This window comes from Taudactylus pleione, unplaced genomic scaffold (assembly GCF_031769625.1).
Source record: "Taudactylus pleione unplaced genomic scaffold, aTauple2 ptg000400l, whole genome shotgun sequence".
Classification (NCBI taxonomy): domain Eukaryota; kingdom Metazoa; phylum Chordata; class Amphibia; order Anura; family Myobatrachidae; genus Taudactylus; species Taudactylus pleione.
In genome coordinates this window covers 5,119,738-5,240,474 of record NW_028284802.1, presented here as the reverse complement: position 1 = coordinate 5,240,474, position 120,737 = coordinate 5,119,738, and the positions used below count along the sequence as shown (strand labels likewise).

The 120,737-nt window shown below is 47.9% G+C and overlaps 2 protein-coding genes across 7 annotated transcripts; one reads left to right on the top strand and one right to left on the bottom strand.

Annotated features, from left to right (window-relative positions):
* Positions 1–15,371: 15,371 nt before the first annotated feature.
* AGPAT1 (1-acylglycerol-3-phosphate O-acyltransferase 1) lies at positions 15,372–80,957 on the bottom strand. Of its 5 annotated transcripts, none has more exons than XM_088446671.1 (9): positions 80,861–80,957; positions 64,780–64,835; positions 45,236–45,309; positions 29,411–29,600; positions 26,895–27,028; positions 22,815–22,990; positions 21,287–21,382; positions 19,899–19,971; positions 15,372–17,231 (listed from the first exon to the last, which is right to left on the bottom strand). In XM_088446671.1, the coding sequence occupies exons 3-9, from the start codon at positions 45,285–45,287 to the stop codon at positions 17,074–17,076; spliced, it is 879 nt and encodes a 292-aa protein (XP_088302797.1). In that variant the 5' UTR covers positions 45,288–45,309; positions 64,780–64,835; positions 80,861–80,957; the 3' UTR covers positions 15,372–17,073. The 5 variants fall into 5 exon arrangements, with proteins under 5 accessions (XP_088302797.1, XP_088302796.1, XP_088302795.1 ...); XM_088446670.1 differs by lacking the exon at positions 80,861–80,957 and adding an exon at positions 67,984–68,188; XM_088446669.1 differs by lacking the exon at positions 80,861–80,957 and adding an exon at positions 67,641–67,737.
* RNF5 (ring finger protein 5) lies at positions 80,549–105,680 on the top strand. Of its 2 annotated transcripts, none has more exons than XM_088446674.1 (6): positions 80,549–81,284; positions 82,344–82,362; positions 89,951–90,063; positions 91,416–91,543; positions 94,027–94,144; positions 103,401–103,489. In XM_088446674.1, exons 1-5 carry the CDS (start codon positions 81,184–81,186, stop codon positions 94,110–94,112), a joined length of 447 nt encoding a protein of 148 aa, XP_088302800.1. In that variant the 5' UTR covers positions 80,549–81,183; the 3' UTR covers positions 94,113–94,144; positions 103,401–103,489. The 2 variants fall into 2 exon arrangements, with proteins under 2 accessions (XP_088302800.1, XP_088302799.1); XM_088446673.1 differs by having other exon boundaries at positions 80,566–81,284; positions 91,416–91,476; positions 103,401–105,680.
* Positions 105,681–120,737: the final 15,057 nt, after the last annotated feature.

The following is a 120,737-nucleotide window of genomic DNA, read 5'->3' as shown; positions in this document are numbered from 1 at the left end:
GACTTCCTGGTCCAGCGGCGAATTCAGGATGACTTCGGGCAGATCTTACGCAACTTCTGGTGAATATTGCTAATCCTAACCTCTGCTCCTGCAGCATAACCCTACCCCTACTGTCTAACCCTAACATAGCCTCACCCAGTGTTTCCCAACCTCGGTCATCAAGGCACACTAACAGTCCTGGTTTTAGTGATATCCATGATTGAGCACAGATGGTTAACTCAAAATAACTGAGGTACTAATTAAGACACCTGTGCTCAAGTATGGCTATCTTTAAAACCTGGTCTGTTAGTGTGCCTTGAGGACTGTGGTTGGGAACCCCTGGCCTCACCCCTAACCTCCGCTGCTGTAGCCTAACCCTTCCCATAGTGCAGTGATTCCCAACCTCGGTTCTCAAGGCACACTATCAGCCTTGTTTTGGGGATATCCAGGCTTGAGCACAGATGGTTAAATCAAAATAACTGAGGTACTAATTAAGTCACCTGTGATCCAGTATGGCTATCCTCAAAACCTGGTCTGTTAGTGTGCCTTGAGGACTGTGGTTGGGAACCCCTGGCCTCACCCCTAACCTCCGCTGCTGTAGCCTAACCCTCCCCATAGTGCAGTGATTCCCAACCTCGGTTCTCAAGGCACACTATCAGCCTTGTTTTGGGGATATCCAGGCTTGAGCACAGGTGGTTAAATCAAAATAACTGAGGTACTAATTAAGTCACCTGTGATCCAGTATGGCTATCCTCAAAACCTGGACTGTTAGTGTGCCTTGAGGACCGTGGTTGGGAACCCCTGCCATATTAACCCTAGCTCTCCCCTACCATAGCTTAACCCCACCCTCCGCTCCTGTAGCCTAACCCTCCCCTACCATAGCCTAGCCCCTACCTCCGCTCCTGTAGCCTAACCCTACCCCTAGTGCCTAACCCTCCCCTACCATAGCCTAACCCCTACCTTCACTCCTGTAGCCTAACCCTACTCCTCATACCTAACCCTCCCCTACCATAACCCCAACCTCCGCTCCTGTAGCCTAACCCTACCCCTAGTGCCTAACCCTCTCCTACCATAGCCTAACCCCAACCTCTGCTCCTGTAACCTAACCCTACCCCTAGTGCATAACCATAAACCCCCCATCATAGCCTAACCCCAATCTCCGTTCCTGTAGCCTAACCCTCCCCGTAGTGCCTAACTCTAGCTCTCCCTGCAAAAAGTCGGCATTTCAAATATCGACATTGTGAACATGTCAATATTCTGCACATGGTGACATGTTCAATGTTGACATTTCAACAATACCTGCCCCCGCAAGCAAAGCAATTTGAAAGGCTTCTTTGTCCCCAGGCCAAGCTATTTCAGCCGGAGTGCAAACAGTCCAATGCTCTCTCGCAGTTGGCCAAGCAGTTTGGAACACAGTTCCCCAGGCCAAGCTGTTACAAAGATCACCGATTCTCACTCTACAGGGCTAAGATGTTTGAGAGGCTCCTTTGTCTCTCACCAACTTGCCATGTGTTCCCTCTCCCAGGACCAAGCTGTTTAACATGTTAATTTCCTTGGCCTAGCTCTTTGTAAGACCATTCTTCTGGCCAAGCTGTTTGTAAAGTCAGTCAATGGGCCAAGCTAATGGAAAACCATTCCCTGGGCCGGGATACGTATGAAATCCCGTCGGACGTCAGCCCGGCGGCTGTAATACCGACGCTGGAAGCTCGACAGGACTAGATCCCGACACGGTAAGTATCTAATCTATCCTTAACCTTTTCCCCCCTAACCCAAGCCCTCCTTTAGGGGTACCTAACCCTAACCTCCCTTCAAGTGCCTAACCCTAACCTCCCCCCAGGGGTGCCTAAACCTAGCCCCCCCACCCTGCACCCTAATCCTCCCGGAGGGGTGCCTAAACCTAACCTCCCCCCGGGGGTGCCTAACCCTCCTGGGTATATATACAGTGTGTGTGTGTGTATATGTGTGTGTGTGTGTATAATATATATATATATATATAAATGAGCAGCACAGATGGTGTAATGGTTAGCCTCACAGCACTGAGGTTGTGGGTTCGATTCCCACTACGACCCTAACTGTGTGGAGTTTGTATATTCTCCCTGTGCTTGCGTGGGTTTCCTCCGGGTGCTTCGGTTTCCTCCCACACACCAAAAATATACTGGTAGGTTATTTGACTCCCAACAAAAATTAACCCTAGTGTGTATGTGTGAGTGGATGTGATAGGGAATATAGAGTATATGTGAATGGACAAATACTCTCTGTAAAGCACTGCAGAATATGTGTGCGCTATATAAATAACTGGTAATAAATATATGTAGTATTTAGAAAAGAAGGCACTCAAAAGGGCCTTCAAAATAAATTGATCTTATGGAAAATACATTTTGGCCCAGGACAGTTAATGAGTGGTTCAGGATCTGAGTTCCTGCTGAAATATAGCCCTGGTATGGTAGAATAAGACCTGTAATAATGCAGGTATTTACTAATGTGACGTGTATAAGTAATGATTCATGTATGTACTGGTAGAATGTGTGCATGTATCATGTACTGGTATAAAGGACCTGATTCAGAGATGTACGTTAACCCGATGGTTAGTGGATATCCCCGATGGTTTAGGGTCAGTGCATGCGGCAGCGTTTGGGGGGGGGGGGTGCGTGACTGGCCCAAGAGGAACAAGGCCAGGGTCTGTGCTTGGGGACGCAGATTTTCGGGGCCTTGCAGCTGCCGGGACCTGGCCATGTCATGGTAATCTTTAGCTGCCGCAGCCTGGCCACAGGAGCAACCATCGCGGCTATCAGTGATCCCAGGTTGCAACCTCGGTCACAGCGCTGGGAGTGCAGATGCAGCAAGCCGGTCGCGGTTTCCTACAGACACCTCCTGCTGCATTTGCAGGGCATGCATACGTCATTCCAAAGCTGGAGAAACTGAGTTGTTTGACCCACAAGTTCTTCCAGCCAGGAGCTGAGTGTACCACACTGCCCGGATCCAAGCTGGCAGGGGTTGGCTTTATATATTGTGATTGTTACTTTCCGCTCCTGGCTGGCTTTGTGTTGTTTAACGTCTTTGTCTGTACACAACGCGCCCCAGCTTCTAAGCAGCACCCTACACAGTAATCTCCACACACGATCTCTCACACAGAACAGGGACCTTTCTATACTCTATACTGTAGTTACAAGCTGTAAAGCGTCATCTTTTCTTTCTCAGTGTTCCCATCTCTCAGGGCTCTTTCCTGTTACTCTCCCTCCCCCCATGTGCGGCTTCATGATAAGGCTTAAATCAAGCATTGCTCAGACCCTCTCCTCCCTTCCTGAGATGTGGGGGGGGTGGGTGTGACCCATGTAAGGTGCTTGCCTGAACAACACCCTTCCCTGTACTATAAACACACTGAAGTGTAATATGCATAACTTCTGGCTGCAGGGGAATTTCATGTCCATGGCAGATCTCTGTTGTGATGGATTCACAACCAATATATAATACACTGCAGTACGTTCTGCACCGGCTGTATTGTTATAGCCAGCATGTCTCAAGATGAAAGGGCAGATGTACTAAGCTCTGGAAAGTGATACACTGGAGAATGATAAGCTAACAGCCAATCAGCTCATTTTTCAAACACAGCCTGTAACATGACAGGAGCTGAGTGGATAGTACTTTGGGCCTGATTCAGAGCCGGACGCAATTAGCGCTCGCTCGTCCTGAAAATAGGGGTGGCTATTCAAATGAACCGTTCGCTGTTTGCGGTCCGTTCACGCCTCTAGGTCTGAACGAGCGAACAAAACTTGCGGTCGTTTTTTGGGAAACTACGCCCCCTGGCCGCTCGCATCCTACGTCATGTCCGCTATTTAATAGATTAATCGAGTACATCGAACAGGGTATGAACTGCTCGCTATTCTTGTGGTTGGTTTTTGCTACCACAACTTTGCGAGCAGTTCTGGCTATAAAATAACCCAGTGACGTGGTCAGTGACGCTGCTGTTTTAATTATGCACACCCATAAAACGCCCGTTTTGACCTTTAAGCACGCCTGCGATCGGATCTCCACTCCCCGTTTTCAAGCCCCTTCCCCTGTTACCACCCACATACGCCTCATTCTGTCACTCAAATTAGCAGGCATTCGCTATTTTGCGAGCACATGAATTTCGACCGCACTGACTGGTTCGCGCATGCGTATAACGATCCGTACGCATGCGCAGTTGGCCAAACATCGCTCGGAGCAAACGAGCTGCCGCTTACGAGTGGCTCTGAATCAGGCCCTTTATCCATACTTGCCTACTTTTGAAAACTAGTTTCAGAGATATTGTAGATGGCAGTAGAATGCGCCGCGATACGCCGTCGAGGAGACGTGGTCAGCTCCGCCCAAAGGGCGTGTTTAGCTCCACCTATGGACATATTTATTGCCACTCAGGTGTGTCCTGGACCAAATTAAATTATTTATGGACAATGATATAGGCAAAACCAGTGCTGGTAGCTGCCAGTCATAAGATATGCTGACAAGCAAAAGTGCAGCCCTGTCCACCACCACATAACTGAACCTAAGAATGATATATAGACACAACTTACTTAATTTAATCATTTTTGCTACATTTCTCAATAAGAACCTTTTGGCCAAGGGCTACCGTGAAAAAAGTACTGATACTCTAGGCGCCGTGATTCAAGCAAGTCTGGGAACCACTGACTCAATGTAAACACTTGGCACATAACACTGTAAGTTACCTAAACATCCCCCTAGTGCCTAACCCCAGTCAGGGTTGGACTGGCCCACAGGGGTACAGGGGATATCCCCGGTGGGCCCCACCCTCCTCTTCTAGGTGTCAGGTTCCAGACCTTAAATTTTGGATTGTTACACTATTAGATGGTCAATTACCTGTAGGAACAGAACCACTGATCAACATGGGGGCTTGGTTCCCTTCTGTAGAAACTACTAGATTTGCTTAATAGTGGCTGGCCACAACCTCTTTGGTTGATTACCACATCCCACAAGCATGGGTCCCCTACCACTGCATTTTCCGGTGGGCCATTTATGCCCCAGTCCGACACTGACCCCAGTACTTACTGTCAGGATTCCGGTGTCAGCATTTTAAGCGCTATCCCCCACCCTACATTCACTTTAATAGAGCCCTCCCCCACATTCACATTAGTAGAGCTCTCCCCCACATTCACATTAATAGAGCCCTCCCCCACATTAATAGATTCCCAAACACATTCACATGAATAGAGCCCTCCCCCACATTCACATTAATAGAGCCCACTGCATTCACATTAATAAAGCCCTCCCCCACATTCACATTAATATATTCCCCCCACATTCACATTAATAAAGCCCTCCCCCACATTCACATTAATAGAGCCTCCCACATTCACATTAATAAAGCCCTCCCCCACATTCACATCAATAAAGCACTCCCCCACATTCACATTAATAGATTCCCACCACATTCACATCAATAGAGCCCTCCCCCACATTCACATTAATAAAGCCCCCTACAATCACATTAATACAGCCCTCCCCCACATTCACATTAAGAGCTCCCCCACATTCACAATAAGATTCCCCCCCACATTCACATTAAGAGCTCCCCCACATTCACATTAAGAGCTCCCCCACATTCACAATAAGATTCCCCCCCACATTCACATTAAGAGCTCCCCCACATTCACATTAATAGAGCCCTCCCCCACATTCACAATAAGAGTCCCCCCCACATTTACATTAATAAAGCCCTCCCCCACATTCACATTAATAGATTCCCCCCACATTCACATTAATAGAGCCACCCCACGTTCACTTTCTTCAGTCCCCCAGCATCAGCTCCTCTTCTGCCTGTCCTCTGTCAGCCTGCATTAACATTCTGCATTTGGGCAATGTGTGCGCTGGTGGCAGGAGGAGGGGGTCCCGTCCCTTTAGCAACCGCACTCCTTTACTTCCTGCACTCGCGGGCCAGTACAGGAAAGTCGGAGACTGAGGTGTGTGTATATATATATATATATACATACACATACAGTAATATAATTATATATATAATACACTAATAGTAATGGCCATATTATACTTATGAAGAAATTAAAACTCACTTCCTCAGTGTCACTCACAACAGAGTCTTCCCTCAACGACTTGAGAGTCTTGCCCCTGATGATTGTGACTACTGTCCCACATTGATTCCTCCCAGTCCCCACCGCCTGGTGTAGAGAGAGACTCGTGAGACCAGTAGCTCTGCAGTGGCGGGTGGAAGTACACAGTGAGTGCACACCGCACAGTCCCGGTGCCCCTCCTCCTAAGTAACCCCCCCCCCACGCTCCAAAGCCCGCCTGCCGGCCTCTTCCACGATCCCGCAGAGGAAATTTGTCCTCAGAGCATACTTGCAGCGAGCGCGGTGGTAAAGTGGGCGTGTACTGCTACATCTGAGAGGCGTGTCATAAACCTGACTGACATCCAAATGTAAATGAGCCCAAAAGCAGTTAGTAAGATCTACTTGTTGATTCAAATACACTAATACAGAAAATGCATGTATCCATAGGGATCATTGTGCCTTATAACCAATGCAGGGAAATAATACAAATGATCCCATTTTAATGTACATCTGTTTTTTTTTTTAAATATAACAGCTTCAGGGAGATTGCTGCTATTTCAGGGAGTCTCCCTGTCAATCAGGGAAAGTTGGCAAGTATGCCTCAGAGTCTGGTGCCATCTGCAAGCCAAATTTATCTCGAGGTGGATGAGAGCCAGATCCTGGGGTGACTGTAGTTCTGCTGCCACTGTTGAGGACTTCCAGTGTAGCAATTTGCCCCCAGGCGGCCCGGCGTCCGCTGGATTCCACCAGGTTAATCGGAGAGCAGCATACAAACATAACCAGCCGTATCCCTGAGCCTTGTTTCTGGTACAGGAGACATTCACGTATAATGGCAGCGTCGTACCACCGGAATCTTCGGAGAAACCTTGGTGAGGGCAAAAATCTATAATACTGATTTCCCCCACAAAATGGCAGTCCCCAGTCTGTGTAAGTGATGGGCGCTCTTTGAATTTTACAAAAAAATAACTAAAAAACATATTTTGATAATTGTTTACAGGATATCTGCATTCTTTTACATTTCATCTATAATCATGTCCAGATTTGTGTGCTGCCCGCCCTCAGCATCGTTATGCCCAGTTACCCCCGACATTAGGCATCTGAATGCAAACGCTTCCGTTGCCTGACTGTGCTGCAGGAACGCATTGGGAACGTGTGCCTAATGCTCTTTTAAAAGCGACGACATGAGGACGTAATCTACCCGTTTGAAAGGTGCTTTTCAACTCGCGGGTGCACGAGGCCTAAAACCAGGAACTTTTATACCGTGTGGGAGCTGGCTCAGAATTATCCCCAGTGCTGGGCGCTTCATGTGCATTATCTTAAATCGCTTACCTGTCAACCTATATGATAAGGGTGCAACGTTGCCCCATGGATGAGAAAACATATTTCTATTCATCACTTTTGGTGAAATGCCATCATGCATCTTACAGACACAGGGCCTGGGGCAGAGATGGAGGTAATCAGAAGCCCTGGGCTCCTAAGCAATGTGCACAGAAATAATGCGTTAATTTGCAAAGTGGTACGCCTCTCGGAACGCGTTGCATCTGCATGTGCGCCGGCTTTTGGGCTGGTCACCGTCATCAGTGCAGTCTATGACACTGGGCAATAATGTTTTTCCCCCTCTTCTGAATAGTTCAGAAACGTTAAAAAAATATAATACTGTAAAAAAATAAATAAATCTAAACAAAAAAACATTGCAAATGCCAACGTGTGAATGAAGGTCACTGCCGAATTTCCCAGAGGGCGCCTGTCTCTCAGTATTTGTCCTCCTACCCCAACCAGAATATGTGCACACAGAGATACACTGTAGCCATCTCGTCATGAACACGAAACAATATATATCACCGTCCATTGTCCTTGGACCTATAACAGTTACATATCCTGTATGAGAACATTTATTTGCTATCCTTATACTCTATAAAGAATTTAATGTAATTTAAATAATTAATATAAATATATTTCTAGCAACTGGTGTATACTGAAAAAAATAAATATATTTGACATGGGTAGAAGAAAACAATCCAGTTATGAAGAAGTTAAAACTGTCAATGCTGTTCACTTGCAGTATCAGGATACAAAAATAGGTCACTACTGCCCCCTGCTGGTGGAAAGAGGAGTACAGTATGTGATGAAAGACTTTCTCAGTGCTGACCTCTGGTGGATCAATGTAACACTCTATGGAGCAGCAGCTACAGTGGGGTTGGTTTAGTTTACTGAAGGTGCAGCAGCAAAAGTACAGTAATCATTGCCAGCCAAAGAGATAGTAAGTTGCCTTTCTTAGTATAACTTGCACTAGACCAATGTGTAAAAAGTAGACTACAATTTAAATCCCCCATGGAGGCAAATCCAACATTTCCTAGATTAGTAGAGCAGGTGTCATTTCTCAGGGGATGTTTTCCTCTTCTTCAGTAGATCAATTGTAAGAAAATAGGAAATATCCACACACTACTTACAAAACAGCATCTCTCATACTTGCCAACTCTCCCTGTCAGGGAGACTCCCTGACATAGTAGTTACTCCGAGTCTAGCAATCTCCCTGATTGCACCTTACTCCTATTATAGCTGTAATATATAAAAAAACATATATATACATTCAAATGCAGGGGCGTATCTATAATGGGTGCAGGGGGGGCGTCGAACATGGGCCCCGCACCACACACCCTGCACCCATAATATTACTTACCTCTCCAGAGTCCCACATGGGCGCGGGGGTACATGGCTGTAAAAAGACTGGAAAATGGCCGCCGCGGCCATTTTCCCGGTGACCTGTGCATACTTATCTATAGACTCTGGGCACACTCTAGTGCCCAGAGTCTACAACTTTGGCGCTGGCCGTGCACAGCTCAGTGCACTGCCGGCCCCTGGTCGGAGAGGAGGGGGCCCGTGTCGGAGACTGCACACGGGCCCCCTCCTCTCTAGAAACGCCCCTGTTCAAATGGGATCATTAGTATAATTTCCCTTCATTGGGTATAAGGCACAATGATCTCTACGGCTACATGCATGATCTGAAAAGTATTAAGGTGCCTACACACTTACCGACTTGCTGACGATCCGTCATCGTGCACGATTTCCCTTGGAAGATTGGCAGATCTGCCATACAGCACGGCAGATCTGACGATGCGATGTGCGACCAGCGGGGACGCGCATCGTGAGTGGGGGACTCACAATTTGGGCATTTTTTACACGATCTGTCGTTCCAATGCGTCAGAATCGGACAGATCTGGTAAAAAATCGGCAAGTGTGTGGGCACCTTTAGCGTGTTTTCATCAACAAGTAGATCTTACTAACTGCTCATGTAAATCATTGTTATGACACGCCCCTCACATGTAGCAGTACACGCCCACTTTAACATGCTCTCATGAGTGTGGCTTTCACAATCTCCTTGAGATGATTTTCCTAGAGTAGGCGAGTATACATCTCCTCAATGATGACAGGGATGCGCCCTCTCCCCAAATGAATACACAGTGACAGCACCATTGCATGGTTATCTCTAAATCAGGGACAACCAGTTTAGGATGCTCCTTCTACAGTGGTTACTGGTACCAGGCTAAACTGGTCCCATTGTAGTGGGGTGACCTGCAGCATGGGGTCACCCTGTCACAGTCAGCCTGTTCGCGTAATGGAGTGAGTGGGGTGCTCTATACTACACTGGAGCATCTCCTGGCATCCCTGGGGCAGCTGCTCCAGAGTAATAGTGAAAAACAGGAATGGAGTGGTAAATATACCACCTTGGTGGTCCCAGCTACTGTGGAACTACAAGTCCAATCAAGTCCTGACAGCCTATGCCTAAAGCTGCCAGCAATGTCTAATTCACCACTTCATTACACTGCAAAATCTTTCCTGTCATTCAAAGGGAATGGTCATTGTCCCAGTATACAAACTTCATGGGGGGGGGTGATCGTTCATTAAAGCTTGTGAGGTGCGAGTCCCGTAGGATTATTAGATCTAGACAGCTACAGCTGGGCACACACGTAAAGATTTTCTGTCCAACCACCCAACTAGTTGATGGGTTGGAATGAAAATCTGGTAATGTATGGGAGTAACTGACAATCAGCAATTTGCTCCCAAACGCCGGGAAATAGACAAAAACTGTTGTTTGAACAAATTGTTTAGATCAAACATTTAACAAACTTGTTTGAAACGACCATTTTCATCTGTTTTCTGGCATTTAGGAGCAAATTGCTGATCATCAGTTACTCCCATACATTACCAGATTTTCATTCCAACCAATCAACAAGTTGAACAGAAAATCTTTATGTGTGTATGCAGCTTATTAGCCAATCACTTGGAACTCATGACCAACTGCCTCATAGATGTCCCCAGCGGCTAGTGAATGGACAGGCTGCATTCAGGGGTATTGGTGCAGCCCACAAAAATTGGACACTCTAGTTCTGCCCCATGTATGGCAAATCGGAGTCATCGTCCCCCCTCCCCCATTACCTGTATCTGAAAGACAGCAAGCACGCTTCAACCAGTGATATCCTAAGTGCTATGGCAGAACGCACCCCCTCCAGTGCCGAGCCAGGTAACAGGAGAGGGACTCACTTTATGTGCAGGGTAGAATTGCTAAATAAAGGGGTTACTTACTACCCATCAGGGCTGTAACTAGCTACAGGCAAACGGTGCCACCGCACACAGCGCCACGTACGGTCCCTGCATCTGGCTATCAGGGGGCCTGGAACGGCACCCTGCAGCCAGAAAGGCATATTCAGTGCCGCCTGGAAGCATCCTTTGGACACTCCAAACGGCAGCCATAACAGCCCGTTGCTCCGCCCGCTTGTGGCACCGCCCCCGTGGCATGATGTCATGCGCTGACAGGTCCGTGCAGCAACTCCAAATTACGGCGCTGCTACCCTCTTATGACTTTAATGCCCTGTGTTTAGAGTCCAAATTAAAAGTTCTAGTGAACATAATACTAAAAATGTTGTAAACCAAAACCCCTACAATGTCCATTCACCTTACTGCAGTGCATGTGCAGGGCTTCAGGCAGAAGCCCTGCTGGAGATACCTAGAGGTAAATTTACTAAAGTGAGAGTTTTTAGAAGTGAGTTTTAGAAGAGATGTTGCCCATAGCAACCAATCAGATTTTACGTAACATTTAACTAGCACCTTCTAGAATAGCTAGAATCTGATTGGTTGCTATGGGCAACATCTCTTCTAAAACTCACTTTTAAAAACTCTCACTTTAGTAAATTTACCCCCTAGACCAGTGGTTCCCAAACTGTGCGCCGTGGCACCCTGGGGTGCCTCAGGACACTTGCAGGTGAGCCTCAAGTTGGTGGTCCAGCACCAAATCATATTATTTATGGTCAATGTGATGTAAATATGTGGACAAACAGAAGCTCAAACCTGTCCCTCAGCACATAACTGAACCTAAGGATGACAGGTCAGCACACTTTACAAAATTTTTTTCTGAATGACTCAATAACAAACGTTTGCCTTAGGGGAGCCATGAAAACAATGCAGATACTCTAGGGCGCTGTGATTCAAAAAAGTTTGGGAACCTCTTGCCCTAGACTCTTCCTTCACACAAATGTTCAGTCAGACATGCCAACCTTAACTAACTGCCCCCCTTCAATTCTACAGACCAGCAGGTGTGGCAGTGGGGAGCGAGTCGCGAGGCATTCCTGCTGGCTCCTCAAAGCGGCTGAGAGGAGACACTCATTTTTTTTTAATAGGGCGTGAAGCTCTGCACAGAATGGGACTTATTCAAAGGGGTGTGGCATAAGAGATAGACAGTAATTAGATAATGTCTACATAGACCCCAGATGTTAGACAGTGAATAGGTCGACAGGTACAAAATGTCGACACACTAAAGGTTGACATGTAAGAAGGTTGACAGGGTCAAAAGGTCGACGTGAAAATGGTCAACATTTTTATTTTTTACCCTAATCTTCACCCTAACTCTAACCCTAACCCTCCCCTTGGTGCCTAACCCTAATCCTCCCTCCTGGTGCCTAAACCTAACCATCAGGGTAGGTGCCTGACCCTAACCGTCCCTTCTAGTGCCTAACCCTCCGGTATGTGCCTAACCCTAACCGTGGGGGTAGGTGCCTAACCCTAAATAAATAATGTGTTGATCATTTTTGTGTTGACCATTTTTGTGTCGACCTTTTGACCATGTCGTCCATTTGTACCTGTCGACCTTCTTACATGTCGACCTTTTGTACCTGTCGACCTATTGACTGTCTAACATCTGGGGTCTATCTAGACATTGTCAATCTACAGTCCGGAACCCATTCAAAGTCAGTGATAAGTGTAAGTGGAGACTTTGTTTTTCCTGCCTCACTGCCCAATTCACAATTTGTGTTGTTTTTTCTGTCAAGTCTGATTGAGATTCTCTGAGTCCTGGGCTGGAAATGGCGCGTCATTGCGGGAAGTGGCAACGAAAGTACAGTAAGGGTGGGATCTGGTTAAGACCAACATGTCTGCTGAAAGGTCTCAAATGCAGCCAGCCTGGCTTGCGTCAGCTCTGACCACTGGTGTGAGGGTAAAGTTAATAGTGATGACTGCGGAACTGCTAATGACGACCGTCTCCCTTGAATTTTAAGTACAATCTGTACAATATATTCAGAAATAAGTGTAAATCATCGGACTATTGTAACGGGATGTCCAAAGTTATGAAAAAAACAAAACAAATCCTATGCAACATGTAGTAATGTCTAAGTGGATATAAAGATATGACCTGTGCAGTAATAGGCACCCTTCCTTAATGTTTAAACACCCCGTGTGACAATGACTGCCCCCAAACTTTCTTGTAGCCATCTGTAAACGCCCCGTCTGCTGGTACTTTCTCCCACTCTTCTAAGACACTTTGTTGAAGCAATGTTTATAAACCTTGTCCATGTTCTATAGTGTAAGTCACTTTTATCTTGTTTTGTTCATACTGTTTCTGTACTTTGCAAGGCGCTATGGACCCCTTGTGGCGCCATATAAACTTAGGACGATAATAATGTTTGCAGGATTCCTTTTCCCAATGGCAGATTTCAGCGCTCTCCAAAAAATGTTCAATTGGTTTCATCTGCCCACAGAACATTTGCCCAGAAGGATTGTGGTTTGTCTAGGTAGGTCCTCCGTGGCCCTCGCCCATATAGCCCTTCTTGGTTTAGTGGCGGTGTACAGTACAGGTTGAAACCATCACTCCAGATTGTTCCAGGTCAGCCTTCAGCTCTTTGGATGTTTTACTTGGTGGTTTTTCCACAGTACATACCAACCTTCGAAGACTTCTCTCATCGATTTTCCTCCTTCCCTCATGTCCAGGGAGGTTCTTCACAGTTCCATGAGTGTAGCAAACTTCTTAATAATACTGCGCACTGTTATACCAGGGGTGCAAAGGTCTCTGGAGATGGTCTTTCTCCCTGTGGATTGTACGCTAGCGAGCAGGGCCCTTTTACCTATCTGTCTGTCATTACCCGCTTTAAATGTCTAATATTTTTTATAATAGCACTTCCGATGCTGCACAGACAGCTCTCATCTTCACCATGGTGACAAAGTAACAGGGAATAAAAAGAGGCCTTTTTAAACTTTCAAGCTATCATTCATTGGTTAACTCAAGTCATGTGAGCACTGACAATTTATCACAGGTGACGCTACTTTCTAATTTATCATACTTGAGTGTAAACTGGCAATTTTATTTATTTTTTTCAGATTGAATTGAATTGCTCAAAAGGTGCCAATAATTATTTCAGGGCAATCTTTAAATTTTTACAGCATTTCCTGCCATTGTTTTTTTATTGTTACTGTTTTATCCAAAGCTGTTCTGTGCCAAACTTGAGTGTCTATAGCACAAAGTTGTGTCACTACATTCCTTTATTTTCAGGAGATATAGTACACGATGAACTTAAGATTCAAGGGTGACAATGATGTTGACCAGAACTATATAATCTTTGAAGTGAAAGATGACATTTCCGTTAAGTTTTGGGAGACAATTTAGAAGCTCCAAGACATTCGGGTACTTATTATAGTAACTTCACTATATTTCCATTGCATGCTGCGATTTTTAGCGTTTTCTGTACTGTTAGTATAGCCGCGCCTTCAGTCACAGTCCAGTCTCATCTCAGCCAGGTATGACAAGGGGAGGGAGTCGCAGCCCAAGGGGAGGGAGCCGCAGCCCAAGGGGAGGGAGCCGCAGCCTAAGGGGTGGGAGCCGCAGCCCAAGGGGAGGGAGCCGCAACCATGGGGAGGGAGCCGCAGCCCAAGGGGAGGGAGTCGCAACCATGGGGAGGGAGCCGCAGCCCAAGGGGAGGGAGTCGCAACCATGGGGAGGGAGTCGCAGCCCAAGGGGAGGGAGCCGCAGCCCAAGGGGAGGGAGCCGCAACCATGGGGAGGGAGCCGCAGCCCAAGGGGAGGGAGTCGCAACCATGGGGAGGGAGCCGCAGCCCAAGGGGAGGGAGCCGCAGCCCAAGGGGAGGGAGCCGCAGCCCAAGGGGAGGGAGCCGCAGCCCAAGGGGAGGGAGCCGCAGCCTAAGGGGTGGGAGCCGCAGCCCAAGGGGAGGGAGTCGCAACCATGGGGAGGGAGCCGCAGCCCAAGGGGAGGGAGTCGCAACCATGGGGAGGGAGCCGCAGCCCAAGGGGAGGGAGTCGCAACCATGGGGAGGGAGTCGCAGCCCAAGGGGAGGGAGCCGCAGCCCAAGGGGAGGGAGTCGCAGCCCAGGGGAGGGAGTCGCAGCCCAAGGGGAGGGAGTCGCAGCCCAAGGGGAGGGAGCCCCAGCCCAAGGGGAGGGAACCGCAGCCAAAGGGGAGGGAGCCGCAGCCCAGGGTAGGGAGCCCCAGCCCAAGGGGAGGGAGCCCCAGCCCAAGGGGAGGGAGCCCCAGCCCAGGGGAGGGAGCCGCAGCCCAGGGGAGGAAGTCGCAGCCAAGGTGAGGGAGCCGCAGCACAGGGGAGGGAGCCGCAGCACAGGGGAGGGAGCCGCAGCCCAGGGGAGGGAGCCGCAGCCCAGGGGAGGGAGCCGCAGCCCAGGGGAGGAAGTCGCAGCCAAGGTGAGGTAGCCGCAGCACAGGGGAGGACTCGCAGCCAAGGTGAGGGAGCCGCAGCGCAGGGGAGGACTCGCAGCCAAGGTGAGGGAGCCGCAGCGCAGGGGAGGACTCAAAGCCAAGGTGAGGGAGCCGCAGCGCAGGGGAGGACTCGCAGCCAAGGTGAGGGAGCCGCAGCGCAGGGGAGGAAGTCGCAGCGCAGGGGAGGGAGCCGCAGCGCAGGGGAGGAAGCCGCAGCCAAGGTGAGGGGGTCGAAGATGTAACTGACTCAAGTCACAATTTGTTTAAAAAAAAATTCACAAATTGCGATTGCACTTGCGGCTGACTCTAAAAAAAAAAAAGCTTATGGGAGTACGATAAGTGATTTGCAAGTTTAGCGAACCTTTAATTTATTGCCTCTGTGTGTGCCACATACACATTTTGGCACCATGTTGTAGATCACTACAACCAGCATGTAACTTTATATATCCATTCTTAGGTGTGATAAAAGGCTACACAACATTATACAGTATATACAGTGTTTAAATATCACAGGCAACATGGAGATTGGAGATCCCAGGCAAAATTCCAATCACACTTCCATCCTCATCATTCTGAAGCCACCTCCGCAGTCCTAGCTAGGATGTGAAAGAACAAAGCATACACACAGATGACCCAGAAAAAGATTTGTGCAATGCTAATTCACATTTACAGGACAGGAGATTATTATGCCCCCTCCCGCCCGCGCATCATCCCGCCCCACGTCATACCCACATGACATCCTCTTCCCCCTAATCGATAGCTACGAATACATTGGCACATGTATTTCTCCCACACCTCCCGCTAGTAAATGAGGAGCGCATGGAAAAGGGGAGGTAAATATGACAAAAAAGGGGTTGGGCAGTGGAGTGTAACAAAATGTGGACATTCTTAGGCCACGAGACAGGGATCTGGGTAGAGGTGGAAAGTCGCGGGATCGGTGGTTGTGGAGTGATGGGAGCTTGAGGACATGGGAAGGCTTCTTGGGAAGAGGCTATATTTGGGCAGATCAGTTCCTGCCCCCATTTCAAGTCCATATCGTTTTACAGAGATCGAAGGCTGAAGAGAGCAGTTAGTTAGGGCGATTCTTGACACCCTATCCCCTAAATAACTGGCCTACTCCATTCCTGGCCAATTGTTGTTCAATTCGAAAGAGAGACTGGAGTTGAGAGAAGAGAGAGAAGACGGTGAAGGTGACCGTGGAAGCTTGGCAAGGAGAGAGGTGGAGAGACTAGTACTAGCCTCACATTAATAAATATAGCATTAAGGCACCCCCAAATAAATATCCTAAGGGCTTTTTCATACTGAAGTATCCCAGCCCCCTCCCAGTAATGGAATGTTGTCCAAGTAACTTTCCCATGTTCCCCTAACGTTATTCCCACATTGGCAACTTTAAAATTCCCTTTGCGTTAACATTATTAATTTTGTTTTCAATTTTTACGTTTGGATTGCTGACATTATTCCCTTTAATATTTGTGAGCACTATTTTTTCCTGGAGCGAGGCATTTACCTGTATCTTCTACATCTTCTGTTTCAGGAGACTCTTCTGTGTCTGTACAACTTTATTCATCTGCCCTAACCTAAACTCTTTATTGAAAATTCCTTGGCAGTCCTTGTCCTCCCCTCTCTCCTAGCGAGGTTGCCCCTTCATCCACCTTCTCCGTATCCTACGAGGTCATACACTCTTTGCGCCTTAGGACGATTATCTATTCTTTATGTGACTGGAATTCTGCAGCCTTTTTGGTGGGTGGGGACTGTCGATTTCCCATTCCCTCCAATGTCCATTGATGCTTTTGGCCACAGGTAAACGCCACTTCCTTAATGTCCGTAAAGCCCCTCTCCTTGGTCTCTTGGTGGTAACAATTCTCTCACTTATTTTATGCAATTACTCTCGTTTCACAGCATCAGTCCTTATGTTTAAGGGATACTATTATACCCATCTTTTTCTCTCCTCTCTCTCTCTCTGTGGTATCCTTCCTCCCGAGTTCTCCTGCATGGGTGGGGGTTCCCTGGCCAAGGATGATAGTAAAGGATGGTGGAACGGGGAATCAATGTCCACCCCCGGGCTCTTTCCCAGGACGTTCAGTTGAGATGTGAGTGAAAGCCTCAAGCATCAACGCCCGAACTTCGTCAGCAAGGTCAGGAACGTCATCAGAGCACAAACCCTTGGTAGGAACCCCAGGGAGAATCTGCACGGTACACTTTCCTGAAAGGACAAAGAGATGGTGTGAACAGGTCATCAGCAAGACAGTTATGATGGGTAGAGAAAGGAAGTAAAGATACAATTACTGAGATGTCCATTGGAATATTGTACAGCACTGTCGCAAAACTGCATCTGTAATAAAATGTTCCAACTTGAGCAAACAAGGTGGAAATTCACAAAGCTGAAAGTAAGTTTACAACTGACTTACATTATACTTCCCCTCTAAAACTACGGAGCTGATGACTGACTAAAGTAGAGGTTCTCAAAGTCCGTCATTACAGTCCATGTTTTAAGGCTATCCATGCTTGAGCGCAGGTAACATAATTGATACCTCAGTCAATAAGATTTAGCCATTTAGACTCAAGCATGGCTATCCTTAAAACCTGGACTGTAATGGCAGAGTTTGGGAACCTATGGACTAAAGTGAAAAGCAAAAGGCGTGTTTTAAGGCACGACAGGTAAAAAGGTGACAGACACTTTATCAGTCAGACACAGCTAACCAAAAGCATGGCGCTGCCCACAACTTGCCCACGAAACAGGTTGAGCTAATCTCATCGGGACATGGACTCAATGCGTGGAATCAGCGGCACAGAGATGCTGCCGCGCGTGGACTCCGATATGTCCCAAAGTTTCTGCAAATTAGCTGATGGTGGATCTGTACTCTGAAAACCTTGTATAACCTCATCCCATAGGCTGGATTTATAGCTAGAGATACTGTAGGCGATTGTCAGTGTACAAACCCCACTGGCGCCTAGGGATGCCCCGAAAAATCTCTGGGGCACTAAGGGGTGCCATGAACCGAGAAAGTTTGGGAACCACTGGCCTAGGCACACCATTAAATGTCACCTGCCCAACACAGGAGGAGGAGGTGCAGTGACAGCTAAACATCATTAGGCTACACAAAGAACCCGATTCACCCATGTGTACTATAGGGGCCCTGTTCAGTTACTGATGGATCGCTATTACTTCTAGCTATGGAATTCCTCATCCCTAGGACCGTGCCAGAAGATACAGCACCAATCTTTTAAGAGGTATTTGATAAATTAGACTTATGAGCCCTTCAAACTATATGAAGAGATTTGGAGGAAGGACAAGGAGCACTGTCTTCCGGCAAATGTCCAATTGCAGAGGGCTATGTGGTTACCGGGAGGAGTCCGCATATGTTCACAGTGTTCAGATTTGCTTGTTTCAATGTGAGCCATGACAACAGACCCAACACTAATACCCCTCCACCATCTACTACCCTCTGTCAGGTCTTTGGTTGCCTTATCCTACCTAAGATAAGGTGGTAAGAGAAAAGCAGATAGGCTTATCTATGTTCCCCTGGAATCGGTATGTAATGCCGGCTGTCGGGATGGCTCCTGTCAGAATACAGACAGTGGCATCCCCGCCCCGCACCCTCCCCGTTAGTGCCTAAACCTAACCCCCCCCCCTGCTTCGTACCTAAACCTAACCCTCTCCCCTTAGTGCATAACCCTAACTCCCCCCCAGTGGTGCCCAACCCTAACCACCCCCCAAAACCTAACCCCTTTATACTCCCTAAACCTAACCCTCACACCTTTGCAGCTAAAGTAATTGGCGCCCCCAGACTTACCTCGTTCTGCTTGGCGTCCTTCGGTGTTCCGGCATCGGGATTAAGATAGGCATCTGTAGTTTCACGCCTATCTTAAATCCTTTGTCGGGATTCCCCTGTCGGTATGGAGACCGGCGGCATCGCGGCCGCCGGTCTCATAACTACATCCCGTTCCCCATGTTGCTCTCAGAAGCTCAATGCAGCTGGTCTGTTACTCTGCACAAAACACTGTTCGCTGGTTGTTACATGGATGGTGATTCGTTATTAATACACCAGTTATTAATACACCAGTGACTCAGGCCCAACAGCACAAGTACCGACCTCCATGCTCTAAGAAGCACTTGGGTGAACGTGAGAGCTGGTTGACTGTGTGGTTATTTATATGGGATGTTCTCGCCCACCCAATAGAGAGGCCACAGGGAGGAGCAGATCATCATGTCAGCAAGCTGCTTCCAGGCGTCAATGTTCCACGTCCCAGTCACAATACTTATCAAGCTGAGAGACACCGAATTCAGGGCCTAATTTAGACCCGCTCGCGAGCGCTGAGCGCTCGCAAGCGGGTCGATGTTGCCCAAGTGCGTATGCGCACGAGGGAGCCGGCTCCGTCGTGCGCAAGACCCGAATAACGACGGCCAAGCCGTCGTTATGGGTCTCGCACTGAAGGGGGCGTGCTGTCGATGGTGATTGACAGCACGCCCCCTTTGGTGGGCGTGGCTGCAAAGACGGAGGCGTTCCCATGGGTACGCCTGCCGCCTGGGGCCGGCCCCACTGACATCACTAGTGATGTCAGTGGGAGTGCTTTTGGCTCTACCGCAAGGGTCTCGTCGCAAACCCAATGGTCGCAATGGTCTTGACCATCGCGACCATCATTTTGGCTGCTCACTATAGCTGTGGGTGGTCACCCACAGCTATGTGAGCGGCCAGGAGCCCGCTCCAAAAAGCAGAAGGGACGGCCCTGATTCAGAGCGAGCGCTCTGTCAGAGCGTCCGGCTCTGAATCAGGGCCTCTGTCAGTGGCCGGAAGTAGCATGAGGATGCAACATGTTTTGGAGGGTAGGGTATGGCGGACGAATACACAGAACCGTCACAGGATCTCACCTGTAGTGAACTTTTTGTCTTTCTTGCAGTAGAAGTCCTTATAGGAAGACATGATGACAGGAATAACCGGGACCTGAGGAATACAACGTGCAGAAAAAGGAAAGCTAAATCGTGCACTTCAAAAACCCAGAGGCTGCAAATAGTATTAAAAGCAAAATATAAAACTACCTGAGGAAGGCAAATCATTATTATGGGGAACGTAACAGATCGGCATACAAGCAGATGCTAGGTGACATAGGGTGAGAAAGGAACAGTAAAATGGGGGAAGGTGTGATGCTATTATAGAGGTGAGGCAGCACCGAGTATACTGTATTAGAACAAGAGGACACAAACGCACGCCGGAGAATGGTGGGGTTATTAGAAAATATATCAATACAGTTGTTCTTCCCAACAGAAGTGCTAGAGGTTGCCAGGGTTGGGCAACTTAAACATATGTGACGTAACTGTGCGGCTTTCCCAAATCTGGGCAGGTTAGGTGCTCCTTATCCACTGCCAAATTCTATAGTTCTATGTTACTTTGACAAGATGGGGGCATAAATACAATTAAAAACAATACAGCGCACCGCAGGCAGCCAATAGAGACAATATGGAGAAGTGTTTACGTGTCCATGTTATAGGGAGTATAGAATGTAAGCTCCCCTGGGGCAGTGACTGATGTGAAGGACTAAAATATTCTCTGTACAGCGCTGCGTAATATGCGTGCGCTATATAAGAAACTGAAGAGAGCGCATGCAAGATGGCAGACAGAGGAGGAAATAATAATGAAAGTACAGGACTTATGTAATCATGCACTATGACTCATAGCATCCAGTCAGACATGAAGGATTATGTAATTGGGTGCCAGCTTATGACGCTGCAGGAATTCATGCGACTGTTACCGCAGGTTTTTTTTTTTTTAAAGCAGCAATCATTTTAAAACCAAGCTGGTTTTGCCTTTAAAATGATTGCCGCTTTAAAAACAAAAACACACACCGGGAACACTCGCATGAATTCCTGCAGCGTCACGAGCTCGCACCCAATTACATAAACCCCACTAGCCTAGTATCATCAGTCAAATCAAAGCCTATATCGAAGTTGTGGGCAAATATAAATTTGCGCCAAGCTAGCAAAATAAGCCCCCCATACTTATTTAACAACATGGGGCAAATGACACAGGCGCGCTGTAACCCACAAAACAGATATTTCACTTTACTTTGCTCTTATTAGACTGATCAGACCAGTACTGGTTATTATGTGTGTGGATTACATTATCCTCTGTAATAATCAGGGAAGGGACTTCATATAGGGCGATGATGCCGCATCCACTGACTCTGCCAGCGAGGATGACATCACTGAGTGACTGCACACTGATAGGTAGAGAACTTCTACGTGAGGTCTAAGGCTGGTACCTGAGCTTGCACGGCCAGGTGAAAGGCTCCTCGTTTGAACGGCAGAAGAGAACCGTTGTGGTTTCGCGTGCCCTCTGGGAACACCCACACCCGCACCTAGCAATGGGGGGAAACAAAGAGATCTGTGAGAGACAATATAGACGCTACAAACTAACAGTCTACAGTTCTAGTCCCCATCCAGGCCAGCCACCTTCTCCCACTCTCTGACTATTATCCCCGGGAGCTGGGATGACCATCTGCTTGCACCCGGCTTTGCTGACAGCTGTTAATTATTTCCTATTTCCCTGGACATTAGCTCTGGTCTGAAACAACATTAAAGGCACCAGGAGATCACAGCAGGAGAAGTATCCAAAGGAGGGTGCGTTATAGCTCTGAAAGCTCATCAGATTGGAATGGTTATGCGTCATAAAACGTCCTCCATCATACTGGAACCTTACCGATGAGACGTCTATAGTATAATAGACACTTAATTAGTGGTACTTTGTAAGCTGCAATTCTGGCTATAGGCAAGTGACATCTTCATGTTACCGCTTAAAAGTCAGTGCTAATACATTTTCTACATCAGTGCCCCAGCTCTTACTCTTACCGCCCCCCCCCCACCAGCGTCTCACTGCATTTAACCCTATTTTGCAACAAGTACCCCAGCCGCACTACTATTACACCCCGTCTCACAATTACACCCCGGCTCACAATTACACCCCATCTCTCACTACAATTACCCCCAGTTTCTCATGACGACTACCCCTAGTCTCACTACATTTACCCCCAGTCTCTCACTACGATCACCCCCAGTCTCTCACTATGCTTACTCCCAGTCTCACCAAGATTACCCTCAGTCTCAGTAAGATTACCCCCAGTAATACAAATCCCTTAGTCTCACTACGATTACCTCTATTTCATGAAAATTACCCCCAGTCTGACGACGATTGCCCCCATTCTGACGATTGCCTTACCCCCAGTCTGACGACGATTGCCCCAGGCTGACGACGATTGCCCCCATTCTGACGACGATTGCCTTACCCCCAGTCTGACGACGATTGCCCCAGGCTGACGACGATTGCCCCTGGTCTGATGACGATCACCCCCAGTCACTGTCTATTATCACACTAATGTCTACAGGCACGACTGAACCAGAGACCACGTTTAGCAGCGATTAATCACACTGAGAGGTAAACCCTTCTCTAAGCCACAAGAGAATTAGGGGTCTATTTACTAAGCAGTGCTAGGAGACAGAGTGAAAAGTGATAAGAAAGTGATAAGGTACCAGCCAATCAGCTCCCAACTGCCATGTCACAGGCTGTGTTTGAAAAATGACAGTTGGGAGCTGATTGGCTGGCACCTTATCACTTTCTTATCACTTTCCACTCTGCCTCCTAACACTGCTTAGTAACTAGACCCCTTAACTTGAAATGACAAATCTTCTCCCAGAAGACGGTACCAGTGAGACACAAAGTTCTCCTCTAGGTAGCAATGCTGACTGAGTTCCCCTTATCCGCCCATCCCGCATCACACTGATCTGGCGCCTCACATCCTCCTTCAGCATGGTCTCCGCAGCCTCCGTCATCACACTGATGGCATCGTCTGTTTTTTTACGATTGATGAAGATGACGCCAGCCAGCCAGCATGCCAGACCAGCGGTGCCGGCGTACATGAGCTCGCGCTTGGCAATGGGCACACAGCGACCGGGTAAAATCTCCATCATCCCTGGGGGCAGAGCAAACACAAATAGGTTATTTAGTTTTTCATTTACACCCATTTTTTTTCTCTCCGCTCTTTACAACGTATGTTGTGAGACTAAAAGCCAAAGCATGCTCTGCCACATATATGAAAGCTAGCAAGGCATGCTGGGACTTGTAGTTTCACAAAACCTGGAGAGGTTGTCCAGGCTTGACATCAATATTTCCTCTTGTCTGCTGCTCAAGGTGTATCACACCACAGTCCGCACATGCGTGTACTCGCCAAGACGCCTTACGTGACCAAACCTCTGTAAGAACCCAGCCAGGGGCATCACGTGTCTGTGGGGTCTGTGCCAGCCAATCAGCTCCTAACTGCCATTTTTCAAACACAGCCTGTAAAGTGACAGTTAGGAGCTGATTGGTTGGCAAGGCTTAGTACATAGACCCCTATGTCTGTGAGACACACAGTGTACTGACTCAGCATTGAGTATTGTGAGCAAGTAGCACAGGACAATTAAGCTGCACAGTGGTGAGCTACACGTAAGGGGGTCTACATACCACGGCTAGAACATGTGATCATCTGCAATATTACACGCCACTGTACTAGGCCTCAGTGAATTCCAAACATACCATGAGATTATAGAAAACTCCGGTGTGTAAATCGCTGACAATACTGTCCCCATCTCTACACATTATCTAAACAGACATAAAATAATGACAAACACATGAAAATAAAATAATTATTTTTTTGGGTGATTATAACAAACTGGAGAAACACAATGTATATTTTTAGGATTGGTGCAGCATGTTAGTAGAAATGACTCATTAGTGTCAATAGGCCTAAATATAACGGCAGCACTAATCTCTATTGGTACAATGAAGTGTATAATGTTTAGATTATTGAGATTTTATATGATCTGTACATACGGATATGGAGATAGTTCTCTTACCCACTTTATTTACAGGAATATTACCAGCGTCGGTAAAACTTATGTAAAAGAGTCTGATACTACAATCCATAGACTCTAACCTCCAAACGCGTGGCAACACCGGTTCATATAAAAATAATAATAATAATAATGTTATTTATATAGTACTTTTCTCCCAATAGGACGCGAGATACAAAATAAAGTTATCAGAAAAGAGAACTAAGCATCTGAGTTGTATTTTTTGTTAAACTAAAGGGATATGAGTGAAACGCGTGAGCCAGCAGGTAAGACTGTTTTTTAAGGTTTCTAGGATGGAGGCCTCTGGAACTGTTCGTGGAAGCGAGTTCCATAGAGTCGGAGCCACAAAACTAAAAGCTTGACCCCCAGAAGAATTAAGGGAGATTCTAAGTACTGCTAATAGTCCATCTGCAGATCACAGTAAGCGAGTGGGACTGTAAGGAATCAGTAGCAGCTTCAGGTACCTTGGACCCTGGTTATGTAGGGTCATGTAGGGCTTCGAAAGTCAGTAAGCCGATCTTGAAATAGATTTACCACCATGACCTTACATACAGCCAAAGAAGGGAGTAAGTGATGATGGCTCCCATCCACATAGTCTACTAGTGATGTGAGGTCTTTATTATCACTTTCATTTTATTTACTTTCAATTCTAAGGCTGGTACCTGAGCTTGCACGGACAGGTGAAAGGCTTCTAGTCTGAATGACAGAAGAGAACCGTTATGGTTTTGAGTTCCCTCTGTGAATACCCACACCCGGCAATGGGGAGAACCCATCTTATAGGCAGCCAATGAAGGGAGTATAGAATGAATGTTATGTGGCAGTAACAGGGCTGTTTCTTTTTGTGCTTGCAGCACTACAAGTCTCAGCAGGTAGCACCTCACATTGTGCTTAGGGTGAGCAATCTAGGGCCCCTCTCCCTATGTATTTTGTACTGTGTGTATATATGTACACTGGAAGGACGAGACTCCTTCCACCTTGATTAGCACCCGTCCCACCTGCTCCTGGGTGTTTTTAATTTCCTTGCACTCCAAGACTGCACATTTATTAAGGCACAGTGAGGGTAAGACCTACTATATATATGCTGTGTGTTAGTTTTGGGACTGGTATTGGGGTGCGGGGCTCTCTGGGCTGGTGTGGCTGGACTGCTTCATGACATCATAATGTACACTTTTTCACTTCTTTAGTTTGTTTTTTATATATGTAGCACTTTATACACTTTTTATTATAACCTCCTACTTAAGTAGGACTTAACACATAGGCTTTCTTCTTTATTATTCTTTAACCTTCACTTTAAATCTCACACTAGTGTGATGCCATGGGGCGGTTCTGCTAAGTTGGCCTGGGGGGTCCCGTGCCCTGTAATTGTTCAATAGGAGTGTGAAGGCCCCCATACATCAGCAATCTGAAAACCACAATTGAACAATTTGAAGATTTATTGCCCGATCTAAGGATTTCCCAATTGAGCAATCTGCTCCCATACACTACAGATCTTTTTCAGTGATTTGCAGATCGATTGCAGCAAACACAGATCTGGCAATCTTGAAAGGCCCATCATTTTGCTAGAAACGGTCTGCAAATCTGCTAATCATGTCCATACACTAGCAATCTACAGTCCCAATCGATCTGTGAAATCCAACATGTTGGACAATCTGATTAAACAATCACAATCACTTTTTGGTTGCAATCTGCAATCTGTGAAGCCCATACATTGCAGATTTTTATACACAATCGATTGCAAATTGCACGATTGCTGCAATCCATCTCTGATGTATGGGGGCCTTGAGGGACCTGCCTGATGGAGGTCACCTGGATATGGTGGGCAGGCCCATAATTATGGCCATCATTATGCTAAGAACCTCTTATGCAATTTAGCAGTATTATTATTAGGTTCAGCATGGTTAGAGTGTGCACTTGCATTTGTTTCGTTTTCTGTTTGCAGCACTACAAGTATCAGCAGGTAGCACCTCACATTGTGCTTAGGGTGTGCAATCTAGGGCCCCTCTCCCTATGTAACTGCAATTTGCACCAGCTGCAAGCGGGGCAATTCCTTTACTTGTGAACCCAGGTAGAGGGCACTGCAGTAGTCTAAGCATGAGGATATAAATGCATGTATGACTTTAGGCAGATCCTGTGAGGGAATGAAGTGCTTGATTCTGGCTATGTTCCTCAGGTGAAATAATTAGGATGTGACAACACCAAGATTCCGCTCAGGTTCAGTGTTCTGTAATCCTGAACCGCCAAACATAAGTCCAGCTGGTTAGTTAAGCTGCAGTCTTGTCCATTTATGGTAAGCTCCTTTAATAAGGACCTCTGTTTTATCAGGATTCAGTCACAATAAGGCAAAGGCTGCGTTCCTGTGAGTACTAGTACAGCCTACAAAATGGCTGCCCCCAACCAAAACGGTTTGAGGATGGTGAGATGGAAACTGGTCGTGAACTCTGCATAAATGGTTATGCACAGAATGTGGAAATGGTTACTTCATTTTATTGACAGCACAAAGTACTGGCAAATGGGTGTCATGCAATGGGTCTGTGTTCTGCCAAAGCTGGCAATTTCAATGTCACCGCTCGGTGCTGTTTCCCATCAGTACTATATAATTTATAGTAAACTCCTCTGATGCCCTGACGCAGTGCCGAATTACGGGCCCCGAGGGTCTGGGGCTGAAAAATCTAGGGTCTATGGTGAGAAGTGGAGGAGGCGTGACCGGTGCGGTGAGGGTGTGGCCAAAGCCATGTGAGTGTATATAATACCCCCTTACACTATCAGCCCCACTGTTGCCCTTGAAACGTAAAACTGCATTATTTTGTGAGGAAAACAGAAAGTCTTAATACTTATGGTTTATGGCCATCTGTGTGGTCATTTGGGCGGCTGGTTCGTCATGAAGCTTCCATGATACTGGGCCTATTTTTATGTGGAGGCCTGGAGCTGTAGTCCCATCCACCCCATTCTTAAATCTGGCCCTGCCCCTATGTCATTATCACTTACCCAGCAGGTCCAGAGAACTCTGGTGGTTTGACACAATGACATATGGCTCCTTAATGTTGAAGTTCTCCCAGCCTCGGACTTCGATCTTGATTCCGTAGAGATATTTAATATGTAGGAGCATGAATCGCAGTACTCTGGAACCGAGACAGGGAGCAAAATGCACCAGTGAGGGAAAGCACCAGACAGCAGGAGAAAGGACCAGGGGAAAACGTAATGAAAGCACAGGGTAAAATATCCCAATACTGCGGGTAATCTCTGGAAGGTGACATCGGCCCATTTACAGTGTGGCCTAATAAAATCTGTGTCCATCTTTACAGCGAGAACGTTTTATAGCGTTCTTTAACAGTCACAAAATACCAACAAGGCGGCACAGAATAGACCCTAGGGGCTGAATTCACTTTTTACGGTCAGATTTGTCATTGCAGAGACAGTTATTAAAGGCCGTTCCGCAAAAAAGGAAAATGCGCAGGGATCAAAAGTCATGAGGAACGAGAGAAGAACATGCAGTAGACAATCCTGGTGGCAATAGCAGAAGTTACATTCGCAAAAACTTTTAGGTGGAGATAAAAAAAATAATAATAAAAAAAAATGACATTACTCTTTATGCTGAGAGTACCAATGTGCTGCAAATGTCATCAGTTTCATTAAAGGATGAACCTGTTCTACAGGTGTGAAATATGATCAGGATTGTCCGGCTGTTCCTGCCAGCCACATGAGGTCAGTATATTGTTACTGTGTGGCCCATACCATTATTCTCTGCTATAACACAGATCGTGGTGTAGGGGACATAGCGCAGAAAAAAAAACCCAAAAACATATAATCAGTTTATAACCACACAATTTGCATTTGGTGGGCCAGGTCCCGTCTGACTGATTGTACCGAGTGTCTTTTCACCTGAAAATGCATCTTAGTTGTAAACCGATGCGATAGACAAGTCACATCACGAAACTGCACCGATTAACTTGAGATGTGACACCTGTATATCTGTGAGTCTGAATCCGTATACGCAGCGCTACCATGCAGCGGGCGCGGCTCTTTTTCCACGCCAAGGTCCGTATCCAGATCCGGTCACACACAGATATACAAGTGTCGCCTATCAGATTAATCCGAGCAGTCTTGTGAAGCGGATTGTCCCATCGGTTTGCAACCAAGATTGATTTTTGAGACGAAAAAGACGCTTGGCGCAAGCCGAGTCGCACAGGACCTGCTGGGTCACTCGCACCAGGTGTCTTGCGCCGCATGGTGTATTTAGGGTAGGTGCAGGAGGACACATGTGTAACCCTCATTATCCTCTATGACAGTACAACAGCTTAATCTTGCTTACTACTTGCTTAGGCAGCCTCAACGAACCAATCACGGTGGCTCGTTTACAGCCCTTCCATATTAATAATATGACAAAGACTAGCATTGAGACAGTGGGCCTGATTCAGAGCCGCTCGTTCGCTCCGAGCGATGTTCGCAAATCTGCGCATGCGTATGGGTCGTAATGCGCATGCGCCAACCAGTCAGTACGATCGGAAATCGAGCGCTCACAAAATAGCGAGTGCCTGCTAATTTGAGTGACAGGATGAGGCGTTTGTGGGTGGTAACAGGGGAAAGTGTTTGAAAACGGGCAGTGGAGATCCGAACGCAGGCATGCCAAACGGTCAAAACGGACGTTTTAAGGGTGTGCATAATTAACAAAGCAGTGTCATCAGCCACGTCACGTGGTTGTTTCTTAGCCTGAACTGTTCGCATGATTGCGGTAGGATAAACCTATCACAAGCACTGCGAGCAGTTCAGATGCCTTTCGATGTACTCGATTAATCAAATAAATAGCGGAGATGACGTAGGATGCGAGCGGCCAGGGGGCGTCTTTACAAAATAGCGAGCGCATGTATCGTTCGCTCGCTCAGACATAGAGGCGTCAACAGACCGCAAAGAGCGAGCGCTCAATTTAAATAGCCGGCCCCTTTTTCTGACCGAGCGAGCGCAAATAGCGTCCGGCTCTGAATCAGGCCCAGAATTCATAATACAGGATGACAGACTGTTTCCACCCTTGTTGGGGCTCATCAGTGCGGGATAAAGCTACCTCTGGGGAGAATTTTATTTCTATATTATTAAGATGTAGCTGAAAAATCTTCCTAGTGGTTCCTAAAGTTTCCTTAGGCCACAATACATTGGAAAGGTGACCAAAATAACCCAACAGATCAGTAAAACATCTCAATAACCAAGTACAGGGTAACGTTAGAGAAAGGAGTAATAGACATTGCAGCAGAAGCCGGCTGAATATGAAGGAACAGGATGACACTAGGATCTATACGCTACAAGGAGGGACATATTGAGCCTATCAGGTGATAGTGTCGGGGGCGGGTTGCACTGAACAGCTGATTATCAATGCAGCCTATCAGGGTGAAGTGTGTCAAAAATTAACGTTTTAACTCTTTCATTTCCAGTCAGCTTAGAGGGAACACTGGGGTCAGGCACGCAGGAAAATGTAACGGGGCACAAGGGGCGCGAGACACCGGCTCACTTACTTCATGTTCTCCACATTGCGCCCCCTGACGGCACATATAGGGATGGCCAGAATGGCCAGGGTCAGGATCCAGCCATTATAAAACGCCAACTTGCAGAAGTACTTGAAAGAGATGCTCCATTCGTAGAGGAGAGGGAAAGCCACCAGACAGACCACGAGAAGCCACTGCGCCACAGACAGCTCCATCGCACCTTCACAAGGAGAGAGAGAGAGAGGGGACTGAGAGACAGATGCCGAGAGGGGGACGTGAGAGGCGGCAGAGAGGGGCAGAGACATAAAGCTCTGGTAGCCCCTATATTTAGACAGTCCTAAGTGTGATAGAGCTAATCAGATGAGCCAAGCTCAGAAGGATACAGGGCCAGATGTACTAAGCTCTGAAAAGTGATAAAGTGCAGAGTGATAAACCACCAGCCAATCAGCTCCCAGCTGTCATTTTTCAAACACATCCTGTGACATGAAACTTGGGAGCTGATTGGCTGCCAGTTTATCACTTCCCAGAGCTTAGTACATCTCCACCTCTGTCCTTTGCACACACTGCCCTAGGAGACTGCCTCTCATCGCTGTGCACATTTCTATTCTCGCTCCATCCCTCCCCCCTTTATACAGACACCCTTTCACCTCTCTGGCACAGATGTATATGCAGATTCAATATGTGTATGCAAGTATTCACACTCAAGTGCATAAATGCCATGCACGTATTATAAAATAATAAAACAGGACATGTAAACCCTTATATGGTATGTACTAAGGTTAGGCAATAACTATACATGTACATAAACACAAATGATCTACTTACTGGGTAGAAGAGAGTAAAATCTCCACTCATTCTCGGCGGGGTGACCACGCCTGGGCAGCACGCAGATAAGTTCAATTTATCTCACCAATAAGTAAGAAAAGAATATCTAGTCATCTAAGCCAGACTCCAGCCCAGCGTGACTGAGTCACCCCCCCCCCCCCTCCCTCCCAGTATGAGAGACATTAAACGACCGCACGGTGCTTTAATAACTCTAAAGACTTGCTATATTACTGCAGTCAATCCCCCAGTGCCATTCACCCCTCCCGTGACCTCGCTCAATCTTTCTTTTGTATTCTCGTGCTGGCTCTTTGTCTGGCACCGTTTCACGACCACTCCTGGTGCCGACTGCCAGAAGGCACTGGGGGTCACATGTCAGCTGGGTTTCCTTGGTGCAACTTTACACTCGCCTCTGCCCAAATCTCTATACAGCTCCCTTAAGGGGTCAGGTGATCGCTGGACGGATGAAATTATTTCTAAAGTGGCATTTAGGTCTTTGCACTTGGAACAGGAGGACCTGTGCAGTGTTATCAAATAAAGAAAATCTCAGTCTCACTACTGTTAACCCTTTGATAAACGATTCTTTGTTAACACATAATTTGCGCAAAGTCAGGTTCACACAATGCATATCTAGAAATCTTAGATTATCCCCAGAAACATGTTATGGCGGTATATTAGGGACTTGATGCAGGCAGTGACGACCACCCTGCTTTACAAACATATTATTGTTCCCTGCAACCTACAATCTAAAAAGGTAGAAACTGTAAGTGAAGACTTTTTAAATTCGCCATCGCCCTGGGGCTCAGTACCCGCTCCTCGTCTGCCAGCTGTAAGAGGGGACCCTATCATATCACGCCTACTCCTATAGGTTACTGCGCTCCCATGAGTCAATGGTAGGAGGTGCGATTGGCAGATATCTCATCGCCTTCCTAGTAAAATAAATAAAAAATATATATATATTTCAAAAACATAAAGGTAGTAGTGGGTCCATTTTTCTTTAGGTGTGGCATGACTTGACGACATATAGAAGTCGACATTGAGGATGTCAACATGGTAATAAGGTAGACAATCAATATATAGACATGTATTTAGGTCGACATGGTTAAAATGCTGACACATTCAGAATGCCAACGACAAAAAAAAAAAAGTGTCGACTTATTGGGTTTCTGTTTTTATTTTAGCCGAACCCTAAAAATCAACAACAACAAAACCACATGTCGATATTTGGTATTCACATGTGACATGTCGACATTCTGAATGTGCTGACATTTTAACCATGTTAACCTAAATGCATGTCTACATACTGATTGTCGACCTAATGACCATGTCGACATTTTGAATGTAGACAAGTCGACCGGACACCCTTTTCTTCATCCAGCACGTGGGAATTTAAAAAAAAACAATTATTAATGGCTGGGGCAAAACTATAGCTAAATAATCTGGCACTTCTCTCCTGGGCACAGCCACACTGGGGTAAAGGTGGGTGAGGGTCTCCCTGGCAGCATCGAGGGCAATTAGAGGTTGATTACATTTGTGTTCTGTGTAGTCGTGAAGGGATTAAATAAGCCAAATATACTATATAAAAGGTGGTTTATTAGTAAAAGGCGATACCCAGGGGCAAACGCAGGATTTCTAGAGGGGGCTTCCAAATGCATGCTTTTAGTGTGAGTGTAGCCAGTCCATGAAGAGGGTATAATTAGCACTTAATATGTGTCATACAAAGTGCAGTGTAGGTCACTACAGGGCATTGGAGCAAGTCCAGGAGTTTGGGGAGCAGCAGAAGAACCTAGCACTGCCCTGGACATGTATGTACACATTGGTTTCCTTGTGCACTGGAGAGTGCATTATTATATGGTATTAATAATTATCCCTATAGATGGTCTATAGTGGTGCACTCCTAACAGTGCATGTTTTCCAGATCTCCTAATTGGTGCACCGGTGTAATCATTACTGGTCTTGGAAATTATGTCATTTGTGATACTGAGATCCTTAAAACATGCAGCGGTAGTAAAATTCAATTACATACTGTTATTGTGGTATATGATGTGGACTGGAGAGGGGGTTTCCAGGCAAAAGGACCCCCCCCTTGCGTTTGCCTATGATACGAGTAGCGAGAAGACGGTCTCTGGTCCTCTTCTAATGTAAGTGTACAAGCCAGCCTTCATTGCCTCTAAAGATGAAGATCGCGGCTGGCAGTCATGTTGATTTAACGCTGTTCAATTTTCCACTGAAATGTTCTATTCCTTCTAATAACATAATGGAGGCCTACAAATGCAATTGGAATTTAATAGAGAAGTTAATTGGCTCCATACTGTAAAGGCTACGGTTATTAAATATCACCAAGGACTGCGATCATATGGAGGAACGAGGCTGTAGGGGCGAACAACTCTATACCGGTAACTAATAGGAGCTGCAGTATCAGGGCTGCGTTATTCTTTGTAATAAACGCAGTTTCCTAATGAACACCTAAGCATGAAAAAAGAGAACTCACGGTTTACACCGACATTATCTACAGGAGTCTGTACATATAACTAACATGACTGGTTGTATTACAACAGCAGTGATAAAGAAATCATTAGGAAATTAAGCTCTTGCAAAAATAAAAAACGACAGGCACTTCTGTTATTTGGATAGAACCGTAATGGAGCAAGGCCCCGACTACACGGGTGTAACCAAAGACTACAGGATCACACGCACACTTTTAAATGGTAGAAAACATCAATCAACCAATCAATCGAAACTCAGGGGTGTTTATGGGTAATGGCTGGTAATACACACTTATAATAAGTCACATTATTGTACAAAGTAACAGAAGTCTATAAGGAACTATCCCCCTCCTAAGGACACAGGCGCTCTCTATTACAAATCCGCCTACGGTCATATGTTTTGTGTTTCTGTTGCTTCTCAGGCTAATAACCCCTGATCTAAAAGCTATTGTACTTGTGAAATCCTGCATAAGAAATGCGAGTTTCACACACTAGTCTGGGGAAACTGGTGACCATTCTTCAGAAAAACAGTATGGAGCGTCCCCCTGAGCCAACCAAGATACAACCAATAAGAGCCGTTAGCCTGTTGTTGCGGTGTCATTATATTGTGATATGCAGCCACAGAATTATACAGTACCTAACAACAAACAATAAAAAATTATGATTAAGAACTAAAGATAAAACAGGACTGTTCAATCTCCCAGCTACTGAACTGGTCTCACTGGATACTCCAAGTAATTCACTCCTTCTAAGCTTGGTACACACTTGGTGAGGTGTTGTTCTTAATTGGAAATGGGTGTAATGATGTGGGACAGGTATGGTGAGGTGTTATATTGATGGGGAATGGGTGTAATGGTGTGGGACCTGTATGGTGAGGTGTATTAGTGGGAAATGTGTGTAATGATGTGGGACAGGTATGGTGAGGTGTAGTGATGGGAAATGGGTGTAATGATGTAGGACATGTATGGTGAGGTGTAGTGATGGGAAATGGGTGTAATGATGTGGGACATGTATGGTGAGGTGTATTGGTGGGAAACGGGTGTAATGATGTGGGACAGGTATGGTGAGGTGTAGTGATGGGAAATGGGTGTAATGATGTGGGACATGTATGGTGAGGTGATGTATTGGTGGGAAATGGGTGCAATGATGTGGGACATGTATGTCGAGGTGATGTATTGGTGGGAAATGGGTGTAATGATGTTGGACATGTATGGTGAGGTGTAGTGATGGGAAATGGGTGTAATGATGTGGGACATGTATGGTGAGGTGATGTATTAGTGGGAAATGGGTGTAATGATGTGGGACATGTATGGTGAGGTGTAGTGATGGGGAATGGGTGTAATGATGTGAGACATTGTATTGATGAGAAAGAAATGGATGTAATGATGTAGGACATGTATGGCGAGGTGTATTGGTGGGAAACGGGTGTAATGATGTGGGACATGTATGGTGAGGTGTATTGGTGGGAAACGGGTGTAATGATGTGGGACAGGTATGGTGAGGTGTAGTGATGGGAAATGGGTGTAATGATGTAGGACATGTATGGTGAGGTGTAGTGATGGGAAATGGGTGTAATGATGTGGGACATGTATGGTGAGGTGATGTATTAGTGGGAAATGGGTGTAATGATGTGGGACATGTATGGTGAGGTGTAGTGATGGGGAATGGGTGTAATGATGTGAGACATTGTATTGATGAGAAAGAAATGGATGTAATGATGTAGGACATGTATGGCGAGGTGTATTGGTGGGAAACGGGTGTAATGATGTGGGACATGTATGGTGAGGTGTATTGGTGGGAAACGGGTGTAATGATGTGGGACAGGTATGGTGAGGTGTAGTGATGGGAAATGGGTGTAATGATGTGGGACATGTATGGTGAGGTGATGTATTGGTGGGAAAACAAGAGATATGGTAAGAACTTACCTTTGTTATCTCTGTTTCTACGAAGTCCATAGGGACCACAGGGTTGACCTTGGGGTATAGCTGGATCTGGATCCATGGGCACCACGCAGTTAAAGCTTTAGCTGCTCCCAGGATGCACTTGGGTCCGTCCTCCTCTATACCCCGCCCCCGGCCACAGCACCTCAGTTGGTAAGCAGCCAAGGCCGGAGGAGGAGACTAAACAAAGAGAAGGAAGACTGGAACACACAAGAAACCATACTCACAGAAATGGGAGACGGAAAACCGGTGACCAGCCACACAGCCCATTTGAAGCCAGGTGCGTCAGGGCGGGCGCCCTGTGGACCCTATGGACTTCGTAGAAACAGAGATAACAAAGGTAAGTTCTTACCATATCTCTTGTTTTCTACTTCAGGGTCCATAGGGGGTCCACAGGGTTGACCTTGGGGATGTCCCAAAGCAGTACAACTAAGGGCGGGGACGCTCCTGTGCTGAAAGGAGTACCCGGCGCCCAAAGGATGCATCCTGAGAGGCAAAGGTGTCAAACGCATAGAACCTCAAAAACGTTTGAATTGAAGACCAAGTGGCCGCCTTACACAGCTGAACAGCAGAAGCGCCACGTCTAGCAGCCCAAGAGGGACCCACAGAACGAGTGGAATGAGCCTTAACAGAGGCTGGCACAGGTAAGCCCTCCTGTGCATAAGCCTCACAAATAACGGAACGAAGCCAACGGGCTAACGTTTGTTTGTTGGCAGGCCAACCGCTCTTGTGAAAACCAAAGAGGATAAACAAGGAATCAGACTTCCTAACCGAAGCCGTCCGGTCTACATAAATTCTAAGCGCCCGGACCACATCTAAGGAAGTCTCACCAGCTGAAAGATCAGGGGACTGAAAAGCTGGCACAACAAGTTCCTGATTAATATGGAACTTCGAGACCACTTTGGGCAAAAACTCAGGACGAGTGCGGAGCACCGCTCTGTCCTGGTGAAAAATCAGGAAAGGAGGGCGACAGGAAAGCGCCCCCAATTCAGACACCCTCATGGCCGAAGCAATTGCCAGGAGAAAAACCGTCTTAAATGTCAGCCACTTGAGCTCCACCGCCTCAAGAGGCTCAAACGGAGGACCCTGCAGGACCCGTAGCACCACCGCCAAGTCCCAAGGAGCCACAGGAGGCACAAAGGGAGGCTGGATCCTGAGAACACCTTGGAAAAAGGTGTGAACGTCTGGTAGTATTGCAATCCGCCGTTGAAACCACACGGACAAGGCGGACACATGAACCTTCAGAGATGCAAGGCGTAAGCCGAGATCCAATCCTGACTGAAGAAATTCCAAGATCCTAGAAACTCGGAACACCTGAGGATCATAATGTCTGGACTCACACCACTGAAAGTAAGTGTGCCACACTCTGTGATAAATCCGTGCTGAAGCAGGCTTGCGTGCCCTGAGCATGGTACCAATAACCGAACTGGAGAAGCCCCGAGACCTCAAGACGGCTGTCTCAAGAGCCACGCCGTCAAAGACAGCCGACCCAGATCCGGGTAAAGGCAGGGCCCCTGAGACAACAGGTCCCGACGCTGAGGAAGAAGGTACAGAGCGTCGATGGAGAGGCTCCTGAGATCGGAGTACCAAGGACGTCTGGGCCACTCCGGAGCTACCAGCACGAGCATGCCGCCGTCCTGCTTGAATTTCCGCAGAACCCGAGGAAGCAGGGATATCGGAGGAAACAGATACGCCAGGTGAAACGTCCATTTCACCGACAGCGCGTCCACCAGACTTGCACCTGCGTCTCTTGTCCTTGACCCGTAAACGGGCAACTTGTGATTGTGACGGGAGGCCATCAAGTCCAGCTCCGGCAGTCCCCACCTGTCCACGAGTAGCTGAAACACCTCTGGGTGAAGCGACCATTCCCCGGGATGCACGTCGTGACGGCTGAGGAAGTCCGCCTCCCAATTGAGGACTCCGGGGATGAAGACCGCCGAGATCGCTGGAATGTGACCCTCCGCCCAAGTCAGGATACGAGACACCTCCGACATCGCTGCCTGACTGCGAGTTCCGCCTTGGTGATTGATATACGCCACCGTGGTGGCGTTGTCGGACTGCACCTGTACCGCCCTTCCGTGAAGAGGGCCGGACGACTGCAGGGCCCTGAATACTGCCCGCAGTTTCAGGATGTTGATGGGGAGAAGTGCTTCTTCCGCTGACCAATGACCCTGAAGCGACAAAGAGCCGGTCACTGCCCCCCAACCCCGGAGACTGGCATCCGTCGTGAGCAGGACCCAGTCCGGGATCCAAAATGGGCGCCCCTCGACCAGATGAGCTGTCTGAAGCCACCAAGCCAAAGATAGCCGAACGTCCGGAGACAACACCAGCACCTGAGAGCGGATCCGGTGAGGTAACCCGTTCCATTCTGATAGAATCAGCCCCTGCAGGGGCCGGGAATGGAACTGGGCAAATTCCACCATGTCGAATGTCGACACCATGGACCCCAGAACTCTCATAGCCGAATGGACCGACAGGCGGCAACGGCTCAGGCAACTGCGTATCCGCAGCTGTAGGGAGGCGACCTTCTCCGGAGTCAGGAAGATCCTTTGCTGACGCGAATCCAGCAGGGCTCCCAAATGAACCATCCGCTGTGATGGAATCAGGGAGGACTTTTTCCAATTTATCAACCACCCGTGTGCTTGCAGGCAAGCGATCGTCAGGTGGAGATGTTGAAGCAGTACCTTCGGGGAGCTCGCCAGCAACAGGAGGTCGTCCAGGTACGGCAGCAGCCGTACATTCTGGTTCCGAAGATGTGCGGCCATGACCGCCATAATCTTCGTGAACACCCTCGGTGCCGTGGAGAGACCAAAGGGTAGCGCCCGGAACTGATAGTGGTGTTGAAGGATAGCGAACCTCAGATACCGCTGGTGTGAAGATGCTATCGGAACATGGAGGTAGGCGTCCTGGATGTCCAGGGACACCATGTAATCCCCCGGTTCCATCGCCAGAATGATGGAACGTAACGTTTCCATCCTGAACTTGGGAACTCTGAGGAATTTGTTCAGAGACTTCAAGTTGAGGATAGGGCGATGAGAACCATTGGGTTTCTGCACCAGAAACAGAGACGAATAATACCCCGTCCCTCGTTGTGATAGAGGAACGGGAACAATGACCCCTGCTTTCAGCAAGGACTCTATAGCCTCCTGAACCTGTAACGCCTTGGTCTTGTCCTGAGAAGGACTTGTGCAGAAAAACTGGTGGGGTGGTCTGTGCCGAAAAGACAGGGCGTACCCCTGGGAGACCACTTCTCGAACCCAGGCATCCGTGGTGGTATTGTGCCAGCACTGGGCAAATAGAAGAAGTCGGCCACCCACTCTGAGGTCCCCCAGAGGGAGGCCCGTCCCATCAGGCCGCAGGTTTATCTTCCTGCTTGGAAGAAGGGCGCCGAGCACTCCAGGCTTGCTTCTTGGGTTTAGAGGCCGTCTTACTCGCAGACTGTCTTGGGAAGGACTGACCTTTCGCCTTACCCTGAACCCGAAAGGAACGAAAAGCCGAACTCCGAACCTTAGCAGGCAGTGCCGCCGAAGGGAGGAAGGCCGACTTGGATTTAGCCAGGGTGTCCACTATTTTGTCCAAGTCCGGACCAAATAGTAATTCCCCATTGAAAGGTAAGGCCTCCAGACCTTTCTTTGAATCAGAGTCCGCTCTCCAGGACCGCAACCATAAGGATCGGCGGGCAGACACCGCTGCAGCCGATACCCGCGAGGTCAGCAGACTAGCATCTAAAGAAGCTTCTCCAATGTAAGAAGCAGCGTCCCTCATTTGTCCCAACAACGCCCGCTGGACATCCGGAGCGTCGTCCAGGAAGGTATCTTCCAATGCATTGGCCCACCCCTCAATGGCCTTGGCCACCCAGGAGATGGCCATGGACGGTCGGGCCACCGCCCCGGAGAGGGAGTAAATAGACTTTAAGCAAGTCTCAATTTTCCTGTCCGTGGGATCCTTCAGCGAGGATATCGACGGTAATGGTAAGGTGGCGCCCCGAGTTAAACGGGTGACATGGGAATCCACCGCCGGTGGAGTTTCCCATTTTTTACAATGTGCCTCAGGGAAGGGGTAATTAGAAGCCAACCGCTTCTGAGGAAGGAATCTCTTACTGGGCGCCTGCCAAGCTACCGCCATATGATCCGTCAACTGATCCGACAGGGGAAACACAGCAGAAGCCACCTTAGTTTTTTTGAAACTAGGAAACTTCGACTTAGGAACCGGTGCCTCATCCTCTATAAGAAGAATAGCTGGCACCGCCCTAACTAGTGCTCGCACATTAATGGACGACTTGGTATCCATTTCCTGGACCGAGGCGTCCGAGTCAGTGTCATCAGGGACCTCCCCATCATCTGAGGAACCCTCTGAGTCCGATACCTGAGCAGCCTGTGTCATGAGTGGGCGTTTTGAAATCCTAGAAGGCATGTCAGTCTGCAACATTGACTGAAAAGCCGAGGAAGCGGCCGCCAAATTTTGCACGGAGTTGGAGAGCACATCCACCCAGGGTGGAGGAGTCACCATAGGGGCCTGAAAAGGTACCACAGGCTGCTGCGGCACAGGGGAAGCCTGCATATACATAGGCAACCCCGCATAGGTACCCACCGACTGAGACCCAGGAGGACTCCGCAATAACTGCGGGACACCCGGGGAATGGGGGATGGTCGGCTGGGACAACTACCTAGTAGGGAGAGCAGTCGGGACCGACAGACGGTCCGCAATAGACACCAGCACTTGAGAAAACATCGCCCACGGTGGTTCCTGCGCCAGAGAAGGTCTGGATGGGCCAGGAGCCACCTGGCATCGACTACACAGGCCATCCTGTGACAAATCCTCCCTATCTACTCCTGCAGAACAGCGTCCGCAGGAGGCCAACACCGGAGCCACTGAGCGCTCAACCTCCTCGTCTGACATGACAGAATATATTATATATCTGGCACCAGGGTAGAAGTAAAACGCACTCACCGGTGTGCTGAACAACAGCCCACAATATGGCACTGAGTAGCACACAACTGTATGTGACGGACCTCACAAATACGTGATCTATATAAGTGAGGTCAGTAGAAACGCCCCTCCCCCACACACCTGTAGGGCTTGTAGGAGAAGTAAAGGGATAGGTATAAGCTGACAGTAAGTAGAAAATAAGCACAGACAGGCAGCACTAGCAAAAGTCACATACCATGCAGGAAGATATACTCACTGCACCTTTCCACTACAATCAACCTGCCCAGATTCAGTGTCTGGGAGGGCTATAGTGCTGTGTACGCTGTCCTTAATCAGGGGAGAGGTACACAGGGGGACCGGTCCGCGTGCTCCCTGAAGATCTGCGCTGCCACTGTGAGAAAATGGCCGCTGGAGACCTCAGAGGAGGAGTGGCCGAGTAGCTGCAGCTCAGCGACGCCAGACTCCGTGCTGAAAGGCGCGCTGAGCTGAGGGGAGGAGCCGCTGACAGGGAAGGCTTCCTCCCCTGGCTAGCATATTAACCCCAGGGCTTGCCGGCATCCCGCTTGCCATATATCCCTGGTGGTCTAGTGGTCCCACGGGTTATTCCTCCTCAGAGGGGGAGCCCGCCGCCACCGCTAGCGGCCCCCGGTCTGTCCCCTAGGACCGGGGGCAAAGGACTGCAACTGCAGGCAAAACCCGCGAGCCGCCGCTAATCGGCGACTCGCGGCTTACCTTGTCCCCGGCGACTCCGGCAGCAGTCCAGGGAGGGACCCAGAGTCCGGCTAGTACGGACTCTGGCCTCCCGCCGCGATCCCCAGTGCAGTACTGGCGTCGCGGCGCCAGCGGGGAAGGAGAGCGGCAGCGTGGGCGTCTGCATAGACAGCCCGTCGCTGCCACACTAGAGCCTCTGTTTTAAAATAAAAATCTAACAGGCTCTTTTTTTTTTTTTTTTTTTAAATAGAAAGCTTTTGGGGGCTGCTCCTGCAGCCCCCCTGCGCAGGTGACCCGACTCCGGCCGGGCACCAACTCAAACTGAGGTGCTGTGGCCGGGGGCGGGGTATAGAGGAGGACGGACCCAAGTGCATCCTGGGAGCAGCTAAAGCTTTAACTGCGTGGTGCCCATGGATCCAGATCCAGCTATACCCCAAGGTCAACCCTGTGGACCCCCTATGGACCCTGAAGTAGAAATGGGTGCAATGATGTGGGACATGTATGTCGAGGTGATGTATTGGTGGGAAATGGGTGTAATGATGTTGGACATGTATAGTGAGGTTATGTATTGGTGCGAAATGGGTGTAATGATGTGGGACAGGTATGGTGAGGTGTATTGGTGGGAAATGGGTGTAATGATGTGGGACATGTATGGTGAGGTGTATTGGTGGGAAATGGGTGTAATGATGTAGGACATGTATGGTGAGGTGATGTATTAGTGGGAAATGGGTGTAATGATGTGGGACATGTATGGTGAGGTGATGTATTAGTGGGGAATGGGTGTAATGATGTGGGACATGTATGGTGAGACATTGTATTGATGGGAAAGAAATGGGTGTAATGATGTAGGACATGTATGGTGAGGTGATGTATTAGTGGGAAATTGGTGTAATGATGTGGGACATGTATGGTGAGGTGATGTATTAGTGGGGAATGGGTGTAATGATGTGGGACATGTATGGTGAGGTGTAGTGATGGGGAAGGGGTGTAATGATGTGGGACATGTATGGTGAGGTGTATTGGTGGGAAATGGGTGTAATGATGTGTGACATGTATGTCGAGGTGATGTATTGGTGGGAAATAGGTGTAATGATGTAGGACATGTATGGTGAGGTGATGTATTGGTGGGAACAGTAGCGGCTCCAGGCACGGGCAAGCCGGTCCGTCGTCCGGAGCGCTACTGTATCCGGAGGGGGCAGAGGTAATATGAAAGCTCAGGGAGAGGGAGCGGAGGAGGGAAGGGGCGGCAACTGAATACGGCACAGGGCGCAGCACAGCCTAGCGCCTGCCCTGGGTGGGAAATGGGTGTAATGATGTGTGACATGTATGGTGAGGTGTAGTGATGGGAAATGAGTGTAATGATGTGGTACATATATGGTGAAGTGTATTGGTGGTAAATAGGTGTAATGATGTGTGACATGTATGGTGAGGTGATGTATTGGTGGGAAATCTGTATAATTATGTGGGACATGTATGGTGAAGTGATGTGTCAGTGGGAAATGGGTGTAATGATGTGGGACATGTATGGTGAGGTGATATATTAGTGGGAAATGGGTGTAATGATGTGGGACATGTATGGTCAGGTGTATTGGTGGGAAATATGTATAATGATGTGGGACATGTATGGTGAGGTGATATATTAGTGCAAAATGGGTGTAATGATGTGGGACATATATGGTGAGGTGTATTGGTGGGAAATATGTATAATGATGTGGGACATGTATGGTGAGGTGATATATTAGTGCAAAATGGGTGTAATGATGTGGGACATGTATGGTGAGGTGTATTGGTGGGAAATCTGTATAATGATGTGGGACGTGTATGGTGAGGTGATATATTAGTGGGAAATGGGTATAATGATGTGGGACATGTATGGTGAGGTGATATATTAGTGGGAAATGGGTATAATGATGTGGGAAATGTATGGTGAGGACATGTATGGTGAGGTGGTGTATTGATGGGAAAGAAATGGGTGTAATGATGTGGGAGATATTTATTTACTTCAATGAACCCCAAATACAGCTGGATATCATTTTCATTCATTAGTAAAACTTAAAAAAAAAAATCTTTCAGTGACACCTTATAGCAGCCTCCGATACTTTGCTTATGGCCACAGCCTCCTACACTGTCGTTCTGTTTTATTTGCCCCTGTACTCTTTTATGCACCCCACATAGGGAGTGATTCAGCAGAGGCCAGGACCTCCGTTGGCTGAGATTTCCTGGCCTCTTCCTCTCAACTGCAGCGGCCGGCTGCATGACCCCCTGGGTCACCTTAGCTGGCCGATGTTACGCAGATTATTCGATGCTGCGTTGGATAGCACAGCTCAGATAAGTAATGCAGCAGGAGACGCGATTCCTGAATCAGGCACATAGTGTGCAAACTGCAGAATTAACACGCAACATCGGCGCGATGGATGCCCAGCGACTTCCCGTTTCTAATTTAATTGCGCTAGCTGTTCCATTTCTGCAAGCAAGAATTACTCAGGTCTTCACAGTACAAAACTCATGGCTAACTAAATCAGTCCCTTAACCGTATAGGAATTTAGGGTTGAACTAACGACCATCCCAAATCTTTGACACCTGGCATTTAGGTCACCTGATAAATCACTGTGTACCCCTCACATCACTGATAAAGGCTGCCCGCTTGCCACGGTATTCACTAATAATTAGTTGCAGTGAAGTAGGAAGCCCCAACTAATTCTGTACAAATTCCCTTGATAAAAGCCATCTGAATGCAGATTTAGAACAGCAGTAATTCTAAGTGCTGTACCTCAGCCAGAATGAAGTAGGATAATAGATAAGAGCAATTTACAAGGCGTCGTATGATCAATTGGGGAATATTTAGACAAAAATTGGAAAGCACTCATTACATAGAGGAGGAGCACTTTGGGTTTTATTCCAAGATATAAGAATAGTCCAGTCAAGTGTAACCTGCATCTCCCATCATATCTATACTCTGCTTTCTCTTATGAAAAAAGTAAGGCCTTAGTAGAAAAATAATCATATATTATTGATTTTCCTAGAGAGTTTGCATGTGACCCGGAGAATTTTATGAAGTTAGTTTGACAAGTCAATAGCACAGAGGGCCTGATTCAGACCCGGTCGCAAGCACTGAGCGCTCGCAACCGGGTCGATGGTGGCCCAGAGCGCATGCGCGAGACCCGGATAGCGACGGGCACTACGTCGCTCCGGGTCTCGCAACAAAGGGGGCGAGCTGTCGATGGTGAGTGACAGCATGCCCCCTTTGTTGGGCGGGCCGGGGGGGTGGCTGCCCAAACGGAGGCCTTCCCATGAGAACGCCTGTCATTTGGGGGCGGCCCCACTGACATCACCAGTGATGTCAGTGGAGAGATTCCGGCTCTGTTAGAGCCGAAATCTCTCTGGGGCTTGCGGCCACGAGACCCTACCACAAGGGTCTCGTCGCAAGCCCGATGGTCACGATGGTCTTGACCATCATCATGGCCGCTCGCTAAAGCTGTGGGTGGTTACCCATAGCTATGCGAGCGGCCAGGAGGCCGTTCTAAAAAGAAAAAAACCCGGCCCTGATTCAGAGCGAGCGCTCTGTCAGAGCGACCGGGTCTGAATCAGGCCCAGAGTTCTGACATCTTCCTCCGGTCCCTAATCTTTATACCATAACTAGGCGGCACTACTACTAACTAATGATACCTTTTTACATTGTTGTAACAACGCTGAAGTCCTCTGCAAAACTGTTACCCCTCCCAGCTATAAAACGGAGAAGAAAATGAGGAGAAATGTTTGCAAATCATCTTATTATGAACTGAAAAATAGGGATTTATATATAAATATCTGAGATTCCTTTGGATTGGGGGGGGGGGGGATTTATTAAACACTCAAAAAAGGAAAAATGGAAGGTTTTAGCCATAGCGACCAATCACATTCTAGATATTATTTTCTATAATGTACAAAACAGATGAGAGCTAGTATAGGATTGCTTGCTATGGGCAACACCTCCCTATCTGCGCTCTAGTTGATACATCTCCCCCTAAGTCTGGATAGCCAGTGAGTTCAGCACAGGGTCAGTCCTCTCCAGCAATAGGCTGATTTGTAAAGCGCCACAGTGCTCCGCTGCCCTGGAACTGTGGGTGAAACAGGGCAAATAGAGGTGTCCTCACTCTTCTTTGTTGCACTCACACCAAACAGACCCTCTTATAGCACCTGTTCCCAGGAGACACTGCTAGCACCGGGCATCTTTTTTTTTTTTTTTACAGCATTTTTCCACGCCAAGGTCTGTTTAGAGACTCAGTCGCACACAGATATACAAGTGCCACATATCAAATTAATCAGCGCAGTCTTCTGGTGCTTCCAGACCCCCCCCCAGTAAACTCCTCCACTTCGGTGATCCAGTGCAGTCCGTGACTGCACTGGCTACACTGTGACTGGAGGTGGCTTTCAATTGGAGGCACCACCTGCCAGTCACGCACAGGACAGGCTGCCCCAGGGACAGGTGTCCCCTCCCCTGGGACTGCCAGTCCGGGCTGCGATCAGCAGAAAGCTGCTCTGCCTTTCGGGCAGCCCTGCAGGGCTACTCGAGGCTGCAATCAATGCCGTCACCACAAGCCGGTGTTATGCACATGCGCTGTGCCACCGCCGCTCATGCGCTGGTCCCAACGTCTGCCATATTCATTGCGCAGGGGTCGGGACCCCGCCGTTCCACGGCCAGACTAGCAGCAGCGGCAGCCCCCCCCTCAGGAGCCGCTGCTGGACAGAAGTACTTGTTCTAGTTTAGTTGCATGTATATGACCTGCGCAAAGTGACCGAGAGAGATAAGTGGTTGGGAGAATGAACGGAGGGGGACGGGCATGTGTGGTAGAAGAGGAGGGGGGTGTGAGAGGTCAGGCATGAGGGTCCTGTCAGCTGGTGCAGATTTCAGTTTTGAAGTCGTTTGCTGAATGATGGGATGTAAGAGGACAGGGGAGGTGGTGGGGAAGAGAGTGGAAGCGACTTACCTGTCACAGCGCTAGCCAATGGAGAAGCAGCTTTGACGACATTTGATGACATCACACGGTGCCCTGCTGAATACCTGCGGAGAAAAGACAGACAGAATTGTGGGAGCGCCTGGATACAATAAAGACATGGGTCATATAGGCTGTCTGCCACAAAAACAGTGAGGAAATATGCCCGCGTTCGGAGTTACCCATATTATACATGGTACCCGCTGCGTGGCAGCACTAATGCCATAGATGAGACAAGACAATTGTGTATGTAGTCTGGGAGGCCTTCCATTGTAAATCAGTATACTATAAATGAACACCCATCCTTCCCATGTGCCTGGTCTTCATTCCAGCACCCTGCACCTGTCACAACCCGTGCAGTTCCTATTTCCTGCCTGAGGTGCCGCTCTCTGCTCTGGTGCTTCTAGCACACTCATCTGATGCAACAAACTGCTGAGATACAGACCAGAGTGTGCTAGAAGTACCAGAGCAGAGAGCGACACCCCCTGGCAGAAGAGAGGAACTGCAGGGGTGTGAGAGGTGCAGGGTGCCAGAATGAACACTGAGCTCAGCAACTCTTCAGTTACAATTTCTGGCCTAAAGAAACTGGTGTCAGAAAAACACAAAAGAAATTAATTGAACTTAAAAAAAAGATAATTCTCTGCCGCCCAGGATTTGTCCCTCACACAGCGCTACCAGGGAAATGCCAAACGGGTACCACAATCCTGTACAAACTGTGCACAGATGTGTCCTCATACAACGTTGCTGCAGTCGCGCGAAACAGAGCTTCCCGAAGCATCAGGTCCCGCGCAAATCTGCTAGCGCCAGGCGCCTTTTCTGCAGAAAATGTGTCTTAGCTGCAATGCGATGTGACTAGGATCCACGGCGCTGATTCATTTGATATGCGACACTTGTATATCAGTATATAGATATAGATTCAGGGACTCGGTCGTACACAAAGTGCTACAATGTAACGGCCGTTCCTTTTTTTTTTTCACGTCAACTACCATTGTGCATTGTATACAGACACAGTCACACACAGATGGACAAGTGTTGCATATAAAATATATCAGCGCAGTCTCCTGGTGCGTCCTACTCGCATCACACTGCGACTACAGCCTGCCATACACGGTGCGATTTAGTAACGTAACGATGTTTTGTACAATTTTCCTTGAAATTCTCAACATGATGTGGTCAAATGGTGTACAGGATTGTACATACGATCACACAATACGATGCATCTGCTGGAATCTGAATAGGAGGGGAGTGGCTAAGCGGTTTTAAATACCTCATACATCGGATCGCAGAACCAGCAAAACAGCATACGATGTGTGTCACATCGTACACGATAGGTCGCAATCTTACGGTTTTTCCGTAAGATCTACGATCCAGCCATACGACGGCGGGGACGCGCAATCGGCATCATCAACGTACGAAAACAACACACGATGTGCACGATTGATCGATCGAAATCGGTCGCATAAGACGCATTTTTGACAAAAGGGATGCGGGCGCTAGTATATTTGCACAGAACCTGGTGGCACACTAGCACCGGGCATCTTGTATCACGTAGAATATTGAGGCTAGGTGTATGAGGACCAGTGGCGGCTCCAGAGGCGGGGCTGGAACGCCGTCCAAAATTCAAATAGGGGAGCCACACCAACTGCCAGTAAGTCCCGGCTGGCGATGTTTGGGAGTGTTTGGGGTGACAGTTGGTGTGGCTCCCCTATTTGAAATTTGGACTGTGCTGCAGCCCGACCTATGGAGCCTCCACTGATGAGGACACATCTGTATAATACATTTAAAGAAATAGAGAAGCACCACCAAATAGTCCTGATTATTATTACATTATAACATTCGGCCGTGCTGTCCAAATACGGACAAGGACACATACATGCTGTAATGGGAGCGTCAAGGCTGAACTCTGCTAAAAATAATAATTTAGTGCATCTAGGGGAAGGTGGGGGGGCCACCAAAAAGCCTTGGGCGATTATATATGGGCAGCACTGACCGTACAGGTCACATTATTAGTAGTACTATTTATCCATGAAGCCCGTCATAACAACCAATCAGATTCAAGCTATAATTTATGAAGTACATTCTATAATATGACAGCTAGAAGCCGATTGGTTGCTAATGGGCAAATTTTCCGCTTATCCGCTGTAGAAGGTTTAATACATCTCCCCCAGTGACAAGCTAAGTGGGCCTAAACGGAATGCGGGGGCATTTTGGAGGAAGTGGGGGTACGTGCCATGCAGTGGCATTTTATTGTAAGTGGTGGCATGTGTCAGACCTGGCCGCACTGACCGAGTCTATGTAAGATTGTACTGTGTGTTCTTCTGTACCATGTAGTTACTATTACAATGCCGCTCTACTTGCACGTGGAGATCTGAATATCATAATCTTCCATTGTGTAGAATTAGCAATACCATGCTGCCGACTTCTTTAGATAGAAAAAAACCCTTACAAATATTAAGACACATAAATTTTGCCCTACAGAATAATAAAAGAATGTGCGACTAATGGTTCCGTATAAATAAATTGGGTTATTACACTATAATCATAAATATAAATCAAAACTGTAACTGAAAAACAAAGTGCAGCTGCACCGAATTGAAGACACTTCCTTACATCACATACACCCCCACGCCAGCTTACGCAATCGCACTTTCACACACTCACACTAGGGTACATCAACGAGTATATTTCATTATTCTGTTTCTATCATGTGCAAAACTTTAGGCTAATATTTGGTCTGCAAATCATTTTCATCATATACAAAGTATTCAATTGTGTTGCAGAACAAGCTCATTTTACTACGGTGTAGACAAATGATTAATGGATAAGCAGCCAAGTCTCACAGGTCTGTAATGTATACATGTCCATCTCACGACAACCAATTACACGCTCCCAGGGGTACATAAAAGTATGTTTTGCTTTTTGTGCCTGTCTTCCGCCTATAGTCACAGCCTACCCTGGTACCTGATCTCCCAGTTACAGTCACAGCCTACCCTGGTACTCCCTGTTATAGTCACAGCCTACCCTGGTACCATTAACACTTATTGATTTATCTTTACACAACTATACTTTACACTTCACTTTCACCCTTTTTTCCATTATTCGTGTGATGCCCTGGGGATGGTCCTTGCCTGGATTCTTTTGGGGTTCCCTGCGTCTCAGACGTGAACCCCATAATGTTAGGGACGCTGGTATAGAGGAGCCTTGACATTTGGCCCAGCGCTTATTCATATATTTGCAAATGTATGTAAACCAATACCTCTGAATTTCTATTATCATGTAGGATTCAAGTATTTTTGTTTTTGCTGCAGTGTGCTGGAGGGAAAATCCCTTTTTTTCTACAGTCACAGCCTACCCTGGTGCCTGATCTCCCTGTTACAGTCACAGCCTACCCTGGTGCCTGATCTCCCTGTTACAGTCACAGCCTACCCTGGTGCCTGATCTCCTTGTTACAGTCAAAGCCTACCCTGGTGCCTGATCTCCCTGTTACAGTCACAGCCTACCCTGGTGCCTGATCTCCCTGTTACAGTCACAGCCTACCCTGGTACCTGATCTCCCTGTTACAGTCACAGCCTACCCTGGTACCTGATCTCCCTGTTACAGTCACAGCCTACCCTGGTACCTGATCTCCCTGATACAGTCACAGCCTACCCTGGTACCTGATCTCCCTGTTACAGTCACAGCCTACCCTGGTACCTGATCTCCCTGTTACAGTCACAGCCTACCCTGGTACCTGATCTCCCTGTTACAGTCACAGCCTACCCTGGTACCTGATCTCCCTGTTACAGTCACAGCCTACCCTGGTGCCTGATCTCCCTGTTACAGTCACAGCCTACCCTGGTGCCTGATCTCCCTGTTACAGTCACAGCCTACCCTGGTGCCTGATCTCCCTGTTGCAGTCACAGCCTACCCTGGTGCCTGATCTCCCTGTTACAGTCACAGCCTACCCTGGTACTCCCTGTTACAGTCACAGCCTACCCTGGTACTCCCTGTTACAGTCACAGCCTACCCTGGTGCCTGATCTCCCTGTTACAGTCACAGCCTACCCTGGTGCCTGATCTCCCTGTTACAGTCACAGCCTACCCTGGTACTCCCTGTTACAGTCACAGCCTACCCTGGTACTCCCTGTTATAGTCACAGCCTACCCTGGTACCTGATCTCCCTGTTACAGACACAGCCTACCCTGGTACCTGATCTCCCTGTTACAGTCACAGCCTACGCTGGTACTCCCTGTTACAGTCACAGCCTACCCTGGTACCTGATCTCCCTGTTACAGTCACAGCCTACCCTGGTACCTGATCTCCCTGTTACAGTCACAGCCTACCCTGGTACTCCCTGTTACAGTCACAGCCTACCCTGGTACCTGATCTCCCTGTTACAGACACAGCCTACCCTGGTACCTGATCTCCCTGTTACAGTCACAGCCTACGCTGGTGCCTAATCTCCCTGTTACAGACACAGCCTACCCTGGTGCCTGATCTCCCTGTTACAGTCACAGCCTATCCTGGTGCCTGATCTCCCTGTTACAGTCACAGCCTACCCTGGTACCTGATCTCCCTGTTACAGTCACAGCCTACCCTGGTACCTGATCTCCCTGTTACAGTCACAGCCTACCCTGGTACTCCCTGTTACAGTCACAGCCTACCCTGGTACCTGATCTCCCTGTTACAGACACAGCCTACCCTGGTACCTGATCTCCCTGTTACAGTCACAGCCTACGCTGGTGCCTAATCTCCCTGTTACAGACACAGCCTACCCTGGTACCTGATCTCCCTGTTACAGTCACAGCCTACCCTGGTACCTGATCTCCCTGTTATAGTCAAAGCCTACCCTGGTACCTGATCTCCCTGTTATAGTCACAGCCTACCCTGGTACCTGATCTCCCTGTTACAGCGGAAACATGTGAAGGTGTTTTGCAGAGTGGCTACACAATCACAGTGATCTTTGCTTATCTCTATACCTGAGTGCTCAGGTGTCTCTCTATGTGGTGCTGCCTGGTAACACCAGGTATAGAGTCGGGCAGTCACAGCCTACCCTGGTACCTGATCTCCCTGTTACAGTCACAGCCTACCCTGGTACTCCCTGTTACAGTCACAGCCTACCCTGGTACTCCCTGTTACAGTCACAGCCTACCCTGGTACTCCCTGTTACAGTCACAGCCTACCCTGGTACCTGATCTCCCTGTTACAGACACAGCCTACCCTGGTGCCTGATCTCCCTGTTACAGACACAGCCTACCCCGGTACCTGATCTCCCTGTTACAGACACAGCCTACCCTGGTACCTGATCTCCCTGTTATAGTCACAGCCTACCCTGGTACCTGATCTCCCTGTTACAGTCACAGCCTACCCTGGTACCTGATCTCCCTGTTACAGACACAGCCTACCCTGGTACCTAATCTCCCTGTTACAGACACAGCCTACCCTGGTACCTGATCTCCCTGTTAAAGTCACAGCCTACCCTGGTACCTGATCTCCCTGTTACAGTCACAGCCTACGCTGGTGCCTGATCTCCCTGTTACAGACACAGCCTACCCTGGTGCCTGATCTCCCTGTTACAGTCACAGCCTATCCTGGTGCCTGATCTCCCTGTTACAGTCACAGCCTATCCTGGTGCCTGATCTCCCTGTTACAGTCACAGCCTACCCTGGTACCTGATCTCCCTGTTACAGTCACAGCCTACCCTGGTACCTGATCTCCCTGTTACAGTCACAGCCTACCCTGGTACTCCCTGTTACAGTCACAGCCTACCCTGGTACCTGATCTCCCTGTTACAGACACAGCCTACCCTGGTACCTGATCTCCCTGTTACAGTCACAGCCTACGCTGGTGCCTAATCTCCCTGTTACAGACACAGCCTACCCTGGTGCCTGATCTCCCTGTTACAGTCACAGCCTACCCTGGTGCCTGATCTCCCTGTTACAGTCACAGCCTACCCTGGTGCCTGATCTCCCTGTTACAGTCACAGCCTACCCTGGTACCTGATCTCCCTGTTACAGTCACAGCCTACCCTGGTACCTGATCTCCCTGTTATAGTCAAAGCCTACCCTGGTACCTGATCTCCCTGTTATAGTCACAGCCTACCCTGGTACCTGATCTCCCTGTTACAGCGGAAACATGTGAAGGTGTTTTGCAGAGTGGCTACACAATCACAGTGATCTTTGCTTATCTCTATACCTGAGTGCTCAGGTGTCTCTCTATGTGGTGCTGCCTGGTAACACCAGGTATAGAGTCGGGCAGTCACAGCCTACCCTGGTACTCCCTGTTACAGTCACAGCCTACGCTGGTGCCTAATCTCCCTGTTACAGACACAGCCTACCCTGGTGCCTGATCTCCCTGTTACAGTCACAGCCTACCCTGGTACCTGATCTCCCTGTTACAGTCACAGCCTACCCTGGTACCTGATCTCCCTGTTACAGTCACAGCCTACCCTGGTACCTGATCTCCCTGTTACAGTCACAGCCTACCCTGGTACCTGATCTCCCTGTTATAGTCACAGCCTACCCTGGTACCTGATCTCCCTGTTACAGTCACAGCCTACCCTGGTACCTGATCTCCCTGTTACAGACACAGCCTACCCTGGTACCTAATCTCCCTGTTACAGACACAGCCTACCCTGGTACCTGATCTCCCTGTTATAGTCACAGCCTACCCTGGTACCTGATCTCCCTGTTACAGTCACAGCCTACGCTGGTGCCTGATCTCCCTGTTACAGTCACAGCCTACCCTGGTACCTGATCTCCCTGTTACAGTCACAGCCTACCCTGGTACCTGATCTCCCTGTTATAGTCACAGCCTACGCTGGTGCCTGATCTCCCTGTTACAGTCACAGCCTACCCTGGTACCTGATCTCCCTGTTACAGTCACAGCCTACCCTGGTGCCTGATCTCCCTGTTACAGTCACAGCCTACCCTGGTGCCTGATCTCCCTGTTACAGTCACAGCCTACCCTGGTGCCTGATCTCCCTGTTACAGTCACAGCCTACCCTGGTGCCTGATCTCCCTGTTACAGTCACAGCCTACCCTGGTGCCTGATCTCCCTGTTACAGTCACAGCCTACCCTGGTACCTGATCTCCCTGTTACAGCGGAAACATGTGAAGGTGTTTTGCAGAGTGGCTACACAATCACAGTTATCTTTGCTTATCTCTATACCTGAGTGCTCAGGTGTCTCTCTATGTGGTGCTGCCTGGTAACACCAGGTATAGAGTCGGGCAGCGCGTGCTCTTCCTGCATTATTACTGGATAACAATCACGCTGTGGGTTACTCTCCTGGAGAAGGAGCTCACTGATAAAACAAGCAGTGTGACTATTATTACCTGCCACAGAGCTCCCCCAATCTCTGGCGGAAATGAATGTCAGGGCTGTGGTAGTATGGTAGTCACCCCTTATTGTGGGGGTCAGTCCAGGGGGCAACCTATGTTACTGGCATTGGTAATGACCCCATGGATGAACTCTGTAACCTCCACCCACCCCCATAATTTCTTCCAGGATTACATCCCAATACTCCTGTCTTGCTCCAATCCCCAGCCGCCTCATACCTGGCCCCTGGTCTCCCCTGTGCCAATGTATCATGCATTTTCCCTTCTTATCCCCCAAGTCCCCTCTGTGCACTGCACTTTGCTTCATCTAGGCCACCCAACTGCATCATGCCTGCCCACTTCACAATATACAGGCCTGTGCCCATCATATACCAGCCAATGCCCAATTTTGCACCATCCAGTGACCATCGACAGTGTCTGATGTTATCGCACCATGCTACTTTCAGATACAGAATCTGAGATCCTCCTCATATAGGGAATGCAGGTGAGCAAAGCAGGGAATAACGCCCAAAAATCTGACCAACCCCAGGACTCCTGTAGGTGCACGGCTCAGCGCCTCTACTAGAAGCAGCGTATGGGACGCTGGTCATTTATTTCCTCCTGATGGAGCTTAGAAGAGCGCGCTCTGCATTTCCTGGCCGTCAGGACATGCTGGGAGTATTAGTTTCACAGTTAGGGGTCTATTTACTAAGCTGTGTTGGGAGATAAAGTGAACGGTGATAAGGTACCAGCCAATCAGCTCCTAACTGCCATTCTTCAAACACAGACTGTGACATGGCAGTTAGGAGCTGATTGGCTGGACCTTATTACCGTTCACTTTATCTCCTAACACAGCTTAGTAAATAGACCCCTTAGAGAGCAACAGATTGCCAACCACTGGTATAGACCAACCGCTTACAAACACATAATAATGAGTGCTAGTCATTTCGGTGGCTGCACCCAGACCTAGAACTCGTGGTTTCTTTAGCTGATAGAACATTTCTGAAGAAGAAACAAACAAGGGTTTCCCAAGTTTGTTCCAGACCATGTACAAGTACAGGATGCCCTGTGTCACTCAGCCCGTGCTGGCAGCGTTCCTCAATTACTGACGGCACAGGACAGGTGTCACCCATCGCATAGGGACAGTATTCTCCAGGCAGGATAATATAGCTCTGAACATTACATTATGTTCTTACCTCTCTGTCTGATAATACCCAGCCTGGTTTCATTACTCGCTTGCAAAGCGCTACGGAATATGCTGGCACTATATATAAATAATAAAATACATTCCTACAACTTGTCCTATTTCAGTCATTTTTTTTATTATTTTACTAACAGCACAAAGTTCTCCTTTTTTTGCCTCATATTTTTCCTCATCACTGATCTCTTTGTCTCCTCTCAGCTTTCACCCGCTATCCCCCCCCCTCACCCACACACTGCCATCGACAGCAGAGCCCTTTCTCCTCACACCCCCTCTCCCTCCTGACTGTCGCAGCTGCTGACGTCTTTCCCAGACCAGATCATCAACCTATTTACTTATCCAGAACCACAAAGGATGCCAGGCATCCCGACGAGTGTCCATCACACGTCGTCTGATAGGCGGGCCGGGGCCTTTGTATTGGTCCACTAAGGGTACAGCTGACGGCGTGACAGCTAGTATTTAAACCCAATAAAACAGGGACATGGAAAGAGGATTCATCCATGATTACAGCACGTAGCCACCACGGTATGCAGTCGGGATGCCGACGGTCTGAATGCCGACCGTCGGCATCACGACTGTCTAATCTCGGCAAGGGTCTAATGACAGGTGTCGCCTGCTATTTTACCTACACCAGGAGCCCGGCATCCCGATTGAAGGCAAGCCGGGAATGGACAGCCGTGGGGGGGTGGGATTAGGTTAGGGGCTCCCGGGAAGGACCCCCCAGGGTTAGGTTTAGGCTAGGGGTAGGGGGAGGTTAGGCACCCTCAGGGGGAGGTTAGGGTTAGGCACCCCCCGGGAGACTTATGGTTAGGCTGCGGGGAAGGGGGTGTTAGGTTTAGGCACTTGGGGGGGGGGGTTAGGCACCCCTAGGGAAAGGTTAGGGTTAGAGGGGTTAGCAATACTTACCTTAATTTACGATCGGGATTTTCACCCTTGCCGGGCTGCCGCTGTCGGGATTTTAATCATACTGATTCCGTCACCGCACTATGGTGAACTAAGGTCGTTATCAGCACGGGATGTAGTCGGTATTACATACTACACCCATCAGCACAGGACAGCACTAAAAGGTTTTCCCCCGGTCTTATATCCAGAGCTACGTTGCCCAGACCACACAGCGACCGATACAATCTAGCGCGTCAGAATGGCTGTCTACACTGCGGAGTAGTCCAGGGGCAACAGTCCCGCATAAATGCACAAATACACTACGAGGGGCAAATAAAGCATCTCAGGTCTATCTAGTTCACTGGCCCCCTACTGTAATGCCTTCCGATTTTATCCTCCTTATTATCCGAGATTCTCACCTGCCAAGTGACAGGCCGTGTGACAAACGCGCATCTCTATCCACCCGTTCCGTTTCTGCAGAGGTAACGTGAAGGTTGGACCCAGGTACACAAATGGAAACAGACAACAGACTCGATGGAGCCTTGTAATGTTCTAAAAATACTAAGAAGATGAAACATGCAGGAACGAAGAGCAAAACCTGACATAGAATAGAGACGATTTTAATGCGCTTTGGGGCTGTGATACGGCTGGATAGGAAACCTTTGATTATCCAAATATGTTAGGGATTAATGACCTGTTTCGGCAGCCCAGCTCTTAGGAGTATATTTACTAAAGGTCGATTTTATTCAATTTTGATCTATTTAAAAATCGCTGAAAATAAATGACCATCAATCAACATCGATGTTGTGTTTCTGAGGCTAAATCACACAGTTACTGACAATTTTTGATTTGCTTTTTTCAGTATTAGTAAATGTGTGATTTCACCCCAGAAACACAACATCGATCGATTTTCATCGATTTAAGCCGTTCAAAATCGTTCTTTAGTAAATATGGGCGTTATTCAGACCCGGTCGCAAGCGCTGAGTGCTCGCAACCGGGTCGATGTTTGCCCACTGGGCATGCGCACGTCGGAGCCGGCTCCGACATGCGCATGCACGAGACCCGGCTAGCGACGGGAGCTCCGTCGCTACGGATCTGCCACCAAAGGGGGCGAGCTGTCGATGGTGATTGATAGCTCGCCCCGTTTGGGAGGCGGGCAGGGGGGTTGACCGGCCAAACAGAGGCGTTCCCGACGGAACGCTTGCCGTTTGGGGCGGCCCCACTGACATCAGCAATGATGTCAGTGGGGAGAAGCTCCCTGGGGCTTGCGCTTGCCGAGGCCCAAAATTAGGGTCTCGTTGCAAGCCCCGATGGTCCTGACCATCAACCTGGTCGCTTGCTAGAGCTGTGGGTGGTAACCCACAGCTTAGCCAGCGACAAGGAGGACGCACTTCACTCCACAAGCGGCAGCCCTCATTCAGAGCGACAGCTTGCATCTAGCGATCGACTCTGAATGAGGGCCTATATCCCTAACTATCCTGTGCGCACATACCCTTACACATTGTACTGTAAGGCACTGCAGACCCCTTGTGGCACCAAAAATATATAGGATAATAATTTTATGGAGCCAAAATTATTTTATGTACTGAGCTATACTACCATTCCCGTTATATTACACATGAGTATTGTTATTTATATTTTTCACGTTATGCACAAAAAAAAAAAAAGCCAGATTCTGCGCTGTTTATCCTTTGGGATAGGCTTAGACGAGTTGATGCTCTCCAGCGGTGGTGAAATCCCAGGACACGACAGGGATCAACACACAAACCACTCGTTCGGACAAGAGTCTGCTACAGGCTAAAGCGAAATTGACACAAAGCGCAGTGTTGACGCTCGGCATAATATAAGGGACTGCAACAGGAGCGCTCAAGTACATAGTAACCTGAATCTAGCACTGTGGACCTGATTATTTATGGATCGCGACTGCGGTTATGCATGCAACCGGCCGATTGTTGCCTTCTGTGCATGCATATGCATCGCAGTGTGCGAACCAGCCACTGCGATCGGGACTTTGATCGCAGTCACTACGCAAGCCCATCGCAAAGTGATTGAGAGGAAGTGCTGTTTGTTGGAGGTGACGGGGGGGGGGGGTCGGCAAAACGCAGACGTGCCAGTGCGTTTGAATGCTTTTGCATTGGCGTGCATAAATTATCCACTGCGATGCCGTACATAGCCGGAGTACTCATAGCACGCAACGAGGTTAGCAATTCCTGAGTAAGGTCAGAGCTTGTGCAAGTGTGCGTGCGGCTGCGATGGTAATCGATGTATACCGATGGTTTTGCAGCCTTGCTAAGTATTACGGATGTGTGTAAGGTAAAGTGGGCGTCCCTATGTAGTGCTGCGACGACATAGCAATCACAGTGGATTAGTATACTATCTCAGTGAGACTGCGTGCGTAATCGCAGTGGCGATCCGTAATGAATCAGGCCCGGTGTTAGAAGTGAGGTAAAAAAAGTACAAGGCGGCGTTTCTGAGTGAACGAGCCCTAAAAATCAGATCTTAACTGAAGAGCTTTGTAACTGAGCTGCTTTCTGACAGGTCCCGGTATCACTTCTGGTTAAGGTGACAGAAGCAGCCGCGTAGCAGCTTCGGACTCACAGAAGCGAAAATAAAGCGTATGAGTGTTTCCTGTGAGGCAGATAATTGCTGCTACAGTCATTTAGGTGTTGTTTTTTTTCCACTGCACTCTATGTACACGGAAAAAGGAGAGAAGCAGGAGGAATTAATAGATCTCTGATCTCTATGGTAATTCTGGCTCCGTGCAAAACACGCTACCATGCAATGGAATTCACACAAGGTACACAACGTCCGTCTACTTAAACTTTCAAAATATAAAAACACACAACTGGCATCAGACATGGGGCGGGATGCATTAATCATCGCAATTTATAGGATCGTCCGTGAAGATTCCGCCGTGCAGAGGAGGTCGCCCAGGAATAAACTTTTTAGTCAGATAGACAGGTCTTGGCATCTTAGCCAAACTGTGTTATGCTCTCGTCCAAGATGGCTCCCACAGGCCTGCACAAGAGAGAGCACAGCTAAGTCAATAAAATGCTGCGTGCTGGGTAAAGGGGGTTTCCAGAGTAATCCCATTTAAGGCCTTATGTAGTAAAGCGGACATGGTGACTGGATAAAACAGAGGATATCGGCTTGAAACGAACAGTCCATCTTTCTGAACATTTTCTTAATAATAAAATGTGTTATTTGCCCACTGGTTCTATTTTTCAAAATGGAGCCTTACTTACCTACCCTGCACTGCTGGTCGATAAACTCTATAGTAAAGTGCATTTACATACTAAACAGACACACAAATATGCCTGGCACAGACGCCATGTTATCCGTTGGCACCAGATGGCTCGGATTCCCAGGGTCAAAAGATATACGGAATACAAATCCACTGATGTCTGGACCATGGGAGGAGTGAGGGGGCTGGCATGTGCGCACGACTGCGCTATGCGTCCATTAGGAAGGGTGCCGTAGCAGCGATATGGTGAGCTGCTGCTTCTTAATAAAAGGTCTCATGAATGGTGAATGTCTACCTCCAGATGATTGCTTTGACTTGTTTTGTGGTAATATCTGGTTGCTATTGGTGACAGCTCATTCGTGCTATCTGAACTGTATTTTTGAATATGGCTTAATATTCGATACACAGGTTTACAGCTGAAAGTAATTCCCCTATTACACCGACATAAAAATCCCAGGTTGATGCACGTGAACGCGCATCAACCTGGGATTTTTGTCAGTGTAAATGGATCCAACTCAGGTAGTTTGAAGGGTTGACCACGGGTTGTTCCCATGTCACCCTGCATTGTAAACGGCGCAATCCGGGTCACGATTACCCGGATCGTTCCACATGCTGCCCGATTAGCCGGCTTCAGTGGCGCTTGGAGATCTCCAAGCGTCCACTGCAACCAGGGCCGGGGCGACCAGCACGGAGCAGTGCACCCCACCCACCCTTCCTGCCTCTGGATTGCTGCAGAGTGTGGTAAAAGGGTCAGTACTGACCCGGCGCGTGATGTAATACCCCTTTCAGATCGCAAATAGCGGTTTGCACCTGGAATTTGTGCACAAGTCCATCCTGGGTGCGACCCGCCTGAGACCTCTTTCAGACTGGTGGCCCGACCCTGCAATAATGCTGGGTCGATTAAGTCTCCGCCATCACTGCTGACCCGGGTTACCCGTTCACACTGCACCACGAGCCAGGTTGAACTCATGTTCAACCCTGTTCGTTACCCTGGAATGCCGGTTCGCTCAACCTGGGATATTTCAACTGGGCCCTTTCACACTGCACTGCAATTCGGGTTGCTGCACATTCATCTGCAATAACCCGGGTTACTTGATGGCAGTGTGAAAGGGTTATTAAAGGGGTCTGTCCCGGGTCTGATAACGGATGGAAACGTGTTCCAAATCCCGGGTCAGACCCAGGACTTTGGTGTAAAAGAGGTATTAGCTGAAACCAAAGCCATATACTAAACCAAAGGCCCCCTAGATTATTACTCTGGATGTAAGGTTAGTTACCTTCCAGAGGGCCATTTCCGTAAAGTAATAAACATAAGTAATGAGGTAATTTCAACACAGGCAATAGTTTATAGACATTATTTATCCCCTTGAAAGATACTTTAAGCTTGGAACATTATATATATATATATATATATATATATATATGTCAATCAACAGTTATGTATATAGTGAACACATGTTATACAGCAATTTACAAACACTATTTCAATCATTTATATCAGACCCGGTCCCAGTGGAGCTTACAATCTATATTCCCTATCATACGTACACACAGGGTTTTTTTTTTTCGTTACCAACCAATTACCCTACTAGCATATCTTTGATGTGCGAGAGGAAACCTTACAACCAAGAAAATATACAAACTCCACACAGATTGGCTATGAACTCATAACCTTAGTGCTGAGTCAGTAGTACTAACCACTACACCAACTGTGCTGGACATATACACAGACACAAACACATACATAAAAATGCAGTAAATCGCAAGGAGCGTTGTGGCTAAATATATGCAAATTGCGTCATATTAGCCACATCCCTCCTTTCAGACCCGCGATCCCGATATTATCGGGCAGGATGCTGGAGATCCGGTCTTCCAGGTGGTTTGGGGGACTACCCTAAAAATCGTAAGTCTGCCGATTTGTTAATGTGAATATCTAGCCAGCCACTCATGTCTGACAGAAACTGAATGCACAAAAGTATGCAGAGATAGCAAAGGGGTTCAGTTGTTGTTCAGATTAAACACCAGACTGGTTAAAGATTGTGATCAAAGTGATGTGACCGTGGAAAGATGTCATCATGAAAAAACTGCTGATCTCCTGGGATTTTCATGCACGACATTCTCTAGAGATTGGTGAGCAAAAAACAAAAAAAATGGCTTGTTAACGAGAGAGGTCAGAGGAGAATGGTCGGACCGGTTCAAGCTGTCAGGAAGGTAACAGTAACGCATATAGCATGCATTGCAATAGTGCAATGCAGAAGAAAATACACAGAATGTCAGACCTTGAAGTGGATGGGCTTCAGTCGGTATGCAATCGGGAAGCCGACTGCCTAAATACCGGCAGCCGGCTTCCCGACTGTCATTTCCCGGCAAGGGTGAAATGCTGGGCATCTAGATGTAGACGCCCGCATTTCCCCGACGCCGGGAGACCGGCGCCCAGCATCCCGATCGTAGCGATGCCGGGCGCCGCGAGCGGACAGCCGCTGGGGGGGGGGGGAGGGTTAGGTTTAGGGCTCCCGGGGGGGACTTAGGGTTAGGCACCCCCCCGGGAGAGTTAGGGTCAGGCTAGGGGGAGGGAGGGTTAGAGTTAGGCACCCCCGGGGAACACTTAGGGTTAGGCACCCCCCCAGGGGACAGGTTTAGGCAGCGGACAAGGGGGTGGTTAGGGTTAGGCACTTGGGGTGGAAGTTAGGGTTAGGCACCCCTAAGGAGGGTTAGGGTTAGGGGGGTTAGGTTAGTAGATACTCACCTATCCACGATCGGGATTTCCAGCGCTGTCGGGCTTCCGTTGCTTCGAACTCTGTTCATGTTGGGCTGCCGCTGACGGGAATCGAACCGCCGGCCATGCGGCCGGCGGTATTTCATACCCATTCCCTTCAGTCCACACCGGGTTCCACTCCTGTCATCTAAGAACACGAAGCTGAGGGTACAGTGGGCGCAGACTCAACAATAACGCACAGTTGAAAACTGGACAATGATACCTGGTCAAAATTTGGAACCAACAACATGAATCCATGGAACCATCCTTAACAAGGGGAATGGCTTTATGGGGCACAATAAGCCTCTTAATACTAACTGAGCATTGCTTAAATGGCACAGTGCCCACCTGGATATTATTGCTGACCATGGGGCGCCCACTGCCGGCATCTCAGATCCAAGTGCTGCGTCTCATCAGATCACCATGACGACCAACGATTGCAGCATCAGCCACCTGAGTTCTGCCAACCGCCCGTACATTTGCTGCTGAGGCCGCCGGTGACTGACGGCTCAACTGGACGGCACACACTGGCATCGCCACTCCCAGACAACCGGGCCAACACGCCCCCGTTTTCAGGAAAGCTGGACGGCGCCGCTCATACCCCGCCTCCAAATGGCTTAGGGGCACTGCAACCCGTATCCAATTGCCGCCGAAAAGTCACGGACTTTTCGCATGCTGGAGTTTTCGCCGTCATCGCTAGTTTTTGCTCCAGAAAAGTATCGTGCTCGTCACCGCGATTCGCCCTGTTCAATTGCAAAGGGCGCGAGAACACGTCCCGTCGAAACTGAAATCAGCGAAAAGTCCTGTCAGATTTGGGGAAATCACCCTGACACCTCCCAAAAGATGCTCTGACATGGGGGATCATTATGGATACCCCAGAATAGTCCTGCCGGAGATATTTGGGGTGCTTAAATTCTCTCAATTGGTGCTATTTAGTGTCTTTGCACAAGTGGTGAAGAATAGCATTTAGCAGGGTTATTTTTTTGCAAAAATAACTATTCCCAGCAAATTTGGGGTACATGAAAATGGGTGCAAGCATAGTTAAAATTCACTAAAGTGAGTTTTTAAAAAACGCACCTTCTGTAAGCACCTGCAATCCAAAAAAAAGCATTGGGTGCTTGGGGGACCCCCTGGAGTCGATTTCGCTAGTTTTTTAGTTTGTCCCCCAACTTTGATATTTATTTTTTTTCGCCCCCAAAACAAAAGTACCTTTTTGGGTGTTCTAAAGTATTATTTAAACTTTTTTGATGCAGTTTACCTTTGGGGGACTGTCCCAAGGCTGCAGGGGTGTTCCCGCAAGTTTGCCCCAAATCTTCACTTTTTTCCGCCTCCATTCACAGGCGAATCTTTTCCGCTGGTTACAAGGCCCAGACTTTTGGCACCGGCGAAAAGTCTTTGCAATTGAATACGGGGAAAATGACGTCACCGGCGAGAACTTTATGCCGATCTCGGCTTTTTTCGCCGGCAATTGAATACGGCCCTTAGACGCAGAAAGAAACCTGAACATGTGCAGTACAGATTTCCAACCATCAGAGATGTATATAAACCATCTGGCTTACGTACCTCTTTGAATCAGGCACCTTGTGTATTCCTTTACAGCCACAGTCTATCCATCTTCTAATGGCTACTTCCAGCAGGATAACGCGCTGTCACACAGCACACGTCATCTCAGGCTGGAACGTGACAATGAGCTCAGCCGTACGCCAAAGGCCTGCACAGTCACTAGATCTTAGTACATAGAGCAGCTTTGGGATGTGGTGGAACAGGAGATTTCCATCTGTTAAATCTGCAGGAACTACGCAATACTGTCATGTCACCAAGGACCAGAGGCCCTGATTCAGAGCCGGACGCTATGCCAGAGCGCTCGCACTGAATCAGGGCGTCTTTTTTTTTTTAATGGAGCGGCCTCCTGGCCACCCACAGCTAATGCGAGCGGCCAGGATGATGGTCGCGATGGTCAAGACCATCGCGACCATCGGACTTGCGACGAGACCCTTGTGGTAGGGTCTCGTGGCCGCAAGCCCCAGAGAGCTTTCGGCTCAAACAGAGCCGAAAGCTTTCCCACTGACATCACTCGTGATGTCAGTGGGGCCGCCCCCAAGCGGTAGGCGTTCTCATGGGAACGCCTCCGTCTGGGTAGCCACCCCCCCGGCCCGCCCACCAAAGGGGGCGTGCTGTCACTCAACGTCGACAACACGCCCCCTTTGGTGCGAGACCCGGAGCGACAGATTGCCCGTCGCTATCCGGGTCTCGCGCATGCGCACGACGGAGTCGGCTCCGTCATGGGCATGCGCTCTGGGCCACCATCAACCCGGTTGCGAGCGCTCAGCGCTTGCGACCAGGTCTGAATCAGGCCCAGAGTCTCTAAGGCATACATCCAGCACCATGGTGCATCCATGAACACAAATATTTCAAGCTGCCCTGGACGGGGGCAAAGGGGTGTCCTACCCAGAATAAGAATGATATAAAGCACAGGTTCTCAAGCTCGGTCCTCAGGACCCCAAACAGTGCATGTTTTCCAGGTCTCCTCACAGAATCACAAGTGAAATAAATCTCCATCTGTGGATTTTTTAAAATGTGTCAGTGAGTAATGAATACACCTGTGCACCTGCTGGGTGACCTGGAAAACGTGAACTGTGTGGGGTCCTGAGGACTCGGGTTTGAGAACCACTGCTATAAAGAATTTCCTTTTGGAACAAAAAGCAAACAAGTTTAACCTGGGGTATTGTCTTTCATCACATTAGTGACATAAGGGGCCGGTATCTTCACAGCCACCCTAAAGGGGCACATCCACTTGCTGACTGCGAAACGAGCGCACGATTACGACATTGTAATCGTGCAGTCGTTTCACAGTCTGTGATGTGCCTACACTGAACGTTCAGTCATTCAGTTTAGTCACATCAACCATCCCCGAACATGGACAACCTGACGACCAGCGATGATAGATGTCAAAAACGCGCGCATCGCTGGTCGTTTTCGACTTTTAAATGGCCGATTTGCGAACGATGGAAAAGCGATTGAACAATAATGATGTTGTTATCGTTCAATTGGCCTGTTTAATCGCGTAGTGGATACGCACCATAAGAGAAGGCCTACTGTAGGCTCGCTATGCAAGTGATGTCACTAGATCCAAGTGATTTGATAGGCCACATTCTCATGAACACGGAGGTCAACCATATAAAAATATCTGCCCACGCTGTGTATAGGATATGGGGGCACTACAAATAAACATTTTGATATTTTAGTCCTTAATTGCTGCATTTAATATGGTAATTAAACCCAGATCAGTGTCTCCGCTTCTACATTTGCCGCAAACCATTAGTAAAATAAATGCAGGTAAATGTAACAGTTTCCACAATCCGCCCATTGACAGCTATAAATTACAGCGCACGTCTCTTGTGTAAACAAAGATGCTATATAACAGCCGTGCAATTATATTAATGCATAGCTCCTCCTAGAGGATATATACAATACACAAACAGTTTTGCAATGAAGGCATATCATTAGGAGGATATTTATCAAACTGTAGTATATATTTCTATCATTTATATTATTAATATTTTTTTTTTACACCTCTCAGTATATTAAGTTTTCCCTCTATATAAATTGCAGAATCTCATTATCGCCCCAGGCGTGGAGGATTATATAAATGCAGAACAAACCAAGTAGTGACCAGTTAGAAAATACATCACATTTTTTAGATTTCTATTTTTTTCACCCCCCTGGGCACCTGTAAGCAGACTGCAAGCCAGCATTTCTCATATACTATACATGAACTCTGCTCAACAAGTCAGAAAACAAATCACTTTACAGACAGCCATTTAAGCACATAATACATTGCACAACACCCACGTATATATAATATCACACACAACCATGGAGCAATCCTGCACATCATGTTTGCACTATAAGGACAGTGCTAAACATATGTTCAGAATTAAAAAACAAACAGGAAACCCGTTGGGTGTGTAAGATGAATAGAAAGTTAATGTAGCGTGTAAGGTATTTCTGCAAAGAAAAAGACATTTATACAGGTCTTTTATGTGAGAGATGAAATCAGGTCTTTGTTGCACCAATACTGGCATGTGCTGAAAATATGTCATAATCGATACAACATACACAGTCATATGATTGTATGTGTGTGTGTCAATTCACAATGACTAACCTGTGTACAGAGGGTTTCAGTCAGGCTCCAGTCTTCCTGTTGTGCTTCAGCAAAGTCTGTGATGGAAGAAGAGAGAGGATTGGAGAGGGAGAACCAGCCCCCGACACATATTGTCTATTCTCCTCCTACAGATACAGATGCAGCGATGTGTGATTCTACTGACTAGGGATGTGCTGAACGTTACCCAGTCACACACACTCTCTGTAGCTAGATTATTCCCCTTCCTCTGAATGTCCCTTTACTTCCTCCACTGCCCCCTCCTCCAATTCACTCTATGCCTTCCTCATTGTGACAGCTTCCTCTTCTGTATCCAGGGTCTTCATTTCCTAATGATACCGCGTGCCCAGGGTCTAAATTTCTCTACTAGTGCTGTGTGTCCAGGGTCTTCTCTCTCTAATGGTGCTGTATGTCCAGGGTCTTCTCTCTCTAATGGTGCTGTGTGTCCAGGGTCTTCTCTCTCTAATGGTGCTGTGTGTCCAGGGTCTTCTCTCTAATGGTGCTGTGTGTCCAGGGTCTTCTCTCTAATGGTGCAGTATGTCCAGGGTCTTCACTCTCTAATGGTGCTATGTGTCCAGGGTCATCTCTCTCTAATGGTGCTATGTGTCCAGGGTCTTCTCTCTAATGGTGCTGTATGTCCAGGGTCTTCTCTCTCTAATGGTGCTGTGTGTCCAGGGTCTTCTCTCTAATGGTGCAGTATGTCCAGGGTCTTCTCTCTCTAATGGTGCTGTGTGTCCAGGGTCTTCTCTCTCTAATGGTGCTGTGTGTCCAGGGTCTTCTCTCTCTAATGGTGCTGTGTGTCCAGGGTCATCTCTCTCTAATGGTGCTGTGTGTCCAGGGTCTTCTCTCTCTAATGGTGCTGTGTGTCCAGGGTCATCTCTCTCTAATGGTGCTGTGTGTCCAGGGTCATCTCTCTCTAATGGTGCTGTATGTCCATGGTCTTCACTCTCTAATGGTGCTGTGTGTCCATGGTCTTCTCTCTCTAATGGTGCTGTGTGTCCAGGGTCTTCTATCTCTAATGGTGCTGTGTGTCCAGGGTCTTCTCTCTCTAATGGTGCTGTGTGTCCAGGGTCTTCTCTCCCTAATGGTGCTGTGTGTCCAGGGTCTTCTCTCCCTAATGTTGCTGTGTGTCCAAGGTCTTCACTCTCTAATAGTACTGTGTATCCAGGGTCTTCTCTCTCTAATGGTGGTGTGTGTCCAGGGTCTTCACTCTCTAATGGTACCATGTGCCTTGGGTCTTCAATGGAAATGTGTCCAGGGTCTTCACTATCTAATGGTACTGTATGTCCTGGGTCTTCAATCTCTAATAGTACCATGTGTCCAAGGTCTTCTCTCTAATGGTGCTGTGTCCAGGGTCTTCACTCTCTAAAGGTACTGTGTGCCCAGGGTCTTCACTCTCAATCAGTACTTTGTATGCAGTGTCTTCACTCTCTAAAGGTACTGTGTGCCCAGGGTCTTCACTCTCAATCAGTACTTTGTATGCAGTGTCTTCACTCTCTAAAGGTACTGTGTGCCCAGTGTCTTCACTCTCTAAAGGTACTGTATGCCCAGGGTCTTCACTCTCTAAAGGTACTGTGTGCCCAGGGTCTTCACTCTCCACTGATAATGTGTATTCGTGGGCCTCCAATTTTTAATGGTACTTTGTGTCCATGATTTCACTCTCTAATGATTCTGTGTCCATGATCTTCGGGCTCTAATGGCACTTTGTATCCAAGGTCTTCACTCTCTGATGTATTTTGTGTCCAGGTCTTTGCTCTCTAGTAGTACTTTTGTATCCTTGGTCATTAGCTTCAACCCGCACTAATGGTTCTGTTTCCATGCTCTTCGGGCTCTAATGGCACTTTGTATCCAATGTCTTCACTCTTTAATGTACTTTGTGTCCGGGTCCTGGCTCTCTAGTAGTAATTTGGATCCTTGGTCAACAGCTTTGACCCGCACTGCAGGCTCCTCACTAATGTATACCCCGGTTTCTGCACCCCCACACCAGCCAAATCACTGTCCATCTTCTCTGCAAGTCTGTGACTTTGCATCTCCTACCTCAATCTTAGTTTTCAATAGATGTTTTCTAAATGAATCTCATGTAGTGTCTTCATGTAGTGTCTCCCAATATCGCTATCTATGCACTCCCAAACCCAGTACATGAACCTCCTCTCACACAGTCCCTGTGATGTCACGCTCAATCCTGTTGTAACTGAAGAGTCAAAAATAACCCAGTACTAACTGGTAAAGGGGGGATGACAACCGAAAGGAGCCAGGGCTGGGGGGGATTCCAAGTCCAACAGTGGCAGGCAGCCCGGGGGCCTGGCGAAATAGACAGATTTATGAGAAAGCAAATGGGGGGCCAGAAGAGGGGAGTAGATATATGAAAGAGGAAATAGGGGGATTAAAGAGGAGGGGTAGATTTATGACAGAAAATTGGGAGATGGGGCAATAAATGCACAGTGTATGGGGGTGACAGAGGATGGGGACTTATACACAGATGAGGAAATAGGGGGGTGGGGGAGATTTATATGAGAGGATATGAAGGGGGGGGGGCGATAGATGTACAGAGGGGCAATACACAGCAGCAAGCACTAGGTGCAATGCCAGGAGATGGAGGTGGCAGAATGACAGCAGGGAGAGGAGGGAAGGGGGGCAGGGGAGGGAGGGACACTGATAGCGCTGCGGGGGAGAGATGCAGGAGCTGGCTGGATGTAAATGGGGGGTGAGGGTGGGCACAGAGGGGGGAGACCCCTGCACAGAGGAGGAGATGGAGGTAGTGAGGGAGCCTGAGATGCCCCCTTTAGCCTGCAGCAGATGTAGCGGTACAGCAGTCAGGGAGGAGCCGGACACAACAGCAGCATTGTGGGCAATGTAGTTCTCACCCTCCTCTCCCTGATCCTGGCGCTGCTGCTGCTGCCTGGTGCTGCAAAGCATTGTGGGCGCTCTCTGCTGCCTGATGATCTCGCTGCAGCTCTCCTGCTAATCTGGGATCTGATCAGCCTCAACCCATCATCCTTCCTACCAGGGTGGTGTAATCCCTGCACTGTGATCCCGGCAGTCCCGATCTTTGCCGGGCAGCTGTAATGGCAGCTCTTTGATCTGATCCGACCATCATCCCTCCTACCGGGGCTGTAATCCCTGGCTGCACTGTAATCCAGGCAGTCCCGATCTTTGCTGGGTCACATGTAATGCTCTGTGATCTGCTCCGACCATCATGCCTCCTACCTGGCCTCTCATTCCCGCTGTAATTTGGCAGTCCCGATCTTTGCAGCGGCCTCTGCGTTGCTCTTGTCATCTGCTCACCCCATCATTGCCTGTTACCGGGGCTAAACTGTAATCCAGACTGTCCCGATCTTTGCAGGGGCACCTATAATGCCCCTGATCTGCTCAGCTCATCACTCCTACCGGGGCTGTCGTCCAGGCAGTGCCGATCTTTGCCTGGGCACCTGTTGTGCCGTGTGATCTGCGCAGCAGATCATCATCCCTGGTTTCGGTTCTGTAATCTATGCACTGTGATCCGTGCAGCCCCGATTTTGTTTCACAGCTTGTAATATGCTCAACCCATTCATTCACCCTCCAACCAGATCTGTAATCCATGCATAGAAATCCGCGTAGTCCCGATCTTTATCGGTTCATTTTGGTTCTGTCTGTGATCTGGTCAAACCATTAACCCTCCAACCAGGTCTGTAATCCCTGCAGTCTGCTCTGTGATCTAAACAGCCTCAGTTCATTAAAACAAATCTCGGGTCTATGCGCTTGATTCACTACCGTACGCAACTGCAATTACGCACGCAAACGGAATATTGTTGCATTCTGCGCACTGCTCAAACCGGGCGCTGCGATCGGGACTGCGGTCGCAGTGACTACGCAGACCCATCGCAGAGTGATTGACAGGACGTGCCGTTTGTGGAGGTGACGGGGGGCTGGTCTGGGAAACGTAGGCGTGCCAGGACGTTTGAACCCCGTTGCATGGGCGTGCATAAATTAGCCACTGCGATGCTGTACGCAGCCTGTACTCATAGCGTGCAATGAAGTTATCAATTCCTAAATAAGATCAGAGCTTGTGCAAGTGTGCGTGAGGCTGCGATGGTACTCGATTGTACCGATGGTTTTGCAGTCTTGCTAAACATTACGGATGTGTGCTAAGTAAAGTGGGCGTCCTTGTGTAGTGCTGCGACGGGATAGTGATCGCAATATATTAGCATACTATCGCATTTGAACTGCGTACGTAATCGCAATTGCAATCAGTAGTGAATCAGGCCCTTAGCCTTAAGGCGCATATCCACTACACGACTAATGAATGACTGTACGATAACAACATTGTTATCGTTCATTATACTGTGCAGTGGATATTGGGCCTGATTCAGAGCCGCTCGTAAGCGGCCTCTCGTTCGCTCCGAGCAATGTTTGCCCAACTGCGCATGCGTACGGATCGTTATACGCATGCGCGAACCAGTCAGTGCGGTTGAAATTCATGTGCTCGCTAAATAGCGAATGCCTGATAATTTGAGTGACATGAGGAGGCGTATGTGGGTGGTAACAGGGGAAGGGGCTTGAAAACGGGGAGTGGAGATCCGAACGCAGGCGTGCTTAAAGGTCAAAACGGGTGTTTTATGGGTGTGCATAATTAATACAGCAGCGTCATTGACCACGTCACTGGGTTATTTTATAGCCAGAACTGCTCGCAAGATTGTGGTAGCAAAAACCAACCCCAAGAATAGCGAGCAGTTCATACGCTGGTCGATGTACTCGATTAATCTAATAAATAGCGGACATGACGTAGGATGCGAGCGGCCAGGGGGCGTATTTTTCCAAAAAACGACCGCAAGTTTTGTTCGCTTGTTCAGACCTAGAGGCGTGAACAGACCGCAAAGAGCCAACGGTTCATTTGAATAGCCACCCCTATTTTCTGGACGAGCGAGCGCTAATTGCGTCCGGCTCTGAATCAGGCCCATTGTGCCCACACTGAACGATATGTCGTTCAGTGCAGGCACCCTTCCTCATCCACGAACATGCACAACCTGACAATATCGTCAGATTGGGCATTATGTTCAGGCGATGACATGCCGGCAACGACCAGCGGGAGCGCGCATCGCTGGATGTTACAGGCATATTCACTGCACCATTAATGAACGATAACAATGTTGTTATCGTTCAGTCGTCCATTTATATTGTGTAATGGATATGCGCCTTTATAGAGAGAGAAAAGTACCAACCAATAAGCTCCTGTCACTTTACAGGCTGTGGGCCCCAGTTAACAGCGAGTGTTATGTCATTTACCGCTCGTTTAGAGTGCTAATTGTCAGTAAGCTATTTATCAATGGGGTTATAGTGTATTTTTAAAGTAGCAGTGAGAGCGCTATGAAAATAATATTTCCTCACAACTTTGAATGCAGTGTTCTATTTTACAACGAGCGCTGTTTTAAAGATTTCGCTCACTATGATATTTTTTTACCTCCACGTTCCAGCAGCCGTTATTTAGCGCAGATGAGGCTCCACGGGTCTCCAGTGACCTCGGCAAGCAGTTAAGTATCCCATAATCCCCAGCGGCTGTCCCGTCTCCTAAGCAAGCGGCTATGGCGTCCTCCGCATCACGTGGCGCATGCTCCGATTTGGTAATGTATCTGCTTCTCCTTTGCTCGTTGGAGCTGTGAGTCAGCGCTGTCGGCTTCTTTTTCATTAACACTCACAGTAGGGAGCTTGATGAATCCAGGTAAAAAAAAATAAAAAATACCACTGTGAACGTTAGCAGTATTTATCTGCCAAATTAAAAGGGGCCCTGTGATTGAAAAATGACATTTGGGAACTGATTGGTGGGTACATTATCTCCGTACACTTTATCTCTCTTCAAGGCTAAGTACATAGACCCGTAAATCCTTAATCCATGCACTGTAGTAGTCTGTACAGTCTCTATCTTTGGCCATTCATCATGGATGTTCAACCTGCAATGCACTATGATCACCATAGTCCTGATTTTTATTTTTTGTAGTTGCATCAATTTAAATCCAGCTTCCAGTTTCATATTTGAACTTTTCCCAGTTCTGGTTGGGGTTGCTGTGTTCCCTCTGGTCCTGTCCTGCTCTGGTTGGGGGTTACTGTGCTCCCTCTGCTCCTGGCTCTGGTTGTGTGAAGCTGTGCTCTCTCTGCTCCTGTCCTGGCTCTGGTGGCTGTGCTCCCTCTGCTTCTGGATCTGGTTGGGGTTTACTGTGCTCCTGTTCTGGTTGTGGTTGGGGATTGTGTTGCTCCTGGCTCTGGTTGGGGATGGCTAGGCTACCTCTGCCCCTGCCCTAGCGGCTGTGTTTGGGGGTTTCTGTGCTCCCTCTGCTTCTGGCTGTGGTTGAGGATGGCTAAGCTCCCTCTGTTCCTGGCTCTGGTTGTGGGTGGCTGTGGTCTCTCTGCTTCCAGCTCTGTTTGGGGATGGATGAGCTCCCTCTGCTCTTGGCTCTGGTTGGAGATGGCTGTGCTCCTGGCTCTGGTTGGGGGTTCCTGTGCTCCATATGCTCCTTGCTGTGGTTGGGGTTGCTGTGCTCCCTCTGGTTGGAGTTGCTGTGCTCCTTCTGGTTCTGGTTGGGTTTGCTGTGCTCCCTCTGGTTCTGGTTGGTGGTTTCTGTGCTTCCTCTGCTCCTGGCTCTGGTTGGGGGTTTCTATGCTCCATCTGCTACTGGCTCTGGTTGGGGGTTCCTGTGCTCCATCTGCTCCTGGCTGTGGTTGGGGGTTCCTGTGCTCCATCTGCTCCTGGCTGTGGTTGGGGTTGCTGTGCTTCCTCTGGTTCTGGTTGGGGATGGCTGTGCTCCCTCTGGTTCTAGTTGGGGTTGCGCTCCCTCTGGTTCTGGTTGGTGGTTTCTGTGCTTCCTCTGCTCCTGGCTCTGGTTGGGGGTTTCTATTCTCCATCTGCTACTGGCTCTGGTTGGGGGTTTCTGTGGTCCCTCTGCTCCTGGCTCAGGCTGTGTGATATATTCTGGTGCAGGTCCCAGTAAGTGACTTGATATTACCAGCATTACAATGTCATGTATGATCACATCAATCAAAGGTCACCATGTCTAATCAGCACATGTCACCCTTCTGGCCAATACAAAGTCACTGTACACAGGTGCCTGTTAATGTGTAATGGAGCCAGGTAAATTCCGGTTTGTGTGTTGTTATGCTGTCAAATTACACAGTCCTATAACCATGCATATAATCCAATGACTATTACATATGTATCATATAGACTCTTAATAACTTACAGTATGTATTATACAGACTCCAATAACTGTTACATATGTATCATGCTGTCTCCAGTAAAGACCCTCATACATGGTGGAATATAGCAGCCAATCTGACGTATTAGAACGATATCGCTGCTATATCGTTCCGTGTGTGGGCATGATATCGGCCAGTGTGCGCTTCCGTGGGATCGTACATCTCTCCAGATCTTTCTGCATGTTCAGTTGGTCAGGGGATGCGATGTACGATCCCATGCAGCGCTATGCTGGTGAGGGAGGGGTTGCCGGCATATCGGAAGGTCATCCACCCGATCGCTCCGTGTGTGGGGACCGCCCCAAAATGTCGGCCGTCGGATCGCAAGGTGTATATCACACCGTGTATGGGGGCCTCATCTGTTAAGGCTGGTGCACAATAGACTATGTCTGTGTGTCCGATCTCATCAGCAACGGGACCTGACAGAAGTCCCGGCATCGGCAAGTGTGTGTGCCGGGAGCGACGGCGGGGGCCATCCTGCATTCGGCAGCATTGCCCTGCTAACTATATCGCCCACCGGACTTACATGCAGGGCCGACGGAGGATATCGCTGACGCGCGGGATCGTTCATCGTCAGTGACATAGCGGATACACACTAGGCGATGTGCCCGATATGGCGCTCCGACAAGGTAAGCCGCGAGTCGCCGATTAGCGGCGGCTCGCGGGTTTTGCCTGCAGATGCAGTCCTTTGCCCCCGGTCCTAGGGGACAGACCGGGGGCCGCTAGCGGTGGCGGCGGGCTCCCCCTCTGAGGAGGAATAACCCGTGGGACCACTAGACCACCAGGGATATATGGCAAGCGGGATGCCGGCAAGCCCTGGGGTTAATATGCTAGCCAGGGGAGGAAGCCTTCCCTGTCAGCGGCTCCTCCCCTCAGCTCAGTGCGCCTTTCAGCACGGAGTCTGGCGTCGCTGAGCTGCAGATTCCTCGGCCACTCCTCCTCTGAGGTCTCCAGTAGCCATTTTCTCACAGTGGCAGCGCAGATCTTCAGGGAGCACGCGGACCGGTCCCCCTGTGTACCTCTCCCCTGATTAAGGACAGCGTACACAGCACTATAGCCCTCCCAGACACTGAATCTGGGCAGGTTGATTGTAGTGGAAAGGTGCAGTGAGTATATCTTCCTGCATGGTATGTGACTTTTGCTAGTGCTGCCTGTCTGTGCTTATTTTCTACTTACTGTCAGCTTATACCTATCCCTTTACTTCTCCTACAAGCCCTACAGGTGTGTGGGGGAGGGGCGTTTCTACTGACCTCACTTATATAGATCACGTATTTGTGAGGTCCGTCACATACAGTTGTGTGCTACTCAGTGCCATATTGTGGGCTGTTGTTCAGCACACCGGTGAGTGCGTTTTACTTCTACCCTGGTGCCAGATATATAATATATTCTGTCATGTCAGACGAGGAGGTTGAGCGCTCAGTGGCTCCGGTGTTGGCCTCCTGCGGACGCTGTTCTGCAGGAGTAGATAGGGAGGATTTGTCACAGGATGGCCTGTGTAGTCGATGCCAGGTGGCTCCTGGCCCATCCAGACCTTCTCTGGCGCAGGAACCACCGTGGGCGATGTTTTCTCAAGTGCTGGTGTCTATTGCGGACCGTCTGTCGGTCCCGACTGCTCTCCCTACTAGGTCGTTGCCCCAGCCGACCATCCCCCATTCCCCGGGTGTCCCGCAGTTATTGCGGAGTCCTCCTGGGTCTCAGTCGGTGTGTCCCTATGCGGGGTTGCCTATGTATATACAGGCTTCCCCTGTGCCGCAGCAGCCTGTGGTACCTTTTCAGGCCCCTATGGTGACTCCTCCACCCTGGGTGGATGTGCTCTCCAACTCCGTGCAAAATTTGGCGGTCGCTTCCTCGGCTTTTCAGTCAATGTTGCAGACTGACATGCCTTCTAGGATTTCAAAACGCCCACTCATGACACGGGCTGCTCAGGTATCGGACTCAGAGGGTTCCTCAGATGATGGGGAGGTCCCTGATGACACTGACTCGGACGCCTCGGTCCAGGAAATGGATACCAAGTCGTCCATTAATGTGCGAGCACTAGTTAGGGCGGTGCGAGCTATTCTTCTTATAGAGGATGAGGCACCGGTTCCTAAGTCGAAGTTTCCTAGTTTCAAAAAAACTAAGGTGGCTTCTGCGGTGTTTCCCCTGTCGGATCAGTTGACGGATCATATGGCGGTAGCTTGGCAGGCGCCCAGTAAGAGATTCCTTCCTCAGAAGCTGTTGGCTTCTAATTACCCCTTCCCTGAGGCACATTGTAAAAAATGGGAAACTCCACCGGCGGTGGATTCCCATGTCACCCGTTTAACTCGGGGCGCCACCTTACCATTACCGTCGATATCCTCGCTGAAGGATCCCACGGACAGGAAAGTTGAGACTTGCTTAAAGTCTATTTACTCCCTCTCCGGGGCGGTGGCCCGACCGTCCATGGCCATCTCCTGGGTGGCCAAGGCCATTGAGGGGTGGGCCAATGCATTGGAAGATACCTTCCCGGACGACGCTCCGGATGTCCAGCGGGCGTTGTTGGGACAAATGAGGGACGCTGCTTCTTACATTGGAGAAGCTTCTTTAGATGCTAGTCTGCTGACCTCGAGGGTATCGGCTGCAGCGGTGTCTGCCCGCCGATCCTTATGGTTGCGGTCCTGGAGAGCGGACTCTGATTCAAAGAAAGGTCTGGAGGCCTTACCTTTCAATGGGGAATTACTATTTGGTCCGGACTTGGACAAAATAGTGGACACCCTGGCTAAATCCAAGTCGGCCTTCCTCCCTTCGGCGGCACTGCCGGCTAAGGTTCGGAGTTCGGCTTTTCGTTCCTTTCGGGTTCAGGGTAAGGCGAAAGGTCAGTCCTTCCCGAGACAGTCTGCGAGTAAGACGGCCTCTAAACCCAAGAAGCAAGCCTGGAGTGCTCGGCGCCCTTCTTCCAAGCAGGAAGATAAACCTGCGGCCTGATGGGACGGGCCTCCCTCTGGGGGACCTCAGAGTGGGAGGCCGACTTCTTCTATTTGCCCAGTGCTGGCACAATACCACCACGGATGCCTGGGTTCGAGAAGTGGTCTCCCAGGGGTACGCCCTGTCTTTTCGGCACAGACCACCCCACCAGTTTTTCTGCACAAGTCCTTCTCAGGACAAGACCAAGGCGTTACAGGTTCAGGAGGCTATAGAGTCCTTGCTGAAAGCAGGGGTCATTGTTCCCGTTCCTCTATCACAACGAGGGACGGGGTATTATTCGTCTCTGTTTCTGGTGCAGAAACCCAATGGTTCTCATCGCCCTATCCTCAACTTGAAGTCTCTGAACAAATTCCTCAGGGTTCCCAAGTTCAGGATGGAAACGTTACGTTCCATCATTCTGGCGATGGAACCGGGGGATTACATGGTGTCCCTGGACATCCAGGACGCCTACCTCCATGTTCCGATAGCATCTTCACACCAGCGGTATCTGAGGTTCGCTATCCTTCAACACCACTATCAGTTCCGGGCGCTACCCTTTGGTCTCTCCACGGCACCGAGGGTGTTCACGAAGATTATGGCGGTCATGGCCGCACATCTTCGGAACCAGAATGTACGGCTGCTGCCGTACCTGGACGACCTCCTGTTGCTGGCGAGCTCTCCGGAGGTACTGCTTCAACATCTCCACCTGACGATCGCTTGCCTGCAAGCACACGGGTGGTTGATAAATTGGAAAAAGTCCTCCCTGATTCCATCACAGCGGATGGTTCATTTGGGAGCCCTGCTGGATTCGCGTCAGCAAAGGATCTTCCTGACTCCGGAGAAGGTCGCCTCCCTACAGCTGCGGATACGCAGTTGCCTGAGCCGTTGCTGCCTGTCGGTCCATTCGGCTATGAGAGTTCTGGGGTCCATGGTGTCGACATGGTGGAATTTGCCCAGTTCCATTCCCGGCCCCTGCAGGGGCTGATTCTATCAGAATGGAACGGGTTACCTCACCGGATCCGCTCTCAGGTGCTGGTGTTGTCTCCGGATGTTCGGCTATCTTTGGCTTGGTGGCTTCAGACAGCTCATCTGGTCGAGGGGCGCCCATTTTGGATCCCGGACTGGGTCCTGCTCACGACGGATGCCAGTCTCCGGGGTTGGGGGGCAGTGACCGGCTCTTTGTCGCTTCAGGGTCGTTGGTCAGCGGAAGAAGCACTTCTCCCCATCAACATCCTGGAACTGCGGGCAGTATACAGGGCCCTGCAGTCGTCCGGCCCCGCTCTTCACGGAAGGGCGGTACAGGTGCAGTCCGACAACGCCACCACGGTGGCGTATATCAATCACCAAGGCGGAACTCGCAGTCAGGCAGCGATGTCGGAGGTGTCTCGTATCCTGACTTGGGCGGAGGGTCACATTCCAGCGATCTCGGCGGTCTTCATCCCCGGAGTCCTCAATTGGGAGGCGGACTTCCTCAGCCGTCACGACGTGCATCCCGGGGAATGGTCGCTTCACCCAGAGGTGTTTCAGCTACTCGTGGACAGGTGGGGACTGCCGGAGCTGGACTTGATGGCCTCCCGTCACAATCACAAGTTGCCCGTTTACGGGTCAAGGACAAGAGACGCAGGTGCAAGTCTGGTGGACGCGCTGTCGGTGAAATGGACGTTTCACCTGGCGTATCTGTTTCCTCCGATATCCCTGCTTCCTCGGGTTCTGCGGAAATTCAAGCAGGACGGTGGCATGCTCGTGCTGGTAGCTCCGGCGTGGCCCAGACGTCCTTGGTACTCCGATCTCAGGAGCCTCTCCATCGACGCTCCGTACCTTCTTCCTCAGTGTCGGGACCTGTTGTCTCAGGGGCCCTGCCTTTACCCGGATCTGGGTCGGCTGTCTTTGACGGCGTGGCTCTTGAGACAGCCATCTTGAGGTCTCGGGGCTTCTCCAGTTCGGTTATTGGTACCATGCTCAGGGCACGCAAGCCTGCTTCAGCACGGATTTATCACAGAGTGTGGCACACTTACTTTCAGTGGTGTGAGTCCAGACATTATGATCCTCAGGTGTTCCGAGTTTCTAGGATCTTGGAATTTCTTCAGTCAGGATTGGATCTCGGCTTACGCCTTGCATCTCTGAAGGTTCATGTGTCCGCCTTGTCCGTGTGGTTTCAACGGCGGATTGCAATACTACCAGACGTTCACACCTTTTTCCAGGGTGTTCTCAGGATCCAGCCTCCCTTTGTGCCTCCTGTGGCTCCTTGGGACTTGGCGGTGGTGCTACGGGTCCTGCAGGGTCCTCCGTTTGAGCCTCTTGAGGCGGTGGAGCTCAAGTGGCTGACATTTAAGACGGTTTTTCTCCTGGCAATTGCTTCGGCCAGGAGGGTGTCTGAATTGGGGGCGCTTTCCTGTCGCCCTCCTTTCCTGATTTTTCACCAGGACAGAGCGGTGCTCCGCACTCGTCCTGAGTTTTTGCCCAAAGTGGTCTCGAAGTTCCATATTAATCAGGAACTTGTTGTGCCAGCTTTTCAGTCCCCTGATCTTTCAGCTGGTGAGACTTCCTTAGATGTGGTCCGGGCGCTTAGAATTTATGTAGACCGGACGGCTTCGGTTAGGAAGTCTGATTCCTTGTTTATCCTCTTTGGTTTTCACAAGAGGGGTTGGCCTGCCAACAAACAAACGTTAGCCCGTTGGCTTCGTTCCGTTATTTGTGAGGCTTATGCACAGGAGGGATTACCTGTGCCAGCCTCTGTTAAGGCTCATTCCACTCGTTCTGTGGGTCCCTCTTGGGCTGCTAGACGTGGCGCTTCTGCTGTTCAGCTGTGTAAGGCGGCCACTTGGTCTTCAATTCAAACGTTTTTGAGGTTCTATGCGTTTGACACCTTTGCCTCTCAGGATGCATCCTTTGGGCGCCGGGTACTCCTTTCAGCACAGGAGCGTCCCCGCCCTTAGTTGTACTGCTTTGGGACATCCCCAAGGTCAACCCTGTGGACCCTGAAGTAGAAAACAAGAGATATGGTAAGAACTTACCTTTGTTATCTCTGTTTCTACGAAGTCCATAGGGTCCACAGGGCGCCCGCCCTGACGCACCTGGCTTCAAATGGGCTGTGTGGCTGGTCACCAGTTTTCCGTCTCCCATTTCTGTGAGTATGGTTTCTTGTGTGTTCCAGTCTTCCTTCTCTCTGTTTAGTCTCCTCCTCCGGCCTTGGCTGCTTACCAACTGAGGTGCTGTGGCCGGGGGCGGGGTATAGAGGAGGACGGACCCAAGTGCATCCTGGGAGCAGCTAAAGCTTTAACTGCGTGGTGCCCATGGATCCAGATCCAGCTATACCCCAAGGTCAACCCTGTGGACCCTATGGACTTCGTAGAAACAGAGATAACAAAGGTAAGTTCTTACCATATCTCTTGTTATTATGCAGACTCCAATTACTGTTACGTATGCATAATACAGACTCCAGTAACTGTTACATACAGCCATGGCCAAAAGTTTTGAGAATGGCACAAGTTTTGGTTTTCACAAAGTCTGCTGCTTCAGTGTTTTCAGACCTTTTTGTCAGATGTTACTATGGTATACTGACGTACAATTACAAGCATTTCATAAGCGTCAAAAGCTTTTATTGAAAATTACATTAAGTTTATGCAAAGAGTCAATATTTGCAGTGTTGACTCTTCTTTTTCAAGACCTCTGCAGTTCGCCCTGGCATGCTGTCAATCAACTTCTGGGCCACATACTGACTGATGGCCGCCCATTCTTCCCTAATCAATGGAGTTGTCAGAATTTGTGGGTTTTTGTTTGTCCACCCGCCCCTTGAGGATTGACCACAAGTTCTCAATGGTGGCCATGGACCTAAAATTTTGATGTATTGTTCCCCGAGCCACTTAGTTATCACTTTTGCCTTATGGCAAGGTGCTTCATCATGCTGGAAAAGTCATTGTTCGTCACCAAACTGTTCTTGGATGGTTGGGAGAAGTTGCTCTTGGAGGATGTTCTGGTATCATTCTTTATTCATGGTACCAGGCAAAATTGTGAGTGATCCCACTCCCTTGGATTAGAGACAACCCCACACATGAATGGTCTCAGGATGCTTTACTGTTGGCTACTTTCCGCACAATAAACCGGGAGTGGGATCCGCACACGCTTGGTCTAATGTCCACACATGCGCAGTAGCAGTGGTATTAAAAGGTCGACATTCAGAAGGTTGACACCGTGAGGTCGGCTGGATAATGTCGACAGTCAACATGGTCATTAGGTCGAACCATCATTCTGTAGACATGTATTTAGGTAGACAGGGTAAAATGGGCAACATATTGTAAATTTCAACATTTAACACGCTTTTTTGTTATTTTAGTCTAACCCCTAAACCTAAAAATCATGAATAAAAAGCATTGACCTGTTAAATGTTGACCTTTTAATGTGTCGACCATTTAACCCTGTCGATCTAAATGCATGTCTACAGAATGATGGTCGACCTAATGACCAGACCGACCTATTGAATGTTAACCTTTTTATTGTCAACCAATCGACCAGTACCCGATACCCATAAATAGTATCTGTAAAGCTCTGTAGAATATGTGCATGCTATATAAAAATAAATATCTTACAGACTCCAATAACTGATACATTTGTATCTGGTGTGTGGCTTGGTATATACAGTAATGTGTCACTGACATCCCAGTTAGGTGTTATGTTATCTGCACTACTATTATATTTTATGTCATTTTCATATCAGCATGGGCGGAGAAGCATAGATATATCATACGTTATGTATCCTGCCTTATGTGCTGTGCAATCAAATAAATGACATAACAGTAAAACGCTATGTATGCCTGAGTTCTCTATTTACAATAAAATGGAGGGGGGGGGGTTGTCGGCAATTAAGAATAAGGTGTATATTTGCTAAAGTGAGAGTTTTCAGAAATTGAGATGTTGCCCATAGCAACCAATCAGATTCTACTTATCATTTCACTCATACTTACCGACATTTGGGAAGCACCCTCTAGGTCAGTGCAGAAGCATATCTCCCAACTGTCCCGCATTCAGCGGGACAGTCCCGTTTTTTTTGGGTCTGTCCCGCTGTCCCACCCGCATGCGCACAGCATCTTTTCGCAGCACGGAGGGGAAGCTCGGGGGCAGCCCAGCATCCCGAAGTTTTTGGGCACGCCCCTTAGTGATGTAAACTGGGCATGCCGATAGGCCACGCCCCTTTTACGGGTAGGTCACGCCCCTTTTTGGGTGCGGTTGTCCCTATTTGCAGCCTGTAAATGTTGGGAGGTATGCGGGAGGGTGGGGGCGGTTTAGGCAGGCGGAGCATGCCGTCATGTTCACGGTCCCGCCCCCCACTTTATAATTCCAATATTACAGGCATTATAAAGCAGGGGGCGGGACTACAATGACGGGATTCAGTGCGAATCACGTCAGCGGACCGCCCACTTTTGCGGCGATCTTGGGGGGGGTCGGCTGCCATTCTAGGGGACTTGCCTACTATTGCAGGGTGCCGGGAGAGGAACGCGATTTTTGGGAGACTCCTGGCATTCCCAGGTGAGAAGGCAAGTATGTTTTAACTAGCACCTTCTCTAGAAGATAATAGCTAGAATCTGATTGGTTGCTATGGGCAACAGCTCCACTTCTAAAAACTCGCACTTTAGTAAATGATTTACTAATATACCCCTAATAATTAAAAAAAGTCCAGGCCACATTAGTATTAATTAAACACTAATTACATATGGTGCATTGAACTCCTCACTGTAAATATGTAAATGAGATGGATATGAAAACGCTAAAGTAGGGCTGGCCAGTTATAGAGCAATTCTTGAAATGTGTTATATTATACTTCAGTATATCATTATAATGCTTTGTTTACTAACAGTAGGGTATTCATTGTCATTATCACCATGGGTTCATAAAGTTGCGTGAAACGTAAAAAAAAAAAACCTGCAGCGTCACGTCTTATACTAGCCTGTGATTATGTAAGCCGGGGCATTGCGACCGGGCGTCATTCTCATCTGACAGATAACCGCCCTGTCCGCCCGCTTGAGGCCCGTGCTTTGCTTCAGTCCGGCCAATCAGCAGTAACCTGTAACGCTCCACACCTGATTGCATCAGGCGGTGAAGGCGGGACAAAGCTGGTCCAATGAATATCGTGAGCTGGTGACGGAAAGGTCTTGTGGCCAATAGCCTGCCAGGGTCGGACTTGTTGCTCACCCAGTCAGTCCACCTCCCTTTGACCTCTCCCGTGACGCTCCGCCCATTGCCCGGCTAGGATCCGGTCTCTCGGTTGCCATGGCGGCGGCTGCTGGCAGCCCCGGTGTGGCCTATGAATGCAATATCTGCCTGGAGACGGCCCAGGAGCCGGTGGTCAGTGTGTGTGGCCACTTATACTGGTAGGTGCACTTTCCTATCTAATATAGCATTATATATATATATGTGTGTGTGTATATATATATAATTTTGTGTCTATACTGGTGAGGCAGGGGTATATCCTGATTATTGATGTATTATTGTTTATCTTATTTGCAGCACCTAAAATGTATCTTCATTATTGTTTGAATAATCTAGGATTGTTATTCCTACGTCCATGTGAGACCTGGAACGGCAGTGTATATATATATATATATATATATATGTATGTGTGTGTGTATAATATATATACACACACACACATACAGGAAAAAATTATATATATTTTTTTTTTCTTTTCCTTGGTTCTGGAGCATTCTGGATATAGGATTCCGAAAGACCGATCCTTCAACTGTTCGTTCAAGGCTCAGTCCATTGTGGGCGCATCTTCCTGCCTCTCCATCAGCCACAGGCAGACACATACGTTTCTATTCATCAAGTCACTTATATAGCGCACGCATATTCCGCAGCGCTTGACATAGAATATACAAACTCCACAAAGTTATGTACTTGGGAATTGAACTTTGGACCTCAGTACCATGAGGCAGTCATGCTAACTACTATACTTGTCATACTGCCCCACATAGGCTATACGGCTGGTCGGTAGGGTGCTATATTCTGCCTGTATAATGCCCTTCCTTGAGGCGTGGCTGGTGACTATCAGCCACGCGTTTCGCCTGTTTTTTTTCTTTTTTTTATGGAAATTCACAGATACAGGGACCTTATGAGGTTTGAAGAGCTACACTGAAAGAGATGGTTTACAATAAAATGTACAGGCTGTCTGTCAGTCTGGGGTAGATGGAATCCTACTTGGGGTGCAGGGAGATAATTTCATGCTTATTTTCCCAGTTACCCTCCTAAAGTTATTTATTAGTTCACCGGTTACCTGGCTTCTAGGCTCTATCGTCGTCATTTTCCTCAGGGGAAGGTTGTACAACAGACTTATCACCTCTTACACAGTGTAAACTATATTGTAGTGTATATTACCAATGGCACAGAATTGTATTGTGTATTACTTATAGTGTTTTCTTTTTGTTTTACAGCTGGCCTTGTCTTCTTCAGGTATGTCTGTATTTTTTATGTACATCATTACTTAGAGTATTTTATTATACACCAATATTGGCTAGCAGCTAAGCAGAATTCTAGCATCTGGGCGCTTTCATAGTGCACGTAACTCCTAAATAACCGGAGCTTATGGTACTTTTCTCAGTTCCTGCCAGATATTACTGGGTACTGGACACCTCTGTTACCTTTCAGGTGTATGTCCTGGGCGCCTTCTGTGTGATCATCTGATAGGAATCTAAGGAGCTGATTCAGAGCCGCTCGCACGATGTGTATGCAAATTGCGTAGGCAGTGCTATTGCACAGCAATGCATTAGCACGCCCAGTATTTCTAAGAGAGTGATCACATAGTGTATGCAGACACCCCCCAGCCTGTCTTAAGACGCCCACTTGTGCACGTCATGTCCAGGAAGTGTATGCAATCATCGGTACATCGGATGCGATCGCAGCGATTGAGGTTGACCATATACTGCTGCGAGCACTTCAGTGTAAAATCAAGCCAGGTGACGTGTACTATGATCCTAGCGTTCCCGCTAGGCTGTTTTAGCGGGGCGCGGCGCCCTGCCCTCCTTTTGGAGGGCAAAAAGCGCCCTGCCCTCACAGCCTGCGGGAGCCGTTCTCACCCGCGGGACGCAGTGTCCCGCAGGTGGAGAAACATGCGGTGACCCGGTCACCGCCGGAGAATAGACGCCGGGCGCATGCGCCCGGCATCTATTCTCCCTGTCTGCAGGGCTTGGGGGCTGCCCGGCGTGTCCGTAAGGGCCGGGCACACCCCCAAGAGTGACGAAAAGGGGATGCGTCTTATAGACACGCCCCCTTTTCCGATGACCACGCCCCCTTCTCGGCCGCGCGCGCGGCTTTGGCGCGCGCACGGGCATGCCCTCTCTAGCTCCGGCGCCCTGCCTCCCGCCGGAGCTAGAGGGAACACTAGATCCTGTCTTATAATTATGCACACCTCTAAAACGCCGCTGAGATGATCAGGCACGCCTGCGTTTGCACCTCCACTCCCCCATTTTTTTTAATGGCCAGCCCCTGTTACCACCTACAAACGGCTTCCCCTGTCATTCACACTGCTGGGCTGTGTATGCGCAGCGAGCAAATGCATTGGGAACTTTCGCTAAGGTATGCGCACAATGTATACACACTGCATACCATCGGCAGCAGTGAGAGTATGTATCTAGTGAGCGGGTCTGAATGAGCTCCTAAGATCCATATTTTTTTTTACCTGGATACTGTGTAGTTTATTATAGCCTGTTCTACTAATATGCCGTATATAGGCTTTTAGTTATTCTTGCCATCTGTTTTCTTATGTTGGTTTTAACCATTAGTATTTGTATATATGTCACATGTAATGGGAATTTTCATTCAAAGTTCATCTTGTAACAGACATATACATTTTAATTTAATTGGTTTATTAGACTTGTTTGCACTTGTCCACGGACCCTTATCTTGGTATATTGTCCATCTGTGTTTCTGAACACTGGTCCCTAGGGAATGCAAAAATAGCAGTGTTAAGGCCGATACACACTAGACAATGCCTAGGGAGTACGTCCTCGTTAGTAATGGGACCCGGCAGGGGTGCCGGCATCGGCAATTGCATACACACTTGCCGATGCCGGGAGCGACGGCCTTGCTGCATTCGCCAGCATGGCCTCCGCTAACTATATCGCCCATCGGACCTGGATGTCGCTGACTGTGTGTGGGAGTGCGCGTCGTTATGTGACATATCGGGTACACACACACCCAAATGGACGATACGTTGGCCGGATCGGGCAACATATATCGTCTAGTTTATACCCATCATTATTCTTGTGCAACTCAGAACGGAAATGCTGAACCATGTGTGAGAGGCTGCTTATATGCTGTAATGTGTAAGAAATAAATGCAAGTTGATATATGTGCACATAGCAGCCTAAGGGGGAACTGTAGCAAAGTTTGGAGAGAGATAAAGTGGAGTGAGATAAAGTACCAACCAATTGGCTTCTTACTGTTGTTTTTAAAACACAGCCTGTAAAATTACAGGAGCTGATTGGTCGGTTCTTTATCTCCAAGCTTTGATAAATCTCCCCCTGAGTCTGTTATACCCCTTTTACACCAGATCAAAAACCTGGGTTTTTGCTGGGTCTACCCGGGTCGCAGCTCAGTGTAAAAGGGTCCCTGAAAAATAACCTGGGTCAAGTGACCCTGCAATCCAACCCAGGTAGCTACCAGGGATGGACCCAGGTAATGGTGCAGTGTAAATGGTGCAACCCGGGTTATCTGACCTGGATCATGCATAAAATGAGCAGATTGGTGGTTGTTGAGCATTCACCTCCCACTTTTTATGACCTCACAGGTTTAGCAGGGCAGACCTGAGTTCAGTGTGAACAGGGCTGACCTGGGAGTAACCCAGATCAAAGGTGCAGTGTAAATGGGTCGGACCTGGGTTTTTGGTGGAAAAGAGGTATTAGTATCACCTGGGTCTGACAGACCACATGTATTGGGCTAGACCACACCTACTGCCCTTGGGGGATAGTAATTAAGCACTCCTACTGGATCGGGGGGAGGTGCTGAATAGCCAAAACTTGGCCATGACTGTGTTCCTTGGGCTAAGGGACAGGATCACACCTATGACTGATTTAAGGTTAGCTTTGTGTCTGTAGATTGCAGTGACTGCAGTATTATGCAATTTGTCCTTGGCTAACACTTTCCAATCAATTTGGTGATGTAACACACTGCCATTATATTCAGGACAGATCAACATTATAGTGACACTTTTTTTTTTTTTTTTTACACTATTTATTCCACTAGGACTGAAAACTAGGGGTGAGCGGGTTCGGATTTCTGAAATCCGAACCCCCCCGAGCCCCCCCGATCCGAGTCCGATCCGAGTCAGGCTCGACTTTTCCCGCCTGACTCGGATCTGAAATCGAGGCAAAACGTCATCATCCCGCCTTCCGAGTCTCGCGGGTTTTGGATCCTATATAAGGTACCCGCGTCGGCGCCATTTTCTCACTCGGCTGTGGACAGTGAAGAGGGAGGGTGGGAGTTAGGGCTGTGTAGTGTAGTGTAGTGTAGTGCTGCTGTTGTCCACTACTTCAAAGTCCATAGGGGCTGGTTGTGTTGTGCTGTGCTGCTGTTGTTAATAGGGGCTGTGTCCACTACTTCAAAGTCCATAGGGGCTGGCTGGACTGTGTTGTGCAGTCAGTTCTCCATAGGGGCTGTGTCCACTCCAAAGTCCTGTGCAGTGTCCCAGTCCTAAAGGAGTGCTGTAGTGTTGTCCAGGGGGTGCTCTGTCCATCAGGGGTGCTCCCCCCAAGTGCTAAAAAAATAATATATTTTCTGTGTTTGTGAATTGTGTGCGCAGTAGCCGCACGTGCATCAACAAAGTAGTGCCAAGCGTGCGCCTGTGTCATAAGTAAAGGGCCGACTGGCTTGACCGTTAAGGGTGCTGTAACCCCCGAAAGTACACTCCAGTCCAAACCAAAAAAAAAATTATTTTCTGTGTTTGTGAATTGTGTGCGCAGTAGCCGCACGTGCATCAACAAAGTAGTGCCAAGCGTGCGCCTGTGTCATAAGTAAAGGGCCGGCTGGCTTGACCGTTAAGGGTGCTGTAACCCACAAAGTACACTCCAGTCCAAACCCAAAAAAAAATTATTTTCTGTGTTTAGCCGCACGTATATATCAAATCGATATAACATAAATGGAGGACCAAACTTTCTCCGATAAAAATAAAATAGAGAAAGATCAAGAACCACTTCCTCCTAGTGCTGAAGCTGCTGCCACTAGTCATGACATAGACGATAACATGCCATCAACGTCGTCTGCCAAGGCCGATGCCCAATGTCATAGTAGAGGGCACATACAATCCCAAATGGCAAAGTTCAGGAAAATGACCTTGAAAAAGACATTTAAATCAGCTGAAGAGAAACGTAAACTTGCCAATATGCCATTTACGACACGGAGTGGCAAGGAACGGCTAAGGTCGATCCCTAGTATGTTCATGACTAGTGGTTCAGCTTCACATGACGATGGAAGCCCTCCTCCCACTAAAAAAATCAAAAGAGTTAAGCTGGCAAAAGCACAGCGAAGAACTGTGCTTTCTAAGAAGATATCACAAATCCCCAAGGAGAGTCCAAGTGTGGTGGTGGTTGCGATGCCTGACCTTCCCAGCACTGGACGGGAAGAGGTGGCTCTTTCCACCATTTGCACGCCCCCTGCAAGTGCTGAAAGGAGCACCCACAGTCCACTTGCTGATATGCAAATTGAAGATGTCACTGTTGAAGTACAACAGGATGAGGATACTGGTGTAGCTGGCGCTGAGGAGGAAGTTGGCGAGGAGGATTCTGATGGTGATGTGGTTTGTTTAAATCAGGCTCCGGGGGAGACAGTTGTTGTCCGTGGGATGAAAAAGCCCATCACGGTCATGCCTGGGCAGAAGACCAAACATTCCACCTCTTTGGTCTGGCAATATTTCTATCCAAATCCGGACAACAACTGTCTTGCCATATGTACCATATGTAAAGGTGAAATAAGTAGGGGTAGGGACGTCAACCACCTAGGAACATCCTCCCTTATACGGCACCTGCAGCGCGTTCATAAAAAGTTACTGTCAAGTTCAGAAACTTTGGCTAAGACCGTAAGCAGTCCAGGGACACCTAAATCCCGTTGTCCTGTTGTATCCAAGCGCCTGCAAACCACACCGTCAACTCCCTCCTCGTCAATTTCCTCCTTAGTTAGGATCGGAAGTAGTCCTGCAGGCCATGTCACTGGCATGACTGACTCTCCTATCCGGGATTCCTCCGGAGGATCCTGCATTGCTACGCCTACTGCTGCCGCTGCTGCTGTTGCTGCTGCTGGGAGTCGTTCATCATCCCAGAGAGGAAGTAGGAACACCACTACTTTTACTAAACAATTGACCCTCCAACAGTCCTTAGCGAGGAGGATGAAGTACGACAGCAGTCATCCTGAAGCAAAACGTATAACTGAGGCCTTGACTGCTATGTTGGTGTTAGACGTGCGTCCGGTATCCGCCATTAGTGCAGTGGGATTTAGACAATTGATGGAGGTAGTGTGTCCCCGGTTCCAAATCCCGTCTAGATTCCACTTCACTAGGCAGGCGATACCGAGACTGTACAGAAACGTCAGAAAAAGTGTCCTCAGTGTCCTGAAAAATGCCGTTGTACACAATGTCCACTTAACCACGGACATGTGGACAAGTGGAACAGGGCAGACTAAGGACTATATGACTGTGACAGCCCACTGGGTAGATGTATCACCTTACGCAGCAACAGCAGCAGCGTCACCAGTAGCAGCATCTCAGAAATGCCAGCTCGTTACAAGGCAGGCTACGCTGTGTATCACCGGTTTCAGTAAGAGGCACACCGCCGACAACCTCTTAGAGAAACTGAGGGAAATCATCGCCCAGTGGCTTACCCCACTTAGACTCTCCTGGGGATTTGTGATATCTGACAACGCCACCAATATTGTGCGGGCATTACATCTGGGCAAATTCCAGCACGTCCCATGTTTTGCTCACACAATAAACTTGGTGGTGCAGAATTTTCTGAAAAGCGACAGGGGCGTGCATCAGACGCTTTGGGTGGCCCGAAAAATTTCTGGCCACTTTCGCCATTCAGCGACTGCGTGCCGAAGACTGGAGCGCCAGCAAACACTCTTGAACCTGCCCCGCCATCACCTGAAGCAAGAGGTTGTGACGCGGTGGAACTCAACCCTCTATATGCTTCAGAGGATGGAGGAGCAGCAAAAGGCCATACAAGCCTATACATCCACCTATGACATAGGCAAAGGAGGGGGTATGCACCTGACTCAAGCGCAGTGGAGAATGATTTCCGTGTTGTGCAAAGTTCTCCAGCCCTTCGAACTTGCCACACGTGAAGTCAGTTCAGACACTGCCAGCTTGAGTCAGGTCATTCCCCTCATCAGGCTTTTGCAGAAGCAGCTGGAGAAAGTGAAGGAGGAGCTAAGACGGAGCGATTCCGCTCGGCATGTGGGACTTGTGGATGAAGCCCTTCATTCGCTTTGCCAGGATTCCAGGGTGGTCAATCTGTTGAAATCAGACCACTACGTTTTGGCCACCGTGCTCGATCCTAGGTTTAAAGCCTATGTGGTGTCTCTCTTTCCGGCCGACACAAGCCTGCAGAGGTGCAAAGACCTGCTGGTGAACACACTGTCAGCTGAAGCGGAACGTGACACGTCAACGGCTCCTTCTTCATTTTCTCCTGCAACTGGGGCTGCCAGGAAAAAACTTAGGTATCCTAAGCAACCCGCTGGCGGTGATGCAGGGCAGGCAGGACCAAGTTTGGACATCTGGTCCGGACTGAAGGACCTGGCAACAATTTCTGACATGTCTACTGTCACTGCATATGATACTGTCACCATTGACAGAATGGTGGAGGATTACATCGGTGACAGCATCCAAGTAGGCATGGCAGACAGTCCATACCTGTACTGGCAGGAAAAAGAGGCAATTTGGAGGCCCCTGTACAAACTGGCTCTATTTTACCTGAGTTGCCCCCCCTCCAGTGTGTACTCCGAAAGAGTGTTTAGTGCAGCCGGGAACCTTGTCAGCGAAAGGCGTAGGAGGTTGCTTCCACAGAATGTGGAGAAGATGATGTTCATCAAAATGAATTATCAGCTCTTCCAGGGAGACCAGCCTCCAGAAGGTACAGAGGGACCTGTGGTGGTGGATTCAAGTGGGGACGAGTTAATACTTTGTGAGGATGAGGATGTACACACTGAAGAGGGTGAGGAATCGGTGGATGAGGAGGATGAGGATGACATCTTGCCTCCATAGAGCCAGTTTGTGCAGGGACACATTAATTGCCAGCTTGTTTTGTGGGGGCCCAAACGAACCAATCATTTCAGCCACAGTTGTGTGGCAGACCCTGGCGCTGAAATGATTGGTTTGTTAAAGTGTGCATGTCCTGTTTATACAACATAAGGGTGGGTGGGAGGGCCCAAGGACAATTCCATCTTGCACCTCTTTTTTTTCTTTGCATTATGTACAGTTTGGGGCCTAGTTTTTCAAACTGCCATCCTGTCTGCCACTGCAGTTTCACGCCTAGATGGGTCACGTGTTTGTGCCGCCCACTCGTGTCGCTTAGCATAGTCATCCAGCTACCTCGGTGCAACGTTTTGGACATAAAAACACTATTGTGAGGTGTGAGGTGTTCAGAATAGACTGGAAATGAGTGGAAATTAAGGTTATTGAGGTTAATAATAGCATAGGAGCAGAAAAACCTACAAATTCTGTGATTTTAGCTGTTTTTATGCTTTTTTTAAAAAAAATACAGATCCAAAACACAAAACCCAGAACCCAAAACACGGAAGGGTGGTTTTGGCAAAACCAATCCAGATCCAAAACACGAAGAAAGATCCAGATCCAAAACCAAAACACAAAACACGAAAAGTGGCCGGTGCACACCCCTACTGAAAACCTACAGCAGACATCATGTTTAATAATATCCAGCAGGTTAAGGTGTTGCCCTGCTCCTGTTATTATATATGGGTGTTGTACAAGCTCACTGTTAGCTTGCAGTGTAACCTGTATAATACATGCTGTGTTTTTTGTTTTGTTTTTCTTCAGTGGTTGGAGACCCGGCCGGAGCGTCAGGAGTGTCCAGTGTGTAAGGCTTGCATCAGCCGAGATAATGTGATCCCAATATATGGCAGAGGGGGCACTAACCAGGAAGACCCCAGGTGACACAGACAGGAGGATCTATGGGTCTGTCCATCCCCCTGCAGGGTGACAGTGATACAGACAGAAGGAAGCTGCGGGTCTGTCCCTCCCCCTGCAGGGTGACAGTGATACAGACAGAAGGGAGCTGCGGGTCTGTCCCTCCCCCTGCAGGGTGACCTAGTGATACAGACAGAAGGAAGCTATAGATCTGTTCCTCCCCCTGCAGGGTGACATAGTGATACAGACAGAAGGAAGCTGCGGGTCTGTTCCTCCCCCTGCAGGGTGACAGTGATACAGACAGAAGGGAGCTGCGGGTCTGTCCCTCCCCCTGCAGGGTGACCTAGTGATACAGACAGAAGGAAGCTATAGATCTGTTCCTCCCCCTGCAGGGTGACATAGTGATACAGACAGAAGGGAGCTATAGATCTGTCCCTCCCCCTGCAGGGTGACAGTGATACAGACAGAAGGAAGCTGCGGGTCTGTCCCTCCCCCTGCAGGGTGACAGTGATACAGACAGAAGGGAGCTATAGATCTGTTCCTCCCTGCAGGGTGACATAGTGGTACAGACAGAAGGGAGCTATAGATCTGTTCCTCCCCCTGCAGGGTGACATACTGATACAGACAGAAGGGAGCTATAGATCTGTGCCAGGGTGACATAGTGATACAGACAGAAGGGAGCTATAGATCTTTTCCTCCCCCTGCAGGGTGACATAGTGATGCAGACAGAAGGGAACTATAGATCTGTTCCTCCCCCTGCAGGGCGACATAGTGATACAGACAGAAGGGAGATATAGATCTGTCCCTTCTGTGCCAGGGTGACATAGTGATACAGACAGAAGGGAGCTATAGATCTGTTCCTCCCCCTGCAGGGTGACATAGTGATACAGACACAAGGGAGCTATAGATCTGTGCCAGGGTGACATAGTGATACAGACAGAAGGGAGCTATAGATCTGTTCCTCCCCCTGCAGGGTGACATAGTGATGCAGACAGAAGGGAACTATAGATCTGTTCCTCCCCCTGCAGGGCGACATAGTGATACAGACAGAAGGGAGATATAGATCTGTCCCTTCTGTGCCAGGGTGACATAGTGATACAGACAGAAGGGAGCTATAGATCTGTTCCTCCCCCTGCAGGGTGACATAGTGATACAGACACAAGGGAGCTGTGGGTCTGTACCTCCCCCTGCAGGGTGACACAGTGATATAGACAGAGGGGAGTTGTGGGTCTTTGCCTATTCAATTGGGCAGACAGAATTAAATTAAATTGTGACCCTCGCTAACCTATACACCCTTCTTAATGTCATATTTTAGTGTGATACAGACAAAGTATCACTTTCCTGTCATCTCTAATGCATAACTCTTCTTTTTCAGATTGAAAACCCCGCCGAGACCCCAGGGACAGAGGCCGGAACCCGAGAACAGAGCAGGAGGGGTAGGCTTGTGTCACATTACAGGGAATCCTCCTTTACTAGAAGACCTTTGCTCCCCTTTAATGAACAGTAAGGCTATGTTATATTATGTGCAGAGAGCATGTACTCTCTGCCTGGCCAGTTATACATTGCCGCACTAGAAATAGTCCCCTGAATCCACAACATAAATATCATTCCCTATATTGTATTACATTGCAGGTATATATTATAGATGTGCATTCCCCATTTGAACCTGATATATAGTTTCTGCCTTTAACCTACACATACTATTTAATCTACAATTCACTAGAAAGTGCCCCAGCAACATCCCTAGTACCTGGCTGCATTCCCATGAATATTGGGCCTGATTCAGAGCCGGACGCAATTAGCGCTCGCTCGTCCTGAAAATAGGGGTGGCTATTCAAATGAACCGTTCGCTGTTTGCGGTCTGTTCACGCCTTTAGGTCTGAACGAGCGAACAAAACTTGAGGTCGTTTTTTGTGAAACTACGCCCCCTGGCCGCTCGCATCCTACGTCATGTCCGCTATTTATTAGATTAATCGAGTACATCGACCAGGGTATGAGCTGCTCGCTATTCTTGTGGTTGGTTTTTGCTACCACAATTTTGCGAGCAGTTCTGGCTATAAAATAACCCAGTGACGTGGTCAATGACGCTGCTGTTTTAATTATGCACACCCATAAAACGCCCCTTTTGACCTTTAAGCACGCCTGCGATCGGATCTCCACTCCCCGTTTTCAAGCACCTTCCCCTGTTACCACCCACATACGCCTCATCCTGTCACTCAAATTATCAGGCATTCGCTATTTTGCGAGCACATGAATTTCGGCCGCACTGACTGGTTTGCGCATGCGTATAACGATCCGTACGCATGCGCAGTTGGGCAAACATCGCTCGGAGCGAACGAGCGGCCGCTTACGAGTGGCTCTGAATCAGGCCCATTGTGTGTTGTTGAGATGAGTACAAATCCACATAGACTGTGTAGGCAGGGTGTTCTTTAAAAACGTTGTTAAATAGCTGGCTGGATGGTGTACGATGCTTGTCCCTGACCGGGATTGGGTATGTCAGAAAATACTGCTGTCTCTCATAGAGTAATGTCCTTAGATAGTCCCAGCGATTAATATGTTGTAATATCTGTAGGATGGGTGTTCTTACAGTATGCTTCAAGGTATTAGAAACGCTTTTACCTCCTCTCCACCTCAAATATAACACAGTAGCACAGTATCAGGGATCTAGGTAAACGCTATAATGCAGGTAGGTAGGTAAGATTGAATGGTACTTACCCCCTACGCTGTGTTACTCCTGCTGGTTCCCCTTGTCCCGGTGCTTGTGTGGATGTTTATGAGGGGATATGATGGGTAGGAATGGCTGCTGCACACTGATTCATACTAAAACCAACGACAGACTCTAGTCTGCTATAAACTGCTTTATTGCAAGTGGAATAGGGACTCAATTGAGTCCTATCATCTATGAAAGCTTCCTGTACATAGGAAACATGAGGCTATATACATAACCAGTATTGTTGATTTATATAGAATAAAGTCTCTCATAAAAGTTCTGTCAATAGGGGGCGTTGCCCAACGCGTTTCATCCGATTTTCGCGGACTTTTTCAAGGATGCCCACCCTTCTTTTCATTGTCCTTATATAGGTAGTGCATTAGTCTATGTCCAGGGCTTCTGTGTGTGCTGTGCGGACTTCCGGGTCGCGCGTGCAAGCGCGTCATAGCCTACCAGCGCTGATGTGAGTTCTGGCACTAGAGTGTGCATAGGAGTCCTCATCTTGCTACCGCGCGGTCTCCGGCGGCCATTTTGTCATTGTTCCTGCTATGTCTAACGATGCGTCCTAGTGTTAGTAGTGTTGCACTGGCACTAGAGTTAGTGTGTTATGCCCAAAAGAATCAAGCGGCCATCTTGCCTGTGGCTACTAGCATTGATATAGCTGGACAGTCAGAAGGTGGCCATATTAGTGAATAATTGGTCCTGTTTCTCACAATGCATCTACCACTCATATAGTGGCCATGTTCCTAATGTATTAGTCCTGTACAGACTTATTGCTAATGTCTATGCGGTGGCCATCTTTTTGGTTGGTTACACTACAAATACTGGGGTGTTGTTCTAATCATCTTCTCTTTCTAATGGTGATAACCATATTTGAAATTGATTAACTGCACTTTATTGTAATTATTGATTTCTTAATGAACTATGCTGCAGTGTGCAGAATGAGAAGTAACATCCTCCGATATTTGTGTAATGGTAAAGTGCAGTGTATACTTGTAGCCTGTAGGTGGTACTGTTGCTTGTAACTCCTATGGCCGGGTAACTTATAGCTTTGTGACCAGAGCACCTCTCACAGCCTGGCTAAGCATTGGTTAAAACAAGAATCATTCTTCAACAACTTTGCATATGTTGTAGAGACGTATGGGGCTTTCATCTGTTGGTGAAGTCATATTGGTACTTTAAAGCATGCAGGCTGGAGCTTGTGTCAGTGAGCTGCGACACTGATGTGGGTACAGTGTGCTCTAACTACCTTGTACCTCTTCTGTTTTATACGCAGGGGATCCCTGGATTCACGGACACTGGCTTCCACATGTCTTTTGGCATTGGGGCTTTTCCTTTTGGCATTTTTACTACTGTCTTTAACACTAATGACTTCCAGTCAGCACCACGGGCAGGTAAGTTACCCTCGACTCCACTTGGCGAACTCCCCATAATAGCTTTCACTGTAGTCCATTAACTTAGCCCCCGATAATGTGCTTAGATCCACTGACTTATTCCCTTTATAAATGAAAACCAAATAAAATTTGCAATAATGGTCAGTCGTTAGCTGGCCCCCGTCCAGTGACCGAACACCCAATTACAATATGTTGGAGCCCCTTATACATCACTTAAACTGGTTTCCCAGTGTGGAACCAGCTTTACACTCTATTATACAAAAAGCCACAAATAACACTGCACAACAATGAAAATGTTTCCGATGTGAAAATAGTTACTTCTAATTGATTTGAGTATGCACAGAATGAATATGACATTTAAAACTCTGTTAGCTCTGAGTTCCGAGATATAGCCCATTTATGACGATGTAGTGGTATTCCTAGTGACGTGGGCAGAATGGAGAGAATCTTACCAGCAATCTGCGTTTCGTGCAGATTGCTGGTAATGACCCAATGAAATGAATCAGTTATTTGTCCCCTCCCCTATTCAAATATATGCGATTCACGGGATTACCCACACAAGATAACTGTGGTGCACTGAGTGACAAGCATAGTGAGCGATTCCACCAAGACATTTCAGCAATGGAACAAAGATATCAGGGTAGGTGACAGTGACAAGAGATCCCCCAGAAGAGGGGTACAAGCGATAAGCAAAGAGAAAGCACCCCCATGAATAGGCCACTATATTACACAGTACTTTCGTATGCTGTATGTTTGTTTCGTATGCTGTATGTTTTGTTTTGTGTTCTTATTTGCGATTGAATTAAAACAACTGTTATTTATTTTCTATCAAGAAAATATCAGATTATTTTAAAATAGCTTTTCACTATGACTATATTACAGTATAGTGCAAGTAGTGTAGCTCAAAAAATAGAGCTAGTAAAAACATTCTGAAATCATTTTAGTTTTTCTTGACCTCAAATTAGTAATGTATGACTATTTTTTAGAAAGGAAACAAATTAAAAGCATTAATTTGTTGTACAGTGTAATAGGCCCTATCCTACTCCTGCCTGTTCCAGCCACTTGATGGCGCTATGAAGCCATGATGAGAATAATGTGACCATTAGTTTGATGCTTCCATCATCATTTCTTACTGTATGTAAGGTAATTAGAGTTCAGGAATCTGGCACAGAAAGCTGCTAGAGCCTCATTCATTTTATTAAAGTGTATCTGTCATGCAGGTGTAAAAAAAATCTACAGTAAATCATGAATAAAAGCCTAATTGCTATGTAAAGTTGTTAACGCAGATACCATTGTTTAATAGAATGGGCTAGAAAACCGCACGTCTCCCAATCTGTCCTAAATGCCTATGGCGGTATGTAAATTAGCCGGTGGTGTGGGTGGAGCCTCCCATGACCCTCGGTCATTAAAGCTGGCAGGTTGATACCACAGGACGATTTGTGGGGGGTCCAGGACCTGGGCAGCTCTGTTCCTCATTAATACTCATGAATATTCATCACTGCTCGGATGATGGCTGACTTCGTCCTGGCATGTGTAAAATGACAATGGAAGAAACTATACAGCTGTAATATGGCCAATCTTACACAGGTTTAGCAATTGTTTGTATGTGATTTGCATTAATTACATAGCATGGGAAGTACTAATTATTAAAACTAGAAACATTCAGTACATGGGTAATAAGGGCAATCTATTCTGGTGCTTTCATTACTTACAGTATACTATATATAAGGGATGCAAAATGATGATCTAGCCATTTGATTTATCTGGCTGTGTGCACAGTTATTTCTTACCCCTTGTATATCAGTCTGTGTGCACTATTATTACCCCTTGTATATCAGGCTGTGTGTACTGTTATTACCCCTTGTATATCAGGCTGTGTGTACTGTTATTACCCCTTGTATATCAGGCTGTGTGCACTGTTATTACCCCTTGTATATCAGACTGTGTGTACTGTTATTTCTTACCCCTTGTATATCAGGCTGTGTGCACTGTTATTACCCCTTGTATATCAGGCTGTGTGCACTGTTATTACCCCTTGTATATCAGGCTGTGTGCACTGTTATTACCCCTTGTATATCAGGCTGTGTGCACTGTTATTACCCCTTGTATATCAGGCTGTGTGCACTGTTATTACCCCTTGTATATCAGGCTGTGTGCACTGTTATTACCCCTTGTATATCAGGCTGTGTGCACTGTTATTACCCCTTGTATATCAGGCTGTGTGCACTGTTATTACCCCTTGTATATCAGGCTGTGTGCACTGTTATTACCCCTTGTATATCAGGCTGTGTGCACTGTTATTACCCCTTGTATATCAGGCTGTGTGCACTGTTATTACCCCTTGTATATCAGGCTGTGTGCACTGTTATTACCCCTTGTATATCAGGCTGTGTGCACTGTTATTACCCCTTGTATATCAGGCCCTGTGTGCACAGTTATTTCTTACCCCTTGTATATCAGTCTGTTATTACCCCTCGTATATCAGGCTGTGTGCACTGTTATTACCCCTTGTATATCGGGCTTTGTGTAATGTTATTACCCCTTCTATATCAGGCTGTGTGCACTATTATTACCCCTTGTATATCAGGCTGTGTGCACTGTTATTTCTTACCCCTTGTATATCGGGCTGTGGGTCCCATTCAGACCCGCTCGCAAGCGGGTCGATGGTACCCAAATGCGCATGCGCACGACTGTGGCTGCTCCGTCGTGCGCATGCGCGAGACCCGGCGAGCGAGTGGGAAGCCGTCGCTCGGGGTCTCACACCAAAGGGGGCGTGCTGTCGATGGTGAGTGACAGCACGCCCCCTTTGGTGGGTGTGCCGGGGCGTGGCTGCCCAGACGGAGGCGTTCCCATGGGAACGCCTACCATCTGGGTCCGGCCCCACTGACATCACTAGTGATGTTACTGGGAGTGATTTTGGCTCTGATAGAGCCAAAATCACTCCAGGGCTTGCGGCAGTGAGACCCTACCGCAGGGTCTCGTCGCAAACCCTATGGTCGCGATGGTCTTGACCATCGCGACCATCACCATGGACGCTCGCATAAGCTGTGGGTGGTAACCCACAGCTATGCGAGCATCCAGGAGGACGCACCCAAAAAAAAAAAAATAAAACGCCCTGATTCAGAGCGGGCGCTCGTTCAGAGTGGGCGCTCGTTCAGAGCGTCCGGCTCTGAATCAGGCCCTGTGTTCTGTTATTTCTTACCCTTGTATATCAGGCTGTGTGCATTGTTATTTCTTACCCCTTGTATATCGGGCTTTGTGTAATGTTATTACCCCTTCTATATCAGGCTGTGTGCACTGTTATTACCCCTTGTATATCAGGCTGTATTCTATTATTTCTTACCCCTTGTATATCAGGCTGTGTGTACTGTTATTACCCCTTGTATATCAGGCTGTGTGCACTGTTATTTCTTACCCCTTGTATATCAGACTGTGTGCACTGTTATTACCCCTTGTATATCAGGCTGTGTGTACTGTTATTACCCCTTGTATATCAGGCTGTGTGTACTGTTATTACCCCTTGTATATCAGGCTGTGTGCACTGTTATTCCTTACCCCTTGTATATCAGGCTGTGTGCACTGTTATTCCTTACCCCTTGTATATCAGGCTGTGTGTACTGTTATTCCTTACCCCTTGTATATCAGGCTGTGTGCACTGTTATTACCCCTTGTATATCAGGCTGTGTGCACTGTTATTACCCCTTGTATATCAGGCTGTGTGCACTGTTATTACCCCTTGTATATCAGGCTGTGTGTACTGTTATTACCCCTTGTATATCAGGCTGTGTGTACTGTTATTACCCCTTGTATATCAGGCTGTGTGTACTGTTATTACCCCTTGTATATCAGGCTGGCTGCACTGTTATTACCCCTTGTATATCAGGCTGTGTGTACGGTTATTTCTTACCCCTTGCATATCGGGCTGTGTGTACTGTTATTACCCCTTGTATATCGGGCTGTGTGTACTGTTATTACCCCTTGTATATCAGGCTGTGTGTACTGTTATATCTTACCCCATGTATATCAGGCTGTGTGTACTGTTATTTCTTACTCCTTGTATATCGGGCTTTGGACCTCATTCAGAGCCAGACGCTATTTGCGCTCGCTCGTTCAGGAAAAAGGGGTGGCTATTCAAATGAACCGTTCGCTCTTTGCGGTCTGTTCACACCTCTAGGTCCGAACGAGCGAACAAAACATGCGGTCGTTTTTTTGAAAACTATGCCCCCTGGCCGCTCGCATCCTACGTCATGTCCGCTATTTATTAGATTAATCGAGTACATCGACCAGCGTATGAACTGCTCGCTATTCTTGTGGCTGGTTTTTCCTATCGCAAACTTGCGAGCAGTTCTGACTTTAAAATAACCCAGTAACGTGGTCAATGACGCTGCTGTATTAATTATGCACACCCTTAAAACGCCCGTTTTGACCTTTAAGCACGCCTGCGTTCGGATCTCCACTCCCTGTTTTCAAGCACCTTCCCCCGTTACCACCCACATACGCCTCCTCCTGTCACTCAAAATAGCAGGCATTCGCTATTTAGCGAACAAACGATTTTCGGCCGCACTGACTGGTTCGTGCATGCGTATTACGATTCGTACGCATGCGCAGTTGTGCAAACATCGCTCGGAACAAACGAGCGGCTCTGAATCAGGCCCTTTGTGAACTGTTATTACCCCTTGTATATCAGGCTGTGTGCACTGTTATTTCTTACCCCTTGTATATCAGGCTGTGTGCACTGTTATTTCTTACCCCTTGTATATCAGGCTGTGTGCACTGTTATTACCCCTTGTATATCAGGCTGTGTGCACTTTTATTACCCCTTGTATATCAGGCTGTGTGCACTGTTATTACCCCTTGTATATCAGGCTGTGTACACTGTTAGTTCTTACCCCTTGTATATCAGGCTGTGTGCACTGTTATTACACCTTGTATATCAGGCTGTGTACACTGTTAGTTCTTACCCCTTGTATATCAGGCTGTGTGCACTGTTATTACCCCTTGTATATCAGGCTGTGTACACTGTTAGTTCTTACCTCTTGTATATCAGGCTGTGTGCACAGTTATTTCTTACCCCTTGTATATCGGGCTGTGTGCACAGTTATTTCTTACCCCTTGTATATCGGGCTGTGTGCACTGTTATTACCCCTTGTATATCGGGCTGTGTGCACTGTTATTACCCCTTGTATATCAGGCTGTGTGTACTGTTATTACCCCTTGTATATCAGGCTGTGTGCACAGTTATTTCTTACCCCTCGTATATCAGGCTGTATTCTGTTATTTCTTACTACTTGTATATCGGGCTGTGTGCACTGTTATTACCCCTTGTATATCAGGCCCTGTGTGCACTGTTATTTCTTACTCCTTGTATATCAGGCTGTGTGTACTGTTATTACCCCTTGTATATCAGGCTGTGTGCACTGTTATTACCCCTTGTATATCAGGCCCTGTGTGCACTGTTATTTCTTACTCCTTGTAGATCAGGCTGTGTGTACTGTTATTACCCCTTGTATATCAGGCTGTGTGTACTGTTATTACCCCTTGTATATCAGGCTGTGTGTACTGTTATTACCCCTTGTATATCAGGCTGTGTGCACTGTTATTACCCCTTGTATATCAGGCTGTGTGCACTGTTATTTCTTACCCCTTGTATATCAGGCTGTGTGTACTGTTATTACCCCTTGTATATCAGGCTGTGTGTACTGTTATTACCCCTTGTATATCAGGCTGTGTGTACTGTTATTACCCCTTGTATATCAGGCTTTGTGTACTGTTATTACCCCTTGTATATCAGGCTGTGTGTACTGTTATTACCCCTTGTATATCAGGCTGTGTGTACTGTTATTTCTTACCCCTTGTATATCAGGCTGTGTGCACTGTTATTTCTTACCCCTTGTATATCAGTCTGTGTGCACTGTTATTACCCCTTGTATATCAGGCTGTGTGCACTGTTATTACCCCTTGTATATCAGGCTGTGTGCACTGTTATTACCCCTTGTATATCAGGCTGTGTGCACTGTTATTACCCCTTGTATATCAGGCTGTGTGCACTTTTATTTCTTACCCCTTGTATATCAGGCTGTGTGCACTGTTATTACCCCTTGTATATCAGGTTGTGTGCACTGTTATTACCCCTTGTATATCAGGCTGTGTGCACTGTTATTACCCCTTGTATATCAGGCTGTGTGCACTGTTATTACCCCTTGTATATCAGGCTGTGTGCACTGTTATTTCCCCTTGTATATCAGGCTGTGTGCACTGTTATTACCCCTTGTATATCAGGCTGTGTGCACTGTTATTACCCCTTGTATATCAGGCTGTGTACACTGTTAGTTCTTACCCCTTGTATATCAGGCTGTGTGCACTGTTATTACCCCTTGTATATCAGGCTGTGTACACTGTTAGTTCTTACCCCTTGTATATCAGGCTGTGTGCACTGTTATTACCCCTTGTATATCAGGCTGTGTGCACTGTTATATCTTACCCCATGTATATCGGGCTGTGTGTACTGTTATTATCCCTTGTATATCAGGCTGTGTGTACGGTTATTTCTTACCCCTTGCATATCAGGCTGTGTGTACTGTTATTACCCCTTGTATATCAGGCTGTGTGTACTGTTATTACCCCTTGTATATCGGGCTGTGTGTACTTATATCTTACCCCATGTATATCGGGCTGTGTGTACTGTTATTATCCCTTGTATATCAGGCTGTGTGTACTGTTATATCTTACCCCATGTATATCGGGCTGTGTGTACTGTTATTACCCCTTGTATATCAGGCTGTGTGTACTGTTATTTCTTACTCCTTGTATATCGGGCTTTGGACCTCATTCAGAGCCAGACCCTATTTGCGCTCGCTCGTTCAGGAAAAAGGGGTGGCTATTCAAATGAACCGTTCGCTCTTTGCGGTCTGTTCACACCTCTAGGTCCGAACGAGCGAACAAAACATGCGGTCGTTTTTTTGAAAACTATGCCCCCTGGCCGCTCGCATCCTACGTCATGTCCGCTATTTATTAGATTAATCGAGTACATCGACCAGCGTATGAACTGCTCGCTATTCTTGTGGTTGGTTTTTCTTATCGCACTCTTGCGAGCAGTTCTGACTTTAAAATAACCCAGTAACGTGGTCAATGACGCTGCTGTATTAATTATGCACACCCTTAAAACGCCCGTTTTGACCTTTAAGCACTCCTGCGTTCGGATCTCCACTCCCTGTTTTCAAGCACCTTCCCCCGTTACCACCCACATACGCCTCCTCCTGTCACTCAAAATAGCAGGCATACGCTATTTAGCGAACAAACGATTTTCGGCCGCACTGACTGGTTCGTGCATGCGTATTACGATTCGTACGCATGCGCAGTTGTGCAAACATCGCTCGGAACAAACGAGCGGCTCTGAATCAGGCCCTTTGTGCACTGTTATTACCCCTTGTATATCAGGCTGTGTGCACTGTTATTACCCCTTGTATATCAGGCTGTGTGCACTGTTATTACCCCTTGTATATCAGTCTGTGTGCACTGTTATTACCCCTTGTATATCAGGCTGTGTGCACTGTTATTACCCCTTGTATATCAGGCTGTGTGCACTGTTATTACCCCTTGTATATCAGGCTGTGTGCACTGTTATTACCCCTTGTATATCAGGCTGTGTACACTGTTATTACCCCTTGTATATCAGGCTGTGTGCACTGTTATTACCCCTTGTATATCAGGCTGTGTGCACTGTTATTACCCCTTGTATATCAGGCTGTGTGCACTGTTAGTTCTTACCCCTTGTATATCAGGCTGTGTGCACTGTTAGTTCTTACCCCTTGTATATCAGGCTGTGTGCACTGTTATGTCTTACCCCTTGTATATCAGGCTGTGTGCACTGTTATGTCTTACCCCTTGTATATCAGGCTGTGTGCACTGTTAGTTCTTACCCCTTGTATGTATGTACTTAGGGCCCGATTCTGTAGTGCAGGTGTGATCGGGAATCTGCGCAGGCTCCTGGCAGTACGGGTCCTGTGTGTTTGCACACAGACTGGGAGCAAACTTTCAGTGATTGACAGTCTGCTGCCATTTGTTGGCTTGGAGGGGGCGTCGACTGCCTCTTTTACCCGAAGCTGAGGCATGTCGCCGCCGATGGAGGTGAGGGAAGAGGCCAGTATCTTCATCGGCTGACGTAGATCTCCTAGCCTCTTTCTGTCATCTGCGGTGGCCTACATGCGTGACCCTAAGGGTCACTTGGCCAGCCGACGTTCTCGCAGATTATCCGATGCTGCGCTGTACGATCCAGCCCGGAGAAGTAATGCATGCAGGGGGCATGATACCTCCTGCTTCATTACCGGAATTGCAAAGACGGAATTGCAAAGCTGCTCGCGTGCAGATTTACAATTCCGTCCTAAGCTGAGTCAGACACTTAGTTTCATACAACAGTCTCGGGTTCCTCAGATCTTTACTGCTGTAGGGACCCTCTTCCTTCGGCTAAACAGTTGTGTATGACTTGGTGTTCGCCTCTGTTTTCCATCATGTCACTGTCCCTGTCACATGCAGCCCTGTCCTCTCTGATACGTCACTCACCACCTGATATACTCTGTGCTGCTGGTGGGACTCTGCTCCTTCCATTATATTACTCTGCCTGTGGCTTTCTGCTGCCCCCATTCCCCTCCTCACATCATGTCACTGTCCCTGTCACATGCAGCCCTGTCCTCTCTGATACGTCACTCACCACCTGATATACTCTGTGCTGCTGGTGGGACTCTGCTCCTTCCATTATATTACTCTGCCTGTGGCTTCCTGCTGCCCCCATTCCCCTCCTCACATCATGTCACTGTCCCTGTCACATGCAGCCCTGTCCTAAGTAACACATTATTATTATCATTTATTTATACGGCGACACAAGTGTTCTGCAGCACCTTACAGAGTACATAACCAAATAAGTGGCCAGCGACATACAATACAATACAATACAATACAGGACAAGGATAGTAAACATTGTCATGTTAGCGACATTTACACCCACATAAGTAGCCGAGTGTTAGTTGCCCTAGTGTGGAGTATTCGATAAATGGAAATACAGTAGGTAGAAGCACAATAGGGTAGATGGCCCTGCTCAAAAGAGCTTACATTCTAAAATATCACTCATCTCCTGATATACTACATGAGACAATAATGAATACAATAAGTGCTCTGACCTTTTTTTTAACGCAGCATTTGTCTATGACCTTTTGTACGAATGTTTCTTATTGTATTCTCTTCCTTCCTCTTTATATTTTAGACACTGGACTCGCTCACGGCAGGATGTTCGGATTACTTGACTCTCTCTTTCTCATCATTGCTGCCTTCTTCTTCTTCTGGCTAATCAGCGTGTGAGGCCCGAGTGCTGCCGTACCTCCTCCCCGCCAACTGGGGTCTTGATCCGTGAGACTTCAGCCACCGGAGATTCTGCTATGAGACGCGCCCCATCCTGCCCCCCCTGGCAAACACTCCTCTCCGTACGAGATTAGTTTTCTTATTAATACACATTGACCTACCCATCAAATTCATCACGTCATCTATTTTTCTATGGGCCCTTTATGTATGTCCACTCCATGTCTGTAACCTTTTTTACATTTGTAATTCTCCTTGTTTCCTTTTGCACTGTAAACGCTCGTTGGTGAAAATTGGGAAAATCTGGAAGAAGTTTTTGGTGGACAAAATAGATCTGTAACTTTCCTGGAGATTATAGAATTGCTTTCTCTGTAACCTCTTCTATAGAATTCCATTGTACAACTTCTCAGGTCACTGCAAAATGTCACTCCTGGTTAAGGTTTGCTGGAAAGATAAAATGGTTATTTAAGGTGGACCTGTTTTCTGAGAAATATTGTGTATATTCCCCAAAGCAGCCAATGTTTCCCATGGTTTAAGGACCTGAGGGCCTGACTCAGAGCCGGACGCTCTGAATCAGGGCCGGACCTCTGGTTTTTCAGAACTGCCTCCTGGCCGCTCGCATAGCTGTGGGTGACCACCTACAGCTATAGCGAGCGGCCATGATGATGGTCGCGATGGTCAAGACCATCGCGACCATCGGGGCTTGCGACGAGGCCCTTGTGGTAGGGTCTCGTTGCCGCAAGCCCCAGAGTGCTTTCGGCTCTAACAGAGCCGAAAGCACTCCCACTGACATTACTTGTGATGTCAGTGGGGCCAGCCCCAGACAGTAGGCGTTCCCATGGGAACGCCTCCGACTGGGCAGTAACGCCCCCGGCCCGCTCACCAAAGGGGGCGTGCTGTCACTCAACGTCGACAGCACGCCCCCTTTGCTATGAGACCCAGAGCGGCAGTTTGCCCGTCGCTATCCGGGTCTCGCGCACGACGGAGCCGGCTCTGTCGTGCGCACTGGGCCACCATCGACCCGCTTGCGAGCGATATGCGCTCGTGAGCGAGTCTGAATCAGGCCCAGAGTCCACTTACAATGAAGACTGTTCTGTGCAATACCCACTTGTCTGGGCAGGAGGCCCTGCTGGCCTTAGTAAAATACACAGATTGGCGGCATACTTTCCGTAAAAGCGGCCTGATGACAGGCAATGAAGCAGTGACCGCAGACATCTTGTTGGATGATCTTCCCGTGAAAATACAAATGGCTGCTTGTTAGTAAATGGCGCCTGCACGCTTGTGACTGTTTCCACCAAGTATAGCCAATGTCAGGCTTGGTACGTGATGGGCTGTGTCTGGTCTGGTTTAGGTCTTTCCAGCAATCCCCAAGCAAGGTTAGGTGTGAAGCATTGCTAGAGCCCACACGCAGCCGGTTTTTGGGGTATAGGCTACTGAATACAAATAATCCATATGTTTTTAAACTGTCCGGTTCCACCGAGAGAAGCTGTCAGCGCCTCCAGGAGAATCCAGTGTGGTCATATATAAAACGGATTGTGATCAGGTCAGACCGAAAGAAAACTGGATCCATTTAATTCTGGCTCTGTAAGGGCTGCATTTAGCTAGTGGCACTAACTCACTAGAAATAAGAGATAATTATAATGGCAGAAATTTATATTTGTAATGAATAGTACATTTTCCATATGGAAACCTGATGTAATCCGGTAAGCGAGCTGCTACATTAAAGTTTGAAGTCTCACCAGACATGCAATATAGAAATGTTAAGCAAAAGCAAGGGCTCCCCCTTCTGCTTAAGGTTTATATTACAGTCATCATCCATTTACATGATATCTACCTTGAAAAGTTTGGCGTTGGGCAATGTTACCCTCCTCCGATAGACAACGAGGACCATATAACGATGGTTATTTTCCTGCTCTGACATGAAGTGGCCGAGAGAGCGATAATCTTCCATCTCAGATCCGAGTTGTCCGCTTCTCTGACCTCTCTGGATCTCCGGAGGGACATTTGGTCTGCTTTAACCCTTTTCCCCCGTAATAATTATTCACGTGGGCAGCTATCTCTACACCTCCTGTATATTGCAGCGGAGCAGATTTAATGGTTCCAGATCATCGAGCAAAGTGTAAATATTGCTGAAGGCTTCGCGTATTGTACAGTCTTGATTACGAGTCAATAAAATGTAACAAATTCAGCTACAAGTTTTTGTATGATATTTTTGAAACTTTTTTTTTTTTTTTCCTGTTCAGCTCTTGTAGTCTCAGAACGTCCTTTCAGACAGTGGTGTCACTAGGAAGGTGTGGACCGCACTGGGTGTCACCCTCCGAGGGGGTGACTCCAAAATGCCAGCTCATCCACAATACTCAGGAGCCAGGTACTGCACTGTGACGTTATCATGAAGTACCCGGCTTCAGATCACTGAGGAGGAGCTGGCATTGCGGGGAGAGTATCTGGGGCAGCCCAGCATCTGCAGGAGTGCTGGGCAGGCCCCCAAAGTGATTAAACAGGGGGAGTGGGGGTGCAAGGCCACACCTTTTCAGGCGCGGGTGCCAGGTCTATTGGCCGCACTGGGTGTCTCCAACCCCAGTGCCACCACTGCTTTCAACACTAGTGTTGTGTCTTCTAAAACACAATTTCTCAAACTCGGTCCTCAGGACCCCAAACAGTGCATGTTTTCCAGGTCTCCTAACAAAATCACAAGTGAAATAATTAGCTCCATCTGTGGATATTTTAAAATGTGTCAGTGAGTAATGAATACACCTGTGCACCTGCTGGGTGACCTGGAAAATGTGACCTGTGTGGGGTCCTGAGGACCGAGTTTGAGAACCACTGTTCTAAACGACTCAAAACTAGAGATGAGCGGTTCGGCTCTACTTGGTTCTTTTCACTAATTAGCGCAAGTTTGGATTTGCCGTATTGGCTATCAAAAAGCATGTGAGAGCCAGATAGCCAACAAGATGCTGTTATTAAGGTCCGTATGTACCGGAGTGGAACTGACCAACTCCTCTCTACCCAGGACAGGTTCTAGGTCTACCAAGTTATTTATGAGCATATAGCACTGCCATACTGTATCGCTGTACAATTGGGTACAAAACTCAATAATAAAACAAGACTGGATATTAACGGTCAGACAAATAGCCATTTTGTTGGCTTAAACTATCTTCAAGGGGATGAGTTCTGCATCCCGGCGGTCGGGATGCCGATGCTTACATTACCGGCGCCAGAATGCTGACGCCGGTCAGAGTCCCGGGGCGCCAGCATCCAGACCGCCAAGTTGCCGAAGGTAAGTTAGCGGGGCGGGGGGTAGGGTTAGGTTTAGGGTGCGGGGAGGGAGAGGTTAGGTTTAGGCAGTAGGTGGGGAGGTTAGGGTTAGGCACCAAAGAGGGAGGGTTAGGAGGGGGGGGGTTAGGGTAGGGAGAGGGGGAGGGTTAGCATACCGACCAACAAGTGTCTGTATGTTAACCCTGTCGGGGTCCCGGCATTGGGATTTTGCCCGCCAGGATCCCGATTGTTGGTATTTCATACAGATCCCTCTTCAAGAAGAACTCATTAGCATTCAGCCCAGAAAATGGCTGCCGAAGATCTATGCCTCATTAATATTGGTCATGTAGTGCCTTAATGATATTCCTAGTTCGGCTATGTTCTCATGGTCCATCTTACAAAATGGCTTCCTCTATAGGTAAATAAAAGTTATAATTTCAGTGGGGGTGGACATTTTGTGGAAAACCAGGTTTAGGGACTCCCATGGGGACTTGGGTTAGGCGAGGAGGGGGGTTAGGCCCCATAGCCCTCCCGCCCGTGAGATTTAGAGTGCGGGAAGGGAGGGTTTGGTTTAGGCACTCACGGAGGGGTGGGTTAGGCACCACCAAGGGAGTCTTACGGTTAGGCACCACTAAAGGGTTAGGGTTGGCGAGGAGAGGGGATGGTTAGGGTACTAACCAGCCCTAGTCGGGATCTTGTCCTGTCTGGCTTCTGTAGTCGGGTATTTCTTACCCATTCCCATTTCACTAACCGTGACATCCTGGAGGCACAACATTGAATTAATAAGCGCCAGTGTCATTAATGTTATTTTGGCACACATTTCATGTGTGCCGAGTCAACATCACAAAACTGACCTCAATCAGGTTACCAGGTCTTTAATTTGTAATGTAATGCACGCTCTAAGGCACTATACGGATTCCCAGTTTAGGGTTATAATTTACAAAATGTGTTTTCGACATCCCTTTTGAAGCAAATCCTTAAAGCATAAAACAACTTTAGTAAATTATACCGATTGGGCCATATTTCAAGTCCTATGTTATCCCAGCAGAGCCATGTTGTGCTGCTGGGAGTTTTAATGCGAATACGTCCTGTGGCAGCATGGATGGTGTAATGGTCAACATTACGGCCTCACACTACTGAGGTCTTGGGTTTGATTCCCACCATTGCCCTAAATGTGGAGCTTGTATATTCTCCCCGTGCTTGCATAGGTTTCCTCCCACATTCCAAAGGGTGTGGTATAAAAAAGATTGACAAATGGTTGACATGCAATAGGTCGACAGGGCCAAAAAGTCAACTGACAAAAGATCAACAGGTTCAAATGGTCAACACTTTTTTATTTTTTGTAATTTAATCCTAACCCTCCCCCTGGTGTCTAAACGTTACCCTAGCCCCCCGGAAGCCTATCCCAAACCCTCCCCCGAGTGTCTAACCTTAAAAATGTTAAGAAAAAAAAACATGTGTTGACCATTTTAACCTGTCGATCTTATGTCCCAGTTGATCATCTGGTGTCAACCTATTCATTGTTGATCTTCTAACCGAGTAACTACTCCAAAAATATAGACTCCTGACAAAAAAAATGAGTGTGTGTGTATACATGTGGTAGGGAATATAGGGCCTGATTCAGACCCGCTCACGAGCACTGAGCGCTCGCAAGCGGGTCGATGTTGGGCTAGTGCGCATGCGCACGACGGAGGTGGCTCCGTCGTGCGCATGCGAGAGACCCGGATAGCGACGGGCAAGCCGTCGCTATGGGTCTCGCTACAAAGGGGGCGTGCTATCGATGGTGAGTGACAGCACGCCCCCTTTGGTGGGCGTGGCTGGCCGGACGGAGGCGTTCCTTTGGGAACGCCTACCGTCTGGGGCCGGCCCCACTGACATCACAAGTGACTCTGATAGAGCCAAAAGCACTCCAGGGGCTTGCGGCAGACGAGACCCTACCACAAGGGTCTCGTCGCAAGCCCGATGGTCTTGACCATCGCGACCATCTTTTTGGCTGCTCGCTATAGCTGTGGGTGGTCACCCACAGCTAGGCGAGCGGCCAGGAGGCCGCTCTAAAATTCATAGGGACGGCCCTGATTCAGAGCGAGTGCTCTGTCAGAGCGTCCGGCTCTGAATCAGGGCCATAGAGTGTAAGCGCCACTGGGGGCAGGGACTGATGTGAATGGCCAAATATTCTCTAAAGCGCTGCGGAATATGTGTGTGCTATATAAACAATGACCGATGTGTGTTCTAGCTCAATGTGGTGTGAAAATAAAGCTGCCCAATATTTGTGCGCTACATGCAAAAGAATGCAGTAAGTAAATAACTTAATGTCACCACGCAAGGCGTGCAAATAACATGGATTGTCCACGTGATAATTTGTACCCTGGGTTAATACTTTACGGGGCCTATGATGTACATTTTACCCAAATTGAACCTACAAGAGACAATTGAGGTGTTGATGTTATGCAGGTTTAGTTTTTGAAGAAAAAAAAAAAAAAAAAGATATATCCGACTCAACAAATTTGCCAGTTTAATATTTTTGCAGGTTGATATTTAGGTGCACGTCCTGAATTTAGCACACATTTCACGGTGCCACCAGATGGCAGTACTGAGTCTGTCTCTGTGATGATGATACAACATCCTGTTGTGGGGGAGGGAGGCCGGTGTGCGCCTGACGTGTGTTTATGTATCTATACTTCCTGTGTGTATGTCCTATTAGTATGTCCTGCCCTGTTACATACATCCAAACATGTCTAATGTGTAACAAATAATGAGATGTATTTTATTTGGATGGTTAAGATTTTAAATGTTACTCTGAAGCCTGGGACAGAAGGAGATAGTCAAATTAAAAGTGGTTTTCCACCATCAGCTGTCTTTAATGGACTGTTTTATACGCACCCTCCTGCAGCTTTGCTCCCTGTCTCTTTCCTGTGCTTTGTAGTAGGGTTGCTGTAATACCCCTGTAATCAGGGGCACACATGAATTACACAGATTCTGTGGCTGATTAAAACCAGGTAAAATGTAGCCAGCCACAGAGTCTCTGTAATTCACATGTGTTTCTGGTTGAAACTTTACTTGTAGTCCTATATTTATGGGATCAGCCAGAGTCCCTGGCATAGGGAAGCAATCGGGAAGCCGACTGCCTAAATACCGGCAGCCGGCTTCCCGACTGTCATATACCCCGGCAAGGGTGAAATGCCGGGCGTCTACATCTAGACGCCCGCATTTCCCCGACGCCGGGAGACCGGCGCCCGGCATCCCGATCGTAGGGATGCCAGGCGCCGCGAGCGGACAGCCGCGGGAGGGACTTGGGGTTAGGCACCCCTGGGGGGGACTTAGGGTTAGGCACCCCCCCGGGGGACTTAGGTTTAGGCAGCGGGGAAGGGGGTGGTTAGGGTTAGGCACCCTTAAGGAGGGTTAGGGAGGTTAGTAGATACTCACCTATCCACGATCGGGATTTCCAGCGCTGTCGGGCTTCCGCTGCTTGGAACTCTGCTGATGTCGGCCTGCCGCTGACGGGAATCGGACCGCCGGCCGCATATGATACATGGCAAAGGGTTGCATACGCGATTGTGGCGCTGATAATGCCGGCGGTCTGATTCCCGGCAGCTTAATCCTGACGGTGGAAATCCTGACGGATGCAGGTAAGTACCCCTAATCCTAACCTTTCCCGCAACCTAACCCTCCCCTCCCGCAGCCTAACCCTAACCGTCACAGCCTAACCCCATACTTACCTACCCTCCCGGGACCTGCGGGATGCTCACGATTTTTCAGGTAACCCCCCTGCACCACCGGAAGTGTAGGCACTTCTCCCGCATTCCGCCCACTTCTTAGTGAAGTGTGCAGAATGGGGAGAATGTTGTCGGGGATATGCGGGTCTGTGCGTAGGCGGCTGGTTCTTATGATGCGATTCAATGAGAATTGTGTAATTTAGCCCCACCCCCTAATTAAATATGCAGTGTTTGCGGGGCGGGGCTTAATGACGTGATCCGTCCGGAGCTGCTTCTCTCGGGAAGGAAATCTCAGATGTCGGTAAGTATGCCTAATGGTACTTACACACGGTCAGATTCTCCTTCAGATTTGTACAGTATCGATTTTAAAAATCGTTCAATCGTTCATATCTGAAAGAAAATGTGACGTGTCCCTGCGACGATGCGCGTTCCCGTTTGTCAGATAACGATATCTGACATCTGATGTGTTTGCAGGCAGATTTGGTCGATTTTCATTCATATTAATACTGTCAAAAATTGTTTATAGTTCGTAGTTCATGAAATTGTTGGTAAAATCGTTTGTCATTTATTGTTCGTAGTTCGTAGTTCGTCGTTCGTCTGACAGATCTGACCGTGTGTATGCACCATTACCCTCCCCTCCTGCAGCCCAACTCTAACCCTCACCATCAGGGTCTCAGTCGGGGGGGATTCTCTGGAGCCGGGATTCTAACCCCGGTATTGTGTGCACCGGGACGCCGATTACATCACACTGCAAGAAGCTCAGAAGAGCTGTAACAAAAAATGTTTTATAATCATAGACTGCAGCCAAGGGACAAATTGGGGGTTTCTCAAATGTAGCGCAAAGTAACATTGATAGACAGACTTCTCAACCAAATATCCTAGGGCCTGATTCAGTGAGGGGGGGGGGGCGAATGAAGGCGTGCATTAATTATCCACTGCGACCCCATACAGAGTGTGAGGTCTCATAGCGTGCGAGGTTAGCAATTTCTGAGTAAGGTCAGGGCTTGTGCAAGGGTGCGTGAGGCTGCGATGGTACTCGGTTGTACCGATGGTTTCGGTTTCGCTATTCTGCTAAACATTACGGAGGTGTGTAAGGTAAAGTGGGCGTCCTTATTTTATGCTGAGTTTGCATTGCGATCGCAGTTGAACTGCGTGCGTACGCAGTATTGCGATCTGTAGTGAGACAGGCCCCTAGTCTGCATCAGAGAATTACTATGTCCGCAGAAAAGTTGCGTGTAACCCAGCAAGGACACACGCAGCCTCTCTTACTTTTTTTTTTCAAGGGAGTCGTCCTGTGGCTATATAAACACAATATATGAACATGAAAAGGATAAACTTCTATCTACAAAAATAAATATATAAATAAAATTCCGTCGACCTTCCATGTTGACCTGTAGTGTGTCCACCTTTTGTCCCTGTCGACCTATTGCCTGTCTAACATCTGGTGTCTATCTAGACACTGCCGACCTTTTTACTGTCTATCTTTTATAACACACCCTAAAGCAATATGTTTAGTAAACTTTGCAGAAGCCAATCAAACGCTGTTATTGGTGAAATAGCTGATAAGTGAACCTGTTACTAACAGGTCTGGTGACATCATTTTTATTTCTTTGGATTTAAATCAGTGGTTCACAAACGTTTTTGAATCACGGCGCCCCCCTAGAGTGTCCGCATTGTTTTCACGGCACCCCTAAGCCAAAAGTTTGTTATTGAGAAATTCTGAATAAAATGTAGTGCAGTAGTTAAGTGAAGTAAATTGTGCTGAGCTGTCAGTCTTGGGGTCAGTTATGTGGTGGTGGACAGGTTTGCACTTCTGTTTGTCCACACATTTACATTACAGCCATGGCCAAAAGTTTTGAGAATGACACAAGTATTGGTTTTCACAAAGTCTGCTGCTTCAGTTTATATGATGGCAAATTGCATATACTCCAGAATGTCATGAAGAGTGATCAGATGAATTGCAAAGTCCCTCTTTGCCATGACAATAAACTTAATCCCAAAAACAACATTTCCACTGCATCAGCCCTGCCACAAAAGGACCACTGACATGTCAGTGATTCTCTCGTTAACACAGGTGAGAGTGTTGATGAGGACAAGGCTGGAAATCACTCTGTCATGCGGATTGAGTTAGAATAATAGACTGGAAGCTTTAAAAGGAGGGTGGAGCTTGAAATCTTTGTTCTTCCTCTGTTAACCATGGTTACCTGCAAGGATACGTGCAGTCATCATTGCTTTGCACAAAAAGGGCTTCACAGGCAAGGATATTGCTGCTAGTAAGATTGCACCTAACCAACCATTTATCGGATCATCAAGAACTTCAAGGAGAGAGGTTTAATAGTTGTGAAGAAGGCTTCATGGCGCCCAAGAATGTCCAGCAAGCGCCAGGACCGTCTCCTAAAGTTGATTCAGCTGGGGGATTGGGGCACCACCAGTGCAGATCTTGCTCAGGAATGGCAGCAGGCAGGTGTGAGTGCATCTTCACTCACAGTGAGGCGAAGACTTTTGGAGGATGGCCTGGTATCAAGAAGGGCAGCAAAGAATCCACTTCTCTCCAGGAAAAACATCAGGGACAGACTGATATTCTGCAAAAGGTACAGGTATTGGACTGCTGAGGACTGGGGTAAAGTTATTCTCTCTGATGAATCACCTTTTCAGATTGTTTGGGGCATCTGGAAAAACGCTTGTCTGGAGATAGAAAGGTGAGCGCTACCATCAGTCCTGTCATGTCAACAGTAAAGCATCCTGAAACCATTCATGTGTGGGATTGCTTCTCAGCCAAGGGAGTGGGCTCACTCACAATTTTGCCTAAGAACACAGCCATGAATATAGAATGGTACCAAAACATCCTCCAAGAGCAACTTCTCCCAACCATCCAAGAACAGTTTGGTGATGAACAATACCTTTTCCAACATGATGGAGCACCTTGCCATAAGGCAAAAGTGATAACGAAGTGGCTTAGGGAACAAAACATTTAAATTTGGGGTCCATGGCTAGGAAACTCCCCAGATCTTAATCCCATTGAGAACTTGTGGCCAATCCTCAAGAGGCGGATGGACAAACAAAAACCCACAAATTCTGACAACTCCAAGCATTGATTAGGGAAGAATGGGTGGCCATCAGTCAGTATGTGGCCCAGTATGTGACAGCATGCCAGGGCGACTTGCAGAGGTCTTGAAAAAGAAGGGTCAACACTGCAACTATTGACTCTCTGCATAAACTTAATGTAATTGTCAATAAAAGCCTTTGACACTTATGAAATGCTTGTAATTGTACGTCAGTATACCATAGTAACATCTGACAAAAAGGTCTAAAAACACTGAAGCAGCAGGCTTTGTGAAAACCAATACTCAAAACTTTTGGCCGTGGCTGTACATTGACCATAAATAATTTGATTTGGTGCTGGAGCACCAACCTGAGGCACCCCTACAAGTGTCCCGAGGCACCCAGTTTGGGACCTAAACAGTAATGCGGCCAGTTTGGCAGGAACTTCCCCTAAATTATGTCCCAGTTTCACCAACCCTAACAATTAGCATTTATAGAACGTTTTCTGGTCTCCAGCTACACAGAGGCCCATGTGATTTGTTAGCCAAGAGGTGAATTATATATGGTTTTACACCTCGCAGTATTTCAGAAGCTCTAACTAAACAGGTAAATAATATTGCAGAGGATTTTTTGTTTAAAAATACTATTGCTAACTTATGCATGCATTCGGTATTTAATGTATACAGATTATCTATGTAAATATGTGTACCCTATTTAGAAAGGGAGCATATATATTTATTAGAATGTAAATTTACAGCACTGCCATGTAGGCAAATTGTAATTTATGGTAATAAATGTGTTAATCGCACATAGCTGGATGCATATATTTAGGTTTTAATGCACCATAAAGCTATGTAATTTTTTTACATTTAAATGGTTGATAACCTGGGAAGACCTAATTGTCAGGTCATGTAAGGAATGCGGAGGAGAGGCCGTACGCGGCCGTCTGATGGAGGTCAGGGCGTAATGCGGTTAGGTCACCGTGTATTCATACAGTCTGACACTCTGCATATCACTTCCTGCTCTCGGTTAGAAGTGTCGGTGTCACTGCTATTTTCTGCTAATTAGACTAATTAACATGCCTAATTAAAATGCAATTAGAGGTCCAGTGATGACAAACTTGCGGAATAATTAGTATTCATTAGAAAGCTGTTTCGTGCCAGAAAGAGAGGTCCCCTTAGAGCTATAGAGAGGAGAGGTCCCAGGTGTGTTATATGGAGAGCAGATTTCCTCCGTCATGTACAGAGAGTGTTACATAAATACCACGAGATTCCATCATCACTAGAGCAACGGCTGACACAATGCCACATACAGCGCTGTGATCTCCCCCATGTAACTTTTGCCCATTGACAAGAAATTGGCCTGTGCCCAGCAGATGATCCTGGGGCTTACACGTCTGCAGCAGCTGTAGAGCCGCCAGGTGCTTATAACTGGTCAGACCGAAGATCATTGCAGCTTTTCTACTGACATTTAAAAAGAAAACAGAAAAAAAAAGTGCTGCTGTAACCCATAGCAACCAATCAGCTCTTATCAAGTTTTTATAAAACCTTTACAGAAATAATTAGGGATGTGCGCTAACCCCCCGTGTTTTGGTTTTGGATCTGTATCTCCTCGCTCGTGTTGTTTGGATTTGGTTTTGCTAAAAGTGCCTCTTGCGTGTTTTGGTTCTGGGTCTATTTTTTTTCTAAAAAAAAAAAATCATAAAATCAACTAAAATCACATAATTTGGGCCTGTTTTTGTTCCTACACTATTATTAACCTCAATAACATTTATTTCCAGTTAATTTTGACCACCTCACAGCTCACAATATTGATTTAATCTAGTTTAGGCCAAAAGGGTGCATCCAGCTAGCTGGCTGACTAAGCTAAGCGACAGCAGTGTGCAGCACTAACATGGGGCACTTCAGCTTCCAACATGGCACAGAGTAGCATTGCAGTGGTAGACAGGATGGCAGTTTAATAAACTATATGATCCCTAGGAAGTTTAAAAACCAAGAATATTTTCTTTAACTAGGTCAGAGGCCCGACGGAGTTGGAATATGCTTATGGACTTGAGACAGGGAAAGGACGGAAGGATTGATTAGTTTTTAATTTATTTATTGTAATGTTTTGAAGATCAATCTTGGATCAAGTTCTTCAGTACTGAACGAGGCAGCAGCAATAGCGAGAGGATGACGTTTGGCCTCGTTTTGAGATCCGAGTTAGGCTGGAAAACCCGAGGCGGTCTTGGATTCTCGGAGAACCGGACACGCTCATCTCTAGAAATAATAACAATGGTCGGGTTCCTATGGGTTACAGCCATAGGAGACAGTTCTGCAGGTACTTGAGTACCCACAATATCTGTGCTACAATTAACCATTTCTATACAGCTGTGGGGGTATGGAGGGGTGAGAGCTTCCCCACTAGTCTTTAGTTGACTCCTAGGAGTACATTTATTAAAGTGCGGGTTTTTAGAAGTGGAGATGTTGCCCATAGCAACCAATCAAATTCTAGCTATTATCTTTGAGAAGGTGCTAGTTGGATGTTAAGTAGAATCTGATTGGTTACTATGGGCAACACCTCCACTTCTAAAAACCAGCACTTTAGTAAATATACCCCCTCTGGTTACAGCGCCTTTTTTTCTGTGCACCAGACATGTCATAAATGTTCCCCCTGATCTAGCCCAGGCTTGGTATGTTAGACAATCACAATGTTGACATGTTATGTCGACATTGAGCACGTCCAACTCCACACGCATGTTAGGTGGTTGACTTTGTTACAATGTCGACATGCATGATTTCTCTTTCTGTCCCTAAGCCTCCTGGAAATGTCGACATTATGACAATGTTGGTAACTTGTGGTGGCACCAGGGGTGCCGAGAGGGGGGGTGGGAGCAGGTACTGATTACCCGGGCCTGGGATGCTGGAGGGGCCCTATGCCACATAGCTCCCTCTTAAATCACGCTGATCGAGCTCCCCCCTGGCTTTGTGCCGGGCTAAGCGTCTCATAACGTCCCCTTCCCCAGCAAGCCTGCCACAGTTTTGCTGTTAGATCAGTCAGTGGCAACAGCAATGGAAGTATTGGCCTCTGGGCGCCAGCTGTCAGTGGGGCACCAAGGAGCAGACCCGACGACGGGGTTACAAGGTTACAAGTCCCCAGAAAAATCCATCTAAAACTGCTGCCTGTACCCTGATCACTACAGCAGCACAGGCATCGGTTGTAGATAGATTTATCTGTGGGGTCCTGGGAGCCGCTGTCTCTTGATCTTCTGGCACTGACGGCGGTTGGGGTAAAAAAGTTTTTCTTTAGTTTATTGCTGCACACATGACATAATTCCGCACCGCTGAAAGGCAGAGTTGCCAGAAGAGAAGCAGCCAGAATACACAGAAGAAGGTAAGTGACTGTGGGCTACAGCTGAAGGGATGTGAAGGGAGAGACACTGGGGGGCTGGAGAGACACAAGAACTGGAGAGACAGAAGGGGGCTGGCTGGAGCTGGAGAAACACTGGAGATGCAGAAACACGGTGGAGTGAGGCTGAAAAGTACTGGGGGAAAGTGGCTGGAGATTATCCACAACTGGCAGGATTACTGGCACATTACATCCTCCTTTGCCCCTTCAGCTGTGCTACTGCGCATGCACCACTGTCTATTTCACCTCCAGATGCCTGGTATGAAGTTACAGCTCTGTGTTAGATCATGGCACGGCATGCTGGGATGTGTAGTGCCACAGTAGCTGGAGTGCCACAAGTTATCTGCCCTAGTACTAGCCAACACCTATACTGCATACCATCTAATATTTTGCACAACTTTATATTTTGCACAGAAAATAAACCTTTACAGATACATTCAATAGTAAAGAAGGGCCTTTCCATGTTGAATACAATTATGGTATTCTCATATAGAAGATTAATTCAAATGTTATATTAGTAAAGCTGAATAAAACCTTTTTCAGTTTATCATGATAATTTAGTCATTGGGCACAGTATCATATTGCTATGTAACGCTCATAGTACCAAATACACATATGCAGAGGCTGTTTTTGCAGAACACCTCACAAAATGGCTGCCTCGTCTGTCTCCATTTTCCTAACTAATAAATAGGCTGCATGCTCACTAATAAAGATTGCAGTATAAGACGTCACACCTCACTGAGGTCATTAGTTCCTGCTGCATTTATTACTTATGCAGTATCTCAAATGATTTACCTCACAAAATGGCTGCAGCCACTGCTATCAGTGTTGGACTGGAGCATGAAGGGCCCAGCGGGGGAATGCAGTGGTAGAGGGGTGTGGTATAAGAGATAGACACCAGATGTTATACAGTTAATAGTTAGACAAGGATAAAAGTTCGACACAGACAAAAGTCAGACACACTAAAGTTAGACATGTAAAAAGTTCAACAGGTACAAAAGATTGACAGGGTCAAAAGTTCGACATGAAAAAGATTGACACAAAAATGGTCGACAATTATTATTATATTTTTCTAGCCCTAATCTTCACCCTAATCCTCCCCTTGGTGCCTAACCCTAACCGTCTGGGTAAGTGCCTCACCCTAAAAAAAAAATGTATCGACCATTTTTGTGTCGATCTTTTTCATCTTGAACTTTTGACCCCGTCGATCTTTTGTACCTGACTTTTGTCTGTGTCAAACTTTTATCCTTGTCTAACTATTAACTGTCTGTCTAACATCTGATGTCTATCTAGACATTGTCTAACTCACAGTTCTCAAACTCAGTCCTCAGGACCCCAACAGTGCATGTTTTCCAGGTCTCCTCACAGAATCGCAAGTGAAATAATTACTCCACCTGTGGATCTTTTTAAAATGTGTCGGTGAGTCTGGCTATAGTCCGGAACCCTTGGTAAAGGCCCATCCTTAAGGGTTGTGACCAGCCTCCAGAGGGGGTGTGGCAAGCCACCAAAGAGGCTTAACTAACCATAAGAGAGTGCATGGTCTGGGCTTTATAAATACCTGTATATAGAGTAAATACTGATAGTGCATATATGATAATGTAACAGATTGATAACTACAATGCACAGTAGTGAATACACCATAATCCTGGAAATGCAGTATAATGTAACATATGCAAGTCTGCAACCAGACCCCTACAATAGGGGGTTGGCCCTGAGGCAGTGGGGCCCACCGGGGATTTCCCCTGTTGGCCAGTCCAACCCTAACTGCTATGTGTGGGTGCATAGTGCATTCTAATGAATATGTTGCATAGTACAGTTATACACTATTGTTGAAAGCAAATTAAGCTATTTCCCTATTCACGCACTTAAAACCAGAGCCGGATTAGTATAGGTGGGAATGCCAACCACGGGGCTCACGTGAATGTTAACGGCAGAATGGACTGGGTGCCAGTACGCAGACCAATGGGAAGCTTCTTATGGTCCATGCAGCCACACCCTGGGAGAGATGTACTGAGCCTTGGAGATTGATAAAGTGGAGTGAGATACAGCACCAACCAATCAGCTCCTGTCATTTTTCAAATACAGCCTGTAAAGCAGGGGGTTCCTAATCACAGTCCTCAAGGCACACTAACAGTCCAGGTTTTAGGGATAGCCATACTTGAGCACAAGTGACTTAATTAGTACCTCGGTTATATTGATTTAACCATCTGTGCACAATCATGGATATCACTAAAACCAGGACTGTTAGTGTGCCTTGAGGACCGAGGTTGGGAATCACTGCTGTAAAGTAACAGAAGCTAAATTGGTTGGTACTTTATCTCACTCCACTTTATTTCCCTTCCTGGCACCACAAACAACCCCAATCTTCTTTTCCTTCATTAACATCATCAGTTTGTGCTATTTATGCCAAATAATGTGGTCAAAGATTATACCTTGGTGGTAAGATCCAGTTAGACATAGCTTCTATTCTAAATGATGCACAGTAGCTCCATAGTGAGGAACCAGTAGAAATTAGCCAACACCGTCGAGGAGGTGTTGCAGCAGCATTACCAAAACCGGTGAGAGCTAACAAAATCCCGGGTACTGGGAGGCAAGACCACGCCCCCTCCAAAAAATGTGATAAAATATGTTTGTCCCTCCCAGCAGCTGATCATATGGGTACATTTGTCCACCTTGGCAGCTGACCCGGGCCTCCACCAGGTCCCTCAAACAAGCCCATGTAATTAATAACTGGCACCCCCCGAGCATGCCTAAACATACCCAGAAGTGGTTCCAGGCACCAGTAATAGGAACCTGGGAGAAGCAGTTCCAGTAGCCAATGTAGGAGCCTGGAGGAACAAGCAGTTCCAGGTGCCAGTGATGTTACCTGCCCATGAAGCAGTAGGGGGAGGCAGTTACTGATGGCAAGAGGGAATCCCTAGAAGTAGTGAAGTAAACCCTCTCAAGCTACTCAAGAATGAGTAATCTCCTCTACGTACTAGAAGCCTGTGATCTCCTGGAGAGTGAGGTTATCCGGTTAGCAGAGGGATAATGCCAAGGGGCTTTTTGGCCACCAGATTGCAGAAGTGGAGTTACTCAGGAAAGAAATTATTGTAGCAATGGAGAAAGCACAGGTTGGCTGACTGCAGCATATGTCCAATGAAGTGCTTGGAATTGAAAAGTAAAGGGTGTTATAATCCAGTGGTTCTCAAACTCGGCCCTCAGGACCCCACACAGGTCACATTTTGCAGGTCACCTAGCAGGTGCACAGGTGTAATTACTGGCACAGATGGAGCTAATTATTTCACCTTTAATTCTGTGAGGAGACCTGGAAAACATGCACTGTTTGGGGTCCTGAGGACCGAGTTTGAGAACCTGTGTTATAATCCTTTACAACACAACCAAAAATGACATACTGGAGTAGCTAAGGATCAAGGAGGTTACGCAACAGTCGAGAAAGATGCTGAAGCCCTATCTCTCAGCAGTTGTGTTTCCCAACATCCCCCAGCATAGCATGCACTCCAGCTTTCCACGAAGAGCGCGACTGATACCCCAGCTAACGGAGTTGGGAGAACAAGCAACTGAGAACAAGAGGCTGGCACGATGAGTGGACACCATTGTCTGTAGTGCCCAGAGAACCTTTGCCAACTGTGTGCCCAGAGCAGGACCCATACACTTTGCCAAGTTTGAGGACAGTGATGGGGACTTTGATGGACATTTGCAAGTATTTGTAAGCACTTGTATACTTTTTGCCTAAGCAGGAGTGGGTCCGACGTCTCAAGGAGTGGCAGGGGCCACTGAGAACTGTGGAGACTATAATGAAATTGCAAGGGCCCTCCAAAATTGGTATCTTATCACTCCTGCGTCTT

Bases quoted from the DNA above. Each gene is read 5' to 3' on its own strand.
- AGPAT1 (XM_088446671.1), bottom strand. From the start codon at position 45,287: ATGTCATCAAATGTCGTCAAAGCTGCTTCTCCATTGGCTAGCGCTGTG. The intron at 27,029-29,410 runs GTAAGTGAGCCG...TCTCGGTTCCAG, and splicing joins CGCAATGTGGAGAACATGAA to AGTACTGCGATTCATGCTCC. The intron at 22,991-26,894 runs GTAAGTGATAAT...CTCTGCCCCCAG, and splicing joins GAGTTCTCTGGACCTGCTGG to GGATGATGGAGATTTTACCC.
- RNF5 (XM_088446673.1), top strand. From the start codon at position 81,184: ATGGCGGCGGCTGCTGGCAGCCCCGGTGTGGCCTATGAATGCAATATC. The intron at 90,064-91,415 runs GTGACACAGACA...CTTCTTTTTCAG, and splicing joins ACTAACCAGGAAGACCCCAG to ATTGAAAACCCCGCCGAGAC. The intron at 94,145-103,400 runs GTAAGTTACCCT...TTTATATTTTAG, and splicing joins CCAGTCAGCACCACGGGCAG to ACACTGGACTCGCTCACGGC.